The 128,075-nt window shown below is 34.9% G+C and overlaps 4 protein-coding genes, 1 long non-coding RNA gene and 1 pseudogene across 6 annotated transcripts; 4 read left to right on the top strand and 2 right to left on the bottom strand.

Moving 5' to 3' along the window:
- The first annotated feature begins 17,629 nt into the window (after nt 1–17,629).
- Nucleotides 17,630–35,074, top strand: LOC128223617 (Na(+)/citrate cotransporter-like; annotated as a pseudogene).
- A 7,186-nt stretch (nt 35,075–42,260) lies between these two features.
- Nucleotides 42,261–55,732, top strand: LOC128223615 (Na(+)/citrate cotransporter-like). The gene is made up of 14 exons (XM_052932889.1): nt 42,261–42,380; nt 46,779–46,928; nt 48,352–48,467; nt 49,283–49,413; nt 49,621–49,720; nt 50,709–50,876; nt 51,052–51,183; nt 51,733–51,816; nt 51,922–52,047; nt 52,219–52,310; nt 52,545–52,654; nt 52,890–53,051; nt 53,310–53,447; nt 55,502–55,732. The coding sequence occupies exons 1-14, from the start codon at nt 42,261–42,263 to the stop codon at nt 55,730–55,732; spliced, it is 1,860 nt and encodes a 619-aa protein (XP_052788849.1).
- Nucleotides 55,733–56,879: 1,147 nt separating this feature from the next.
- On the top strand, nt 56,880–66,832 carry LOC128223614 (solute carrier family 13 member 2-like). The gene is made up of 14 exons (XM_052932888.1): nt 56,880–57,002; nt 57,438–57,587; nt 58,274–58,389; nt 58,815–58,945; nt 59,797–59,902; nt 60,517–60,690; nt 60,993–61,124; nt 61,661–61,744; nt 62,301–62,426; nt 64,259–64,350; nt 64,601–64,710; nt 65,148–65,309; nt 66,217–66,354; nt 66,755–66,832. The coding sequence occupies exons 1-14, from the start codon at nt 56,880–56,882 to the stop codon at nt 66,830–66,832; spliced, it is 1,722 nt and encodes a 573-aa protein (XP_052788848.1).
- Nucleotides 66,833–69,056: 2,224 nt separating this feature from the next.
- On the bottom strand, nt 69,057–86,634 carry LOC128224460 (solute carrier family 13 member 2-like). Its single transcript, XM_052934299.1, has 14 exons — nt 86,401–86,634; nt 80,760–80,909; nt 79,410–79,525; nt 78,154–78,284; nt 77,524–77,629; nt 76,881–77,123; nt 75,726–75,857; nt 74,944–75,027; nt 73,901–74,026; nt 73,407–73,498; nt 72,236–72,345; nt 71,241–71,402; nt 70,514–70,651; nt 69,057–69,949 (listed from the first exon to the last, which is right to left on the bottom strand). The coding sequence occupies exons 1-14, from the start codon at nt 86,518–86,520 to the stop codon at nt 69,791–69,793; spliced, it is 1,869 nt and encodes a 622-aa protein (XP_052790259.1). The 5' UTR covers nt 86,521–86,634; the 3' UTR covers nt 69,057–69,790.
- A 3,652-nt stretch (nt 86,635–90,286) lies between these two features.
- Nucleotides 90,287–111,497, bottom strand: LOC128223613 (solute carrier family 13 member 2-like). Its single transcript, XM_052932887.1, has 14 exons — nt 111,378–111,497; nt 109,191–109,340; nt 108,508–108,623; nt 107,334–107,464; nt 106,890–106,995; nt 97,126–97,368; nt 96,335–96,466; nt 95,286–95,369; nt 94,359–94,484; nt 93,970–94,061; nt 93,224–93,333; nt 92,616–92,777; nt 91,940–92,077; nt 90,287–91,484 (listed from the first exon to the last, which is right to left on the bottom strand). The coding sequence occupies exons 1-14, from the start codon at nt 111,495–111,497 to the stop codon at nt 91,329–91,331; spliced, it is 1,866 nt and encodes a 621-aa protein (XP_052788847.1). The 3' UTR covers nt 90,287–91,328.
- A 3,016-nt stretch (nt 111,498–114,513) lies between these two features.
- LOC128222955 (uncharacterized) lies at nt 114,514–126,604 on the top strand. Of its 2 annotated transcripts, none has more exons than XR_008259258.1 (6): nt 114,514–114,581; nt 120,208–120,351; nt 122,479–122,589; nt 123,616–123,693; nt 124,692–124,794; nt 125,690–126,604. It is a non-coding gene; the product is annotated as an uncharacterized LOC128222955 (long non-coding RNA). The 2 variants fall into 2 exon arrangements; XR_008259257.1 differs by lacking the exon at nt 114,514–114,581 and adding an exon at nt 114,656–114,816.
- The last annotated feature ends 1,471 nt before the right edge of the window (nt 126,605–128,075 follow it).

Here is a 128,075-nt window from a genome sequence, read left to right as displayed (position 1 = left end):
ACTTAAAGCCGTTTCATAAATGACATATGCCACTTTCTCATACGATATAATCATAAAAAAATATTTTCATAATATATATATGCGATCTTTGTGATTTCAAAGTAAGATCAAACTTTGATACAACTTGAATGATTCAATGTTGTAATAGCTATGATCTTTCAGGGTTAAGACAAAGTCAAAGTCAGGACTGACCACTTTGTTCATGATACCTGACTATTGTCTCGCTGTCTGCCAGTGTCTGGAGTGTTCATCAGTGAACCGGATCACTGTGTTGAGATTTGTTCAGATTATTTCGAAAAATTTCGAAAAACAATTTTCTTCAACAAGAAGCATATAATTAGGTAAAAGCTCTGGTTGTTACTGGAAGATTTGAGAGGAATGTGCATGTCGGCTGCAATTTTCTGTGCTTTTCTGAAAAACTACAATTAAATGTCTTTAATATTATTTGATACATATAAAAATAAGGAAAAGGAGTTTTAGTTAAAGCTCGCAATAAATTTCACCTAGTGAATACCAAGAGTGAATATTTAAGGAATGAATTGCGAAGGACTCCACGCGTACTTTGACCAGCCCAACTGCGTTCATATCCCCAATGACATCAACTCCGCAATTGATTTCTTATATTTACACCAATAGTTCCTTATTGTATTCAAGAATTGTTAAAAAATATTTCAATTCATTTACGAAAACCATTCATTAATCCTTTCTTACCCATTCAGTAAATAGAACGACCCAAATGAAACCGGAAACATTTTTTCAAATGACGCCACAATAACGCGGGAAAATATCAACCACTTGAAATCACCTTTAAACGTAAAATTTAAACACTTATGGGAAAATTCATTTAAAATATAATAAATAAACACTTTCTTAAATGTTGATTTATTTTTTGACCTGCTGACACAATACAAACAATAACAAGTTGAATAGTTATCATGTATATTGTTATGAGATGAATTGCGATCCGAACATATCCGAAGATGTTGCGTTCATTGATAAACGCAATTGCCTAAAGGCAGTTCATTTAAGGAATATAAGTTGAGTTGAAAATATTTTACTTGTGGCTGCACCACTCGTGAAATATAAGATTTGGTGCGCACAAGGTGAAATATAGAACAATCTTACACTGTAACAAACAATTATCTAGTATGTTACTGCATGACTTCGAACTTAAACACGTTTCAAAATTGAGTGTAAACAATGTTGAAAATGCATAATATTGACTAAAAACAGTTTACTACCCGTTTCAGTAACGAATCTTTTTGGGGCAAGTAATTATAGCATTTAAAACATTGATATTAATTCTTAATGATAAGCGTTTTATAATTTATTCATTTATTTTAAATGATTAACATATTAAGCTTTTGTCATTCAAATATTATTCTGTTTTGACGTGAATGTTCCGCAATCATGTGCACTATTATTTTAACTCAAATGTCACGTATGAACAAAAAACAGTCAGCATTTGAATAATGAAGGCTGAGCCTAGCTATAGGGATCACTGTCTGAACTAAACATTGAACTGAAAGTACCGGAACGCATACATTACTTTCTTCTGTAAAAAAAGCTAAAAACAAGTTCAAATATAATCCGGTTGTCTCTGTGTGCCGCAGTTGTTTACTGCGATAATTTAACAAGAATGAATGTCACTTGTTTCGGTTAGATTTATTACATTTTATTTCATTATATACCCATAAGAAATTAAAAAGCAATAATACGGAATCCGTTGTCCAAACCAGTGCAATACGGCCGTATTTCATTCAGCCTAAGTCACGTCATAACAAGTAACGTTGTGCAATGTTTAAATGACGTCATTAACTAAAATAATGCTTCATTAATATGATATTTAATATGAAAACCAGGGATTTAAAGTAATCTTACCAGTTATCCATATGATAAAAGGATTATTAGTATTGCGATTTGATCCGGAATGTCGTAATCGACTCTTGTGGGTTTTTTTTGCAAATTTTGATTCATTTTGCTAGCGCCTTTTAAAATCCTAAGCTGCATAACACCACTCGAGTCGAATACAAAAAAAATCTTCCTTATCAATAGTTATGTTCCAAAATGGTCATTTGTTTACGCCTCTGTTCCAGTGTTCCTATCATGAAAAGAAATTGGTCAGTGTAAATGGTTACTAAGCGACAATTTGAAAGGAAGATGTGCCTTTATGTACTTCACCCAACAGAGGCGAAATTGAAAGTGATTGACCTAACCAATGTGACATTGAATGCACGTGATCCGTCCTAGATGACATTGCATGCACTAGGAATTGAAAATCGGACCAAAGTCATAATCGATCATCGAAAATAATCGAAACGGAACAAGTGAATATATTACAAATATATCCAAAACTATATTGGTTTGTACATACATGTCTTTAAATGAATAAACATATTACAATCAGTTATGTTTTATATGCTGTTTTGTTATACATTCCAAAATTGATACAGGTTACAATTGATAATTTAGTGAAATGTTTTTAGGAGATAACTTAATTCTAAAATAATTGAGAATAAAAACTTGATTTTTCCACACTACAAGTATATATATACCAGTCGGTAGTTTTATATTTTTAAAAAATATCAACCATAAACTGATGAATTATTTACATAATTATCAGCATTTTCATCACTTTAAAACAGATATTATATAATTTGGAACAAAAATGTATTACAAAATGTATTTACATGTAGCATTTAAAAAATGTTCCAATCTTTTACATGAAATACTTATCAATTATCATGACATCATGTTGAAATGAATTTAATATTTTTCTAGCAAGATATAACATGGGGAAATGCTGAATAAATAATCATTTTTACTTGATATTTTTTATATTTGATATAACAATGAAGATGATTTTTTACTTTAAAAAGACACGGTCGTCCATGGGAGCTGACATTTTGAAACGGATGTTGCGAGAGTTAGCTCCCCTGATTCCTATTGTCGTATAACCCCGTATAAGTCTGTACCGTTTCCCGTTTTAAAGAAAATCAGTACATACACAAAACGGTTACTTCCCTTTGCCGTACATAAGCGATAATCGATTATGGAATGATGCAATCGATTATTGCCGACCTCGGACACAAATAATCGACTTTCGACAATACTCGATCATCATTTTATTCCAGCATGCACTTGACTCTCCCTAGGTGACATTGAATGCACCTGACCCGTCTAAGACGACATTGGATGTACTTGAACCACCCTAGGCGACGTTGGATGTACTTAACCTACCCTAGGTGACATTCAATATACTAAAAACACCCTAGGCGACATTGGATGTATTTAACCTACCCTAGGTCACATTGAATGTACTGGACCAACCCTAGGCCACATTGGATGTACTTAACCTACCCTAGGAGACATTGAATGTACTGGACCCACCCAAGGCGACATTGGATATACTTAACCTTCCCTAAGTGACATTAAATGTTCCTAACCTACCCTAGGCGACATTGGATATACTTAACCTGACCTAAGTGACATTGAATGTACTTTACTTACCCTAGTCGACATTGGATGTACTTAACCTACCATAGGTGACATTGAATATACTGGACCTATCCTAGGCGACATTGTATGTACTTAACCTACCCTAGGTGACATTGAATGTACTTGACCAACCTAGGCGACATTGAATGTATTTTACCAACCTAGGCGACAATGGATGTACTCGACCCACCTAGGTGACATTGAATGGACTTGACCATGTACTTGACCCACCTAGGTAACAATGAATGCACCTGACCCGTCCTAGAGGACATTAAATGTAACTGACCCACCCTAGGCGACATTGGATGTACTTAACCTACCCTAGGTAACATTCAATGTACTAAAACCACTCCAGGCGACATTGGATGTACTTAACCTACCCTAGGTGACATTGAATGTAATTGACCCACCCTAGGCCACATTGGATGTACTTAACCTACCCTAGGTGACATTGAATATACTGGACCCACCCTACGCGACATTGGATGTGCTTTACCTACCCTAGGTGACATTGAATGTTCTTGACACACCCTAGGCGACATTGGATATACTTAACCTGCCCAAGGTGACATTGAATGCATTTGACCCAACCTAGTCGACATTGGATATATTTAACCTACCCTAGGTGACATTGAATGTACTGGACCCATCCTAGGCGACATGTGATGTACTTAACCTACCCTAGGTGACATTGCATGTACTTGACCCACCTAGGCGACATTGGATGAACTCGACCCACCTAGGCGACATTGAATGTACTTGACCAACCTAGGCGACATTGAATGTACTTGACCTACGGCTACATAGGCGACATTGGATGTGCTTAACCAACCTAGGCGACATTGAATGTACTTGACATTCCGTAGGTGATATTGAATGTATTTGATCCACCCTAGGTGAAATTAGATGCACTAGATTCACCCTAGGCGACATTGGATGTACTTGACCCACCCTTGACGACATTAAATGTACTTGACCCACCTAGACGACATTGAATGTACTTGACCCACCTAGATGACATTGAATGTACTTGACCCATCCTAGGCGACATTGAATGTACTTGACCCATCCTAAGTGAAATTTAATATACTTGACCCACTCTAGGCGACATTTGATGTACTAGACTAATCCTAGGTGACATTGAATGCACTTGACATACCCTAGACGACATTGAATGTAATTGATCCACCCTAGACGACATTGAATGTACTCAACCCACCGTAGGTGCCATTGAATGTACTTTACCCACGTTAGGCGACATTGAATGTACTTGACTCACCCTAGACGACAAAAAATGTACTTGACCGACCCTAAGCGACATTGAATGTACTTGACCCTACTAAGGCGTCATTGTATGTACATGACCCACCCTAGAACACATTGAATGTACGTGACCCACCCTCTGCGACATTAAATGTATTTGACTCACCCGAGGCGACATAAAATGAATTTGACTTATCTGAAGCGGCATTGGATGTACTTAACCAGCCCAAGGCGACATAAGATGTACTTGATCCACTATAGGCGACATCGGATGTACTAGACACACCCTAGGCGGGATTGAATGTACTTGACCCACCCTAGACGAGAATGGATGCACTTGACCCACCCTCTATGACATTGGATCAACTTGACCCACTCTAGACAAAATTGAATGTACTTGACCCACCCCAGGCAGTAAGAATGTACAAGACCTACCCTAGGCGACATAAAATGTACTTGACCCACCCTAGAAGACATTGAATGTACTTAATTAACCCTACGCGCCATACATTAGGTGTATTTGACCCACCCGAGGCGATATTGAATGTTCTTGAGCTAATCTAGGCGACATCGAATGTACTTTACTTTCCAAAGGGGACAGTACATGTACTTGATAGACCTTCTTTCTAGTCTAAGAGTAGGCTTTTGAAATTTTCTTGATTTGAGTTCATTTTGCTGTTCCTTTTTCTTTTAGATTTGTTAATTTGAAATGCATTTTGTTGGTTTTAAAATACACTTGGTCAGCAAAATTAAATGACAACAATGATATTCAAAGAAATTTCTATACATTTACATTGCACATGTTTGAAAAGTGTAATGGAATTGTCTTAAACAAAGGTAAATGATTTTTCTTTGACACTTACTATATAATTAATTATAATTAAGACAAAACCTTTAAGAGTGTAATAAACGCGAAATAAAAATCGATTCCTAAATACACATTTGTACGAAGGACTCGGACGATTATATTCTGAAATTGTGTTCATTCTGCATCGCGTGGTGTTAAGTTAAAACTCGGTTTGAAGCGTTATGTTTCTTTTGATATATCATTGTAGTCTTATTTATTCGTCCATGTACAAAGCAGTCTCAGAAAAAATGCACACCATCTGTTTGGCGGGAGGAATGTCTTAACTACGTTAGGGCCCTACAAAGCCTGTTTCCCGATGTCGTAGGTAAACTATTTAAATCGTAGTTTCTTAGTTTTGACGCTACAAGAAACGACATAAGCTACCTCTTTTCTGCGATGAATTGGTGCGATATGGAGTAGAGGAAAGAAGATTGCCATGGAAATATTGATGAGCCTGTATCTGCTTCGGAGGCTCATTTGGCATCAACATATTTCGCTATTTGCGTTTTTGCCTTTATATTGTTGTTTGATGTTGTTTGAATTATTTTTCAATTCTTCTTTTAATTAATCACTCAATTGCTATAATGGCATAGTTTATATTGTTCGACACTGTATGAACAACGGTCAACTATTAATGCTATTAGCAATAATTTCATGGATTGACATCACAAAATATGTGACTTTATAGAAGAAAAAGGGTTCGAAAGAAACATTTCAATGTGATACTTTAAAACTAAAAAGACAAGCCTAGCAGTCCAAACATAAAATATAACATCTATTTAGAGGCACAAAGCAAGCATCAATTCGAAAAGTTCCAGTCTTCCTCGTAACTGGGTTGGCCGAAGCCCTGGAAAAGTAAATATTGTTTCGGACTAGTCAAAGGTGTTGCCCGAACGGGTTAGTGCATTTCGCCGAAATTCAAATTCCCCAATTTTCATAATATCTTCACAAATACTGAATGAACGTTCTAAATATTGGCTTACGTATATTTACACATGAATCGGTGACGTCAGAGCATTTCGCGTGCTCTGCATTTGTTGTATTCAATTAATAAGCGTCTAAGCGTCGGCCCAACGCCTAGCCGCTTATCAATTAAATGATAAATTTAATAAATTTATCTGATCTATTTATCTAAGAGTCTAGTGTCTGCCCGAATTGTGATTCTGATTCCGATGAGGATGGTGATGATGGTGATGATGATGATTTTTGAAAACTGTATTGGAAAGTGGTTTTCTTCAATTACTTGCCCGAAAGGACAAGTGCTGAAAATAAGGCATGGACTGGAAAACAATGAAGAATAAGATAAAACTCACATTTAAACTTATACAAAAACTATAAATTATCAATGGACGGGATAAGCCTCCACATGCAAACGATTGAATAAAGCCCAAATAACAGTGCCCACTCTTAATACAGTACAGGTACAATGGAATCATTCAAAGACAGCCATCTGACAAAGATCGCTTATAAAATTAGAAGGAACATATAACCAACTCTTAAGTAGTCTTGAAAACTTAAATGCGCACTGCAAACAAACCAACTCTTATACTAAGGGTGTGTCAATATTTACACTAGATGCCTGTCTCTGCAATGCTTAATTTTAGAAACATTTGTTTGATGTCTTGCCACTGTGACCTTTCTTCATACATACATATGACTTACCTCCACACCAAGCACTAGTTATTCTTGAAAATATTATAATAGATTTTTTGATATATACAAGTGCAGCCACAGCCTGCTATGTCCCCCGCCTATTGAGTTTTAATCTCCAGGTATGACCAATACCTTTGAGAAACGTAGGTTTCTTTACGCGACACTCCGCCTAATAATGGTGAACCTTCATTTTGCAGGTTTTGAAAATCCTATAACGCATGGTAAAGATACAGCCCGGACAATGTCAAGGATATCATTTCAACCTTTGAACTCTAAGCGTGACCTTGACCTTTGAGGTACAGACCTGGGTATGGCGCGCGACACACCATCTTATCTTGGTGAACTTTCTAGGTAAGGTTTGAGCATCATATAATGCACGGTTAAGATACAGCCCGAACGAGGATCATTTCAACTTTTGACCCCTAAGCGTGACCTTGGTCTACAGACCTGAGTCTTGTGCACGACACGCTACCTCATCATGGTGAACCTTATGTCATGATTTTCGAAAATCATATTAATGCATGATCAAGACACAGCCCGGGCAAGGTTCAGTCCGGATGAACGATAGCACTGACGCACACACATACACGGAACCACATCTGTCACAACTATGTCTCTCTCACCGCGAGCGGGCTCGACAAATATATCGTACAAGATTTTCTATTGTAATGCATTTCTCCTAAATATCTTTTTTTATCTATTCATGGAGTTTGAAGGAAATACTTTGAAGGCTTTCGAGTTATGCCCCTTGTCTTTAGGAGAATGAACAAAGGGCAACAACTCAAAATAGAAATCGCATTCAGAGTAATTGTTCATACACACTGACAATTCTATCCATGAAGTTTAAAGTCAAATACTGACAAAGGTTTGGAGTTTTCCTTTAAATAAAAATACACACAAACATCTACCGCTCTTGTATCCCTTTCGATAGGAGAGAAACCTTACCAACAACAATAAATAATTGTACTGTATTTGAGACCGTTGTTTTTGTTTCCGTACATTACTGTTATATTTCAAATTCCCAATATCACAAAGCCTATATTGGCATCGAAGTTTACAAACAAAGAACACAAAACAAAACCTTTATTAAATATGTAAAAGCATCCATTCCATGGCGTGCATAACAATGAACTAAATTTGCAGAAACACTAAATGAACAATAGTAACATGTTGTCAAAAAATTATGTACAGTGAACAGTGTACTTGAAGAAAAAAAAATATAGATTAATGTTTGGAAATAAGTTATAGTGTTTTGAACAGATTGATACTCAGATAACACAATCAAAAACAATGTTTGACTTCCCGTCCAGCATTAGGATGGTAGTTATACTTTTATGATTGTTTTTATTACGTTAGCCAATTAGATTGTGAAGAAAAATGAAAAAGGTCACCGCAGAGGTTTCGGGTGGCAAGGCCGAAAAATAGGCTTCTAACAGCCACACAGGAGGAAGTCATTATTTAATAATTGAATTGTCATTATAGCCGTTTTTGTTACATTACCAGAATAGTAAACAGAGAATGATTTTTCGTGCAACAAATAACATGCAGATTAATAACCACGACATTCCTATATACACACGCAACTGATGGACTAGCATAGTCCTCAATACATGTATTACTGACAAAAGGGGAAATTAAAAAACAAATGTAGGTCTACTGATTTAACAACTGTTCTTTTAGTATTTTGTTTTAAACAAGCAGTATAGAAAACACATATTTAGCACTGTTATATAAATAACATAATGAAAATTCCGAACAAACTAATCAGTAAATATAATGATATATATTATAAATATACGTTTATTTGAAATATAGTACAAACACTAACCGTTTTAGTAATACCACATCGTCATATTTACTGAATATATCATCAACAATATTGCTGGTAAATATAAACGGTTAAATGAAAAAAATAAACATTTGAGGTTTTTTTTAAAGTTTTTTTTCGAAATTGAAAGTGACTGTTCATTTGACATCACATACTAAGGAACTGACACAACAGTTTACAAAGGCACTCTTTCAAGAGTAATTAGAAACCACCAATTGTATTGAATTTCTCATTGCACATTTCAAATAAAATCTTAAAAGGACAATAAATTAGCATCATTTCAAACACAAATAGAACTCCTGAGATGTCTTTCTCCATAAATCAAGATTTGTAAACAAAAACAAAAAACAAACCCAAAACTAGTTATCCCCTGTTCCATCTTTTTTTTTTATAAAAGATACACACTAAAATTATACCAATCGGATGTGTCGCCTTTCGAGAGCACCCATTCTGTTTCTCGTAAAAATCTCGATCAAAAGTTACTGATCGGAGCGGCAAGCGCCCGTAATATTTCTAGTACGTCTCCATGACCTTGACAAATTACCTTTTGACGTCTTAAACAATAATGTACATGTACTGACTATAACAAATATGAATGCATAATTTCAAGTCTACACACCAAGTCGCCCTAATGTTATCGATTGGAAACGAAAAGTTGATAATATGTGATATAATAGTACTAGTAAAGGTGACCATGACCTTGATATTTAACCTACTGCTCATAAAAAGGGGTCATCTATTGACCATAACCAATATGCATTCCAAGTTTAAGACTCTACACCAAGTGTGACACCACAACGACGACGCGGACTACAACGCCAGACAAAGTAATCATTTTATGTCAACAATGCTTCGCAAGCGACACAAAAACGTTAAAAGACAAACAAAACACGAGTTTAACTATGTACATATTTTAAACCTGCTTGGAAAAAGTGAACGACAACTTAAAAGAAACTCGTCACCAAAAAAACGCCATCACATGTTTTTTGAGAATAGCTCCATGTCCTACGAAGCAACAAAAATTAAAATTTTAACAACTGCCAAAAAAACCCCACAATTTTTTGCATGGCATTTAAAAACAGCTAAAATCACAAATACAAAACAGTTTGTCAAAACTTCCTGCTTTACAATCAATGACAAAGCAAATACGGACCTTGCATATACATATACAAAAACAAAAATTGAATACAAGGTAAAATGTTTCAAAAAAAGTTTTAGCTATGCTTTTACAAGCTTCCTGCCTGTACATAATCTATGCACCAACTACATTTACAGGTCCCAACCATGCCAATACATAATAATTCCACCTGTATACAGAATGTGAAACCCTAAAGGTTAAATACAACAAGAGACAGGGTGTCGCGGAGAACCTATTACAAAAGTACACACATGTAAAAATTGATATGCCTGATCAACCCTTCTTATTTTAATATAATTTGGAAGTGTTTTTATATGAAGGACAACAACATGTAAACATCTTTCCAAAAGTAACAACATAAAAAAGAATATAGAGCCTTCAAATATGGCAAATAGGCAATTGCAAGTCGATTTCAGTTGAATTCAAAAGCAGAAATGATAACTGCAATTTTTGTATACATAATGTATTTTTGGTTGGTTTATGACATATTAGTAGTCAGAGAGCAATGTTTTTTTCCGAAGAATTACAATATTGTATGAGGTCACCAGGCATTGTTTAACATAATGGTAAATTGAGCTATCAAAAAAGATGTTTATTTGTGGTTCTGATCCCCTAATGATTATTTTTCTAAAACCAGTAAGAGTCTTCTTTTAGAAGGAAATATCAGTCAACGAAATCATTTAAATCATATAAAGCCGTTATAAATCCACATCTAACAACAACGTTCTAATAGTACCCAACAACATTTAACATACCTTAATATACACACAAAAATATATCTTATATACATGTACAGCAGTATAAAACAGATATGTTTCTTAAATATTACAGTATGTTTAAATTAGATGATGTTTTTTCACAAAGGGAGCAGTATTAATACAGTATAACCGGTTTAAAAAATATTACTAAGATGATAAAAAATATTTTGAGCTGACAAAGCTGAACATATAATTGGGCCTTTCAACAACTATCAATTAATAACTATAATTATAATAAAAGATGCTTAAAATGTACTTTGACAATAATTATTTTAGGTACAAACCTACACTAAATGTCTTGGGTAGACATACAAATGCAGAGTTTCACAATGTTTTTCATTTCAGATTGTGATTTCTTGTTGATTTCTCGCGTGATTAATACTGTTTAAATTATTGCATTGTTTAACATTATTTAAACCTAGTTTTGTGATTCAAGCCGTTTGATTTAAACGGTTGTCTCAATCATTCGGGTGACACGTTCGGTTCGACATTCTCCAATGGTTGGGGGCCTTATTGGAAAATTGACGTTCTCAAAGTCCCTTGATGTATCACTATCACTCTGGCAAGAAGCACAAGTAGACGTGCTAGCAGATTCGGCACAGTAGGGACAGCATTCGGTGTTCAGCGCCAAAGGCCTCGCAATCGACTGCTGGGTATCTGTCTCAGCATTTGTTAATTGCGATTCCTGCATAAAACAAAACAAAAAAGTTTAGCTTTCTCTCACTAGAAAGGTAATGCACAATGATTTTACACGCGCGGGCCCGGGGAGATGTAGGCAAATGGTTAAGCAAACTGCAAATTGTGTTGTCTATACGCCAATTCAAGAGCAGGGACTTATGTCACAATCCATGTGGTTTGGTAGCATTGTTAATTCCCTTTTTCTGTATTCTACGTCTTCTTCCGTAGTGGCCGTCTCCCCGGTCGAAAGTCCTCCTGGCTTAATCACCTGGCCCCAATTTCTCGAAACTTCTTAAGTCCCTTATTACAGGATTAAGCTAAACTCACTATTGTTGTTGTTCTATAATATGCGTAAGTCTGTTAAGCTTAAGAAGTTTCGAGAAATTGGGTCCTGTTGTCCGGTGCCTTATACGCACAACTCACCATTTGGGTAAACCTTTGATAATTATAAATCTCAAATATCAATTTAAACTTGAATTAAAAAGAAATATTTGACTTGGTAAAAACCTAATGACCACAAGCCGTAGTGATTATGTTTAAACGACTTCTGTACACGAATAGGTCAGTCTGCCTGTCTTGCTGAACTACATAGAATACGAAATTACGCTAAAACATTATTACAATATCACAAGACGTTTGCACAACATGTCTGTTAAAATATAATACAGCCGAACCCCGTTGGCTGCAATTCGCTTGGCTCAAAATCCTCGCTGGGTCGAACTAGATATAAAGGACCGATTTCTTTACACTGAAGGTAAACAATCCCGCTTGGTTCGAATTTTCAGAGACTCGAGGTATTTTCGCCGGTCCCTGGGAGTTCGCCCCAACGGGTATCGACTGTAAACGTTAGTAAAATAATCAAAATGAGGAACATACGTTATCCGGCGGGTCTTCTCCAATCGAAGATATATTTAGGAGATCCAACACGACTTCCGATTCAGCCCTTTGTTGCACAGGGTCCCTTCTTACCTCATTCATAAAACAACCGTTATTGTAGATAATGCAGAACGAGAAAAGGTTCAAACTCCACAGGCACACATTGACGATTAGCGAAAAAGCAAATACGGTGTTCAGCAAAGTAATGCCACCTTCACGAGTGCATTTGCTATACAAATTGCTGGACTCTCCATTATGGCCGCCCCGTGATGCTAGCCAGAAGATCCAGCTGTACCAAAACATAACGATGTATGCAATGCAGCTTACAAACATCCACACATACACACCTCGATGTCGGAATGCCTGAAATAAGAAAAGTTGATAAATGTTGCATACAGATACAACCTAATTTCAGCATTCAGGCTTTCCAGCACATTACTAATCGTGTAAAATTTTTAGAATAAAGTTTGAGTAAGTCAATTTTTAACCACCGAAAATATAAAATAGGATGACATTTTGCGGAAGCATATCATGACTTGTTCTGGTAATTCGAAAACGAGTATTTGCACCTAAATTTGCACCTAAAAATATAAATATATCGCTAAATTTTTGGATATTGAATGCAATTTCCAAGAGTTACATGTCTAAATTGGAAAATATACATGATCTTTAAGATTGTTGCAATTGTCATTAACAGCAGAAAGGGAAATAGCGTATCAAAATGAATAACGAAAACAAAACTGTTTATACTTATTTAACATACTTTCCCAAGCCTTGTGTTTCTGGAACAATCATAACAGCAGGAATAGTTGCAGTTAAAGGGGCTTAAAACACTCTGAAAAAAGATTAAGTGTTAAATACAATTTTTCAGACCAACATAGATGAAGTTCTTTCAATTATCTGGTAGCATAACGTCAGTTTAACTAATCCATATACAAACAAATGCTTACACCCAGAACTTGAGTTGAGGACAAAGTAAACGTCCTTACAAGTCGGCAGCGCAGATGACACTTCCGCATATGACGCCTAAGACACCTCCGCAGACGACGCCAAAGACAGTTCCGCAGAGGACATCTCCGCAGACGACACCTAAGATACCTCCGCAGACGACGGCGGACGACGCTTTGGACAGCTCCGCAGATGACGCCTAAGACACATCCGTAAAGCACATCTCCGCAGATGACACCTTAACCACATCCGCAGACGGCAACTCCCGCAGACGACACATCCGTCAACTCCGCAGACGACACCTACGCAGACGACACATCCGTCAACCCCGCAGACGACACCTCCGCAGACGACATCTCCTTCAACTCCCCAGACGACACCGACAACTCCTAAGACGACACCTCCGCAGACGACATCTCCTTCAACTCCCCAGACGAGACCGACAACTCCGCAGAGGACACCTCCGCAGACGAAACCTCCGACAACTCCGCAGACGACACATCCGACACCTCCGCAGACGACAACGATGCATAAGCTATGACAATACCTCGTCCTTTTTACTTTGACAAACATAATAGAAACATTTGATCATGTTATATAAACCATTAATAAAGAATTTATGATTTAAAAGAGAGATACTTTTAGTTATAAGATAAGTGCAGTATTGATGACCAAATGACATATTTATAATTATTTCGACATTTTGCAGTGAATGTATTGTTATGAATTATCAATAAATGACGCCATCAATGCGTTTGCTCATAACATGAACAATAATTCTGCCACTTAAATCAACCCTATGATTTACCAACAGTCATTTACTACATTGCTTAAGTTTAAAAATAAATCAGCTTTAACAAAATACCGGTGCCGGGAATATAAAAAATTGTCACGCATTCTTTAGTAGGAAGAAAAATTCTAAAATTAATGATAGTACATGGTAAAAAATATTTACTTATTAGCTGTAGTACATGCTGTTGATATGGATTCGCTCAACTATCACCTTGTTGAAGTAATGTTTGTAATAAATGACATGAGATTACATTTTAACGAACAAAAATCGGCTAATTGGGCGTAGCGAACCAGCCCTTCTTTATCATTAAATATTAATTCGTTATCTTACTGTCTTAAAATACTAGCTCATTGGCTAATATATTGTCAACGCAAAATTGAAATTCTGAATGATGATGCCTTGTACTTAAAGATTGCCTTTCTGCAATTCGATTGGCTGAAAATGCAGGTTTTATTTTAAGTTGTATTATATGCGTTGTTATTTTAGCGTTTCTTAAATTGGAATAACAATATAAGAATCTTCCATGGCCGAGAGTGTAAGAAAGGTTCATTGTGACCAGAGCGTAGGGTGTTTTGCGGAAACAAGGCTTACCTCGTTTCCGCAAAACACCCTGCGCGAGGGTCGGGATGAACCTATCTTACGCGAGCGGCTATGGTAGATGCTTTTTTCCCCAACCTCAATTAAACAAGTTAAAATGTATTTTTTGATAGAACTCTTTTGTGCTTAATGAAAGCAATAGCGTATGGATATGCGATAATTCGTGTTTGTCATGGATATGCGCGCAGTGATTCAGATTATGCTAATAGTCAAATCGGTCTTTAAATAGTTCTAAGGAGAGTGAAGCATTATTTCTTGAAAGAAGTGTGAAAACTGTTTGATGGTGACATTTGAAACGAGAAATAATTAATTAGCGTTCTAAATATTGCCACAAGACAAGGTTTATATGATGCTTAGCTACAGACGACAATCTCCAACAAGGGAGTTAATCACAATGTGGTGACCATTAAAAAGGAGTTCCATACAGGCATTTTATATATGCCCGTGGGCAAGATAAGAATTTCTAGCATGGTTAAATGTTTGGATCTACTTATCTGAGGTGGGAGAATTATATATATTTCATTGTTGGGTGTTTTTACCCATCTCATTTCCCAATCTAACAAGGCTAGGACACAAAATCAACGACATTTTTCCGAAATGACGTCACGTCAAGTTAATTAAGTGTTCCCAAAAAACTACAATAAACTTTTTATATGAACTTCAGGATTTTAATATGAACGAAGTGTAAGATCGCAATATATTTTACCACAAGGACAGCATTAGAAAATCGTTCAAATGTGGCTATGCCACTCGTGAAATATAGCCGTTGGCGGTTAAATACATTACGATCTTACACGATAAAAAACAATAAGCTTCCATGTTTCATTACGTCTTGAGTTCTTATTGGCACACAATACTCACAATAATTGCAGAAATCACCATAAATAATCCAAGCCAGGCTTCACCAACTGATATATATGCCACGATGCATAAGGCAATGCACATTACAGTTAGACATCTGTTGGCCAATGTTGCTCTATAGACAAACAACTTAGTACGTTGAGTAGGTGGGTTCAACTGTGCTCTTTCAGGATCTGAAAAAAAACATGAAATTAGTTGACATTTAACAACCTAGTCTCAAGCTCGCGATATGTTTTTTGACCTGTCAAAAAAAAGGATCTGTCTCACTCGTCATTCTGACGCAAGTGTACGTGCTCAGATCAGGACTAAGCAATACTTGTTCTACAGTAACAATGATATACAGTCGAACCCCGTTGGCTCGAACTTTCAGGGATCTCCGAAAATACATCGAACCTCGGAAATTTCGAGCCAAGCGGAAATGCTTACCCTAAGTAAAAAAATCGGTCCTTATTATTCCGTTCGAGCCAGCGAGGAATTTGAGCCAAACGTAAATGCTTACCCTTACTATAAAAAAAATCGGTCCTAAATATTCCGTTCGAGCCAGCGAGGAATTTGAGCCAAACGTAAATGCTTACCCTTAGTATAAAAAAATCGGTCCTTAATATTCCGTTCGAGCCAGCGAGGAATTTGAGCCAAACGTAAATGCTTACCCTTAGTATAAAAAAATCGGTCCTTAATATTCCGTTCGAGCCAGCGAGGAATTCGAACCAAACGTAAATGCTTACCCTTAGTATAAAAATCGGTCCTTATTATTCCGTTCGAGCCAGCGAGGAATTCGAGCCAAACGTAAATGCTTAACCTTAGCATAAAGAAATTTGTTTTTTAACATTCAGGTCGAGCCGGCGAGGAATTCGAGCCAAACGTAAATGCTTACCCTTAGTATGAAGAAATCGGTTTTTAACATTACGCAATCGGGGTTCGACTGTATATGTATCAGAGGATTTTACCTGGTATAAATATGTATATGTATCGGGGAATTTTACCTGGTATAAATATGTATATGTATCAGGATTTTTTAATATATATAAATATGTTTTTATTTTCTTAATAATACCCTTTAAAATACTGGGTCTGCAATTTTTATTCAGAGATAGGTCTTAACAAATGGTAATGGTGGAAGGGTGGGTAGGTGTTTTTCAAAAAATCTTGTCAGACAAGCTAATGTAATGGAGCTTTATTCTGTCAAAAATAATGACAGTTTTTTTTGTTTAAAGAAATACTGGGTTGGCGGTTTTTATTAGGTAGGGTCGGGTTACCCGAAACATTCATATTTGTTTAGCACGTATGGACATAGAGAATATTTGTTTATTTCTGTGTAAGATCTTATTTTATTTCACGAGTGTTATAGAAAAACATATTTATACGAGTGGCAAAAGTAAATATGAAATACCGCGATCTGATCTTTTGTCAGCAGACTGATTTCCCGGAAATTACGCAAAAATTGGCTAATTTCAAGACAAATGCTTTGTTAAAACAGTCGATCTCTGAGAATGCTGTTTGAAGAAGTCTGGAAGTCAGTTTAAAGATATATATTATTTTTGAATCAGAGCATGTATTAAGAGCATCTTGGCAACATAGACATAGTAGGTGTGGTAAACAATGGTAAACAATTGAAATAGTCATTGATTATGCTGACAATATGAACATTTTTATCAAAAAAGATGCAAATGGGTCTTAATGATGAAGAGAGGACACCAAGTCAACACAATAGTTGGTCTGCGCTACAGATATGAATACGAGAAGACCGGAAACAGACGTTGAAACCTTCAGTGGTACCATGAGGATGCATACTGTAAAATCGTTGGTTACGCAAATATTCTTTGTTCACGCAATATCGGCTGCTACCTTAACCCATGCATGAAAGGAAATGTAGAGTGTGACAATAGTGAATATGACAGTACAATTGAGAGCAGGGAACAATGTAGAGTGTGACAATAGTGAATATGACAGTACAATTGAGAGCAGGGAACAGAGTCCTATCGTAATACATCAGTGAATTGTAATCACGGCCCCTAGGTCCGGGGAATAGCGGGGACTTTGGCTTTCGGTCCAGCCAATCACGGGTAAAATCCCCGTCCCCGGGGACAGACTGTTGGTAAAATCCACCCCAAATGCGCCCGCAACCCGAGATACCTAGGTAAGGCCCATTTCCACTATTTTCGGAGCGAAAACTAAACCACCGCATTCACACCGCACCTGAAAGGTAAAAACACGGCCCATTTCTCCCGCTATCCCCGGTATTCCCCCCGGACCTGGGGGCGTGGTTATGTAACAATTGACTGGTGCATAATATTCCTTTAAATTATATGTTGCCTCTGCTGCCTCATTTCAATGTGTAATCGCACTTTTTTCACTTTAAACCAACAAAACTGCAATTAGATGTTATATGATATTTCTCGAAATTGACATGTCGAAAATGACGTCATAGATGAATTGAATTAATGATTTCGTACATTGTCAATACATAGTAATTGAATACACTCACAATTATTTCTTAAGGAAGTGTTGTATGTTTCCTCTATAATATGCTGCTGAATAATAAGTTCATTTAAAAAAATAATGAATGAAGATGGGTCTTTAAAAAGTACATCGTCGGATGACCCCGATACAAAATATGCTATGCTTCATTGTGTACCGTGGGCAATTTGGCTAAGAAAATATCGTAATCATGAACAATTAATGAGGCAGTTTCATTGGTTCCGCTAAGTACCAGATGCTTTACGGTTAAAATATTCTAGCGATTGCCGGAGATGAACCGGCTCCGCCTTCTCAATACATTAATATTTGGCTGTAGTCAAGACTTTTTTTATTTTTACATGTCCTGCTGACACAATACAAACAATAACAAGATAAAACAATGATTAAGTATATTGTTTAATATATGCGATGATTCGTCATCCGAACATATCGAAAAATATTGCGTTCATCGGGTGATTTTATCAATTGCCGAAAAGCAGTTTATTTTAGGAATGATAGTTGAGGTGTAAATATGAATTTATAACACAATTTGATTTGGACAACAACAACAACACAAACTGTTAATGCATTGTCGACTTAACACCACAACAGCATGACAAAGCACACACTTGTGTAGTAACTACATTCTAATATACTTTAAATTGTATAATGATATAATATATTTACCCATGTCTTTTTGAAAGGTAGAAAAAAACGTGTTTACAAGATCTCGCTTCTGACGCCTCAATTACATAATGGCAAAATAATTGCCAAGGGAAGTAACTGAGACTTTTAAGTATTGGCTATAGCCTGCAAAATTCGAAGCTCATACATTTTGTTTTAATAAAGTGAGATGTATAAAGGTTATAAAAAGAGGTTGTTTTTTTTAAATATATTTGTCTTTAACGCTGAAAAAGTTGCCAAGTAAGTGAAATGTGACGTTAACTTCTTAGAAATATAATTAAGAAGCAACTCATTTTTGTAAAAAAGGATACATTTGTGCAAGCATACAAGGAACTTTGCAAAGATTTTGAATTAACTGAGGAAAGACTCAGGAGGATTTCATTCTCTGCCTTTTGAAAAAAAATACAAAAGGCTTTCATAAACAAAGAATAGAAGGTGATACTTTTGGGCCGTAGCTTGTAAAGAGTACAATGCATATGACTTCTGAATATGTTGTCATTAGTTTGTGCTTGTAAATCTTTTCTCCACCAGGGGATACATTCTCATTTTGGCGTGGTTTTCTGTCTATTGTTGCACCTATTAAATGCATTGCTACTAATAACAATAGTATATTGTACCTGCAATTTATATGTTTCCGGTTCAATTATAAAGGGCATGTGGCCGGGCGGTGTCCACTGAGTTGTTAATGCTGTAAATTAGAAGAATGTGGCCAGTTATCACAAAACGTCGAAATACGTGTATGAGCACAATAAATATATTACCAGGCGTTGTCAACATCTTGCGCCTCATATGTAGCACCAAAAAGAATCGCGCGAGTACACAGTTATGATACACGCGAGTACACAGTTATGATACACGCGAGTACACAGTTATGATACACGCGAGTACACAGTTATGATACACGCGAGTACACAGTTATGATACACGCGAGTACACAGTTATGATACACGCGAGTACACAGTTATGATACATCATTGGAATCTAAACAGTATACGAACTCTTTACAACACAATATTCGACACTTCATGCCATTCGTGCGTTCAAACATGCTCTGGAAAATCTTTCGACTGAGATCTCTAGCTCTTTTTCAGATAAGAGAAGAAAGATCTTGTTTTTTTTTCTTTGCCAACAGTACATTACTTATAAATTGACAGTATAATTTAATTAATAAGTTAAGTTGTCTAAAATACAATAATTTTACCTGTCTCATCTAAGTAATTTTTCCTGGATGTAATGTTACAAATTGTTTTTTTCCCGATAAGGAAGATTTAGCCGTTAAAATGATGTACGTAGCACATTGATAAAAGTCAAAATCGTGACGTGTAGTTTAACCATCAATGAAGAACACCAAAGGCAAAGTAAACAATCAGTTACTTACCCTTGATGATAATTTTCCATGGATTCGTATGTAAACAATGGCATTTGGTTGTCACAAAGCCGACAAGATTACAAGAATAAAACAATCCGCATGCTGTAAACTGTTCACATTCTATATTAAAACACAGGTAATATAATATAAATTTGTATTTTGTAGAACAGCAAAAATTTACTGCTAACGTTTGTAAACATTAATTTTCTGGAAAAGCTGTCGATGTAAATCCTTTTCGCGATTGTTGATTTTTTAAATTATTGTCATTATCATTTAAAAGGATAAATATCATGCAATTAAAAAATAATGTCATTACATGCTGTATACTATGCTATGATAATGGGGTACCAAAATACGTTACCCTGCTAATGAGTGCGTACCTCATACGCGTGTTTCGTATGTCCAAAGTACGCCATCCCTAATTCCCGCATGCCAAAAATGTATTGCGGGGATGGCGGTATACTATCATCCTTTTCTTTCATGCTTTTCGATGAAATATGGGGTTTAACCAGTAAAATAACAACAGTGAAAATATCAATTTGATATTTTCACTGCAAAATAAGGAGTGAAAATATCAACTTTCAGAACTACTTTAAATTCCTTTGTTGTTACATGTACTTGCCTACTGGACTTCAATAAATTATGTAAAAAAATGTTATAGAAATATAAATGAAATGTTTTATAAATTTAGATAAATATATAATTGGAAATTAACAACTTACCGTTTATTACCGGTTATCCCGTTTATCAAACATTTTACTGATCTTTGAAGCTGAATGTTCGAACATTTGCTTTCATACCAACAACAAATTACAGACAAAAACAACTGTTCGAACATAACTAAAATTTTATATCATCGTTCAAATGTATTTTGAACTGTTAACCATTGGAGTACGTAAATTGAGCTTCCTGGAGAATTCACACAACAATTTACAGATAGATCCGATATTTTTTACCCCACCCACACCTCAAAATGTGTCAACAAACTAGCGTGGCATTTACTCTTTATCTGGAAAACAAACATTTTAAAGCGAAACAGACTGGTCTCTGACAGTAAGATGACTGAATATTAACTTACTATAAAAACACGCGTACATGCAGTCTTAAACTAAGAAAAATGGTAAATAAAAAACAAATAAAACTCCAAAAATAAGCATAAAAAAACAGAAACGTGATCATAAAAAAACTACATTTTCACTCGTGGCTTTGCCACTCGTGAAAATATGTTTTTTTATGACACTCGTGAAATAAAAACGACCTTACACTGAAATAAACAAATATCCTCTATATCATCATTATTTTTTTTTAATTATTATTATTATTATTATTATTATTATTATTATTATTATTATTATTATTATTATTATTATTATTATTAAATGGATGGCGGGATGACGGGTAACTATCATTATTATTATTATCATTATCATTATCATTATCATTATTATTATTATTGTTAACACAAAAAACTTCTGATGATAAATTGATTAAATGCTTTACTACTTTGTAGTATTTACGTTTTTTTGGACTTTGTGTGAATAGCACATTTAGTTTCAATTAATAGATGCACATGAACTAAATTGTGAATTTTAGTTGAAATTCTATGGTTTATTCATGACATTTTCTAATAAACTATACACGTCTATGTGCGAGTACGGGCATACCATATTTCGTTTTTATCCCTTTAAAAATTCAAAGTGGGTGTTTTTTGTCTTTATACCTTCTGTGATAATCATTGGAAGTATTGTTCATTTATAAGTGCATGCTGTAATACATACTATGTTCAACATGCAAACGTGAGAGCCTTAATCAGTTACGGTATACGCATTTAGTAGGAAACCTTTTGACATTTATACAGTCACAATCTGTTTGTACTTATGAACATGCACACATTATTGTCTTCACCGCATCACGTATCAAATGTTAATGTCTTAGACATTATTTTTTGTTCGGCTTACTTACGAAAGTTATGTATTTCTAAAAGCTATCTGACAAAAGGTAAAAGGCAACTTCCTTAACTATATGTATTAATATGTAAGTCTACTGTAATGACATTACATCTAAGCGACAATATCATAGCAAAGGTAAGCACTCATAGCACAGTATAGAGGTCACATCCATACCTTTTATATCATTCCACTGTTATTACACTATTACCCTATAGACACACATATCATAGCAAAAGTTAGTTGCCACACCCTTACCTACATGTTAGTATTTTGTAATGATAACATCATGTCAATATTGGTACAACATATCAAAGCAAAAAGTGCCAAATCCTAACCTTCATGTAAGTCTACTGTTGTGACATTGGCACTATGACCCAATTTGGGCACAGAATCATAGCAAAAATAACTGTTGTGACACCATAACCCGATTTGGGCACAGCATATCCTAGCATGAGGTAGAAGCAAAACCCGTACACGCATGTAAGTCTACTGTTGTGACACCATAACCCAATTTGGGCACAGCATATCCTAGCATGAGGTAGAAGCCAAAACCCACACACGCATGTAAGTCTACTGTTGTGACACCATAACCCAATTTGGGCACAACATATCATAGAATGAGGTAGAAGCCAAAACCCGCACACGCATGTAAGTCTACTGTTGTGACACCATAACCTAATTTGGGCACAGCATATCATAGAATGAGGTAGAAGCCAAAACCCGTACACGCATGTAAGCCTACTGTTGTGACACCATAACCTAATTTGGGCACAGCATATCATAGAATGAGGAAAAGCAAAACCCGTACACGCATGTAAGCCTACTGTTGTGACACCATAATCTAATTTGGGCACAACATATCATAGAATGAGGTAGAAGCCAAAACCCGTACACGCATGTAAGCCTACTGTTGTGACACCATAACCTAATTTGGGCACAGCATATCATAGAATGAGGTAAAAGCAAAACCCGTACACGCATGTAAGTCTACTGTTGTGACACCATAACCCAATTTGGGCACAACATATCATAGAATGAGGTAGAAGCAAAACCCGTACACGCATGTAAGTCTACTGTTGTGACACCATAACCTAATTTGGGCACAACATATCATAGAATGAGGTAGAAGCAAAACCCGTACACGCATGTAAGTCTACTGTTGTGACACCATAACCTTATTTGGGCACAACATATCATAGAATGAGGTAGAAGCAAAACCCGTACACGCATGTAAGTCTATTGTTGTAACACCATAACCCAATTTGGGCACAACATATCATAGAATGAGGTAGAAGCCAAAACCCGTACACGCATGTAAGTCTACTGTTGTGACACCATAACCCAATTTGGGCACAGCATATCATAGAATGAGGTAGAAGCAAAACCCGTACACGCATGTAAGTCTACTGTTGTGACACCATAACCCAATTTGGGCACAGCATATCATAGAATGAGGTAGAAGCAAAACCCGTACACGCATGTAAGTCTACTGTTGTGACACCATAACCTAATATGGGCACAGCATATCATAGGATGAGGTAGATGCCAAAACCCGTACACGCATGTAAGTCTACTGATGTGACACAATAACCCAATTTGGGCACAGCATATCATAGAATGAGGTAGAAGCAAAACCCGTACACGCATGTAAGTCTACTGTTGTGACATCATAACCTAATTTGAGCACAACATATCATAGAATGAGGTAGAAACCAAAACCCATACACGCATGTAAGTCTACTGTTGTGACACCATAACCCAATTTGGGCACAGCATATCATAGAATGAGGTAAAAGCAAAACCCGTACACGCATGTAAGCCTACTGTTTTGACACCATAACCTAATTTGGGCACAGCATATCATAGAATGAGGTAGAAGCAAAATCCGTACACGCATGTAAGTCTACTGTTGTGACACCATAACCTAATTTGGGCACAACATATCATAGAATGAGGTAGAAGCCAAAACTCGTACACGCATGTAAGTCTACTGTTGTGACACCATAACCCAATTTGGGCACAGCATATCATAGAATGAGTTAGAAGCAAAACCCGTACACGCATGTAAGTCTACTGTTGTGACACCATAACCTAATTTGGGCACAACATATCATAGAATGAGGTAGAAGCCAAAACTCGTACACGCATGTAAGTCTACTGTTGTGACACCATAACCCAATTTGGGCACAACATATCATAGAATGAGGTAGAAGCAAAACCCGTACACGCATGTAAGTCTACTGTTGTGACACCTTTACCTAATTTGGGCACAGCATATCATAGAATGAGGTAGAAGCAAAACCCGTACACGCATGTAAGTCTACTGTTGTGACACCATAACCTTATTTGGGCACAACATATCATAGAATGAGGTAGAAGCCAAAACCCGTACACGCATGTAAGTCTACTGTTGTGACACCATATCCCAATTTCGGCACAACATATCATAGAATGAGGTAGAAGCAAAACCCGTACACGCATGTAAGTCTACTGTTGTGACACCATAACCTTATTTGGGCACAACATATCATAGAATGAGGTAGAAGCCAAAACCCGTACACGCATGTAAGCCTACTGTTGTGACACCATAACCTAATTTGGGCACAGCATATCATAGCAAATATTTGAGGCGAAACCCTTACACGCATGTTATTCTACTGCTATTACACCATGACCCAAAATGTGAACAATGTATCATAGCAAAAATAAGTAGCTAAATCCTAACCTTCATGTAAGTCTACTTTTATGACACTTTGACCCAAAATGGGCACAACATATCCTAGCAAAGGTTAGAGGCAAATCCTGACATACACATAAATCTACTGTTTTACACCATTATCCTTTGAATGTTATGAACATTAAATGAGAGTCTTACTGAACTACATTGTTGTAAATAAAGGAATGAGTTGCGGGAATGATGTCATTATCGGGGTATGAACGCAGTTGGGCTGGTTAAAGTGGGTGGAGTCATTACATTACATATAAGAAAAACCTTACACTAATTCTTCCTTGACCATTCTGTAAACAGAACGACCCGACTGTAACCGGAAACATTTTATCAAATGACGTCACAATAACGCGGGAAATAATCCATTCCTCCAAATCACTTTTAAACGTAAAAATGAAACACTAATGACAGCAATACAATAAATCTATCCTAAATTTACACGTTCTTACATGTTCATTTTAGTTGTTCGAGGCCTGCTGAAACTAAACAAGCAATAACAAGATTAATAATTTTCATTTTACACGTATATTGTTATGCGATGACTCAAGATCCGAACATATCCGAAGATTTTGCGTTCATTTGACGATAATCGCAATTGCCGAAAGGCAGTTTATTTAAGGAAACGAAGTTCAAGAGTAAATATTTCAAAATGTACCTTACCAAATATATTTGAAAACAAATGGAAATAGTGTCGTCAATGAAAGTCAGGGACACAATTTATGACCCGGAACTTTTATATAGAGTTGCGAAAATGTGAACGTGGCGAGCACCTATGTAACCGTGCTTTTGCATAAATTCCAGATAAATTTTACAGATTTTTGGGTAAGGGCGGATTCACTGAATTTATTGACTAGCATGAATTGAGACAGCTTTAGGAACGCATCGTTTATTTACAAATTAGTTTACTAAAGAAACTTACAAGTAGTTTGAGAAGTTTTAGTAACAAATAAAGTGAGTATCAAAGTTATCTTATGTGCAGCTGTTTTATTATTGTTTTTATTGCACTCGAAACGTTTCGAGTCTACAACATTACGAGTGTGTATTTCAAAACTTGACAAAATGACACATTTCCGGAAATTTGTCCATTCACTAATTGCTACGAAATGTGTTTGGATTACTTTTTTGGCATTTGTTCTTCCGTTAAAACTATTGACAGACTATGATCCTGAGTTGAAAATTGTAAGATAATGTTGGCGGGAAGTAAATGGCACCCAGTGTTAAATTGGTCATGAATTCATGTCCATTTCAATTTAAAAAATACTTGCTTGTATGAATTGTTATTATTTGCAACATAGATGGATTAATAAAATTTCATTGAGGAATGATCATAAAATGTTTGCTTTAAAACACTAGTAAATGATAAACAAAAAAACATACCAATTAAACTTAAATAAGCATTAGGATACAGAAAAATAAAGCACAATAGTCGGAACGTACGTCACACGCACCTGCTAAAAAGATTCCACGTGGTCTATGAAAAACGTCAACAAACCATGTATTTCTCATATTTTACATTATTTCTCAACTAAGTTCCCCAAAAAGAAAAAGCGCAATGCACAACTCTATATTCATTGTATGCGAGATAATGGTGCATTTCCAAAAGTAACCTTGAAAATGGATAGGGTTCTCTCCGGACAGAATTATGTTTTTTTAATTAAATTCAGAGAGCATTTTAGCGAATTCAACCGACAAATAGGTGACTATTAGATCCAACATAATGTTCGCATCACAATGAAGCCAAAATAATTGCTTTTGGCCATCAAAGACTGAAAAATATGTCATATGTCCATTTCAGTTGAAGATAGCAAAATGTACTTTCGATGATTGATATTACATATAGGTTATCAGCAATCACTTTCCTTTCAAATAATACAAAAAGTGTACGGGTCACTGAATATAAAAAAAACAATCATTTTAATGACGAGAACTAGCTTATGAATTCTTTTTTTCTCCCACCTCAGATAAGTAAATCCGGAAAATTGACGACCATGCTAGAAATTCTTGTCTTGCCCACGGTCAAAGATAAAACAAGTACCCGTGTGGAACTCCTTTTTTATTGTCATCACACAATTACTTCCCTTGTTGAAGACCGTCGTCTGTAGCATCATGGAAACCTTGTCTTGTGGCAAGATTTAGAATCCTAATTAATTATTTCTCGCTTCAAATGTCACCATAAAATGTGTTCACGCTCTATTCAAGAAATAATGCTTCACTCTACTCAGAACTATTTCAAGAACGATTTGCCTTTTAACATGATCTAAACTACTGAGCGCATATCCATGGCAACCACGAATTATCACATATCTGTACGCATTTATTTTCACTACGCACAAAAGAGTTCCAACGAAAAAATACAATTTTTGGTTAACAGAGGTGGGGGGAAAAGCATCTATCATAGCCACTGGTGTTAGATTATAAGTATCTATCATGTGTTTCCGGTACGGATAGAACAATACGATCCGAAGGCACGCGCGTAAGCCGGTAACGAGGCTTGCCGAGTTATCGGCCACGCAGCTTGCCCGAGGGTCGGATTTTTTCGATCCGGACCGGAAATACATGATTGATTTTTTTTCTTGCATATCTAAAATTATCAATTTGTTGGAAAAAACGCACGTCTGTTCAATTCACCAAAAAGCGCGTGCGACGTTGTTTACTGACGTCACAAAGCGTAGTTATTTTAAATAACTAAAAATTGCGTATTTTAAGATTATTTTATTATCAATTTTAATTTAAAGTCTTGCATACATATATATTTGATTGGGATTTATTGAAATGGCACAATATATTTTTATACTGTATACAGTAGCATTTTACGAATAGTTATTCGTTCCTGTCAAAAATATATCCTCTTACATTTCACAAAAAGGCTTGTCCGAATAACATCTGGCGTATGCTCTAATAATGAATTTCCGTCCGACACGGCCGATTCAATGGCAGTTGTCACCTGAATGTTTCAGCTCTCGTTTGCTAGATATGATATTGCAATTTAATAGCGTACCAGTATGTAAGTCTGAAGAATGGCGCTAGTCCTCGTCCGTATTAGAGCGCTTTCTACTCTTTGTTACTCCTTGGAGATCTGCTTATTGTCATGGCGCTAAAGGAGACGAGACGTCGTATCATTGACTTCCTTGTTAGATGTCAGTCTACATATAATCAACCCTGTTTTTCATGCAATATTGATACTGCCCCTCGGAGGCCTACTCATCGCTCTGATCGTTGCACATACAATACTTTATATCAGGATATCTCTCTTCACCCCCGAACTTTGTCGGACCTCACCCTAGCCTGTGTATAGAATTTTATCTTAATTATGCCCCCCTTCGAAGAAGAGGGGTATATTGCTTTGCACATGTCGGTCGGTAGGTCGGTCGGTCGGTCGGTCCGTCGGTAGACCAAAGATTGTCCGAGTGATAACTCAACAATTCCTGGACGTATGGTCATCAAACTTGACATGAAGGTTGGGCGTGAACAGTAGATGACTCCTATTGATTTTGGGGCTCATCGGGTCAAAGGTCAAGGTCACAGTGACCTTTAATGATAAAATAATTTTTAAGCTTGTCCGAGTGATAACTCAAGAACGCCTAGATCTATGGTCATCAAACTTGATATGAAAGTTGGGCCTGACCAGTACATGACCCCTATTGTTTTGGGGATCATCGGGCCAAGGGTCAAGGTCACAGTGACCTTGAATGGTTAAAGGTTGTCCGAGTGATAACTCGACAATGCCTACACCCATGGCCCTCAAACTTGACTTAGTGGTTGAGCACGACCAGTAGATGGCCCCTATTGATTTGAGGGGTCAATGGGTCTAAGGTCAAGGTCACAGTGACCTAGAATGGTAAAAGTTTGTCCGAGTGATAACTCGACATTGCCTGCACCCATGGCCTTCAAACTTGACTTGGAGGTTGGACTTTACCAGTAGATGACCCCTATTGATTTAAGGAGTCAAAGTTCAAGGTCACAGAGATCTTGAAAGCAAACTCGACAATTCCTGGACATATGGTCATCAAACTTGACATGAAGATTGTGCGTGACCAGGAGATTACCCCTCTTGACGGGTTCACCGTGCTAAGGTCAAGGTCACAGTTACCATTAATGCAAAAAAAAATAATCTTCTATTAGTGATATCTCAACAATGCCTGAACCTATGATCATCAAACTTGACATGGAAGTTTGGCCTGACCAGGAGATGACCCTTATTGATTTTAGGAGTCATTGGTTCAAAAGTCAAGGTCACAGTGACCTTGAATGCGAAAATGTTTCTAGTGATAACTCGACAATGACTGCACCAATGGCCCTCAAACCTGACTTGGAGTTGTGTCTGACCTGTAGATAACCCCATATGATTTTAGGGGTCATCGGGTCAAAGGTCAAGGTCACAGTGACCTCGAACGAAAAAAGCTTGTCTGTGTGATAACTTGTCAATACCTGTACCCATGGCCCTCAAACTTGACATTTAGATTTTTGGTGACCAGCTGATGACTCCTATGGATTTTGAGGTCATAGAGTCAAAAGTCATGGTCATAACACACTCTATCTCCACCTTTTGAATGGTCCTTATCTTATAACTGCCTTAACAGCATCAAATGTCAGTGACAAATCAGCTGTCATTGCATATTTCATTCAAGTGTCCATATAATCCTGACAACATGGCGCTCAGAAGGGTGGGGGGCATAATGTTTGACAAACATCTCTTGTTTATCTTGATTCTATGACATATCGATTCTGCTCCTTGGATGTCTGCTTCTACTATGGCCCTGGAGGAGACTAGACTTTATAACAGAATATCTCTCTCCGTTATCGTTTTTGTTCGAGTTCAGCATTCTTATAATCAACACTGTTTTTTAAAGACATTTCGACGTTGCTCAATTATCTATCAACGTCATCGTTCTATTTCGAGCTTAGTATTCTAATAATCAACACTGTTGTTTTTTTCAGGACATAACGATGCTGCTCCTTGGAGTTCTGCTCATTGCTATGGCGCTAGAAGAGACTAGACTTCATACCAGGATATCCCTGTACGTTCTCGTCCTTGTTGGAGCTCAACCTATCATGTATGTCCTCTTTGTCGTAAATATAAATTTAAGCTCATGTATCTAAGGATAAAATGTTTGAGTATTGCGGTTCATCGGTGTATGAAAACCTTTTGTCAGTGGGAGACCAAACGCTTTCAGAGATATATCAACCGCAATGCTGAGATTTTCATTGTGTACACTTACTCCCATTATTTGCAGAACGTATCTTGGAGCATAATGCAGCACTACAACTCGGATTATACCTCCCGCTGTTTGTCACTTTTTTCATCGACGTCACATACGTTTAACTGCAATGAAACGCCAATTGACCAATCACAAGCGTCATTTTGTACAATAACTGTGTCAGAAGTATTAAATCAGAAACAGTTGCCTTGATCAGAATATGAATGTAATGGGAATAATATTAGTTTGCAGTATTGGCACGAAATACTTCATTCGAATTAACGTTTGTTAAATGATGAACGTTAACAATTTTTTTCTATCTTATTATGTACGTTTGAGTTAAAAGTTCTCATCTCCCTTAAGGTTAGTGTTTGGCGCCATGGTCATAACGTGGTTCCTTTCCTTCTGGATCAACAACACGTCAGCGACCGCCATGATGATTCCTATTATACTGGCCGTATGTGAGCCTGTCAAGGAAGTCAGAGCACAGTCAGGTTTGTGTTGTCGATTTGGTTTGATATTTCGTTAGTTTTATAATAAAAGTACATCTGAATACGTTTGTTAAAAACTAGTACTTTTCCACGGAAATATAACAATAAATATCAAATAACGTCTAAACCTGCATTGAACGTATGTATTAAACTAAGGGGGGGGAGCAAATGTACTCGTTAAAAGCATTATTTTATTTCCCACTCAACTTTGTATTTTAGCCGAGGAGGAGGCCGTTCTGCAAATGATCAGGTGGAGATCACCATCAATCAAATGTACAAAGAGGACAACAACCACGTTACTAACACGTTTACAATATAATAATTATAATTTAAATACAGATCAGTAGTATATGACATCAAAGTCAGCCTTTAAAAAGTCTTATATTTTTAACAACTTCCTTAAAACAGAGTATCGCTAAATCCGATGCTTGAATAATGTGTAGGGCTGTACAGATCGTTTCTTTTAGTAAACTGTATAAATAAAACTGGACCGGGTTCTTCTGCTCTTTGATTGGATATAGTTTGTGCTCCAAACGATTGATTTAATGGATGTCGGCTATGTCTTGAATTACAGATTTAATGATACTGATGCTGTGTGTATCATGTTTTCCCCAGAAAGCCGGCGCAGGACGAAAAAGTGTTTACTAACAAACATGCGGAAAATGAATTCAAGGCATTGGCAAAGGCGCTGTGTTTGAGCGTTGCATACGGTGCATATACTGGTGGAATGGCGACAATCACTGGCACGCCACCTAATCTTGTGCTGTAGGATGTTGTAGACAAGTAGGGTACCTTTCATACAACCAGCTATGCAATACAAACTTATTAGTGTTTATTTCAATTTAAGGCTTTTAATTACCTTCATCTGTGTACCTACATTCCAAGGGTATTCTCTTAAATGTTGAGTAGCAGTTATATTGACAAGGGCTCCCGTTACATAATTTCAAGGCGTAGATTTGAAACAGTGACTTTTTTTATAACTACGTGCAAGTTTTGTAAAATTCTATTTCAGGTTTTACAGAGGTAATGGACAAAATGAATCGCCTATTTCTTTTACATCTTGGATCGTATTCGCCTTACCTTTGTCATTTGTTACCATGATAATTGGATGGCTTTGGCTCGCTTTCAGATTTCTGGTATCTAGGTGAGAATGGAATAATTTTGTAGCTTTGAGTGACATTTGATAAACTGTATGTTGATTATCTATATCCACAGAAGAGAATATAGAACATATACAAATATATTGCAGAATCTGGCGATATGTTAATAAAAGTTTAAGAAAGTTCATTATACTCAATAATATATGCGGTATTCCCTTCTTCAGTAGTATAAAACCAAACTAAAATTATTATAACATAGGAAGTTTAGCCTTAAATAGTTGTAAAAAATGACGTTTGCGTCCTGTTTTCTTACGAAATATGAAACAATACTGAACGGCGCAAATCTTTATTTATAAAATATTTAAGCTTCAGTTATTTAACGTGCACTTTCTTTTGATCCTCATCCCATTCTTAACAAAGAACTTGCTTGTTTGCACATACAACAAACATGACATCCAATGGAACCATGGAACTGATTAAACTATATAATGACAATTGAATACCTCAAATACTATTTTAGATAGTGGTCATAAACAACTGGTTTAGTTCTTCCTTTTTTTTCAATTATTTGTTGTCACTTACTATTTCAAGAGGTCAGATACTCATACTCTATGTTTTTATTGCAGCTGCTTTCGTCGGATGGATCCGGAAGCTAAAGTGGCAATTGATGGTGTTATTCGTAAACGTGCCAAAGCACTTGGACTTCTATCGTGCGTTCAACACTTTATTCTAGTTTAAAATCCATTTTGTATTTGGAAACTGAAATGTATTTTGATTTAACTGATAATTTATATTGAATGTCATTGCGTTTTAGTTTTGCAGAAACAGAAGTCCTTGTCATGTTTGCTTCCATGGTGATGTTTTGGCTGTTTCGAAATCCGCCAAATATTGACGGATGGGGGAAGATCTTTATTGATGAAGACGTAAACAATGGGTTTAGGTAGACGATTATCTTATTATCAGGCGTTAATAAATTGCGTTATACCATTTTTCCAATGAAACACTTTGTCCAAATATGATAACAGTAGCGTGTTTAAAGCCTGAATTTTATGCATTGAGTTCGATCGCACCATGTTTCCCTGATATGACTTTATTGTTATTTTCAGTTTGGTATCAGAATCCACACCCTGTATTTTTCTGAGCACCCTTTTGTTAATATTGCCAGTGAAAAAACCTACCATTCGGTGTTGGGGTGATGGTAATAACCTAAATTCGTGTTCAAACATCATTTTAATAGTTAATGGAATGCAGACGCTAATTTTGTTGAATTTAAAAGAAATATTATGGTTGAAAAGGTACTACTGAGTAATTAAGAATTTATGTATATATAAAAGTTTTAATCAGTAATTGTGTAGCTGTTAGATCATCGTTTCTATTGTCTCAGGATGACTTCTTGCACAGCAATTCATACAGGTAGAGATGTATTATTTTTTTCTCATTTTATAGGAATTCCGTCTTATACGCCGATCCTAAAATGGCAAATGGTAACAAAACAGCTTGGGGAGTGAGTATGATGGGCGGAGGGTTTGCAATGCCTAGAGCCAATCAGGTAAGACCAAGACCTACACAATATTTCTTACCTTGTCATAACCGCATATGTTCTGTCGATTGCAATAAATGTTTCTTTTCATCAATGTATAAACATTGATTAACACAACGTTTTCTTTACATATGCTATGAATTACTTGTTATCGATCTATTGTTTTGTGTTGAATGACGAAACGAATGTTTTTGTTAAGATATAAACCTTTTCTTATCAATGAATGGTTAAAGGTAGATTTTGATTAGAAAACAAATCTTCATATTTTATTTCAGATATCCGGATTATCCATTTGGATTGAAATGAATTCAAGGCGTTTGGACAGTCAGAACCAATCGTTCTTAACGTGATAATTCTAGTTGTTGTTGGCATGGTAACAGAAGTGATGAGTAACCCCGCAACCGCTCAGCTTTTTATTCCGATTCTTAGAGATATGGTACTCGTATTAGCATTACAGCTTTTCTCTATGTATTCAAATACCTTTACTAGCATGAGTGTGCACGATGAAATTTGTAGATATTTCAGCAACAAATAAACACATGATTTCATGATAGAGGTGTAACCAAATCCACAGATAAATCATGATTCATGTTTTATCTACACAATATCATTTTTTCTTCTGCAACGTTAACGCGTATTAAAAAATATATTGTTTTAAATACATGATCTTCAAATCTCATACACATACAATTTTATACTTCAATCGTTATTATTCCATAAAGGAACCCAACTTTGGATCTTTTTTAAGCCATTAAATGAACCCGTTGCTTTATTCCAGCCTCTGACTGTCGGAATCAACCCCCTGTATTTGATGAAAACCACTGCGATTGCCTGTTCGTTCGCCTTCATGTTACCACTAGCTGCTCCTGGTACTGCACCTGTGTTTGCAACTGGATATCTATCTATACCTGATATGGTAAGACAAACTCTTTCATAAGGCACTCTACCTCATGTTACCAAAAGCGGCTCTTCTTACTGCCATTGTGTTTGCAACTGGCTATAAATATATACCTGATACTGAAAGGCATACTCTTGAATATTTCATTGTACTTCATGTAACCAGTAGCGGCTCCTCCTACTGCCTCTGTGTTTGCAACAGGATATATATCTACAACTGATATGGCATACTCTTGTATATTGAACTGTACGTTGAGTTCGGAACTCTCTGATTAGAGTGTTTCCTTTTGAAATAATTCTGGCAGGGCCTGATTCAAACACAAAATTTGATCGTCTTGTGATTTTTTTAACAACTTAATACAATCTGGTCGCCATACGAATCACATCTTTGGATAAGAACTGTGTGAAATTGGTTGTTAACAATAATTGTCATTTTTTAAGACGAACTATTTTAAGAAATGTTGATATATTTAAATAAGTAAAACACAACTGGAACAGTTGTCTTTAAATGTTTAGGAAGCCCTTCTGATTACAGGCCTTTCCGTGAAACTTCCCGAGACGTAGACACTTGATCGTTAGCAATGATGCCGTTATCAATGTTGTTCACTTGAACAGAGTTCTGAAAAATAGCCCATTGTTATATATTGGACTGCTGTACCCGTCGCTTAGTATCAATCATGATTTTTTGTTAGGCGCTGGCCGGACTGCCTATGAAGATAATAGGCATCGGTGTTTCGATGCTGGCAATAAACACATGGGGGACCAAACTGTTTGAGCTGGATAAGCTTCAAGACTTTCTCCAGGATGGGACGATGGTAGGGACACAGATGAACTCAAGCTTAGCAACCACTGCTAGTGACTGGTTAATGGGAAACGAAACCTCGCCAAACATTGATAGTGCTCATAATGTGACTTTGATTTGAGGTCGAAAGACTTGTGAAATATAAAAATATACATTTGTTTTAATTTAACAACAGACGTCTGATGTCTGTCTATAAGAAAGTGTGGTAAATATATGTATATATCAACTCCTTTGCAATTTACTTCAAATACTATGTTTTGAATGAACCCAGGTATATTATTGAACCCCATAACTTACTGTACTTTTAGTTGAATTGTACTCTACAGTTCCATTTTAGGATAGCACTAGTTGTTAAAGAATGCTTACACATATTAAACAGGTAAGATAACTTTTTTATCTTTATGATACCAAACTAAGATGTCGATCGCAGTTTATATTTTTCGCCACATACTGGATGCATACATTTTTTCAAAATTTAAAGAAAAAGTCCACTAACCAGGCAAAAGTTGTTACCAGAATCGGTACTTTTCATTCTAAATCCGCCATTTCGTTTGCCATGAAACATTTTTCTCACTTAATGTTTGCATGAAACGAAATTACGTCCTCCCCCTTGGTATGTAAAAGATAATGCACAACAATATATAAAATCGACTTGACACATGCATCTGAAAAAAGTACAAACACATATAAACAGGTAATCAGTTTATTAGAATGACTTTGATATCCATCTTAATAATTGTGTTTCTCTGTTTTATTATATACACAAGCAATACGTATCGCAAAATACATGATCCTATTTCACCTTTAACAATACGTCATAGGTATGTTCGGAAAGTTCCCGGACTGAACGCATACCTTTTGAAAGGCTCATTGTATTATAATGAAACTAAGTACGAATTTACTTCATCTATTATTCCATATCACTCTAAAATTTCGATTCCATACATGTAACAGTAAAAAAGTTACAATAAATTTAAAACATGTACCAACGATATGGCGGAGCAACCCGACGTTAAAATTTATAACGTCAACGTCAATTCAGTTTACTCTTTCTCGAAATAGCGGCCATGTGCTTGCACGCAACGTCCTGTGTAAACAGTTTGAAACCATTGTTTATCAAATGAAGACATTATTGTCTGCACGTGCCGACGTAGGCTCTCGAGATCGTCGAATCGGATTCCGCGTAGCTGGGCTTTGACGGCCGGGAAAAGCGCAAAATCAAGTGGCGCAAGGACTGGGCTGTAGGGGGCGTGCTCCAACCTGCCGATCCCGAGAACATCCAACTCTAACTCTGTGTACCGGGCCCTGTGCGCTGGGGGGCATTGTCCTCGTGTAAGAGAACATTTTCTATGTCCTCTTTCATGCCGGGCCTCTTCTTGCGCAGTGCTTGGACCATATCCCGCCTCACGACCTGTTCAATAAATAACACAAAATTAAAAACCAAGTTGACTATTTGAAAAAATATGCATTGTGAGGTTACACCGTTTTACTGCTGTTATGATTGAATTTATGCATCAGTTCTCAAAATTTGATTCATAGCATGATTATATAAATGTGTAATTTTGTTTATAAATACTGTATGTTTAAAAAAAGTTTACCATTGAATAATACGCTGCATTTACGGTAACGCTCGCCGGGACCGCATGTGTCAAGATTACACCGTTGGCGTCCATAAATACGATGAACATGTGATTTTCCTTTCGATTTCGTCACCCGGGCCTTCTTTGGTGGTGGTGAAGACGATGTTTTCCAGACCATACTTTGCTGTCTAGTCTCTGGATCGAACGTTTCATCCGTTGTGATTATTCTTTGAAGAAATCTGTCCCCTTCACGTCGATAGGACCTCAAAAAGTTCAATGATTTATTCACCCTATCCTTCATCTGATTGTCATCCAACAGCCTTGGTATCCAACGTGCGCGCACCTTTGTCATCTTAAACTCTTCAGTAATTAACTTACAAGTTGTTATTACCCCAATGTCACATTCCTCGGCCACTTCCGTGTAGACACTCGACGGTCCCTATCAAGCATCGACTTTACCATTTCGCGCTTTTTCGCCATAAGTGCCGGCATCCCACATCTCTCATCGTCGGATGTTGACTCGCGCCCCTCCTTAAAGCGTCTGTGCCACTCAAAAACAGTTATGCGACTCAAAGTTTGGTCTCCAACGATTTCTTCAACTTTATCAATGTTTTCGACGGTGAAACATCTAAACTCTAGAGAAACTGTATCACGACACGCCGTTTTTCAATAATTTCGCGTTGCATGTTTGCTTTGAGCACCTGTTTTGGATTTTGTTTTGCGAGGCGGTGTCTGCTCAAATGACGTCATGCGTACTAATGACGTCATGTTGTGGTTCGACGTCAAGATGACGTTTCCCGCGTTTTTTAACGTTACAAAATGCGTTTAATGTGAACATTATAGGAATATATAAAGCTTGCTCCACAACAGCAAATATTATGTTGCTATGGATACAATATTTTTAGAATGTATTGACTTAGGCAAATTTCCGCTTATTATCAAAATGAATATATATGTGTCTCCACTTGACCGAAGTTTCAAAGCTCTACGTTGAAAAATAACAATGTTATTAGTACAGTCCGGGAACTTTCCGAACATAAATATAATTTCAGAACGAAACGAGATACGAAACTTCGAACGAACACAAACTTTGTTAATATCGTTATTGGAGTGGTGTGGGGCAAATAGAGAAAACGCAGTAAATGAATTCATTCTTAATGTATATAACTGTTTTATGCATTAATCAAACAAAATCTGACGATTTTCAGTGCCTGGCAGCCATCTTTGATTTTTTTTACATTTAGGTCGGGTATTGACTTGATCTTAGATCGATTATATTCCGTGTGTTTTCATATAAAAATAATCCATTTTAAACAGAAAATAGGAACATAGTTCCTCGTTAATGTTCACATACGTGGTTTTAAAAGCGTACACAATTGGTACCAATCTTGTGTCGGCTTCCCTGTTTACGTGCATTAAAGCATCAGCATTTGAATCATCAGGAGTTTCGTTGATTTACAAGTACGTGTCGTAATACGTACTATGTTCAACATGTGAACGTGAGCGATGTAATTAGTTTAACTGTACTTTTACAGTATACGCCTTTGCAAACGTTTTAAAGCACATTTCAATAACTAATTATTAAAAGTCACACACAAATGAATATTTTAGAGAGCAAACTAACAAAGCAGTGACAGAGAAGGGCACCTTTTGACATTCATATGTCACGATCCGTATGCACATGCAACACCATAGTGTTCACCTCATCACGTTTCCAATGCCAATGCCCTAGTTTACAGGGGCGTAGCTAAATCCGATGTGCAAGCACAAAATAGCAGAAGGGGAGGGGGTCCGGGGGCCTGCCTCCCCCCGTCAAATTTTAAAGCGTAAATTGCAAGTAGTACGTGTTGGCGTTTCTCCAGAGGAAATACAATGTTGGGACGACCAATCTTTGATGGCAAAAGTAATTCTGCTTCATCCACACTAGTCGTCCGTCCATCTCCATCAGCAGATGTTCTATAAACGGAACTATCCGTTACATTGAAATACAATGCCTCCAATACTATGGCGTCCTTTCGTTCGTCACCTAGACAAGCCTGATCTCCGACATGGCTTCGACAAGGTCACAGACATCATCCTGCAATATGTTTAATTACTTGTATATTTGTTCGTTTTTTTTAATTTATTTATTTAATTACTTGCTTTGCTACAAAGGTTGTACACACATCAACGAAAACAACTTTTCCTTGAGATCACCTGGTCACAGTGCCATTAAGAATGAGCTCAGGTTCGACAAGGACAACGATGAATTCGAACCGTAGTATGGCTGCAAATTATTGGTTGGCCATTTCCTCATCTTCTTGATGCGGAAGTATCCAATCGGACATATTTTTTTCACTTTACTATGATCAAGGTAATCATGTTCACGTTTTGGGAAACTTTTAGAGTTGTTTACATTAGTCAATGTATTATCGCCCCGAGCTAATATTGATTCCCATTCAAAATAATCTTTTTTATTTACAGACTTTTTGATATTTCGCGGTATGTATATTTCATCATACCATGAGACGCTTATGTCACGACACTCGTTTAGTAGATTTGTAACACACAAACATTTCCGGTATTGCCCTAAAATAATGTAATGAAATCTAAACATGGGTTTTAATGGCGGTGGGGATGGGACATTTGGGGGATGGGGTCTGAACACCACTCTCTCAGCAGGCAAAATGAGGTGCAGGCCTGGGCCGTTCGGCAGAACGGAAGCTACGCCGCTAATAGACATATATGTTGATTCCCCGTTAGTATAAGACGTAGACAGATTGACATGGTATCTCACAAAGGATAAGAGGCAACATTCTTACCTTTATGTACCAAAATGTAAGTCTACCGTTATGACATGAATCCCTAATATTATAGGAAAGGTAAGAAGTTATAGCACAGGATAGAGGCAAATTCCTTACCAATATTTTAGTCTACCGTTATGATGCGATTACGCTATAGGCACAAGATATGAAGCGAAACTTAGTTGCCAAATCCTTACCTACATGTTATTATACTGGTATGATTTCATGCATGTCAATATGGGCACAACATATCATAGCAAGGGTAAGTGGTCAAATCCTTACTTACATGTCAGACTACTGTTATGACACCATTTACCCTTGAATGTTTTGCACACTTAATGAACTGATTTGCATATGTACTTTAAGGATGCACTCTTACTCCCAAATAAAATTACCATAATTAATACAATTATTTTAATATACCAAAAAAAAAGGGTAAATAAAGGAAAATACAATGGTTCTTATGACAGGGTTCCTACGCTACCGGGAAAACGGGAAAAAGTCGGGAATATCGAAAAGTCTGTTCCCGGTCGTGAAAATGCCTTGAATTTTGCGATTATAGGTTAAAATCGGGAAAAGGCCGGGAAAAGTAATATTTAAAGTTCGAACTGTTTTAGGTACGAAACTAGTAAAAGTAAGTACTCTCGATCATCAAGACGCTTGCATCTGACACTGTTCTGTATTGAATTGACTCTGATCAGAGCGGCTGACTGATCGAGACTAAGAAGGTTTCCGTTACCACATGCAAGCGTTTATTTGTCATAGTAGCTGTGTCTGCACTGCCGTCTGCATTTAAAAGTTATTTTAAACGAGAAATTGGCCGCAGTTTGTCGGGATTCGCTTTATATACGCTGTCAGTAAGAATCGTGGGTGCTATATACAACGATATTTTTAATCTACAGTATGCTAATGATCATGGATAATTAGCGATCCCTGCATTCATCGAAAGATATTTTAATACCTGAAATTGGCCCTAGTTCATTAAAATAAACTTGAGATACGCTGTCAATAACATACATGAATTTTAATTGCAATGATCTTACTAGTCTGCGAAGTGCTACACAGCCTGACAAATATTTGCTATTCAAGTGTGAATCTATGAATGATCATGTTTTTAGACTGACCTTGCTCTTATTTATAGACATTGAGAAGACCACAGTTCTTTGGCCAGTAGACATCATAGTTTTAAACTTGTGCAAAAAAGTCACTTATTTTGCATTTTCACCCATGGATTGATGAAGATTGATGTTCAGATATAGCTGAATTGCATGCTCACTGATGCAAGTAGATTTTTTTAAAGAGAGTTAAACTCTTTTAAAAAGACACTGGATGTTTTGAGTTCAAGTTGTTTAATAAATGTTTAAAGCCTCCCTCTCACGGATTGAACAATTCGACAACTTTTGTCTTGGAACGAGCCAATTTTGGCAAAAATCCATGAAAACCAATTATTTAAGACTGCTGGCAAAAAGATAGATCACAGATATTTATATTTAAGATCAAAAATTGGTGTTTTATGCATATCTATTTAACCGTTAATAAACCATAAAATATACATTTTCGAACATAAATATGAAAATCAGCGATCTGATCTTTTGTCGACAATCTTTTATCGTTGGTTTGCAGATATTTACGTCAAAAGTTGATATATCTCAGACAAAAAAGGAAATAAGTTGTTAAAATAGTATCTATGAGAGTGCAGCTTTAAAAAATGTTCAGAAAGTAAATTTTTGTTTAGAGAGTAAAACTTTTTTAATGTGATATTTGATTATATTTACCTTAAGCATGCATTTATCCACCAATTACGAAAATTGGTATTGTATACGGAGATCAATCGGCACCAAAACATGCTGGCTGATCAGGGTCCACACTGTTCTATGCACAGATAGTAGGTAAGCCATTAAGTTTCCAAGTAGCAAATACAAATAGCCTAGACCCTGATCATGCCAGCTGATCCGTGTCTACAGTGTTAACAGGGGCCAACAGTATTCAGCATGCTAAAGGTTAATCATGTTGTTCAATAAATGTCTAAGAAGTTCAGAAAGTGAAAGGTTTTGTTTTTGAGAATAAAACCCTTTGAAAATGGCATTTGATGTTTTTAACAAGTTGTTTAATAAATGTTAAAAATGGCAAATAAGTTATTTCACTGAAATGTGTCGTTGTAATAACTGTGAAAAAGGTTGAGAGAAAGTCTGGACTTTGCAAAAAAAAACTTGAAAAAGTCTGGAAAAAGTCTGGAATTTTACTTGCAGAAAAATGTGGGAACCCTGTTATGAGGGATAGTGAGTTTAATTTGAAAGAAAGGTGCAGAAAACACGGTTTTTCTACCATATGAAATGATAGTAAGTCAGAGTAAATATTTTCTCATTCAAAATCATTTAATATTTTTGCATTTTAGCTAGTAAATACACAGTCATAATCTTGTTATTAGTAATTCATATTTTCCATAATTGAATTATTATTATTTTTAGTAAACACTCAAAATTTATGTTTGTTATATATGTGTTTGTATTGATTCTGAATAAGAGTGTCACTTTAACAAATATGTTTGAAAACAAACAGTAATCGTTTAAATGAAAGTCAAGGCCATAGTTTCCGACCCGAAACTTTCATAGAGTTGCGAAAAAGTGAACGTGACTAGCACTTATGTGATCGTGCTTTCGCACAAATTGCAGGCATACGTCATAATTAACAGATTTTTGGGTGAGGGCGATTTACTGTATATAATGACTAGTATGCATTGAGACAGCTTTAGGAACACATCGTTCATTTACGATTAAGTTTACAAAAGAGTAATCGAATGATACTTTAAAGTAGTTTTGGGTCTTTTAATTATTAAAGTTATAATCAAATTGACCGTATGTACCGTTGATTTATACAGGTGTATTGCACTCGGAACGTGTCCGTTGTTGCAACATAACGAGGGTGTATTTCAAAACTTGACAAAATGGCTATCTTCCGGAAAATTTTCCATACACTAATTGCTACGAAATGTGTTTGGATTACTTTTTTGGCATTTGTTCTTCCGTTAAAACTATTGACAGACTATGATCCTGAGTTGAAAATGGTAAGTTAATGTAGGCGGGAAGTTTGAATTTAATATTTTGGAAAACAACTTGTTTATTATGTAGTAGCATCTAATTTACTTGTCATCGATTGTTCAGACAGCTGTATGCTGAAGTAAATATCTTTCGAACCAACTGTATATGTAGACTTAGTACTTTTATGTAAAATTAAAACGACATGAATTGTTGATTAGAGTAGCTGACCAATCTATTTCACCAATGATAACATTAAAAGCGGGAACATTTAGGATGAAGGCTACCATATACACGCTCTATCTAAATTTAGATATTTTTTCATGCAATTAGATGAAATATGTAGCTTTGTCAATGAAATAACAACAGCTAATATATCAGTTTGATATTTTCACTGCAAACTAATGAGGGGAAACATCAACTTTAAGAACTTTTTTAAAGATCAAGTGTTGTAACATTCCCCTTTGGTCAAAACTAAATTGAACAAGTAAATGAAGCCAAAAATAATGATTTAGTATTTGAAAAAAAATGTTGCTTATGCTTAAATATTTATGCAAAAAGCTACAGAAACATGCTCAGAAGCAAAACGTGTAAACATAAACCCGGTTTTGTGGCAATGGGCAAACGCCAAAGACAAGAACACAAAATTACAAACAAGAAACAGAAAACAGCACAAAACTCTACAAACAGCACAGTGCATAAATACTATATATATATATATATATATATATATATATATATATATATATATATATATATATATATATATATATATATATATATATATATATATATATATATATATATATATATATATAATTGGTATGTTTATCAAGAATGGTTAGATACCGCCTTGGAACGGTCAGTAAAATGCAAATTTACTGGGGGTTTAAACCAGTTTATGTGCACAAACCTCACTCTTATCCCAACAATCCTTATTAAAGATAAAACGCAAAAGGTATGTTTCAGCATTTGCTTTCGTACAATACAAATAACACACAACAATAATATACTGATTTTCATTACCTCTCCCGCCATAAAATTATCTACATTTAAGACACGTTTTTTTAACAAACCGCCTACAAACGAATCATACTGATCAATTTAAAACTTTCAATGTTCATTCAGTAAATGGCGACCAGCGTTATTTTGGTCATCTATTAAACGCTCTGTTCAATGTAAAAAATAATTTCGTGCATTAACTTGTATCATTTTGAACATATATGCCATATTAAAAGTTCATTGTTAAATAATAAAAAAATCCAATACAATACGATTAATTGATAAACATTAAAAATACCAATACAACTACGAAAATTACATAACAGATACTTAAAATATTGTTGATTTCAGTGTAAGATCGTATTTAATTTAACTCGTTATCAAAGAAAAAAACATTATTTCAATCGTGTTTTTCACCATGATTCGTGAAAATATGTTTTTTTATGACCCACGGGAATTGAAATACGACCTTACACTGAACTCAAAAAGTATCCTACGTGTCATACATATATATAGGATCTGTCACGAGTCGTCATATAGAATGTATTGAATTAGCTCACGAATTTTGTAAGTAAGCAAATCTTGTGTGAGTTAAGGTAGTTGTACCTGGATTTATTAAATATTGTATTATATGATGACAAATGATTTTTGTCGAATACTTTGTCCGGTTATAAATAACAGAACAAACACCTACCCGTTTTATGCCTCGGTCTCAAATCACCCGGCCGATGCGTCCGAACTCGAGGCATCGGATGGACTATACACGTCGGAGCAGGTCGCTGTCCGATGAGTGGCACTGAAGGTTGGACAAAAGGGCACCTTCTGATGATCGGCCGGCAATCTGACAGTTTGGGAAAACCTTTGGGTGGAGCATCGTGTTATTAATCGGAAGGTCTGGTATTGTTCGAGGGCCACAAGGATGCCGGAAAATTTAAATGAATCGCACGATGTCCGGATGGCAATCTGGTGGGCATCGGCCGGGCGCCGGTCGCACTCCGCGAGGTGACTGCTGCGCGCAACCTGGAAAATGGTATATAAATAATTTATAAATCCCACAATCTTTCATTCGCAGACAGGATTCTATTCCTATCTGGTCGCCAAATTTGAGGAGGGCAGCCCTCTTCATCCTGTCTTTGTAATTCTTGTGTGTCAGGTCATAAAAGATTGGATTTTCTTCAAAAAAAAAAACACTGGGCAATTGCTTCATTCTGCTCGACAGTTACCTGTTGCTGCGATGCTTCTTCCTTCTCCTGATAATGCAGTTCCACAGGCTGATCAGCTGTTGGAGGGAGAGTCTCTGGCCGTGAAACGACTAACCTTCTCGGCATCTTGACTGAAAATGAGAAACTGAAGATGCAGGCCGGGACATACCTACCCACGTGATCTGCAAAATAACTGGTCGGAGTCCTTCGGTCTCTGGGCGGGCACCTGACGGGCACCGTCCGGCGTCCGTCCGTAATCGGACGGAGGCCATCCGGCAATCAAACGATCGCCGGCCGATTTAAACGTCGCTTAACCACACCTTGATTTTTCTTAGCGCATGTACAATGGCCCCGATGTCGGGCGATCACCAGGCGATTTCCGTGCGATGATCGTCCGATCTTGATCCGATCTCGCCACGATTTTTTCCAGACCCCGACGTCGGGTTGAATTTTAAGTGAGACTAAAATTTAGTCTGGCCGCCGCCCGACGCTCAAAAATGCCCCGATGTCCGTGCGATCATCGGCCGGCCACCAGCCCGATGAGCGAAAAATACGTCGGCCGATCATAGAACGTCGGCCGGATTTGATTTGTGACCGAGGAATTACCTGCGCAGATGACAAGCCGAATATCACAAAATAACATTTGCTTTGCATAAATGCAGTTCATGAAATAGTATATAAATATCATATGGCAGCATGTTCGACATTGATATTGTCAACCCGAGAGCAGAATGTCATCCGAGGCGTTAGCCGAGGTAACGAGACATTTTTACCTGCTGACAGTTCCTGTCGTCTGATGTTTTGTATACACATACAATAGTGACGTATCTGCTGTATGTGTATAAGGGAGGCAATCACGTCATGATTTAGCTAAAACATTGAAGCAGTTATTTGCCCTTATATGACATTTAAAAACTGTTATGATTGCATTTATAATGAACTTTCAGTGATTAATATTACGTATTATTGCATAAAATGTGTGTTTTCGGTCCGTTATCGTGGTGTGTTAAAATGCAAAAACACGGGCGTTATCGGTAGAAGACGTGCATTATTCAGTAAATTCACGTGCCGTTAATAACCGGCGTTTTGTTTTAAATAAGCACTATTAGGGTTGGCATCATAACAATGGCTGCTGAGAGACATGGTTTCTGACCGAAAGTAGGACAACGATGTCAGCCTTTGCACAAAAATAAATTTCAGCATATATAGCTGTATACAAATATCAACAAATGAAATAAATCGCATTTAACTTACACATTTTCTTCCGAGTTGTCTTTCCTGGCAAGCCGATGTGTGTTTACTAGATAGTATTTCTGCAGTTGTGTTGACTATTTGTTTGCTTTAAAAGCACTAACTTAAGTCTAAAACGTCTAACTCCCCTGAACTTGTGTTAATTCTGTCGATTTTATTCAGAACAAACGACTTATATGGACATGATTCCATTACGTCGTATGCGATGAACAAAGAAATTTCAAGTATTTATTTTTTTCTGATGTTGAAGCTGCTGTACATTTTTTTAAGAGCATTTGACATTTTTTCAGCCTTAAATTAGTTGTCAAAACAAATTAATGATAAAGTAGGGATATATCGGTAATTATTCGATTACCAAATAGGTATTGTGTGTAAATAATCCAAGTAATTAAGTCAGTTTAAAAACACACACTTTCCAATCGAATGAACACTGCTAAAAATGGCGCCAAAACAAAAATGCAACTGCCGAGTTATGTTGCCGCCCTTATCGAGCATAATGTAAAACTTTTTCAATGACATCACTCGTGACGTCACACAAGTATCTGTCATGAAGGTTATTTTGAACTAACTTTTTTATTTAAACACAAACGTTTCTCTTTGTGTGTATTTTGATGCAATAATAGCGATAATACACCTTTTGTTTCGGTCGTTACCATCTACAAAGGCCCTTAAAATAGTGTACAACCCTTGTACTACGTACTCGGGCTGTACACCATTTTGCGGACCTTTTGCAGCTGGTAACGACCTCAAAAAGATGTATTAACCCTATTTTAGTATTAAAGTAAGTGCCTTTCAAATGATACATAAAGTGCACGGGTCACTGGTAATCAAGATTTAACATTAATAGTTTATGACGAGAACTAGCTTATTTATGGGTGTGATTCTTTAATCTTATCATGGTACACCGTGAAATAACAAACAATTCTGTTCAGCTGATCTCGTGTTAGGAACAAAATTATGTTTTCTTTTAAGGAATCCAAGTGCGCATACGTGATCATTGTAATGGCCGTTATGTGGTTGACGGAAGCTGTTCCAATACCAGTGACGTCACTGTTTCCTGTGTTCCTGTTTCCAATGGTGGGCGTGGCTCCTGCAAGAGTGATCAGTTCAGCTTACTTTACAGTAGGGACTCGCCTAGCGTTTTCAAATACTTTCAAGACTTTATAGTAAATATAGGATATTTCATCAGTGGTCATTCACATTGGACTTTATATTAAAATGAAAAAAGCCCATATAATAAAAAAACAAAAACATTTGTATAATGAATACTGATTTTGAAATTTAAAGCGCTAAAACACATAGTGTATCGTTAGATACAGTGTACACTTTACACTTCCCTTAATTTAAGATTTAACGTCAAGAGATAGCTATGTTTTAAAATAATATAATGATATTTTATAATGATGGTGGCGACATTTATTAATAGAACATTTTTTGTTACTGTATATAGTAGCATTTTACTAAAGAAACTCGTTTTCACCACAAAGGGCTTGTCCAATTAAAAACTAGAGTATGCTTAGACCTACAATCTTCAAAAATGGAAGGGAGTTTGGTAATGATATTCATATGACTCCCGTTAATTTTGAGATCAGTGGATCAAGAGTCAAGACCACAGTGAGCTTGTACACAAAATCATTGTCCGATCAGAATAAGGCTTCACCATTCTCAAACTTGGTGGAGAGGTCGGTTATGACTTACCCCACATACATATTATGCTGGCACCGTTCTCTCACTAGTCTTTCTCTACAACTTCCAGTATTATGTTGTTTTTCTACTTGAAAAATGCATTATACATTATGTATAACTCTTATTGTTGAGTGTTTTTAAAACACTTTTGCTTAGTATTAAATTTTTGATATTTTCATTGTCAAATGTTTTCTCATGCAATAAATTACTATTAATTTAATATATAAATTAATGCGGAATTACAAATTGGCTTGCATTTTGGGAGCATAGTTGTTTTTATGATTATGATGAGCTTTATTTTCAGGATAACTGTATCGAATCTACTCCTTGGGGTCAGCTCATTGTCATTGCACAAAGTGAGACAAGACGTCGTACAAGGATATCTTTGTTCGTCATTGTTAGATGTCAGTCATATAATCAACCCTATTTTTCAGACATCATTGATGCTGCTCCTCATAGGCCTGCTCATCGCTCTGATAATTACGCTTACAATACTTTATATCAGGATGTCTTCATCCCCGACCTTTGCCGGACATCACCATACCCTGTGTTTACCATTTCAATTTCTTAATTTATCTTGTTTCCAGGACAATCGGTGCTGCTCCCTGAAGGTATGCTAATTGCTATGGCCCTGGAAGAGTTTATATCAGGATATCTCTACGTTATCGTTGTTGTTCGAGGTCAGCAATATTATACATGTCATCAACACTGCTTTTGCAGGACACATCGATGCTGCTCCTTGTATGTCTGCTTATTGCTACGGCCCTGGCGGAGATTAACTTCGAACCAGGATATCTCTTGACGTTATCGTTCTTGTTCGTGCTTAAGCATTCTTATAAGCAATACTGTTTTTGTTTAGGACATATCGATGCTGCTACTAGGAGGTCTACTTATTGCTATGGCGCTAGAGGAGACTAGACTTCATACCAGGATATCCCTGTACGTCCTCGTCCTTGTTGGAGCTCAACCTATCATGTATGTCTTTTTGGTCATAGATATAACTGCTTGCTCATGTATTTAAGGATTTAATTTTGAGAATCGCGGTTCACCTTTGTCTGAAAACATTTTGTCAGTTGGAAACCAAACGTTCATAGATATTTCAGCCGCAATGGAAAACATTTATTGTTTATACCTACTAACATTATTTGCATATCTTATCTTGAAGCGTAATCCAACTCTAAAATTATGATAAAAACTCTTTTTTAATCGACGTCATATACATTTTATCGCAATAAAACGCCAACCACAAGCGTCGTTTTGTACAATATGTGTATTCTTCGTCGGAATATGAAAGTTATTTAAAGAATATTCGTTTGCTGATGAAATCGCATTTAGAAATTATGAAGGAGCAGTAGTGTTTAAACCTGCACTCCCACAGATTGGCCGTTTTATCTTTCGTCTTGAAATGAGCAAATGTTTTCGTGAATGTCTGGATAACATTGATTTAAGATAGATGACTTAAGATTAGATTGCAGTTTCATATTGATAGTTTTAGGGCTAAAAGAATAACTAAAGCTTTAAGGAAAAATGAAAATGTGACTGTTTTCAAACAATCGAGATCTGTTTTATTGTGAGTTATCTTACATGACTGAATTAAAGGCGTTAATACTTAAATCAGATGACTCTAAAACAACAATTCCAAAATTGTAAAAACTGTCTATTCGTGAAAATGCAGATTAAAGTTAGCTAACTTGAACAAATTGATACTGACTCTAAATTAATTGTAGCCAACAAAATAGTTTCTGGCTTAACATGTACTTTGGCACTGTTGAAAGATATTTCACTTAAAGGTTAATGCTTGGCGCCATGGTTACAACGTGGTTTCTTTCCTTCTGGATCAACAACACGTCAGCGACCGCCATGATGATTCCAATTATACTGGCCGTGTGTGAGTCTGTCAAAGAAGTCAGAGCACAGTCAGGTTTGTTTGGTTTGGTTTGGTTTATTCGCTTTTTTTGAAAGTTAAATAATAAAATTCTACATAAAATATGTAATGTAAAGATTACGAGTTTGTTTCCACGGTGATACATCAATGAAAATGAAATAACATCTAAATCTACATTGTTAAACTAAGTGGGAGCAGATTTGTTCCTTAAATAAATTTTTTCATTTCACTTACAACGTTAAGCCGAGGAGGAGGCTGTTCTGGTGACGTACGACTCAAACGATCAGGTGGAGATCACCATCAATCAAACGTGCAAAGAGGACGAAAACCACGTTACTAACAAGTTTGAAATGATTATTATAATTTGAATATTTATCAGTAGCTTGTTAAAAGTCAATATATAAAAAAATAAAACATTTTGAACGACTTTCTCAGAATGTTGTATGCCTGTATCCGGTGCTTGGAGAAATGGCAATGTCGCATGTATCATTTCCCGTTAGAAAACGGTATAAATGTCACCGGCCCCGGTATTTCAACTCGTATATTTATCCTTTAGATAAAGTTTGTACTGTAAAACGATTAATGAAATATATCTCAGCTAAGTCCCTAAAAAGATGTGATGGTACTGATCAAAGGTGCTCGTCACATTGCCAAAATACAGCAATACATATTTCTTTTATTTTGTTTTTACTGAAAAACATTCAAATGTTATCCAAAGTAAAAGTAGAAATACTGCAACAAAAAACGTTCTATTTGGATTAATACGTGTCTTACTCAACGACTTTTTAACGGTAGGAATGATATTTTAAGCTTCTCTTTGTAATGCATACGGAAAGTTTGCATGTCAGTCTGTTTTTAACGTGTTTTAGGGGGGAAAATCCGTTGTTTTTCAATCTCCCGGTTCTTTCGTAATGGCGAATTTCAGCTTCTGGTCGGTGCATTTGTTTGAATATGCCGTAAAGGTCAATCTTACTAGCATAAAAGTTATATTGTTCTTCTAGATGGGAATCTTACCTTATCAGAACAGTAAAATTTATTAGATTATCTGAAATATTTTAGGAACTATGCTCTATTGATTAGGTCCGTTTGGAATTGATGATATTTTGCACATGTTTACCTTATATTTATTGATATATTATACTAATTTTCTTTCATGAAAACTTGTGGAATATTTTTTTAGATGAGATATATTCACTATTTTGACCAAAATAAATAATAAAAAATAAAAAATAAATATTTAAAAAAAAATAAAAAAAATATGTATTACTGTATACAGGCAATGTGACGAGCACCTTTGGTACTGATGGTGTTGTTTTATATATTTTCCCTAGAAAGCCATCGCAAGACGAGGAAGTATTTACTGACAAACATGCAGAGCAGGAGTTCAAGGCATTGGCAAAGGCGCTGTGTTTAAGCGTTGCATACGGTGCTTTCTGTGGTGGAATGGCCACAATCACTGGCACGCCACCAAATCTTGTGCTGAAAGATGTTGTAGACAAGTATGGTATCTTTCGTGCAATTAGCTTTGCAATACCATCTCACCAGTGTTTTCATTTAATGGATTTGGATTTTAATTACCATTTTCTTGGTATCTACAGTACAGTAGGAATTTTCTAACTCGTCAAATAGCAGTTATATTGACCTTTAATTAGTTTTAATGTATATTTGTTTCAGGCTTTACAGAGATAATGGTCAGAATGAATCGCCGATTTCTTTTACATCTTGGATCGTATTTGCCTTTCCTTTGTCACTTGTTACAATGGTAATTGGATGGCTTTGGCTCGCTTTTAGATTTCTGGGATCAAGGTGAGAATGGAAACCATGTGAATAGCACAATTGTGTTGCTTTTAATAACACTTGAGAAAATGAATGTTGATAATCAATATTTGCAAAAGAGAATAGAGGATTGGTATAAATACATTGAAGAATCAAATGACAATAAGTATAAATAATTCATTATTCTAGAAAAAGTATTTATTCCATTAGTAGTATGTTAACCAAACTGAAATGAGTACATTTAATGTAGTTGGGCCCTGAGCAAGTGTAATAAATGCCATTTGCGTCCTTTTTGTTTAGGACATATGAACTGAACTCCGCTCATCTTTATTCATCAAATATGTTTTAGTTATGTTTTTTGATCCGCATGCCATTCTTAACGAAGCTATATTACACTTGATTGTTAGCACATACAACACATATATCATACAATGGAACCATGGAACTCATTGCATTATTTAATCAAACTAAGAAAGTGGTCATAAACAACTGAATTTTTTTTATTTTTTTTTGTCAAAATTGAGTGACCAATTACTATAAGAAGAGGTCATTTACACATATTTTATGTTTGTATTGCAGCTGCTTTCGTCGGATGGATCCGGAAGCTAAAGCGGCAATAAATGGTGTTATTCGTAAACGTGCCAAAGCACTTGGGCCTATATCGTGCGTAAACACTTTGTTATACGAGTTATAACAGAAATTTCGTGTTTGAAATGAATTTCACATTAAACAGCTTAATAATATTTTATTTAATTGTTTGCGTTTTAGATTTGCAGAAACAGAAGTCGTTATCGTGTTTGTTTCCATGGTGATATTTTGGCTGTTTCGAAATCCGCCAAATATTGACGGATGGGGGAAGATTTTTGTAGATGAAGACGTAAATAATGGATTGAGGTAGACGAATCTCTTATTATCAGGCCTTCATGTATTGTACTATATCATCTTTTCCAATCAAACACTTTGTCCAAGTATGATAACAAGTGTTTGCATCAAAATCTCAATTGTATTTATTGACAGGCTTCGCTTCATGTTTCCCTGAGCTTACTTTGTTGTTGCTGTTTTCAGTTTGGTTTCAGATTCCACACCCTGTATTCTTCTTAGCACCCTTTTGTTTATTTTGCCAGAGAAAAAACCTAACATCCTTTGTTGGAGTGATGGTAATAAACTAAATATGTGTCCATACATCATTTTAATAATTTATGCAATGCAAACGTTCATTTTGTTTTGAAAATAAAGGAAATATTATGACTACTTAGATATTAAGAATTTAAGATATATATATACGTTTAATCCAGTGATAGTGTTTCTATTAATAAACATGGTTTATATTGTCTTAGGATGCCTTGCGTGGAAATAACAGGTGTAGATATATCATCTCTCTCATTTTATAGGGATCCCATCTTATACGCCGATTCTGAAATGGCAAATGGTAACAAAACAGCTACCCTGGGGCGTGTTGATTTTAGTGGGCGGAGGGTTTGCAATGGCTAGAGCCAGTCAGGCAAGACCAACACCCAACATAATAATTTATACCTTGTGGAAACCGCATACACTCAGTGGATTGCATTTTGTTTCTTTAACGCTTATATATTGGTTTACAACAAAAAAATTCTTTACATATGAAACTCATAATTGAGTCTATTTGTTATCGATCTATTGTTTTGTACTGTACCACGAAAATGCAAATGCACGGGTTTATGTATATTTTGAAAACAAATATACATATTTTATTTCAGATATCAGGATTATCCGTGTGGATTGGAAATGAATTCAAAGCGTTCGGACAGTCAGAACCGATCGTTCTTAACGCGATAATCCTAGTTGTTGTGGGCATGGTAACAGAAGTGATGAGTAACCCAGCAACCGCTCAGCTTTTTATTCCGATACTAAGAGATATGGTACTCGACTTAACACTAATTTGATATTTCACTAACAAATAAAAATATGCCTTTATTCGGAAGGCTAACCCAAATCTGCTGAAAAAGCATGATGCATAGTACATAATCTCGTTATAATTTTTTTTATTAATGCTTTAAAATATGATCTTCAAATCTTAAAGACGTATAATTCTTAATATGTGAGCGTTCTTTTTTTCCATGTAGAAAGTCAACTTTATATTTTCTTAAAGGCATTAAACGATCCGTTGCTTTTTCCAGTCTGTATCTGTCGGGATCAACCCCCTGTATTTGATGATAACTAGTGCGATTGCCTGTTCGTTCGCTTTCATGTTACCAGTAGCTGCTCCTCCTACTGCCATTGTGTTTGCAACTGGATATATATCAATACCTGATATGGTAAAACATATTATTGTATATCACATCATGAATGACCCACTGTTGTAGGTCGAAGACTGGCATTGGGTAAGTAGGTGACAAGATATGGGATATGGGATATACGGGGCGCAGGAAACCATATTCGGTTTCGAACTTTGCTCTTACCCGATATTGTTTCCTTTGTCCCTTATATCCCATATCGTGTCACCTACTAACCCCGTAACTTTTAACATTGCACTGTAACATGTTTTATGTAACCGGTAGAGGCTCTCCATTCCTACATTGTGCAACTGGATATTTATATTTATTATACACCCATCATAAATCCACAGGCAATACATATCGCAAAATACGGTAGTCTGTATTCCACTCCAGTGCAATACAGCCGTTTCCACTCTTGTGACGTAACGTCATAACAAGTATCGTTGCGCGATGTTAAAATGACGTCATAAAACAAAATAGTCCGTCGTTAAAAAATTATTATGAATACATGTATATAATAAAAGGTTTATTAGTACTGCGTTTTGATCCGGTATGTCGTATTCGGCTCTCGTGGAATTTCTGCAGATTTTTATACCACTCTTGAAATCCCAAAATGCAAAAATCCACTCGAATACAACCTCCCAAATCAAAACGCAATACTAATTGCCCTATTATACCTGCTATGGTAAGGAATGCCCTTGTATATTGCACTGTACTTCTTGTTATCAGTAGCTGCTCCTCTTACTGCCCTGTATCTGTACCTGATATGGTAGGCCATACTCTTGTATATTGCACTGTACTTAAATTTCGCTAGGCTTAAATTAGAGTGTTTCCTTATCAAATGTTAATGGCAAAGTCAGATTCAAAAACGTAATGCGATCGTCTTGTGATTTCATTTTAATAGGTAGTCAGTATACACCACATATTTGGTATGTTGTCGAATGCCTTTATTCGCTAATATCATTTTACCTATGATTTAATATTAATAAATTAAATGATTTTTCAAAAACTCAACCATTAGTCAAACTGGTATCGACTTCATTGCTACAAAAAGTACCGAATTAGTGAACGGAGGAATAATCTCGACTAATTAATACTAAACATTATTGAATTGTGAATGTCAAAATAACATTCCATGTCATTGCATGCAACAGTGATAGAAGCTTCATCTCCGGAAACATTAGCCTAAGAAGAGTATGCAGGCAAACAAAGAATAGTCTAGATCAAGGATATGTAATGACACTTGGGCTATAATTACTGTTACTGCGCACAAATGATATATTTGACTTTAATTTGACGAAGTTGCACAACTTCATAAACTACCTAAATCGAATTTGATGCCAATATCATTGAATTTCGGTAAACAATAGAACACCCATGCACACAACACGCACCGTTATCATAGTTTGACATGGGTCTTGTTCTGAATTGTGAACACTGTTATGTACGTCAAGTAAGTCGTGCTAAAGGGTCGATCCCAATCATCACTCAGTTCAGAAACGGCCCGTCTTATCAGTATAGCATCAATATGATAAGTGCTTCTTAGGCTTGTGGCCCTTAACATTTTTTATGTTGAATCTTGTTAGGCATAAATCTTGCGCCCATTAACGCATTATCCTTGTGTCCTTAACATGTCGGTGTAACGTTTCGGAAATGACGTCGCTGATAATGCACAAGCCCTGTGTGCGTTGACGTTTGAGTTTGAATTCGAGGTCGGGATTACATATACATTCATATGCATAAGGTTACAATAATAGATAACATTGGGCCGATTGCTTAAAACTGTGTTGATGTTTACATGGTTGCTAACGGCATCATTGTCATCTTTTATAAGTAAACTGTTTAAAAACATGCTGATATATTTAAATGAAACCAACGCAACTGAATCAGATATGTCAAAATGTGTAGTAAACCTTTCAGATCACAAAGGTTTTCATGAACCTCAGCAAGCGTAAAGAATTGAACGTTTGCAATGATGACGTTTAAAATGTTGTTTAATTTAACAGAGCTCTAAACACTGGTCCATCGTTATATACTGGACTGCTGTACCCGTTCTTGTAGTTTACATAGTATTAATCATTCTGTTTTGGCAGGCTCTGGCCGGGATGCCTATGAAGATAATAGGCATCGGTGTTTCGATGCTGGCAATAAACACATGGGGGACCAAACTGTTTGAGCTGGATAAGCTTCAAGACTTTCTCCAGGATGGGACGATGATAGGGACGCAGATGAACTCCACCTTAGCAACCACTGCTAGTGAGTGGTTAATGGGAAACGAAACCTCGCCAAACATTGATAGTGCTCGTAATATGACTTTGATTTGAGTTCTAACGTGTTTTGAACTGTAAAATATTCATTTGTTTGAGTTTCATCAACATACTTGATGTCTGTTTTATAAGAAGTGTAGTATATTTATGTATAGATCAACTTCTTTGCACTTCAAGTCCTACGTTTTGAATGAACCCAGTTACTCTCCTGAACCCAATAACTTAGTGTACTTTTATTTGAATTGTGCTGTACAGTTCCATTTTAGGTTAGCATCAGTTAGTAAAGAGGGCTTACAAAGAATAAAGTGATGAATTGCTGCAAAATGTGTTTGTTTTAGCGATTATTAATTTAAACTTTTTCTACAACTTTTAAATAACAATGCCGATGAATATTATAACAACGTTTATATTTTCTTGTTCTGCATTTAAAATCCTTTCAAAAGATATCAAAATAATACGGGACACCTGACCCTGATTCATGAAACTTCTGAAGCTTAACAGACTTAAGTGGTTTATTTTGTTAATGAATATTTCTAACCTTCACCTGACACAAAAATAGTTTTATTGTGATAACCAGCCAAATAACTTCAAGAAACATCCCGAAACATCCCCAAAAAGTAAAATGTTTACAAATTTTAAACGAAAAATAGTGAGCTTAGCTTCATCATGTAATTAACAGACTTAAGTAGTTGTGAGAAATAGGGGGACTTTAAATCATTTATTTATAGGTCGCATACCTTAGCTATCGAATTTAAAAAGACCAGTACATGTACGTCATTGCTACCGTCGTATTGGCAAATAAAATTAGGTCATCATAAAATGATAGGACTATGTTTGTATGTACCAGACGCGTGATTTCTTCTTTCATTATCAGTACTATTCCATTTCAAGACATGTACATATTTTGGTGTGGTCTCAATTGTATATTGTCTGATTATTTGTTGAACATTTATAAGACATTGCTCAGATGAATGTTAACAATTTTGAATATTAACATATGCAAATAACACAACTACAAGGATCTTACATATATGGAGTGAAACACAACATTCGTACATACATTAATTAACATTTTGTTGGATGAAACTTTTAGCATAAGGATTCACAGTATGAGAAAATAATTCAGCATTGGAAACATACTACTTTTAAAATAAGCATTTACTTTATTGAAGCCTTTTGGTTAGCACATTACATTACATCGACTATGAGGAACTCACTTCGGAATATTGTGAATACTCTTGTCGCAACTAAATGCATTTGGGTGACATTTCTCGCCTTCGTGCTTCCTATAAAGCTGGCGACGGATTATCCCCCTGAACTAAAACAGGTAAGGTATTTTCCTTTTGCCTAAAATAAACAAGTGTGTGAATATAAAATAAAGACATTTTAACGCATACAATTATTAAGAAACTACAAATAAGTAAGTGTCATGATAAGCTTTCAGATTGTCACTGCCATTAAACATAGATAATTTATAAACCTTATTTACAAAATTTCAAATTACCTACGGATTAATACCGCGTTCCAGATCATAATATGCCACGTTTTTGTGTCCGACCGATAACTTATAACATTTATAGTACTTTTTGAAAAAAAATGAAACACGTATTCAACAGTATAACACTATAAAATGGAGGTAATTTGACCTTGTTTACAATCCACCAATGTTTGACGGAGCTTTGTTCTCTTTTCAAAGATATAGTCTACCATTCCTGTACCTAAGCGTGGGGGAAATATTCACTTGTATGACGGTTTCTTTCAGGAATCAAAATGCGCGTATGTAATTATTGTAATGGCTGTGATGTGGTTGACGGAAGCCATCCCAATACCAGTGACGTCATTGTTTCCGGTGTTCCTGTTTCCAATGGTGGGTGTGGCTCCCGCAAGAGCGATAAGCTCAGCTTACTTTTCGGTAAGTATTTTTCCATAATACATAGGATACGATTGTGTCTCCAGTTTATTGTCATTTGGGTCCTTTACTTTCTACCTCTTAAAGCTTCACTCTCACAGATATACCGTTTTTACAACCTTTTTATTTTTTGTCTTGGAAAAAGCAATTGATGAACTTAAATATAAAATTCTGCAATCTAAATTTTGGTCAACAGTCTTATATAACTGGTTTCCATAAAGTTTCGCAAGAATTGGCTCGTTCCAAGACAAAATACAAAAAAGCTGTCAAAACGTTCAATCTGTGAGAGTGCTGCTTTAACATCGCTTATTTTATAATTTTCAACTTCTGGGCTTGTCTCTATAAATTCGATTGTATGATTGGTATGAAATATATACAAGTCCCAGTGCAGTGCGTACGTATGTATTTTCATCGAATACTGCAAAATCTAGCAGTGTTGAAAACGTACTGTTTATTACAGTTAATCCCTTATTCATTCATTCAAATATAATACATAAATACATAATATTGATTAATAGTGTTCTATTCAACAAGATCAACGCACGATTTATGTAGCTGGACTAATCTCTGCAGTGTTTATTGTATTATGATAACATATTGTTAGATACATATAGTCATATTTATATTCATTGACAATTATAAGTAATGGTACAGTCAAAATCTCTCCCATTCCATTCCTTTATTTACAGGATATTTCCATGCTACTCCTAGGCGGACTGCTCATAGCTTTGGCCCTTGAGGAGACGAGACTTCACTATAGAATCTCGCTATACGTTTTGGTTCTAGTTGGAGCCCAGCCAATGATGTAACGGAAATTAATGTTTCTTTTACAATGATCATAGTTCACGGATGTAAGCAACGAAATGCAAAATGCTTAACTAAATTAATCTTCAAATCAAGATTGAGTGCTATTAACTTCAGACTATCGTATAGTTGTTATGGGTGCTTTTTGAACGGAAATTTGGAAATACATTACGATGTCCCTTGAAATCAATATTAATAATTTATGAAATAATTTCAAAAATGGTCTAAAACCCTTTACCCAGCTTTGGGCATGAATCTCTCCTACTCAAATCCCGGCTATTGTTCAGCTTAAAGGACCCCCGCATATAGCGTATTTACTTTTCGCTGCACTAATGTCTCTTTGATTGTCAATCGTCACCATGCTTTAGTTAAAAGAAAAGTATCCCTACTTGTACAACTTATCATATGACTAAACAATGCACTCAGGTTAATGCTCGGGGCGATGGTGTCAACCTGGCTGCTCTCTTTCTGGATCAACAACACGTCAGCCACTGCCATGATGATTCCCATCATACTTGCTGTGTGTGAGTCTGTCAGGGAGGTTAGGGCTCAATCAGGTACGTACTCATATATGAAATGAAATAAGTTATAGTAACCATGGTTACCACTTGGTTTCTCTATTGATCAACGAAAGGTCAACGATGTGATCACAATTGGCTGTATGTAAGTATATTAAAGAAGTCAGTGCTAAGTCAGGAACATACAACATTATATCGATGTAAGGTACCACGTGGTGTCTCTTAAGCGAAAGAATAACAAGGCGGCTATCGACACAAAGATCCGCGCCATACTGGCTATGTGTGAGTCTGTCATGGACGTCACGGAAGTCTGGGATCAGTCGGGTACGTAAAAAGTAAAAATAACTTGTTGAGTACTGTGCTTACCAAGTGGCTTCTCTTTTTCTGGATAAACAACTCCTCGGTCGTTACCGTATAGTGATCTTCATCATACTTGTTGTGCATGAGAGTGTCCGGGATGACGAGGCTCAGTCAGGTAAACATATAATTTTGTCGGATGGCATAGCTACAATAGATTCTCTCCCGCTTCTACGCCACAGATATGAGGATTCCACCACCTTTCTTATTTATCTTTAGTGAATACCCACAAGCAATGACAGAGAGTGGAGCGAATTTTTAGCGATTTTACTGTACGGGAACATTTTGTTTAATTACTTATAATAAATATTAAAATTGTTTTTTCTCATGAAAATAGCTGTCTGTCAGCAGATTTTATGTTTCATTGAAATATTATCATATTGCTTAACTGTATATAATTATCTTGTGAGATGTTCATGTGTACCATTTTAGCCAAAGGTTATGGCGAAACTAAGCAGTGTATACCGCGGCAACAGGTGGTATACGCGTGGTGGAAAAGTAACTTCAATCATTTATGATTATATATTTTGCAGTCGAAGAAAGCGAAAGCAAAACGCTTGTTACGTATGAGGTTGAAATGCGTGATGTGACGGTAAACGATTCTTCAGAAATCCAAAATGGAAGGACTCGCACAAAGAGGTAACCTGTTTTGTCAACCGAAATGCCCTGAAATATTTTATACTTCTTCTGTATTGATGCTCAAGTGTTTATAAGCAAGGGAAAAACTGGCATTGGGACAACGTAATTAAATCAAGCAATTTCCGCCCCTTTAGTGCAATATTATACAAATTCATATTAATGATCTTATTTCAAATAATACTCTGACCTTTAATGTTTTGAAAACACTCATCGAAAATATTGTATTCCGGATGCTCGAAGCAGAAATAAAAGAAATGTTTAAAGTATGAATACATATTGTTAATAATCCAGTAGATATGTAGGTTTCCTTTTTTGGTGTTAAAATAATCGATACATGTTTTTCTTACACTTAAACATTCAAACGCACATTTGTGAGTCTTGCATGTGGTCCGTAGAATTTCTTCCGGAACGTATATCAAACACCTGTTTACAATATAATGTTTTTTAACAACTTCCGTATCTTTAAGGCCTAATTTATTGAAAGTCTTGTTACACATTCATTCACGGATCACGTTCCATAAAAGCATTGATTAAAGAAAGAAATGTTTGTTAGGCCCATAGTTATATTGCTTCATATGTTTGTGGTGCTAAAATGAACTTGTTCTCAAATAAAGCTTTCAGGAGAATATAGAAAGTCACACCGTATTCAAGGACAAAACTGCAGAAAAGGAGTACAAGGCGTTGGCCAAGGCGCTTTGTTTCTGTGTTGCATATGGTGCATTTTGTGGCGGCATGGCAACAATCACGGGAACCCCGCCAAATCTTGTATTAAAAGATGTCGTAGACAAGTATGAGAGTCTAGAGTTACTTCAGTACTTTACAACTTTCGATTTCAACTTGTATTTTTATAAATAGAGATGAATAGACCAGCATCTTTATGCAAACGAAGTTGAAATGAATTATATGGAAATTAGACAATTAACATACTTGTTTTTTTACTTTAAACTTATTTTTCTAAACAAAAACAAAGATCAAGCAAACATTTAGCTAAATAAAATAAGCTACTTAAACTTGTTAAGTTTTAGAAGTTTGAGAAATTTAGGCCTAGTGAAAAGGAAAACATTTACAAAAACAGTTTTACTGTTCACAGGTTCTACAGAGATTATAATCAGAATGAATCGCCCATAACATTTACCTCCTGGATGGCTTTCGGATTTCCTCTCTCGCTTTTGACAATGATAGTCGGCTGGCTATGGTTGTCCTTCAGATTTCTTGGTTTGAGGTAATCATATTAACTAAATGGACTCATTCAAGTTTTATAGGGAAAAATAGCGAAATAAGACAAGTTCGGATAAAATGCGAAGAAAATGTTTATTTTATAAATAAAACATCATGAAACGTTTAAATTAGATATTTATTGCTTATAACAAATTAAACATGTGATCGTAAATGCTCTTTTCTGTCAAAAAGTGTTTGCAACGCTTTTTATATGTATTTTTTACTTGGAATAAAAGCCATCTGTGAAATAAGTATCTTCAAATTGTGTTTGGTGTTTGTTCATAATTAATAGTCAGTAAAATATCTCAGTTTCAACAAAGTGTTTCAAATTCACTGACAGCATAAAACCTGGGAGTTAGTTCCTTTAGCAGATAGGTAATTTTTTAATCAAATAATAATTTAATCAAAGTGGAAGCCTGCAAGCGTATTGGCAGATTTTTACAATTTAGTATATCTCCTTATCTGTCAATTACACCTCAATATAATGATCTTTCATCGTAATTTTACAACGGCAATGATTTGATTTACTGACCTTTTCAGCTGCTTTAAAAAAATGGATCCTGATACTAAGGCAGCGATTAACGCTGCCATCAAAAAGAGAGCAAAGTCACTCGGTAGAATGTCGTAAGTATGCCACTTAACAGTTTTAATAGGTCTAAAAAGGCATTACGAAATTATTACAAATTGCGTATTGAAATTGGTTGAAGTTTTGAAATATAAGAATATGTTATCTTGATTCGTAAGATCGAAGTGCTTTGCATTATTAACTTTCAATACCCAAACATGTAATGAAATATCACTTATAGCTACTTGCTTTACAAAACAAAATACAAAATACTAGAAACAAGCATTTTTATTTAAAGTCAGGTAAAGTTTGATAAGAAACATTAGCTAAACGAGCAATTTTCCGTCATGAATAACAAATAAACATTACATTATGAAACATAACAAAAAGCTTGTGACCTGGATATAAACGCATATAGTTTTAACTAGGTATTGGAACAAGTATTTACAAAAGCCGTGTCTCATTATATCTATGTATACAATTACAAAAAGAAAGATGGATAAGAGCACTGTATACTGTGATAACATCAACTAGTAGTCCTTGCTAGTCCCACAGTTTCTCTTGTTGACATACCACTGTAAAAGGTTAATTTTTTTATACATTACATTGTTTTAGATTTGCAGAGTCTCAAGTTGTAGTCGTCTTTGTGTCCATGGTATTCTTTTGGTTGTTTCGGAATCCTCCAAATATAGACGGTTGGGGCAAGCTGTTCATTGATGAAGATGTTAATAATGGATTAAGGTATGTTATCATATCTTTATATCCATGATGCCAAGTATACTCTGTATTTCACGTATTTTACCTTTTTGTGTTGATGTTATTTTAACCACGGTCTCAATTTCAATAATATACATATACAGTGTTTGCATTTGTAGTATTGTAACCACCAAAGCAGGAACTATCATCATACAAAAGCATATTGTTGAATCATACAATAAGCAATCACTTTAAAGTCGTCCTGGCAAAATTATTAAGGAAAGTATACACAGAATTCTAGTTGAGGCTAATGTGACTATTTCGATTCGCCCCGGAAGTGGAGTAATCTCCTTCTTTGTAAAGGTTTTTAAACCTTCTACTATTCAATTAAACACATTTTCAAAAGTTTGTTTTGTACTTCGTAAATTTTCACTTTGTTAAAATCATCCGTGTTTTGTTGTAAGCGTAAACGTGAATAACACCAAATGGCTTATTTTCGCATACGACGTCACAAATAGATATACATAGAGGATATTTGTTGAATTAAGTGTAAGATCGTATTTTATTTTACAAGTGGTCACAGAAAAAATATTTTCACGAGTGGCATATGTTATTTTTCTGTGACCACGAGTCTTTCTTTTTATTTCATGCATATATCGTGTTTTTTTCCCCGCTAGTGTAAATTTCTGTGGCCTCTTTGCGAAGGGAAGTAACTGCGGCATAATCGCTATGTCAAAGTTACCTCTTCTTCGCGCAAGCAGTCCTTCCACTAAAAAAGTTCCACACTTTATGAAAATGGTTGTTGGAATTGAAATTTTATTTTTAGAAAAAAACCTAGTTCCATCAACGAAACCTATCATGTTTAACATTTGATGAGGCAAAAAACAAGTATTTAAGCAAAAGCATTTCGTAAATAAAAAAAAAATGTATCGCGTAGAAATACAATTCAATGAAACTTCAGCATGTGACATTTTTGTACATTCAAAAACAATTTCAACAGATTTAAATTAATAATGATGGACTTATACAAGTGTGTATTCGTAAAAGCAACGGAAGTCTGTGTTTAGTATTTTTTGTAGTGTATATCTTGTCACTGTCGCTCTCAGACTCTGGATCTTACGGGGTTTTTTTCGGGGTGAATTCATTCTCAGTGCAGCCGAAGGATGTTTTGTTGTTGAGACAGCGAATTAGTTTCATATCTATTAAAGTTGAATGCCACGTTCCCGAGTGTTTATGAAGACCCCAGAGGAAATGTCGAGGATGTGCCCGAAGATGCTTTTGAGAGGGATGCAGCGCAAACTTTGACAGTTTTTAAAAAGAAAAATGTATTGTTGAACTGATGAATGTAAACTGAAAATTGGTCAAATTTAAAATGCTTGTGCATACATGTATGCGGATTGAGTTTGTAGGAAGAAATGGTCTATCAACTATATTACTAGCACATGTGGCCAAGTAAATATTCAACCGAAACCTACCAATTGTAACAGTATTTTTCATGAAATAGTTCATACATAAATTGGTAAGCTTGTTCTTTTTTAATAGTTATAATCAATCGCAAAAAAATGTTTGTTTTATTAAAACTATTGCATAATTTGATTGTGACAATTCAATACGATTCGGTCAATGTGTATATATTACTGCACTACAGACGACAACAAACATGTACTTGTGACATACATGTATTTTTTCAAAGTCAAGGGAAGCAAATCTTTTAAAAGATGGACAAAATAGTCCCGAGTTGTCTGTTAAGTACAGAATGGAATGAGCAAGGGTTATCATTTCACTCGAGCCAGAGTGAAATGATCAAGTTATCATTCACTAATATTTTTCACTCTTTCACCGGTATGCATGAACTAATTTGTCGCCTTTGTTTACAGTTTGGTATCAGATTCAACGCCATGCATTCTACTGAGTACTCTGCTCTTCATATTGCCGGAGAAAAGACCTAACTTGTTCTGTTGGCAACAAGGTTCGAAGTTCAAATAAACAAATACCTATGTACAAAAATATCATCTTATATCTGACGTGCGCCTACCAAACTGCCATCAAAATACATCAAAGCTAATATGACAAGATATTTACATCAAATATGGTACTGAATATTTGCAAAGTTTGAACTGAATCATTGCAATAAATACTAGCGTATATATAACATCCGATTTAAAAAAGAACTTCATTAAACGTCCTATAGCTTGTATCACATGTATGTACTGTTTCAGGTAGTCCGTCTTACACACCTATCTTGAAATGGCAGATGGTTACGAAACGGTTACCGTGGGGTGTCCTTATTCTTGTCGGTGGTGGCTTTGCCATGGCTCGAGCTAGTCAGGTACCAAGGACATACTGCTGTCTTTTAATCTCCCATATTGCAAATGTATATTAGTAATAACTACGGCGATCGACTCTTATTACAATATCATATAACCTGTGCAGTGTTTATTTCAATAGAAGTATAAAAAAATCGCGTACGATTTTGTTGCTGAAAATGGAAAAAAGTATTTTAACATAATTGCGCTATTTATTTTTGAATAAAAAGACAAAGAGCTTTGAAAACCCTGCTTATAAATGGTTTGATTCTATCTAAACCATTGCAGGATAAATTCAAATTAAACTTTAATTATTTTTAACTAACGTTAAAATTAAACACCATTTCGTCGCAAGTCCACTTTAACCATGATCAAAATCTTGAACTTCAAAACAATGTCGTGTAAAATGAAATCTATGCCATCATGGGGCTATGTTTCTCTACGTTAATACATATTTTAGTTATCAGGACTCTCCGTCTGGATAGGAAATCTGTTTCGAGACTTCGCCAGGCAGGATCCAACTGTGATGATGTTCGTGATTCTCATAGTGGTTGGTTTTACAACGGAAGTGATGAGTAACCCAGCTACGGCGCAGCTGTACCTTCCGATTCTCAGAGATATGGTAAAATAAGTAAAACCCGATAAAATTTGCTGAACCTTTAACGTACTCTTAATGATAAGTTCATTAAGTTGGCGTTCTCTCCTCTGGACATATCGCGCACACCTGGTGTAAGGGACAATGTTTGGTAAAATCTATGCAATTTAAAACACCTTACATGTTCCTGTCGTGTTTCGTTCGTCGTTGTCATCTGGACATGTGGACGGTGCACACACAACCATGTAAACAGATAGTGTTTTCTTTTGATTTGCATTTAAGATAAAAAAAATTCAATTAAATGTATGCTTGATGTCACCAGGACATTTAATGTTGTTCTTTAGTTTACTGTTATTGATTTAAGCTCGATTGTGACATAATCATAATGGCTTATAAAATCTTTTGTTGAGTGCGTTTCCTTATCGCAAACCAGCAATTGTATTTTGGGGATGCCATAACAAAAACAACTCTTGTGAGGATCAATCACTCAACCTTTTTGGTGTTGTCGTTTGAAATTATGTTATGTGAGGAGAAGGAATATGTATGATTTGCCAATTTACGTTACAAAAAACTAGTTTGGCATTGAAAAATGTTTAAATGAACCACTTCACGTTCGATTTTAATTGAAATACCAAAACAAAATTCATAATATAAGTTTTTCAGCGCGCAATGATCTTTCAAAACATAACAAATTGATATCAATGTGTAAAGGTATTGCTAATAACGCGATAAAAATACAAGTTCATTTATACATTGAACGCCATAAATTTAAGTTTAATCTGTATTTCCATTCAACACAAGTTTCTCCCAATTTTCGTTTCAAAAAAGGAATACAAAATAAATAGAAAATGTGAGCTATAAACCAAAAACGTTATGAATAAAGTCTTGTTATTCCGATTTATCAGTACACATCTTTATTGACTTTATTTTTCAGTCAGTATCCATAGGAATAAACCCTTTGTACTTGATGATAGCAGCAACGACCGCTTGCTCATTTTCCTTTATGCTGCCGACAGCAGCGCCACCAACAGCCATCGTGTTTGCGACAGGGTATATATCCATACCAGATATGGTAAGTTGTATGTCTTTCTATGCGGTGCAGAGGAGATTTCATTATTGATAGGTCATTTATTATTGGAATCATGATCCTTTGATAGTTGTTATTAACGCGGTTAATCTTGCATTGAAAGTACAGGGACAAACACCATTGTCGAAAATTCAAAAGTTACCCCTTTTAATGGGCACAAATGATGACGTAAATTAGTCACAGTTTCAAGTTGATATATGCACCGATAACAAATGTTTACACTTGTGTGCGTGGGTGTTTTTAGAAAAGATCTATTTTGTTTAATGTCATTTTATGTTATTATCTTAATTATTCCGATTGTTAAGATATCTTCATACCACATATCTGTAAATGATTTACTATTCATGACTATAAACATATGTGTAAATCACTACGTATTTTCCAGGCAATGGCCGGGTTTCCAATGAAACTGATTGGTATTGCAATGTCGATGTTGGCAGTTAATACGTGGGGAACATGGTAATTCGATTAGTTCTAAGTAACACTTTTGCTGATGTGGGCATTTATTTGAGAAGTAGATAGTTTCACTATTTAAGAGCTCTATATAGAACAAATTTAAGTAATTGAAGCAGAATTAAGTTTCCCATTACAATTTTGATCAAAATACTACAAATGTTTATGCTCTATTAGTTCATGGTAATCTGTTCCAATTTAAAAGGATGACATACATCTTATATCTCCAAACATAAAATCTACACGTTATTTTACTCTTTACAGGATTTTTGAGCTAGACAAGCTTCAAGACTTTCTGAAAACTGACAACAACACTGCTTTTGCTAATTCCAGTATTTCTTTATTATCAAATGTTACAAACACATCATCATTAGTTCATTTGAATGAATCGGTTCTTAATTAAAAACTAAGCCCTTTGCCTTCTTTTGTTCAGATATGATATTGTTAGTGTAAACTATGCTTCTGTGAAAATTGGTTGCTACACTAATTCATGAGTATTCGTACGTTTTGTCGAAAGTGCAACACTATTTACAATATAAGTAGTAGTAGTAAAAGTAGAAGTAGAAGTAAATGTAGAAGTAGTAGTAGTAGTAGAAGTAGTAATAATGGTAGTAGTAGTAAAATTAGTAGTTGAAGTAATAGTAGTAGTAGTAGTAGTAGTAAAAGTAGAAGTAGAAGTAGTAGTAGTAAAATTAATAGTAGTAGTAGTAGTAGTAGTAGTAGTAGTAGTAGTAGTAGTAGTAGTAGTAGTAGTAGTAGTAGTAGTAGTAGTAGTAGTAGTAGTAGTAGTAGTAGTAGTAGTAGTAGTAGTAGTAGTAGTAGTAGCGGTAGCGGTAGCAGTAGCAGTAGCAGTAGCAGTAGTAGTAGTAGTAGTAGTAGTAGTAGTAGTAGTAGTAGTAGTAGTAGTAGTAGTAGTAGTAGAAGTAGTAGTAGTAGTAGTAGTAGTAGTAGTAGTAGTAGTAGTAGTAGTAGTAGTAGTAAAAGTAGAAGTAGTAAAAGTAGAAGTAGTAGTAAATGTAGTAGTAGTAGTAGTAGTAGATGTAGTAATAATAGTAGTAGTAGTAAAAGTAGTAGTAGTAGTAGTAGTAGTAGTAGTAAACAACTGACATATCATATGGCACTTATCATTGAGACGCAGGCATTTAGCAATCAATAGAAATCAATTTATATACAAATAGACAAATGCGTCAGTAGAATACAAATAGGCACAAAACATGTAAGCACTTACCATTTAGACGAATCATTCATGCCTTTGCAAAAATAGATGAGAAATGTCATAAAACAGCATGCATTAACGGGAGTATAAACCCTTCCATATCAGTAAACCTAGTTTAGCTAAAAGCAGTAGGAATAAAATGTCAAGCAAAACATTTAAGCTTGAAATTACTTGAATATGCTATAAAGATGCGTTTAATATATTGAAATGAAATATAAAGATAAGAAAAAACTTGAAAACATGAAATTCAGCACTATACCCATGATTCACATAATTTTGCACGAACAATTTGTATATGTTTGTTTTAAGCCTTCAACACACTTTTTCAAGATTCAGAATGTGCCGGTATGTGTCTAAACACGTTTATGCTCGTGATTATGACATCTAAACATAGCTTCATAAACTCTTTCGCACCAAGTGATTCTACAAGCGGTTAGAGGAAAGGCAGTTAAATGTTTGGCGCCATGGCCCCGAACATAAATAAGTTTGTTAAGAAACACTAAAGGACTACGGTTTGGATGCGGAGGTGCGATGGTGACGGACTCTTTCTACGTAGAAATTTAGATAACATTGTGCAGCATTATCATGAACACTGTTGCAGCGAATCGAGTTGTAGAACTAGACTGTAATAAACCTTCTTTCATCAACCATTTAAAGCAAATGCGTGTATATACATCCACGGAACTATGTGCACCACATGGGCATAGTCTGTTTGTATAATGTAATAATGTTCTGAACGTAGGAGGTAAACACTTTTCAATCCGCAGTGACTTGGTGATCTTGCCTTTGAACGAAAATGTCTCACGTGCGAGAAACACTTTACAGTACAGGGAACGCTGAATGGGCAGTCTGTCTTCTAGTTGGTTGAATTTGATTAAATGTGATGCTTATATGAATTTTCATATCTTATTACAATTATGATAATTAACACAAGCTTGCATGTTAGGTGATATAGCCCAACTGCGTTCATACCCCGATAATGACATAAATCCCGCAATTCAATCCTTAAATGAATCCTCGTATACTGCATAGAAGGACGCTCAGATCTGACATGAGATACACAGCAGAGGGCAATAAAGATACACATCAATACACAGAAGTTTTGTCAGTGAAACAGACACAGAAGTAGTTTACTTAAAGGTAAAAGGGATGTGTTATTGTATTCATTAATCTTTTATTCAATAAATCAGGATACAATTGAAATACACCCAATTGATATGAATTGTTACATATCATCGTTGTGTTTAAACTCGTTACCTGCAATATTTAGAATATAGGTTGAGGTGTTCCAATTGGCTTTCATCTCAATTAAACTCATCTCAATTCAACTCAAAACAAGTTTATAATTACATCAAGTTTGCATATAATAGCAAATTCACTGACACTTGTAAGAGAAAGGACATGAGAATGGTAAACACGCAAAGAAATGCACAAAACAATACACGAAAAACAATCATATTTAAGAACAATATTCAAGTTTTTAGTCAACAATTCTACTCCTTTTATTACAGAGACTAAGTGCAAATAAAAATATGTTTTCAAGACACACCTTTTCGTACCTCATGACACACGAGAATGAACCAATCATTTTTTTCGTTGTCTTTGTTTTTAAACACCGCGTTTAATTTACATAATTTTATTTGTCTAAATTCCAAGTAAAAACCCATATTATGCAGTTATGCCAAAACATACAAGAATACATAAGAACGAACTAGCAGTATATTGAAACACAGTATTATGAACGGATCCATTTTATACAGATTGTATCGTTGTTGTTGTAATGTTGGTGCCGTTTGTATTCTGCAGAAAATCAGGCAGCGTATCAAGATCAAACATGGATGTTCCCCATGTATTCACAGCTAACATTGAACAACCTATGCCAATTATCTTCATTGGCAACCCAGCTAAGGCCTGAAACAATTATATATGATTATAAAGATACAAAAAAGGTTATAAAAGTCAAAGCGAGTATTTTAGCACTTAATGATGATTCATTTGGGTACATACTTTCAACTGCGTTGTTTTAAGTAGAGAGTCGATTATGTGAGTGTTCCTTTTCCCACACTGTCTTAAGATTGTTTGCATATCTTTGTTTTCAAATAACTGCTATTAATTGCATCCGATTTGTAAGCGTTACGCCTTCTACACAACTCATAAAGTATACCGAGCATGCTGATACCTGGTAGCCTCTACGAGAATGCGTTTGTTATGACGTAGGTAAGTTATGGTCAAAACTGCTAATAAGAGGTAAAGGCAAACACGCTTTAGGTGTTAACCACCAGGAGCGTACCTAGGCATGGATGTTGACGTTTAGAATCATAATATCCTTCATTACCATTGACTTCAAAAGTTTAGGACGGGAGTGGGAACGCCATCAGCTCGCACCCAATTTAACACATTGACACCAAATTGATCTAAAACCTTTTTGGTAGGGTCGAATGCTTCAAAATGCTTCAGGAATGCCCCTGCTCTTACCATATCTGGTATAGAGATATATCCAGTCGCAAATACAATGGCGGATGGTGGCGCCGATACTGGCAGCATGAACGCGAATGAGCATGCGATTGTTCCCGATATCATTAGGTGTAGAGGATTGGTTCCGAGAGACAGGGACTGAAACAGGAGCCAAACCATGGGGAAAATTATTCAATAATACAAACTAAATTAAGAGCCAAGCAGTCAAACTATTAACATTGAGCCAGTATTATGGCATAAGGATTTAAGCCAAACACACACATAAAGCGAATCAGACACTCAACAATACACAAACAGCCACTAGACAACAGACAAAGCTAAATGATGGCAATACCATCTTTGAAGGGTAGGTGATACGATTGTTTCTTAATCTGTGCCACTTAATGATTTAAACCTGCCTCAGCCACAAAGCTAATTGGTCCCAACAGGTTTATCAATCTGGCTTCAATTTACGAAGCTGTTTCAATAATAGCTTGATACCAGACATGCCTTCAAATTTAAGTTGTCATATACTTACAAGTATTAATGAAATAATAGTTAAGTTGGCATAATATCAGCAGATAATAATGTAATTGCTTGCAAGAAACCACACCTCATTGGCTAAATATCTCGACATATTTATAATATAACCATTTTAATGAAAACTAACTATTGATACAAAGCTTTGCGCGTCACTATTTCGGACTGCAAAATAACACATAATAAAAACATAAACAATCTCAAGTACCATATCCCTCAAAATAGGCACAAACAGTTGTGCCGTTGCCGGGTTACTCATCACCTCGGTAACGAAGGAAACCACGGTAAGGATTAGAAGGTTCATCACAAGTGGATGAAGACCGCCAAGTAATTTGAGCTCCTCGCCTATCCAAGTGGAGAGACCGGATTCCTGTGTAATAAAAATACAGATCAATATTAAACCATGCCTAGAAGATTGAAATATAGCAATTAGCGTAAACTCCTCGCCTATCTATTTGAAGAAAGCGGAATCCTGTGTGCTATAGTTAACCGTTCAATATCAAACCATGCCATAGCTGATTGAAGTCTAGCCAATACTGTAAGCGCCTTGTCTATTCAGGTGGAGAGACCAGAGTCCTGTATGATATAGCAAACTGAGCAATATCAAACAATACAATGGATTATTAAAGTCTAGCCAATAGCGGAAATCGTCGGCTAATCAAGTGGAGATCACAGATTCCTGTATGATTAGGAAACATGTTGAATATCTAATAATTTCAGCGAAATTGAAATTTAGCAAAAAGCTTGTCCAAGTAAAGAGTCCTGATTTCTTTGTGATAACGAGAATGTTTTCACACAGAAGGATGAGGTCTAGCAAGTGCCTGCAACTCACCTTCTATCCAAGTGGACACTTCGTATTTCTTTAGTTTTTGGAATTTTCAAAAACAAATATTTAAATTAACCATATGGTTTCTTTTACTACAAACAGATGGTTAATACTCAAAAAACACTGTTAAGAATGAACATCATGCACAAACAACCAGGAAGAAGGCAAATTAGTGCCTAAATAAGTTTGCATTTAATAATATTAAATATAAAAATAACTAAGACAGTTTGTTTTTCATCATTGTTCTGCATTTCGAATATAAGTTGATGAACCGGGATATCTCTGGGGTCAAATACTAGTACAATAAACAGAGTACGTACATTTAATCAATGTGTATTAGAATACTGTTTCACTTTCAAATTATTCAAATGTACAACCTGACTCGCTCTAGCCATTGCAAACCCTCCTCCCACAAGTATGAGAACCCCCCATGGTAGCTGCTTGGTCACCATCTGCCATTTAAGGATTGGTGTGTAGGAAGGTTTGCCTGGAAAAATGAAAGCAAGAGGAATATAAGGTGACGGATATTAACCACCTGACTAATTCTGAACTAAAACAAAAACGAAACAACTACAATAAGCATTTAATGGTAGCGGTCTGGTCACTTTCTGCAATTTCAGGATAGGTGATATAGTTAAAAAGCGACCTCCGTGTCGATGTTGTTCATTACAGTATATTTTGTCGGAACCGAAATATAAAGAGGAGAACTGTTTGTTTCTGTGTACGATTGCAACATAATTTAACGAGTGAGGACCAAAATCTATAATTCACGAGTGTTTTAGCCTTTATTATGTGTCTAAAAGGTATATACAATGACTGCAAAGAAGGCAAACGTAACATAGTTTCGGAAATGACGATTTTGAAATTGTGTACGAACCCTGTGCAAACCCTGCATTTGAAAATGAGAGCTAAAATTCAAAACATTGAAATATATCAAACAGATATTTTCACTGTTTAAAAGCAAATGTCATTTGTATTCCATTGATAACTCTGACGGTACAACCAAAAAGCATACAATAAAAGTCAGTATTCAAAATGTTATGGCTGAATGGTATGTTTACCTTTTACGGACATTTGTTTGCAGTGAATAAATAAGACCCTCAAGTTTTAATGCTATTATAGTGCCATTTTGAACTGTTGATGACAGTATTTTTATGTTCTTAATATCATTAACCTATAAGTAATAAAGCGCTTAAAAGGTCAGTTAAATCTAACAAATATATTTTAATAGCTAATAAACAATCTTATTACTTTTCATAACAGCATTTAAGTGATCTAGTCTTGATACAACATCACCTAACTACATAAAAGTTTGCTTTAACATCAAACCAAATACAGCCGAGGGTTATAAACAAACAAGGACCTTGTAGGTAATAGATAATTTTACACATACATAATTCTAACCTTTCGGACCCTCTGCTGATATCATCGGCGCATTTAAATAACCTGGCGAATATTAAAGCCCATACTTAATTAAATATACATACTAAATTAAAGCTTTATGTCCATATCTATAACCAACACATATTCGTGTTTGTTTGATTTTACCTTTCCTCCAACATAGAATGTTCGGCCTCTTTTCCGGAAGGATAAACAGCAAGGTACTCAAAAGGATGCATGGCGTTGAGTCGGAAACTAAGCTGAAAGAAAACAATGCCCGTTTATTTGCATTTCCAGTAATACAATATAATTTACAGGGACAATTACAGAAGGTTAACCATGTTAGAGGAATTATGTTTGACCCCTTTTCCGGAAGGTTCAAGTATTGTTAACACTATGGGTTCCTACACTACACTAAAGTCACACTTACATCAGAATAGTTTAACAAAAAATGATGGGATAACCACATTGAAACACGAGTTCAATCGAACACATGTTTACTGTGGAATTAAACCAGTGTATTAACACACATGTCCCAATATGTACTAATACTTACCAAATCTCTGCCGCGCCTCAGTTTTAATATACTAAGTCGAAACATAATTCCTTGTTATCGATTATATTCGTTGTTGAAACATTTTAATGACGCACAATCAAAGTACCTCTGTCCGTCGTTGATGTCTGTTTCGACAAACAAATCGCCCCACCCAGAAATGTTTGGAGGATTTCGGAACAGCCAGAATAAGACCATGGAACCAAAAACAACCACCACTTGGCTCTCAGCAAACCTGTAAACAAATATGCAAACATGTATAGTAAACCTTAACACAAATATATTGAACCATTTATCAAATGATAACACTACATGATAGTTTATATCTGCTAAGTCATGATATATCAAACTAATAACACAGCTTTAGTTTCTATGTATACCTTAAAAGTTTATTTTGGCGATGTTCAGAAAATTAAGCGAGCACACCGATGCCGCAGGCCCAGAATGTTCGCACCATTTTCTTTAGATCGCCTTATTGAACTCTAACTTATTTGGTTTCCGCACTTATTTGACTAAATAGTTCCTCCCTTTTTTATTGTCACGTGATATTTTGGCGCGAAAGTTAAACCGCCCAGGCGTTAGTTTCATTAAATGATGGTCGGGCGATATCAAATTTAGGTGATCATTCATCTACTATATTTCAAATTCGGGTTCATGGCACAAGCTTTTACTGTCTCCAGACATGTCAGATTTACTTGTCATTCGTAGCTACTTCGCGTATGTGCATATGAAAAATAGACAACAGTACCAACCATTTAGACCGACAAAACTTTCCATTACGAAAAATAAATGCTTGTATTCATCGTCAAATCCGCTCTACATGATATAGAGCTTCAGAAATTAGGATAAATCTCGATTATCATTGACCACCAATGTGTGCGAACATCAAAAACCATTTAAGAGAGTATATCATTAGAGTAATTTTTAATGCATGATAAAGAAAAAACAACAACACTATTAACATGCCGAAGGAACAAATGTGATCAGATAAATATAATTTCGAAAACAGTGAAAATCAATTTAATTTATCATTAGAACTGTTCACTGACAATAGTAATAATCTGCTTAGCCTCGCTCAATATGAGTCTAAACCGGATCATATTCAAGGGCTTCGGTTATTTGTATAACAATTTTGATAAGAGTTCAACCTACGATATACGTCCAAGAGCTTCAGCTCGCCTCTTGATTGCTGCATTGATTGCTGATTTTTCAACTGGGTCCATTCTCTTCAAGCAACTATGGAGAAAAGCAGTCATAATATTTATATTAAAAAATGTTTTTCTTTAAGACAGATAATAACAAATATTGAAATAAAAAACTAATATAAGCTTTTGACTAGGCTACAATTCTGTTGAATACAAATTTAAAACGAGGACGTGGAAAGAGCACATTTTACCACGAACGCCGTACACAATGATAGAAGATTATTTTTGAATTGGATGCATAAGTTCTAAAAGGTAAATTAGAATTCAATTAAATGTATAAATATACTAAGAAGGAAAACTAATTCAAGAATATATTTAGCTAAACTAATGTAGTAACGTATTGTGGAGTGCAGCAGTTTGGCGTATGTAGATCTTATCAATGGATCTATTCACCAAACATCCATAAATTAATAACATATTTTTACTAATTAGTAAGAAGCATCGTTAATCTAAATCAAGTCCAAATACACATAACAAATTGCTGTACAAAACGTTTAATGTATTAACATGTATAAATATTGCTTTAAAGAATTACAGAACGTGGTAAACTTAATAAATTTATTTTATGTATAGTCGCTAGTTTATGAGAAATCAGTCTAGTAACTATTATCCATTTATCCAAATTATTAGCCACAATCATTTGAAGGCCAACTGGTTATTATACATATAATGTTACTGTTCAATAAGGGAATTTGCTATAAACGCCAGAACGTGATAGTGTACATATACCTGAAACCCAGAAAACGGAAAGACAACCACAACCAACCGAAGACGAGAGTTATGCAGGACAGTGGAAGAGCAAATCCCATCCAAGATGCAAACGTTATTGGGGACTCATTCTGTCCGTTGTCTCTGTAAAACCTAAAATCAATAGGCTATGGCTTAAAACGAGAAAGAATATATCCATGACTTGTGGCAATACTTTTGCACAGGACAGACAAACAGGTTTCAGCTGTTTCACGCCATACACGTTTCTAACAAAGGCATCTCTTAACATAGATGTTTCTCCACCATTTGAAATAAAAGAGGCTAAATTGTGTGACGATTTTTATTACCAACACCCTTCTTCTCTTGTGTGAGCTAATATTGGAATATCCAGTCTTTAACAAGGACATTTCGTCTATATTTGATATAAATGCATCACTTATAAGCTTTCATTTATTACCTCGTTTAATAAATTAGTCTTATTATGATTCACATATGCTATCGAACTTCCTAACCAACTCATATGAAACCTATGCACTTTATTGACGAATATATGGAGTAGAAACGCCTTGGGAAGAAACGTCTTGGGCTTGAAACATCCACAAACCCTTTTGCACATACTCTTTCGGTCAGAATATTTATCTGAGTAACAAGACTACAATATCAGTCTTTCGAAATGAATAGAAGTTGAATCATATGTTGCAAGGGCCGAGGTGAAATGAGCTGAGTTTATATAAACAGAAAAAGATGGTTCCCATTCAAATTCTCAAATTGTATAAGGATTATAGACTTAAATAGAGGACATATACTATGACGATGTACGATATACATTAACAGTCTGCATTGAAAGACAGAGACACTCCTGTTCAAGTTTGTCTGTTTATCTCCTTCCTAGGATATTAGATATCTGGATTATTTAAACTCGCTTTAAGAACACCTTACACAAACAGTTCCACATGACAAAGTCGATTCACTTTAGACTTGCATTAACTTAACAGGAACATGAAGGTTAAGTTTACTTTTAAAATCAAATATAAATGGTTTGTTTGCAGGTCGGTGATTTACATAGATCACTTAATATTTAATATGTTTATTATGTTTATTTTAAACACCTTTCCGTCTGTAGTTGGATTATACATCAAACAAAGAAAGTCAGATATAAAAACTTATCAATCATACTTGTCCGCGACGTCTTTCAGAACAAGATTTGGTGGTGTCCCAGTTATAGTTGCAATTCCGCCACAATATGCTCCGTATGCTACGCTCAAACACAGTGCTTTTGCAAGCGCCTTAAACGCTTCGTCTTTCTTCTTCTTATCTGATGGTGTTTCCGTCGGGTCATCCTTGTGCTCATTGTCCAGTTCCACCTTTTCCTCGGTGACATTTTCTTCTTCCGGTTCTTCAGTGACTGTTAAACTGTGTCTGTAGAACACCAATGTTTACGACACTTATTTGAGAGAACACAATACTTACGCATTCACTTGACCTTTTCTTCTCAAATCAGTACAATTACGACTAAACATGTTAAAAAAATGGATGCACATGCAAAGTTAAATATATATCGGATCATTTTTGCTGCTTCGGTTGATGAATGCATAATTTCATAATCATTTAAATTGGATAGGCTGATCGGCATACGTACAATTCAATCTTCCCACAATGAAATGAAAGAAAATTCAGTTGACCACTGACCTAACGTTATTACATGGTTAACACAATAGAACGTTTACTTTATATCATATCAAAAACTAATAACCAATGAACATCGCGTCAAAATAATTGTTTTCGCGATCGATGATTCGAGTTGCATATTCAATCATACCTCGGCACATTTCCGTTTAACTCATATCGTTGTTTTGAATCCTCTGGACTAATTTCATCAAAGTCTTCTTTAAGTTCAAAGGCTGGATTCACATTTGACTGTAATTCTGGAAAACAAAACAACTATACATATACATTTATCAGACATCGAGGAACTAACTCAAGAGAACAGATCGTCCGATTCATCATGTTTATAAATTACTCTAAAACTGTAAATAATTTAGTGTATTACAAAAAAGGAGATATCAAGTATTTTTGAATGGGAATAATTTTAGTACAACCAACGTGAACACGATAACATCTGCTTGACTTTGTATATACCTGATTGAGCCCTGACTTGTTGATCCAGAACAAATGGCCATGTTGTTAGGATGGTATATGACATGCATTTGACTTTGTACAAATTTTGAATATCATGTGGCGAATGCCGCATTGTCATTTTTCCGATAAAGAGAAGCCACGATGCACCCCATTTTTATATAGCCGTACGTACCTGATTAATCTATAACCTCTTAAACGTATACGCATACAGCCAAAAGCGATCACAGCGCCGGTCTCTTGCGTTTTGTTTATCAATGTAGAAACATCGTGGTGGTCATGCTTACTACGACCAATTCATTTTTGAACGTACCTGTCTGAGCCCTGACTTCCCGGACAGACTCGCACACGGCCAGTATGATGGGTATCATCATGGCGGTGGCTGATGTGTTGTTTATCCAGAAAGACAACAGCCAGGTTGACACCATGGCCCCTAGCATTAACCTGAATATCAATGAAGATGTTCAAAGAAGTAGTTATTTAATAAAAGTTGCATTAATCAAAGAATTAAAACAAGGCATTTGCAATGAGTATGTATACACATCAATATAGTCATGGAAAAAAATGGTTAGTAAAGAGGACGTATTATTTCACAGTAATTCATATCGTAGGATGTATAACTTTCATTTACAGACTTTTGGCCCCAGTATTACGTTTAATCGTTAAGAATTGAAGTTTTAAAATTAAACAGACATGGCGTCGCTGATTTGGTCACCGGACTGCTGAAAACAGGTTTCAATCTATGACATTTAGAATATATTAGGATAAATCTTAATACCTACGAAGGACCTGCCTGCCTAAAATATGATACATTATTTGAACAATGAAATGATAAGAGATTAAATCATTACTGATGCTAGTTATCGATTTAAGTTTTTCATTTTAGTTATTGATTCCAGTTATTGATTTTAGTTATTGATTTTAGTTATTGATTTTAGTTATTGATTCTAGTTATTGATTTTATTTATTGATTCTAGTTATTGATTTTAGTTATTGTTTTTAGTTATTCATTTTGTTATAGGATGCAAACTCATATCAAGGAACTTGTTACATTTCTATTTGTAAAGCGATTTCTAATATAAAGTACATGTGTATGTGTAAAAAGGAAAATGTACCATTCTGAAGTTAATTTCGTGCCTAATCGCAAGTCATGATGATCATAATAAATGAGTAAGAGTTACTTAAACACCGCGATTTACCACCGAAAATTGTTTATATATGATTGTTTATTCTCCTCATTTTAAACAAGGAAATTATTCGTCAGTATAACATGATTACAAAAGTTACTTACTTCCTTATTTTAAAACGTTTACCTGTTTAAAAAAAAATGTATAATTAATCTTAATACAATGATGTTTACATTCTTCATCTTTGCGACGGTTATCAAGTTTTCATTTAAACTTTGTAAACAGGAAAAAAAACTTTCTTTTGATATGCTGATCTACAGCACGGCAAAGGTCATAGGTTATATTCTGGAATGTAAGCTCAGGCAACTTAACCTGATCTTTTTCACATTTATGGGATAGAATTTAATTTTCTTATTTTCCTTGTAAGCAAGTGTAATCATACATGATTGGCTGAGCTCCCACAAGAACCAGGACGTATAGGGATATCCTTGTGTGAAGTCTCGTCTCCTCCAGGGCCATAGCAATGAGCAGACCTCCGAGGAGCAGCATCGATATGTCCTGAAAATCAGGATAGATTAAGATAACACAGAAATACACTTGGCAGGATGAGGTCTGCCAAACGTTTGAGGTGTTTACAGATATCCTGTATTCGCAACGATCATAGCGATGAGTAGGTCGCCATGGACCAGCATCGATATGCACTGAATAAAAGGGGTGTTAACATATATGTAAAGTAGGCTAAGCCCCAAGGGGATAAGGGCGCGTAAGGCGCCTCAGCGATGACAAGGTAACGAAGGACAAGCGTAGATATGTCAAAACAACGATTAGACTTCTTTGTGTCCCAATTCATATAAGTTAATCATTTATTAAGATTTGTTTTGATAAGTAACTGCTAGGGGTCTTCACATTGTTCCAGCCATTATTACTGTAAACACAAATCATTTCAACTAATAATATACCATATGCAACCGATCATGTTATTAATTGAAAAGCTTTTGAATGCGGCAAAATACATACTTATGTTAACAACTTTCTCCTAATGCATTACATAAAGATATAGATGATATGATATGGATATTTCAAAATTGCTTGAATAAGGTGAAACAATAACAAATTATTATTTGATCGAATAAACAAGTTCACTTGTCATTTTAACTGAATGAAGAGTATTCCGTTGATAATTGTCTCGCATTGCATCTTGTCAGATTTAACGTTAATTGTAAAAATATACATGAATCTGATATATGATAAATCTATAAGATAAGCATTGTTCCATATGTACAGACCGGAAATGTTTTCTTTTTCTATATGTTTAACATATGGGCTGTAAGCTTAAAGTAAAAACATATCTTCCTCTTCGTAGCCCGAACCAGTCCGATACTGCTTTGTTTATGATATTTATAAACTATCGTTTAGAATGTTTCTTACAACCAATTCATTCCATTGTTGACGAGCGCTAGCATGTTTTCGTTCGAGAAAAAAACAAACCTATCATAATGTGAATGTATCCTTTTTTAATTTCATAAATGACATGACTAAGAGGATTTCGAATTTTGAAGATCCTTTAATTTATATTAGTGTAATTTAAAACAAATTCCATAAAATAGATAATGCGAAGCATCAGATTGCAACCATGACATGAAACATAAGAGAAATTAACGATATTAACCATTATCAAACATGTATATGTTATCTTATAAAACATGACGTAGTTGTGATGAATTAAGTGCCAAATTGTAAAAATATAGGCTATACATAGACAATAAATGACCAAAATAAAACAACCACAGACCGAAAAGTAGGTGGAGCTAATCAATCTCGCCGGAGCAACGCCGACCATCGGAAACAGGAACACAGGAAGAAGTGATGTCACCGCTATTGGCAACGCCTCCGTAAGCCACAACAAGGCCATAACTATAATAACGTAAGCACATTTCGACTCCTGAAATTTAAAGTGTAATGATATGATATTGTGATATGATGCATTTAATACCGGCTGGTATCTATTGTTGTACTTATTGAAGGTATACTAGAGGAATAACGTAAATTTGCGCCATATCGCACAAACGCTCTTGAAAAATAATAATGTAACAGGTAGCGTTAAAACAAGATTGTATTAATAAAAAGCTTCACACTTTACGAACGAGTCAATTTACACCATTTAACAATGTTAGAATGAGTCCCAGAGGTTTCTTCCCGCTAGGATTATTTTTAGTAGCAGACCACTATACTGATTCAAGAAAGTATCAAACACAGCATAAATGTATTAGGCTTTAAGACCTGCTTGCAATAACTTCACCACATGGAAAAACCTAGAGCGGCGACCCCAATCACCATTTTGTAAAATAAATAAATATTATATTAAAACTTAGCCCTTACGTTTTCTACGACTTACAGCCCATTTCAAGATGTATTTGGGCCATATTACAATTTGCTAATTGAATTTTCTTTCATACAGGATACCATTTTATTCCAAAGTCTGTTTTTTTACTTTGCACTGTATTAAACTTTGGGAGCTGCTTGCGTTTAACTAAACATGGAAGCAGCTATAGCTGCGAGCCTCCCCCGTCCCCCTAATATTTTTAAGATAAAAATAATATCGCAAAACTGAGAGATGCACTCCTACTCCCAAATAAGATTGACCATAATTAATAATATCGTTTCAATATTCCTAAAAGGATGAAAAATGTCAAAAACAATAGTTCCGAGTTTAATTTAAAAGAAATGAGCATAAAACACGGTATTTCTACCTTTTGAGACTATAGTAGAACAGTAATTCTTAAGTATTCACCAATCATTGAATTTGTTCCAGCTTTCTGCTATTAAATAAACGGTTACAGTTTTGCTATCGGTGATACATTTTTACCATAAATGCATTATTTAGTAAGAAGGTAAAAGTTTATCAGTCAAAATGTATGTTTGTTAGACATGTGTATGTTTTGATTTTGAATAAGAGTGTCAATTTAACAATCATAACTTTTTTTACGACTGACAAACTATTTAAATATATAACCTGGACATATTTCAATAAAGCTATTGCAGTTTTCTTCAAAAAGAAATCACATTTCTTTGGAGTCGGCGTATTTACTTTGCAAGTTAGTTTGTACAATTCAAATGGTTTGAATCCCAAACATATTCACTTGAAAAAAAATTTGCGTGAAAAAGTACAGAATCAAACTGTGAAACGTTGTAAGACATGAGCTTTATAGTAAACAAAAGAACACTTTTTTTATTTGATATCTTCAGTGGCATAATGAGATTGTTGTTAACAAATTGTAAATCAATAACAAACACAAAGGTTGTAAACATATTTCATGCAACGGAACGAAGTGATCAAGGAGACTAATAAGTGACTCAAAACATTGCAGTTCTATACACTTAAGGTTCTTCAGATTAATTGCCAAAAACACGTACACGTGAAAAGACGTATTTATTGCAAAGCAAAGCAAACATTGCCCTCCACTTTTCTAATAGATATGTTAGCTATTCAGTCGAGCAGGCAGGAAATACGATCGCGATATTTTAATTGAAAAAGCATATCAATTTAACATGTCACTTAACGTTCTCTTAGCGATATGTATCGGATAGCGTTATGAGGATAAAACATCTTTATCTAGCTTTTTTTTAGGCTGTAGGCCGCTAGGTCTGCATACATTTATAATCATTAATCGGAATCTAGCATCGGCAGCACGACATACCACTTTTAAGATTTGACGATTAAATGCGCACACGGGTGTATAAACGCCAGCTCTGTTAGAACTGCCTTGGTCAACGACCTAATAAGCAGTTACGTTACATCTACATTACCTAGTTACTAATTTGCTCTAATAGATACGGAACTGCGTTCTGCATATCGATTAGCTTGCTAAAAATAGGACTTTCATGAGTATTCATAATGTGTTATGCGATTAATTAAGTTCGAATATGATGCGATATTGTTTTATCATGCAAATGAATTCATAGAAACACACAATAATTTTAATATCAACGTGCTACCAAACGCAGAATGCGTAAATAGTTTCAAAATGAGTAAAATTACATAGATGTATATATCCGTTTTTACTTTTGGCCGCGGCCGGGGAACTAGATATAATCGGTTTAAAATACAGTCGAACCCCGTTGGTTCGCACTTGCTTGGCTCGAATTTTTCATTTGCTCGAACTTGATGTTAAGGACCGATTTCTTTATACTGAAAGTCGCCTGGCTCAAATTTTCCGAGGCTCGTGATATATTTGCTGGTCCCTAGGAGTTCGTGTCATCGGGGTTCTACTGTAGAACCTGGCTCATCGGATAAGGACGAAAACATGGGTCGTATTGAATATGCAATTAAATACTTATAAATCGTAAGATATAAATTATTTATTATAATATTTAGTTTTATCCTATAAACAGTTTTGATGGTGATTGCAATTAATTCATTAGTATTATTTTATGTTTATTATAGCCTAGTTCGGCCCTTACTGGACAGTTCTTTATTGAGAGTGTTAGAATGTATTTATTATACTGTGCCGCATGAAATCATTAACTCATGTAACACTGCGTAAAGTGTTTGAATATACGGGAATGTACTGAAACCCGTATATCCAACGTGTACGGAAAGTGTACGGGATGTTGAATATACGGGTGTGTTCGGGCCCGTATATTCATAAAACTCGCACATCATGAGTATACGGGAATCAATGTACGGGCGTGTACTAACCCGTACATCCGTGTTAAAAAAAAATGAATTCTGTAATCAATTTAGGTCTTTGGGTGTTAAATTTGATAGCATACATGATATGAACGACATTTGTACCATTGACTTAAAAATCACTGTTACGTAGAAAAACAGAATGGTATAAGTAAAAATCACCTTTGTAGAAATTTGAATGCTTTAATGGATTTTGACAGCTTTTGATGAAAAAAAGGTCGAAATGATAACAAATAAATAAAATGGACAATACTGCGTTGATTAAGTAACGACTAGTACTTTAACTATTTTGATGGTTGTGCGACACCGTACATCTCCGTATATCTTGAGTGTACGGATTTGTACGGTCTCCGTACATGTTGAAAAAACGGGAAATTATGTTCTTTCGTATATTCATAGTGTACGGGATTATACCATTCCCGTACACGATGAATATACGGGCGTGTACAATTCCCGTATATTATGGATGTACGGAAAAATGTCAGTTCCCGTACACGCTGAGTGTACAGAAAAGTTTGGATATACGGAAATGTACTTTTTCCCGTACACCCATGTTATAAAATAGTTTTGAATTTTGTAATCAATTAAGGTGATTTGGTGTTTTTGACAGCATATATGATATCAACAACATTGATATCATTGACTTGCAGAGAAACGGTGATATTTAAGGAAGGGTCATGTTTTGTAGAAATTGTGAATACTTTCTGGGTTTTAACAGACTTTGATGAAATTAAAAAGACATCTTCATGGTACAGAAGAATAAGATTTGACAATGCTGAGTGGTGTTACATTTGACAGCATATATGATACGATCAATATTTATTGCATATACCATTGACTTATTCGTTTTTCCGTGTTTCGCAGAGTAACAGGAGTCGCGTTTTGTAGAAATATTAACGCTTTAATGTGTTTTAACAGCCGTTGAAGAAATTACAATTATGGCATCTATATGATACACAATAATTGAATTCGACAATTCTTGGTGGATATATTCACGGCTAAGGCCCGGGAATGTTTAGTTTCCCGTACATGATGAATATACGGGCGTGTACAAATCCCGTATATTATGGATGTTTGGAAACATACAAGTAACATTGCCCGTACTAAGTGGAAACACGGACAAGTTGTGTTTCCCGTACACGCTTAGTGTTCGAGAATGTTTAGTTTCCCCGCATGATGAATATACCAATGGGACAAATAGGTTATGAGGGGAGGGGTTTACTCCTAAATGTTAAGACTTATATAAAATAAACACATAAGGCTATATCGCTTTTAGTAAATCGTAGGAATTAACTTATAGTATGTTCCTATCATCTTTAGCCATTACTTAATGCATATAATAGATATTCACAATTAAAGCCAAAGCGCTCAAAGCGTTGATAGGCTTTCGACCTTCTACAATTTGTGTGTATTGTCATATTATTCCGAATGGAATGGAAAGTGTTTGAAGATTTCTCAGATTCTCTTAGTAACTTCAGCCCAGAACCTTGATTTCTTTTTTGATTTTTTTAAAAATAATTTACCACTGATATTAGTCTGTTCATTTTGTCCACGAGTGACATAGGTTGAGGGCAAATAGTTAAAACCTCAATACATACAGGGAATAAATAGTATGTTGGTTATTCGACCCAGACGAACTTTGCATTTTGCTTAGTGAATTTGGTTTAATAGTCATACTCTGGTAGATAATACTAGGTCTGTGTCGTGGACAGTGGAAGTATATCTAGCAAAGGCGTAGGAATTTTTCGGGTGAAACGAAGGCGAACCCGATATATTCTGCAGCCGAGCCAGGCTATACAGGTCATGGTTCAATATCACTACAAACACTCGCTACATGTTCAATGCATTTATTTCATTATGATATTAAAGGATAATGTGTTGGATGTTCAAAACTGCACCGGAAAGGAGAGAACTCATTACTGTTGTAAGTGAGATTTTGTCATTCAACACAAAAATGAAGCTAACTATCCGACCATTGAATGATGAATATCTTTCAGCATTTGCGGGTGGGGTAAGTGCACATGTAGATTTTCTAGGCGATTTTATTTGTGTTATTATCATGCAATGTGATTGAACTTTGTAGGCGAGTGATTGCTATGGTCGGTTGTTTGCGTACTTATAATAAGATTCTGATGCATTTTTTTGTGCTTTACTCTGACATTTTATAATAGCAAAGAAGTCCGTTTTTGCGGTCGCCTGACCAATTGACAGTAAATAAACATCAATGGTCAACTATCATAATAAACTAAACTTTCACGGCACTTTGTTATTGGACCGATTTGTGTGCACGCTATAGGATTAACTGAATGGAAGTGTAGATTTTACTAAAGCAAATGCCTTATCCATGGCAGTGCATTTTTATGAAACCAAAGTTCCAGATACAGTTTCGTATTCATTTAACTTTTACTCAATACCTTACAAATGAATTTGATATTCCACATCTTAAATGAGTATTTTTGGTGACTAATACTCCATGGTTTTGATTGAATTAAGTATCATGATTAAATCTAAAGATTTTTGCGATGGATGTTTATGTAAATTTCTTTTTTACAATTATATTGCTGTATTCACAATACGCTGCCTTTCAATGCCTTTAGCGCTTTGATTATTTAATTTGTATTTAACGTTAATAATTGTTGAAAATGTTTCAATGTTTGCATTTATAGTTTCCTCATATGTTTTTAGTTTTCTTTATGTAAGCCTATTTGAATAGTTTATAAATGCAGAATAACATCACACTAACCTGTTTCAAGTCTGGATCATAATTTGTTAGAAGTCCTATTGGTAAAACAAAGGCAACCACAGTCATCCAAACACATTTTGTCGACACGAGCGTTTGAGTACAAATATTAAACTTGCCCATAGCGTTTAATTGCTACGTATTATAATAAACGAACGTTGCAAGTGGATTTTATTTAATCACCTTTATAACAATAGTGCGATGTAAACATTCGCTTTACTCCTATCGTGTGTACAAGGCTTTATACTGACGTGCAACAGTTTACCTGCCCGAAGCATTCGTATTTTAGTATGTCTTTATCTTCTGTTTACTGCTTTATTAAACAACCAGAGATATTTTTAATTAATCAAATAGTTAAGTGATAAGAAAATATTTGCAAACTCTTTAAACATTAAAAAAGCCCTTAAACTAGCATTCGCGCCGCAAAGTATGGTAATATGGAATAGTCATTAATGCTATGAAAAAGTTTTAAGTTAACCATGACCTCAATGTTATATATAACCAACAAGTTTGGTATACCATTACTTAATCCCTGGAAATCAACACCATACAATATTGCAAACGGTATATTGAGTATGTTAAAGGTAATATATTTTTTTTATTTCCAATCATGGGTCATGTTATATGACATTTTAACAACAGTTGACATTAGCAGAAACAAATGAAACAATAAGGTAACATATTTAGTAAATGTAAATAAGGCATCATTTTTGAGTACTGACTTTAGCATACGAGATTATACTTATGTGTGCTCTAATAGTTTGAGCGTTATTGTTTATACTTTACCGATGTTGCTCAGAATTGTACTGTTTATCATATGAACGAATGATCTGATCATGATCATGCACCTATCATGTTTTGTATACCGACACAACTCTATAATCATGTTTTGAACACTCATGATGGTAAAATTAGTATTAAATGGAACACTGACCTGCGTGCCGAATATTGGCGAAACATAATTGCAAAATTATCTGACTTTAACACTTCTACTCATGCTAGATTAGTAACCAGTAATTGTATGCTTTAAATACATGTATTATTAAATTTACCGATATTATTGTTAATATTTCGAATCCATTATTTTGTGTTTAGTAAATTATTCCCTGAGAAGAAATATAGTTAACATAGTTTTAGTTAAAAGGCGGATTTGTTAAAATGATTGTAGAAAAGCAAAAACATGTGTAATCGTTTAAAAAACCTAAAGACTTTTGAAATCATTGTATGATCACTAAGTCTTTTGGTAATGGTTTTTCTTAAGAAGAATTTTCATAAATAAATAATGGCATGACCAATATAGATAATGAATATGCTAATTTGTATAAACCATAACTGATGAAGATGACTGTATTTTTGAGATTGTGCAATCATTGTTCGAACATTGAGGGAAACAGTAAAATAAAAAAAGTCTAAGTAAGTTATAACACCATGTCCATCGGACCTTAAGGTCACCGTAATGTTTATATTTCTTAAGCATTGGTACATATATTAACACTTATAAAAAAGTATGTATGTCCCAGGACTCTTTGGCGAAAGGTTATTTGAATTGTTTGTTAGATGATAATAATTAAACTAATAAATACTAGAAAACCGAACCATTACCAGCGTGTTTATTTAACTTGTATCAATTAAATGAGGATACTTGGACGTGAATACAATTTTGATACATTACATTGTTGAATACAAAATTTAATCAACAAAACAAAATCAATATCAGTACGGTTAGTGAAATAATATTCAGAAAGCAAAAGACCAAAGCACAACATTAGTAAACAATGCGCATTTTAATACAAAATGACAACTTCTTGGGCATCGCATAGCCTACATAGCCTTGTATTCGCTGGATCACCTAGATACCGTTTCTACTCGCAAAAAATGTACAGTAGAGCGATCAAAAAGTGGATGCCAAAAGTGTATAGTAGCCCTATGAGTGGCAAGATCTCTTTATTGTAGCTTGACCAATTCTAAGTACACCTACCATCCGGTGTCGCAAGAAAGCGTGAAAACTATGGCTATGAGTGTCATGACCTCTTTCTACTCGCTTCTCCAATTACAAGTACACTTGTTTTAGTCTATTTCAAACACCTTGGCGCACAGTTTGTTTCGGTCCATGAGCATACGCCTGTTTCAGGGGCGCGGCATGTTGATCCAACGGCGGTAAAGGATTTGATCCATTCAGTGTCGCAAGTAAGCGCGGAAACCGGGGCGAATCAATGTACAGTGCGTATCTTCTTGCACGGTTTTGGGCATTGTCTGAGGTTTGAAACTGATAAAATCCCCATACGGAGCTGCAATATTACGTGACTGGTACAAGACAAAAGTAGTACAACTTTTCATAAGGTTTGAAACCAAGGTCGTTCAGGTTTTGTTCTTTGTTGATTTTCTTGAGCTCTACCGGCCCCTTAACCTGGCCTTTTGCCTGGTAAATAATTCCGAGGTATTTGTAATTGTTTAGAAGTTCAAGTGCACTTTGCCAATATAAATTGAGTGTTGTGTTTGCTGTGTATACACTTAAGATGTTTGTTAAAAAGTTTTGCGCATAATTAAAAACTGAATGATAAGGTCAAATTTCCTGTTAGAAGCTGCAAATCTGACTCAGAATTGTTCAAATGTTTTGTTGGTTTGAAACAAGGCGAAGCTATTTCGCCTTTACTGTGATGCATGTATTGGAATATTTAGAAATGTTTTTGATGGATATTGTGAAAAGTTTGAAAGACTTCTACTATCAAATGAAACAAAACGTTATAAACAAAATGTAATCCGATCAATGGGGTTAAATTCCGTGTTTTGTAGTAGTCCTGAGTACCTCCAAAGGACTTATTTTCGCAGACGACGTCACAAATAAATACAATTTTGCCGTCTTTTTTACAGTTTGGTATCAGATTAAACGCCATGCATTTTACTGAGAACTCTGCTCTTCATATTGCCGGAGAAAATATCTAACCTGTCCTGTTGGCAGTAAAAGCGTGTAAATGACATCAGGTTTTAGAAAAAAAAACTCCATAAAGAATTCCACCACTTGCACCACATGCATGTAATGTTTTCAGGTAGTCCGTCCTACACAGCAATCTTGAAATGGCAGATGGTTACTAACCGGTTACCGTAGGGTGTCCTTATTGTTGTCGATGTAGGTTTTGCCTATGCGCGAGGTGCAGGTGCTAAGAACAGACCGCTGTCTTTTAAGCTCTTAACTTACAAATGAATGTTATTAATGATTAAGGCAATCGACTCCTATTACAATGTACACTAACTTGGGCTGTGTTTGATTTGAAAGAACTATAGCAATTCTCACAAATTTATTAGTACACTTTTGTAGGTAAAAATGGCATGCTAATTGTGATGATTGTAGTAAGCTCCAAAAACATCCATAGAGCAAACAAGTACACAAATAACTACACAAACACATAACCGAATTGACCATTGGGCCATGAAAAATATGTTAGGCACTAGTTCACTTCATGACGACCATGTTTATCAAGTTTCAGAATAATCAGTCTTAAGGTGTAAAATAAGCTCGTTCTTAATCAAATTGCAACAGGCCACAACATGTATATCATTTAAATTACAAACAGAGTAACGCAACACAAATATGTCTCATCGAATTTGATAAAACTTCCTTTATGTATCAAGATTCACTTGAATCGTATTGCTTACGCGTTTGATAATAGCATTCATTGGATCGATTGTTTAGAGCTTCGTAGAAGGTAACAACGTTCTTGAAGTAAAAAAAGGTTAATTTTGAAATCTGTATTGCTCTGGTAGTTTAATAAAGACGACTTTGATCGGCAGTATATCTAACAACATTTGAGACAACTATTTAAGCTGTATCTGTATTATCTAAATGAATATAATTTTCCAATAAGCACAATATCACGTTTAAAAGATGCCGTTAATCATATTGTTAACTTTAAAAAGCTCTTAACAATCGGCTCAATGGTATACATTATAATGTGTCATCGACTGATGGAATGAATAAGACACAGTGTCAAGTTAATAAGAAAACCGAATACAAGTTTTTACATTTGTATGCTTTAAAGTTATTCAGAATCGTTCCTTTTTGGTTAATATCATTTTAATTTATTATTTGAATTATTCTGAATGTTCAGATAGGTTCATATGTGTTATGTTCTTTGATGATTTTGTATTCATGACTATCTGAAATATTTTCGTATAACCTATGGAATGGCAGGTTTCCCAAGTAAAACTAATTAGTATTGCAATGTCAATGTTGGCAGTTAATACGTTTGTAACATGGTAAATTGTATTTGTAATGAGATGCAACAGTTCAATTCGATTAAGTATGCAGTACCAATTTAACTGCTGTATGCATTATTTTGATAGTTTAACTTTCAAAGAATAGATTTTACTACCATTCAAAGCTCTTTACATAATTAATTAAAGAAATAAAAGTAGAGTTAAAAGACACCATATTCGATATTAATTGTATTATACCTATGTTATTGGAAAATATGTCAAGGTATGAAATGGCTATCAACATAATTCAACTCAAATCAAAACAAGGTTAGTTTTACATCCTCTTTTCATAAAATTGCAAAAACTGATAGTTTAAAGTGATAAGAAATGACAATGGTAAACAACAAAGAAGTGCACAAAACAAAACTTTACGGAAAACAATCATATTTGAGGACAGCATTCAATGTTTTAGTTCACAAATCAGCACCTGTATTAATAGAATCTTGGTAAAAATATAATTATGTTTTTAAGACACATTCTGTTCGAGCCTCTTGCCATACAAGTTTAAACCAATCATTTGTTACGTGATCTGTGTATTTAAACACCACGTTTAATTTACTTAATTCGATTCGTCTAAATTTTCTGTAAAAACCAGAATTATGCAGCTATGCCAAAACACACCAGGTTACACTTGAACTAGCTGTATATTGAAACACAAGTTTATTAACAGATTCATTTTATACAGATTGCATCGTTGTCGTTGTAGTGTTTGTGGTGTTATTCTGCAGAAAATCAGGCAGCGTATCAAGATCAAACATGGTTGTGCCCCATGTATTCACAGCTAACATTGTACAGCCTATGCTAATTATCTTCATTGGCAACCCAGCTAAGGCCTGAAACAATTATACATGATCATGAAGAAAAAAAATAATGGTTTAAAATGTTAGAGGGAGTATCCATGCACTTAATGATGATTGTTTGTAAACATTTTGCAATGCACTTGTTTGTACTGATTGTACTTTGATTCATGAATGTACAATGCATTGATGAGACTGAAATAAATAAATAAACTATTTTAAACTACGTTGGTTTAAGGCAACAGTTAATAATGCGGGTGTTTTCTTTGCCCATACTATCCCCTAAATTGTTTGCATTTTTTGTTTTTAAATACTGTTGATTAATTACATCCCATGTGTATGCATAATGCAATATTGACAACTCATAAAGTTTACCTAGCAGCTGTTTCGTGGTTGCATTTCTACCAGAAATGGGTTGGTAATGCCATTGTCAAAAACAATTTATAGTCAAAACTGTAATACGAAATATAGGAGATACGTGTTACCATTACCATGTCTTGAATAGGGATATATCCAGTCGCAAATGCCATGGCGCATGATGGCGCAGATACTGGCAGCATGAACGAGAACGAACATGCTATTGTTCCTGATATCATCAGGTGTAGAGGATTTGTTCCAAGAGATAGGGGCTAAAAGAGAAGCCACACCATGATATTCTAATATTCAATAATACAATAGAAATTACAGGAACGAGTCAAGTGTTTATTTGGAGCCGGTTTTAAGATCCAAGGACAAAGCTCAACAGTGAAATAAACACAGGACAACAGACAAGGATGACATGAAATAAAACTTTTGTCACTGTGGGATTTAAGCACGTCTCGGTCACGAATTTTTTTCCATCATTCGTTTTATCAATTAAGCATTCAGTTATTACAATAAACAGAATCAGTCAAGCCAATTCTGCTTCAATCGATGAAGTTGTTTTGATTATAGCCAGATTTAATGCATTTCTACATATTATCATATAATATCCAGAATTAAATGAGGAACGTTACCAGCAAATATATAAATGCTTCTTAGAAACCACAATTGATAACATAATTGAAACATTCATTTCGTATCATTTTCGACATAGTAGTTTTCTTACTTTTATTTAAAAGAAACCTAAACGGTTACAAGCTCTCAAACTAACAATATATCACGATATACGAACAAAAACCCAATTACCATATCTCTCAAAATCGGCACAACCAGTTGTACCGTTGCTAAGTTACTCATCAGTTCGGTTATAAAGGAAACCACTGTAAGAATTAGAAGGTCCATCACAAGTGGATGAAAACCGCCAAGTAACTTGAGCTGCTCGCCTATCCAAATAGAGAGACCGGATTCCTGTGTAATAAAGAAAAACGTTCAATATCAAACCATGCCATTCAAAATTATAGCGTGAACTACTCACCTATTTTAGTGGAGAGATCCGATATTTGTTTTAAAAAACGCCGGAAATCTTACCATGCCAATAGGACAGTCCGGATTCCTGTAGTTGATGCATTTTAAAAGGATGTAGTTAATATGCTAATAACACTATTCAGAATTTAAAACGTACCAATTTAACCAGGAAGATGGCCAAATAATGTTTAAATAAATTTGCAATACATCAATTAAAATGGGAAATTAACAAAGACAGCTGTTTCATCATTAATTTGCATTTAGATTAAAATTCAATGAACATGGATCTCTCTGGTGACAAAACTTGTATAATTGGTAGTGAACGTGCATAAATTTAATCAATGATCATTTGAAAACTGTAACACTTTCCAAATATTCAAATGAACAACCTGACTCGCTTGAGCCATTGCAAACCCGCCTCCCACAAGTATGAGAACACCCCATGGTAGCCGCTTGGTCACCACCTGCCATTTAAGGATAGGCGTGTAGGAAGGTTTGCCTGGAAACACGAAAACAAGGGGCATAATTTATATGTTAACGGATATTTACCAGCTTGTTAGCTATGGTCATGACAAAACGGAACAACTACATTTATATAAAAACCAAAGGTTTGTCGTCTGGTCACAATCTGCAATGTCAGGATAGGCGTAATATATCAAACCTACCTCCTTCAAGCATGTTATTATTGTTCATAACAGTATATTTTTTCAGAATATATATATATACACACAACCTTATTCCTTTTATCAACATCATTACATTGATTAAGTGAATAAACACCATCGCAAAATTACATTGAACTACGCTTTAAAATTAAATTAAAATACAGATGAGGGTTATAAACGTACATGGACCTGATAGGGAATAGCTATTTATACAAATAAATATGTTCTACCTTTTGGGCCGATGACCTTGTATTGAGTAGCTATTTTAACACAGATCAGTAATTTCGACCTTTCGATTCTTCTTTTTATATTATGAGCGCATTTAAATATGCGTACAAATACTAAAGAACATAGGTAATTGAACGAACAAGCAAACATAAAGAAAAATGTCAGTCTTTATAAAAATAATTTGAAAAAAAAGGGAGAAGCCAAGCTGTCTTAAATTCATGGGCGTGTGTGTTTTATCTTACCTTTCCTCCAGCACAGAATGTTTGGCCTCTTTTCCGGAAGGATAAATAGCAAGGTTCCCAAAAGGATGCATGGCGTGGAGTCGGAAACTAGGCTGAAAGAAAACAATGGCCGTGTATTTGAATTGCAAATTAATAATAGCTACTATAACCCCTTTTTCAAAAATACAATTACTGTTACTAAATATTTCTTGGATAAAAAAAATAAAAAATCCCATTTAGATATACAAGTAATAAAACAAAATTGCCCCATGACTAGGACTCACAGTTATAGTATGTATACTAAAGACAGTAAACCACGGCCATTTATTTTCACAGAATCGAAAATGAAAATGCCTTTAAACCAATTGTTTTCGTTGCGACAACCTTATATTAACACACAATGAAAGTACCTCTGTCCGTCGTTGATGTCTGTATCAACAAACAAGTCGCCCCATCCAGAAATGATTGGAGGATTTCGGAACAGCCACAATAAGACCATGGAAACAAAAACAATCACAACTTGGCCCTCACCAAATCTATTAGGCAAATATAAAATGCATAAACGTATTGTAAAACTAAAATAAAATTGAACCATTTATCAAATAAAAAATTGATTTGATAAATATAATTTCTTTAACGATTTATATCAATGTAATTTTTTATAAAATCTATATTAAGTAGAAGGTTTGTCATTGGTTCAGAGCACCATCGGTAAAGCAAAATATATCTCAAATTTTATGGGTTAAAATTTCTCCAATCTCCTACTCACTATCCACAAATGATGCACAAAAGATGCCACTGGCATGAAATTCAAAAGAATGTTAACGCAAACGTAGCTGTGACAAATCAAGTGACGTTATTTCCGACTACGTATTTCCGGTATCAGGGGTGGATGCAGGAATGGACGTAAGAGGGGTCGTTAGGTAGGTTCGCAACGTTTTGTCTGGCGAACCTCCATCAGAACCAAATTTCTATCGTTTGGTGGGGGAGGGGGTAGGGGAGTACTCCGCCAAGAAAACTTTACTTAGTCCGAAAAGATGCATATTTAGCGTAATTTAGGTTATAACGTGAGAAAAACCGTTATGTAAACAAGACTATTACATGCAGCCATTCTGCTTCCTCATAAACAGTAATATCAATATAAATATGGACGAAATTGAATGTCAAATAATAGACAGTTGCTGACTAAGGAGCCGTCGAAAATTATCTTATATTCACTGACAAAACTAATATATAGACCTCTGTTAAGCCTTGGGCAATATGAGTTCATACCGGATCATGTTCAAGGGCTTCCTGGTTTAATTTTGTTTAATATCTAAAATCAGAGTTCAACCTACGATATACGTCCAAGAGCTTCAGCTCGCCTCTTGATCGCCGCATTGAATGCTGATTTTTTAACAGGGTCCATTCGCTTCAAACAGCTATGGAAAAACAGCCATTATATACTTAAAGTATCTGTTTCTTAACGATATATCATAACAAATATATTTTAATCAAAAGCTGATATAAGACTTTGACTAGGCTGCAATTCCTATTAAACACGAATTAAAAACAACATTGTTTACTGACTGGCGCAAATCCACAAACAAATCTAAATGCATGTGTATGCGGATAGCGCACATTTAACAAATACAGTCGGACACAATTTAAGAAAAAAAAAAGAATTTTATTTTGATGCATTACTTTAAAAAAATATGATGTAATGTTAATATACTAAGAAGTCAAACTACATTGAGAATGTCTTGCTAAAATGATGTAGTAAAGTCTTGTTGAGGGCAGCAGGCTTATGTATGTCTTAACAAGACTGTATTCATTGATATATTAATGGATTAATCTGTGTGATTGTACTTGTCAATGAATCGTTTTACCAAATTTAAACTACTTACCCAACCATCTATAAATTAATGAGATATATTTATTTCTCAATTAGTAAGTAACACCGTAAACATATATCAAGTTCATATATTTATAATTCATATGCACAAAATACAATGTTGCACGAAACGTTTATTGTATTAAAATATGTAAATATCGCTTAAGAGTATAGGAAAACGGGAATAATTTACAATACATTGATTTAATGTTGTGTTTCACAGGAATAGTATATGTTTCTTTCGATACAGTCACTCATAAAATTAAGGTATTATTTTCATAATCAAGACATGACTTTGGATTTATTTTACATTTCAAAGTTCAGCCTTTTCATTGAGTAAGAATTCAATCAGTTGAACACTATGACACAAAGACGCTAGTTCATGAGGCCTCGATCAAGTTACTTTAAGCTCTTTATCCAAATCCTTAATCATTTGCAGGTCAGCTGGAAATTATGAATATAATGCAATTGTTACATATTTGAAAACGCCAGAACGTGGCAGAGTTCACAAACCTGAAACCCAGAAAACGGAACGACAACCACAACCAACCGAAGACGAGAGTCATACAGGACAACGGAAGAGCGAATCCCATCCAGGATGTAAACGTTATTGGGGACTCATTATGGCCGTTATCTCTGTAAAACCTGAATTAAATGTGTAATTTCTTATCATGGGAATGAGAATATGCAAGAGTTGTCACAATACTTTCGCACATACTACATTGATGGGAGTATTTATCTGAGTAGCATTACTGTAAAAATATCACCGTTTCGACATTATACATAGATGATGTATCATAAATGCTAGGGACCGGAGTGAAGTGAGTTGTTTTGATATGAACAGAAGAAGGTGGTTCCCATTTAAATTCTTAAATTGTTTAAGGAATATAGATTTACACTAGGATACAACATATATGACGATATACGATATATATTCGTAGTCTGCAATAAACTACAAACAAAATACTGTTCAAATTGTTTATTTATCTTTTTTCAACAGTATTAAATATCGGGATCATTTAATCTCGCTTTACGGACACCTTACGAAAATAGTTCCACATGACTGAGTCCAATTACTTTATAATTGCATAAACTGAACAGGAACGTCATTATTATTTTTACTTTTAAATCAAATATAAATGGGTTGTTTGCAGGTCAGTGAATATCATTGATCTCCTTGTATTCATAATGTTTATTATGTTTTATTTTATTTGTTTCATGCCTGTAGTTGGATTTCATGTTTCATGTCTGTAGTTGAATTTTAAATCAAAAAAAAAATCAGATAAAACATTTATCTTTCATACTTGTCGGCGACGTCTTTCAGAACAAGATTTACTGGTGTCCCAGTAATAGTTGCAATTCCGCCAAAGTATGCTCCGTATGCCACGCTCAAAGAAAGTGCTTTTTCAAGAGCCTTAAACGCTTCATCTTTCTTCTTCTTATCTGATGGTGTTCTATTCGTGTCGTCCTCGTGCTCATTGTCCAATTCCACATTTTCCTCTCTAACATTTTCGCAATCGATCTTTTTAGTGACAGTTAAACTGGACCTGCAGAACACCAATAATGACGATACTGATTTAAGACAGCAACATACTTAATATAACAAACGTTTGTATGCATACTCATTCACTTGAACTTTTTTACTCATATCGGTACAAGTACGAGTAAACCATTCTCGGAACCTCAGCGTATCACAACCTATATAATACACTGGGCAAACTAAGAAAACCTGGTAAATCTTGAATATTCATAAGCACTTTCCGACCAATAACATAGCCGATAACGTAAATGAAAGAATCCCCTTTGTGAAGAGCTATCAGCATATTTAACAATATCCTGCCTAAAAGATTTGTAAGCTGTGATATCATTGGTATTTATGTTGTCATTGATAATTGTTTACTGTTAACTGTTATTTCATGATGTCGGTCACCTGACCAGTCATGTGATTAAGATATAATTGTTGGTTCCTAAACTGGTTTTCATGTTTTTCTCATTAATATTCATTCCATTTTTAGCAACCAATGAGTATATGTTTTCCTGAGTTTTTAACCAATGAATGTCTTGTTTCAAGCTTTTGGTGAGCCTCGGCCAAATAATGTTTCTCAGGAACATTTCTGATTTTGGTTTCTGGCGTGATGGTTCTAATTAATTAAATAAAATTTCATTGGAAGGGAAAACATCATATTAAAGGTATTTGCTTCTTTCGTTATTTGAGATTTATTATTGCTGGAATGTAACATGGTGTTTTAACAAATAACTTAATATTTATTAACATGCATGTTTCAGCTTTATCATAAAACATGTAAAAGGATAAGCGTGAACTCTGTCTACCTCCATATCAGTAACTGAAGTATATACGATTATAGTCTACTAAAGATTATACTCTAGGTGTGTGTGTGTTTTATGTATATCAAAATTGTAAATTTCTTTGTATTGTGTTCCATATAATTAATTATATTAACGGTTTTAATAACCTACATGAATTAATGGAACTCGCTGTATTTGTGTATTTTGTCTTGTGTTCTATTGCTTGTATTTGTGTACATTGTTTTATTCACAATTTAATTATAGTTATGTCCTATGTCTGTTTCAGGGCTTATTAAAAATTGCTCAGTTCAGTATTTGGAAACATATTATAAAATAAACACATTGGAGACAACTGAAAATTAAGAACTCAAAATATTAATCACGCTTTGTCTTTTTGGATCTAAATATTGGATTCAATATAAAGATATAACAATGGAGCCCCCAGTGATATTTTCAAGTTGTACTGTTTGGGCTGAGCTATATTTATAATAGAGACCAATTAGACCAGCTGCCATTAGCATCCAGGGGTTTGAGTGACGTAGTACCACTGGGCAGGACAAGCCGTGTGACGCTTGACCAGTAGGGCCGTACCATATGTGATATTGGGACCCACCATCAGTTGATGTCCATATGGATAGGACCATTCCTCCTTTGTGACCTTGGACCAGCCAGAGGTTTTGACTCCTTTGTAACCTTGGACCAGCCAGAGGTTTTGACCATTCATTCAATCGTTGCTACGGTAACCAGAACTTTCCTTGTAACCTTTTTCGTGAGATCAGCGGACGTGTTAAGAACTTTTACATTCGACCTTGGGTAACATTGAAGTGTTAGACTTTCATAAACTGTAACAGTAAGTTCCACATTTGTAGATGTTTGATATATTCATGAAATTTATTTGCTCTAAGTTTAATTCATTTTAAATATTTCAGTGTATTTTTGTCTTTATTTTAATAGTGCAGGTATAGTTCATGATAATTACAATACATTGTCATATTGTCATTGTGATGGAAGGCTATTTTTGTAGAGTGAATGAATTTCAAAATCACATTTAATAACCTCACAGTGAGTGCATGCATTGAGCACATTAATTGATAAAACTGCATGTGGAAGAGTAAAACTTGATTTTAATTCTAGATCAGATTAATCATTGTGTTTTAAAGGCAAGAATAAGCTTGACTCTCTTATAGTTGATATTTTAAGGTAAATCATTTAGTTTTGTTGCCAGGAAATTTGAATATTGATTTAATTAGACTATTTTAATGACTGCTTAAACTAGCATTGGGTGTCTATAATAATAACTACGGTAATTGATCAGCTGTTTTGGCATGAGGAATTTGTCCAGGTGTTACTTTTGTCATGATTTTATCAGCTGTTGACCTACATTTAGAAAATTTTATAGTAAAATTGTTTACTAAAAGAGATTATAACATTCCTTTGGGTATAGAAATGGTAGATTATTATTCAGTGAATTGTGAAAAGGTAAGCAAGTATTTGTGGTTTGAATTGATGAATTGATTAGTTCATCTGGTCATTTTTTTTTCTGAACAGAATAAAACTTATTGGTTTATTTAAAAAAAAACAAAAAAAAAAAACTTAAAGGGGTTAGAAGAGATATTAGTAAATTCTTGATTGTGACAATTTAATAATTTTATTTCAAGGAATATTTCATATTTTAAGGTATATTTTATAGCTATTGATTTCTTAGCATAGCATTTTGTAACCATACAGTCATTGAACATGGCTGATCAGCCGGGTAGTGACATGAACTCTGATGAGGAGCATAAGTTGTTGGATGCATTTAAAAGTTTAAAAGTAAAGCCTAAGTTTGAAAATCTAGGTGAACTTGTTGTTTGGATGAAAAATTTTGTAAGTGTAGGTGAAACTAATAAAAACAATCACCAGGCTGGGGTGAAAGACGAATCTGATTCAGAAAATGAAAGTAATAAAGAGTCGAATGTTCACAAGATGCAAATTCCTAGATTGTCTATATTTTATGGAGCTAATACACAAAAAGGTGAAGCAACTTTTTTTACAATGGAGATATGAGGTTAAATGTCTACAATCTGAACATAAATATCCAGAATCAATTCTTTTGGAAGCTGTTCGTAGATCTTTAAAGGGAGAAGCAAAGAATGTTGTAATGAGACTTGGTATTCACACCACATTAGCGGAAGTTTTTTGTAAATTTGAATCTGTCTATGGCTCGGTTGATGGTCAAAATACAATTTTGTCAAAATTTTACTCAGCTCAGCAGGAAGAGCATGAAGATGTTTCAGTTTGGTCCCTAAGACTAGAAGGAATAATAGCAGAAGCAGTTGAAATGGAGTTAGTACATCATTCAGATGTTAATGAAATGCTCCGGAATCGTTTTTACACTGGTCTAAACAGAAACTGAGAGATGTGAGTGGTTATAAATTTGATGCCATTGAGGACTTTAATGTACTTAAGGTTGAGATAAGAAAAATAGAAAAATGCAGAAAAAGAATTTTGTTCCTGTTACAAGCAAGGGTGTAAAAGTAGCTTCAGAGGATGTTAAACTTTCAAAAATTGTAGAAATGTTGACAAAACTTCAAACTGATGTTAATTCTTTAAAAACAGAACAATGTGAGGCTCATTCTTTTAAGCAACAGTTAGGTTTGGGTCAAAATGTTGATGATAGGAATTCATTTGGTAGTCAAAGATCCTTTTCTAACTCGAAGAGCTATGGGCAAGGGTATGTTAATCCAAGTCCTAAATCAAATCAGAATTTTGATAATTTTAGTCAGGGTTATCAAGGTCAGGTTCAAAGACCAAATCAAAATTATGAAAATATTGGTGCTAGGGGACAGGGAAATAGTGGTTTTAGTCAAAGTGATTTTGGGGGAGGTTTTGTCGAGGAGCCTACATGTTGGCGTTGTGGCCAGGTAGGTCATGTTCAGTTGGGTTGTAGGGTTAGGCTCGGTCATTCAAGGGGTTCTTACCGGGGAAGAGGGCGTGCTGCGGTTCATTTAAACGGGCAACCACCTATGGGGAGGGGTCGACCATAGGTGCTAGAGAGATTAATTCAAAAGTTGACCCTAACCTGGTTGGAAGTTCAAACATAGTTGATATTGTGATACATGGCGCTCTGACAAGGGCATTGTTGGATACTGGTAGTACTGTCTCTACAATCACAGAATCCTTTTACAATAAACACTTGGCGTCATTTCCATTAAAGCCCCTCTCAGATATTTTAAACATTGAGTGTGCTAATGGTCAGTCTTTACCTTATTCAGGTTTCATTCAAGTTGATATTTCCACTCCAGGGGTGCCAATTGATAAGTCTGTGGATGGTTTGTTTTTAATTGTGCCTGACAGTGATTTTAGTGAAAATACACCTGTTTTACTTGGTACAAATTTGCTTGACCATTTTATGAAATTGTGTGAAGAAAAAATTGGGGAAAGATATTTGCAGAAAGCTCCACTCAATACTCCATGGTTCTTTTCATTTAGGTGTTTGTGTGTTCAAGAAAGGTTATTAAAAAGAAATAAAAACAAACTTGGTAGTTTACGAAGTACATGTAATGTGGTTATTCCTCCAAACCAAACAGTTGATGTTCCTTGTGTGTGTGAGAATTCCTTAGCTTATAGGGATACCTGTGCAATAGTCCAACCTTACACTCTGAATAAATTTGAAAACTTGGAAATATGCCAATGTCATTGCCAGTTACAAATTTGTCCCAAAATACAGTGTTGTTACCTGCAAGGTGTATTGTTGCACAGTTAAGTCCTGTGACAATTGAAAATTCTCAAATGGGAGGGAATCAGGTTAAGTCTGAAAAAATCTCGTTCTTTTCTTGATGAAATTGATATTGACAAGGAAAATTTGACACCTGAGCAATTTCAAAATGCTGTTGAAATGATTAACTCTTTTGAAGTCATTATGTCTAAAGATGATACTGATATTGGGTTTACAAATGTGGTAAAACACAGAATTGAGCTTTTAAACCCAACTCCATTTAAACAAAGGTTTAGATCTATTCCACCTTCCATGTTTGACGAGGTCAGGGCCCATTTACAAAATCTGTTAGCTTGTGGTATTATCAAGAAATCTTATAGTCCCTTGGCCTTAAATGTAGTCCTGGTACGTAAACGTACAGGGGAGCTTCGCATTTGTGTGGATTTTAGGCAGTTAAATAAAGTTACAAAGCAAGATAGTTATGCTTTGCCTAGGATTGAAGATGTATTGCATACACTTGCTGGGAGTAATTACTTTAGTGTTTTGGATATGCGTAGTGGGTATCACCAAGTGGGTTTGGAAGAAAGTCATAAAGAGCGTACTGCTTTTACGGTGGGGCCTCTTAGGTTATTTCAATATGAACGCCTTCCGTTTGGGCTTTCGGCGGCCCCATGTACGTATCAAAGGCTTATGCAAGAAATTCTTGGCGATTTGCATCTAAAAATATGTGTCATTTACTAAGATGATGTCATAGTTTTTGCCAAAACCTATGAAGAGCACTTAGAGCGCCTCAAACTTGTTTTGCAACGTTTCGTTTTTCAAAAGCAAGGTAACCTATGTAGGTCATGTAGTCTCTTCTGAGGGTATTGAAACTGACCCATCAAAACTTGAAAAGATCAATTTATGGCCAACACCAAAAACGCCCGAACAAGTTAGATCTTTTTTAGGATTTGCCGGTTCCTACAGGAAATACATACAGAACTATACCAAAATAGTAGAGCCATTGAACAAATTGTTGCCATATTGTGCCAATTCTAAGAAATCCAGAAAAAAAAATCAATTTCTCCAATAAAACCTTTTCACTGGGGTACTGAAGAAGAAACTCCTTTTCTAAAAATTAAAGATTTCTTGTCAAAACCACCCATACTAGGTTTTGCCGACTTTGAACTTCCATTTGAGTTGCTTATTGATGCTTCTTCTATAGCATTGGGTGCTGTTTTATATCAAACCCAAAATGGAGAAAAAAGGGTGATACGTTATGCTAGTAGGGGATTAAGTAAGTCTGAAAGGAATTATTCTGCACACCGTCTAGAATTTTTGGCTTTAAAATGGAGTGTAACTGAGAAATTTTATGATTATTTATATGGTCAACATTTTACAGTTTACACGGATAATAATCGTTTAACATATGTTATGACCACTGCCAAGTTGGATGCCACTGGGCACAGATGGCTAGCTGCACTTTCTGCCTTTGATTTTGACTTGATATATAGGCCAGGAATTAGTAATGCTGATGCAGATGGCTTGTCTAGGTTACATTTAGAAGACATACAGTCTTTTTGTAATCCCATTCAGGTCACCCCAGTAGAGACAGTGTCTTTTGATCCAGAAGTTTGTGAGAAATTTAGTACTTTTTAAGATATTGACCTTTCTGAGATGTCATTTACAGATTGGAGAAAGTGTCAGAGAGAGGATGAAATATTGTTACCCTAGATACAAGGCAAGACACTCTAACTCATTAAAAAATATGTCAGAATAAACAAAACCTTGCTTTGCTTAAAGTGCAAGACCATATGAAAATGATTAGGGGAGTATTGCACAGATCTGTGATTATCAAGGGAGATAATATTGACCAGATAGTTGTACCACAATCTCTGGTAAAGTCTATTTTAAAGTATTTTCATGATGATATTGGCCATCAAGGAATAGAAAGAACTTTATCATTATTGCAAGAAAGATTTTTTTGGCCTGTTATGAGAAAGGATTTAGAGAATCATATCAAAAACTGTCAAAGGTGTATTCTTTTCAAAAACAATAGATTTGATAAAGCACCTCTTGAAAATATTACAAGTAGTGAACCTTTTGAACTGCTTTGTATAGATTTTTTGACTTTGGATAAATCTAAAGGAGGTTTTGAAAATGTTTTAGTGATGACTGACCACTTCACAAGATTTGCTCATGCCGTGCCGACGAAAAATCAGACAGCTCACACCACAGCTGAAGTTTTAATTTAATTTTTCAATGATTTTGGGTATCCAAAACGGTTACACTCTGACCAAGGTGCAAGTTTTGAAAGTAAGTTGATCAAAGAGATTTGTAAGATCAGTGGCATTTCTAAATCTAGAACCAGTCCATATCATCCTGCCGGAAATGGTCAATGTGAGAGGTTCAATAGGACTTTGATCAATATGATAGGTACTCTTCAACCTGATGAAAAACAGGATTGGAAGAAGCATATAGGTCATCTTGTCTATTCATACAATTGCACAAAACATAAGTCAACTGGATATTCTCCCTTTGAAATTATGTTCGGTGGTAGAATAGATGTACTGCCTGGAGATTTAAAATTTGGCATTGTAAAGTCAAAGCAAGAAAGAAAATTCATTGAAACATTACAAGACAGAATGAAATTTGCAAATGAGACTGCCCAGAAAATAATTTCTATTGCTCAAGATAAACAAAAGTTGAATTATGATTTGAAAGTGAGTGGTTCAGCATTGGAAGAAGGGGATAGAGTTCTTGTTCGTGTTTTAGCCTTTGATGGGAGACACAAAATTGCTGACAAATGGGAAAGTGAGGTGTATGTCGTATTAAAAAAGCCTTATTCAAACACTCCATGTTATGAAATAATAAGGGAGGATGGAAGTGGGAAAATTAGGAAATTGCACCGAAATTTGTTATTGCCAATAGGAAGCAAATTAACAGTAGAAAAAAAAGAATATAATTAGACCAAACTCTGATTGTTGTCAAGCAGAAGCGAAAAATGAAGTCTTTTGACCCAAAGAGTCATAGACCACTTCATAATGTTTTTTCTCATGATGAGAAAAATGAACACTTTGATGTAGCTATTCTTAGCGATACAGGTAGTTCAGATGCTACTGAATATTTTTATTCAATGGTAGATCCCACGCAGGGTGACGACCTTGTTGTGCAGAGTAGAGTAGATGTAGATAAAGTAGAAATAGAGAGTTGTATAGAACAAGATGATGTTGAGGATGCTAAAACAAAATTCTCTGAGACACAGAATTGCACAGATGCAGAGGGTATACAATGTACCACTGATATTAAGGTTACTTGTGATAAAGTGCCTCCAGAGAAAATTGCTTGTGATCAGCAGGAACTGGCCAGCCCGTCTGATAATAGTAATACTGGTGTAAATTCTGATGTTGAAAGTAATCATGATGAAACTGAATTAAGGAGGTCCAAACGAACACGAAAACCTCCAAAATGGATAGAATTTGGTCAATTTGTAATGAAGAGGGTTCAGGTAAAAAAATAGCTTCCTGATTGAGCATTTTAATATCATGAGATTTGAGTTATCATTATTAGGGTGTAAAAAGTTTTAATACAATAATTTGTAATCATGTTTTCATAAAGTGTTATTCAGCTTTGGAATAATTTGTCATAAGCCAATTTAAAAAAAAAAGTTATATTAAAATGTTAGCAACAAACACATTTGTTGTTAGATAGTGGAATAACTTTAATTTCAAGATGAAAAGTCTTGAATAGAGTCGTGTTTCTTATGAAGTATTTATCCTGATACTTTGGGGTTTATTTACTTATTTTTTACTAAATGATTTTGAGACGAGGACGTCTTTAAGGATAAGGGAGAAGTATGTAATATAGTATAATATGTGAATGTTTTTTATTAATCTTCAATATTATTAAGTAAGGGTTACTTTTAGAGGAATTATGATATTTCATGACTTGATGAATAATCCTGCATGTGTTATCATTAGGGACTTTTCGGTATTTATGTGGTCATTGATAATTGTTTACTGTTAACTGTTATTTCATGATGTCGGTCACCTGACCAGTCATGTGATTAAGATAGAGTTGTTGGTTCCTAAACTGGTTTTCATGTTTTTCTCATTAATATTCATTCCATTTTTAGCAACCAATGAGTATATGTTTTCCTGAGTTTTTAACCAATGAATGTCTTGTTTCAAGCTTTTGGTGAGCCTCGGCCAAATAATGTTTCTCAGGAACATTTCTGATATTGGTTTCTGGCGTGATGGTTCTAATTAATTTAATAAAATTTCATTGGAAGGGAAAACATGTTTTTTATTCTACTTGTATTGCAATTGAGATTCAAATAGTTATTTGAGATTTATTATTGCTGGAATGTAACATGGTGTTTTAACAAATAACTTAATATTTATTAACATGCATGTTTCAGCTTTATCATAAAACATGTAAGAGGATGAGCGTGAACTCTGTCTACCTCCATATCAGTAACTGAAGTATATACGATTATAGTCTACTAGAGATTATACTCTAGGTGTGTGTGATTTATGTATATCAAAATTGTAAATTTCTTTGTATTGTGTTCCATATAATTAATTATATTAACGGTTTTAATAACCTACATGAATTAATGGAACTCGCTGTATTTGTGTATTTTGTCTTGTGTTCTATTGCTTGTATTTGTGTACATTGTTTTATTCACAATTTAATTATAGTTATGTCCTATGTTTGTTTCAGGGCTTATTAAAAATTGCTCAGTTCAGTATTTGGAAACATATTATAAAATAAACACATTGGAGACAACTGAAAATAAAGAAGTCAAAATATTAATCACGCTTTGTCTTTTTGGATCTAAATATTGGATTCAATATAAAGATACAACACATATAAAAATATATATCACTAATTTTGCTGCTTTGGTTGACAGGCGAATAATTTAAGAAGTATGTTCTTTATTGCATAAGTTGTAAGGTATAATCGCGATTCAAATTTCCCATTACGAAATGAAAACAATCAGTTGACCAATAACGTAACTGTTTTACATGGTTAACACAAAATAACAGACATAACATATAATATGAACTTATTCAAAAATACCTCGGCATATTTATGGCAAATTCATATCGTTGTTTTGAGTTCTCTGCACTAATTTCATCAAATTCTTCCGTAAGTTCAAAGGCTGGATTCTCATTTAACTGTAAATCTAGAAAACAAAAGAACTATTCACGTATTATAAAATGAAGCCGTGCGGTAAGCACGATACACACCATGTCTTTGACTTCATACATACTTTTCTGAGTCCTTACTTCCCTGGCAGACTCGCCCACAGCAATTACGCTGAAGATCATATGGCGATGGCTGCGTTGTCATTCGTCTGATAAAGAGATGCCATGACGCACCCAATTAGAACGGTACGTACCTTATTAAGCTATAACACCTTAAACGTATAAAATAGTGCAGGTGTCTTACGTTTTGTTAATCAAAGGAGACACCTTGTGGTAGCCAATGCTTACTTACACTTATTCATATCTTTTTACGCACCTGACTGAGCACTGACTTCCCGGACAGCCTCACACACGGCCAATACGACAGGAATCATCATGGCGGTGGCTGATGTGTCGTTTATCCAGACAGACAGCAACCAGGTTGATACCAGTGCCCCAAGCACTAACCTTAATAATATAAATGATAAACGATGTTCATAGATGAAGTTATTGTAATAAAAACTGTATTCATAAACTAATTGAAACAAGGCAGTTGCAATGAGTATGCAAACAAATCGTTCTTAAGAGAGAACATATTCGAGCTTTTTTAATCGTATATTATAACTTATATTTACAACCTTTCGGCCAAAGTATTACGTTTAATCGTTAAGATATTTTATAAATTAACAGACATGCAGAAAATTTGGTCACCAGGTCTGGTATTTAATATTGCTCTTAATCGGATTTTTGCACGTTGTACCTAATCGGAGTATTTGTTTTTAATACATGACCAATACAGTGAATGAAGTCAATGATGTATGACCATAGGATTGACTTAAGTTGGATATTGAATACCATCCCAGCCGGCTGAAAACAGGTTTCAATCTATGACATTTAGAACATATCAGGTAGAATCTGAATGCCTAAGAAGGGCGGCCTGATCGATAATGAGTAATACAAAGGGTTAATTAATAAAAATAACTAATAAATGATTACAACTTAAATGATTTTAATTATTTGATGCAATTTTTGATCAAGGGTCATATGATATTGAATTGGATTCAGTACATCGATTTCCACAAAAAGCAGTACTATGCCAGATTTATCATTCTTCATTTTTTTTTCGTTGGGAAACACAAGTCATGGAGATCAATTTAAATGAGAAAAAGTGTCGTAAGCACCAAGATTTATCTCCGAAAACTGTTGATATAATTTTACACTGACCAATGTTTTCCTTGATCAAAATGACGACGATAAACATTCATATTATTAACCTTACCCACTTCCTTATTTCAAAACATCTGTTTGTTTGAAGATTCTTTTTATTATTTGTATGTATACAAACATTATAAACAGGATAAAGTGTTATACATGATATGCTAAGCTACATCAAGGCCAAAGACATAGATTCTATTCAGGTAGAAAATCACAGGCAACTAACCAGACGTTCTTTACATGTTTGGGATAAAAAGTAGTTTCCTTATTATCGTCATTAGCAGGTGTACACATACATGATTGGCTGAGCTCCTACAAGAACCAAGACGTATAGGGATATCCTGGTATGAAGTCTCGTCTCCTCCAGGGCCATAGCAATGAGCAGACCTCCAAGAAACAGCATCGATATGTCCTGGAAATCAGGATAAGTTAAGATAATAAAACGTTTTTCACGGGGCAGGCTGAGGATATCCTGGTATGAAGTCTTGTCCCCTCCAGGGCCATAGCTTAAGCAGGCCTCCAATATGCCTTGGATAGCCCGAACCCTATCCGATACTGCTTTGTTTATGACATGTATGACCTATCTCTCAGAATGTTTTTATAATGAATTATTTCAGCCCATTTTTAGCATGTTTTCGTCTCGAGAAAAGAATAATTCTACTCATTATAATATGATTGTATTTTTTAATTACTTTCATCAATGACATGACAAAACAAGACTCAAAATTATTTCAAATTTTCAATATCCTTTAGTTAATATTGGTGACATTTAAAAACAAATCCATGAAATATGTGATGCGAGTCGCTGGCATCAATTTGAAACCACGGAAACGAAAAGGAATAAATTATAAAAACCATAACCAAACAATTATCCGTAATTAAGTGACCACATGACTAAGTTGGGAATACAAGAATGTCTGATTTTCAAAATATACGCTATATATAGACAATAAAATACCAAAATAAAACAGCTACAAACCGAAAAGTAGGTGGAGCTAATCAATCTTGCCGGAGCAACGCCTACCATCGGAAACAGGAACACAGGAAGAAGTGACGTCACCGCTGTTGGTAACGCCTCCATAAGCCACAACAAGGCCATAACTATGATAACGTAAGCACATTTCGACTCCTGAAAGTTGAAGTGTAATGATATGATATTGTGATATTACTCATTTAATTATACAGAAATATTTCAAATCAAACCTCAGATGCTAGTGACGTAATAAAATGGATTGCAAAACCGGCTTGTATCAAATTGTAGTTCTTGATGAAGATATACCAGAGGAATTACGTAGAGTTGCACCATAACATACAAGGGTTCTTCAAAAACTATATATCAAGAAGCGTTTAATGAAGATTTCAATAAAAAACGTCACATATAATGAAATATTATCTCTCTATATATACACAGTTTAACAATAAAAACAAAGATAGTATGGTGCACAGGGTATTCTTCCCGCTAGGATTGTCTGCAGATAGAGTTGGGACCACTACTCGTAGAATTACTTGGGGTTTGCCTATTAGTTAAATATTATTTGTTTTATTCTTATGTTTTTTTTCCAAGTTTATGCATACTTTGATAAGATTTACCATTAACGTTTTTACTTTATTCGGGATTGTTTTGATAAGAGTGAGGTTGTGCACACAAATTAGTTCAAACTCCCAGAAAATTTACATTTCACTGACCGTTTCAAGGCAGTAGCTAACAATCCTTGATAAATACACCTAGTTTTTTTATATAGTATATATGTGATTTGTTGTTTGTGGAGTTTTATGCTGTTGTTCCATGTTTCTGGATTGTGATTGTTTGTTTTTGTGTTCTATATCTTTGGCGTCTACTCGGCGCCATAAAATGGGGTTTATCTTTTTCGGCTACTGACCTACTGAGCAGGGTTTAATTCCTGAAAGTATCAAACACTGCATTAATGTATTTAGCTTTAGGACCTGCTTGGGCAATAACTCAACCTCACGGAAAAACCTATAGTGGCGACACTCCCTATCTCCTTTTTGCAATGAATAAATATAATGGCAATACTTATCAATGGCACTTTTTACGTCCCATCCCGTTTTAAGATATATTTGGGACATTTTACGATTATATTATTGGAATTTAGTTCAATTATTCAAACAACAATCAATAAGTTCATTTGAAATGGTTTAAAAACTTCATATCACTATGATTATTTGTGTTTGTGTACATAAAAGAACACAATTATTTGGTATCATAAGCGGCATGAAGAGATTGTTGTTTACAAACTTGTAAATCAACAACAAACACAAAGGTTGTTAACATATTTCATGCAACGGCACGTTCAACGAAATTAATAAATGACTCAGAACATTGCAGTTCTAGTTACTAAATGATTTTAGTTTAATTGTCAAATACAGGTACGAAGAAACATATTTTTGCACATCAAAATCGCACTTCACCTTTCAGCTATTTATGTAAGCTAAATAGTCGACAGGCGCTTGAGTAGGCAGGACACACGATCGCGATACTATGATGTAAAAAGGGTATCATTTTAGGATGTGAATGAACGTTCGCTGAGCGATATGATCTTTATTAACCTAGCTTTTACTCCCAATTAGTGTCAGTAATATCAATGAAACGTTAACAAATTTTGAAAAAAAATGTTTCAATGTAGGCGTTTATAGAGTTTACTCATGATTATCCTTTTTTTAGTGCAATTACTCGTATAAATGTAAAATACATTGCTTATCAAACTGTAAAATTGTTAAAGACAAACTTAAAGATGCACTCTTACTCCCATTAAAGATGTACATGTACCACGAGTAATACAATTGTTTTAACTGACCACAAAGGATGAATAAATATAACAAACAATAGTTCTTATCAAGGATACCGTGTTTAATTTGAAATATAGGTGTAGAAAACTCGGTATTATTATTTTATGAGAAAATAGTTGATCACAGTATATCTTTTAGTACTCACAACTCACTTAATATTTGTGCGTTTTCAGCTAATAGATACACGGTTACAATGTTTTTATCTATAATAAATATTTTCCATAAATGCATTCATTAGTAAAAAGTTAAAAGATAATCACTTAATAATGATGTTTGTTATACATGACTGTTTATGTATTTATTTTAAATAAGAGTGACACTTATATACTTTAGATGTGCGAAATAAAATTACACTCACCTGTTTTAAGTCCGGATTATAATTTGTTAGAAGTCCTATGGGTAAACCAAAGGCAGCCACAGTCATCCAAATACATTTTGTCGACACAAGAGTTTGAGTACAAATACTTAACTTACCCATAACTTTTTATTTCTATGTATTATATAAAACGAACCTGGCAAGTGAATTTCATTTAATCACCTTTATAACAATAGTGCGATATAAACATTCATTCTACACTTTATACTCACGTTTGTTACTCTTGACTCTATAAAATACTTAACTTTTTACTTAACCAAAAGTTAAAGAAAAATATACGACTAAGTTTCTTTTGTCTCGTTTATAAAGGTAGGACTTCATTATATAAAGCTAAGATTTCATTTTATAAAGGTCATACTTCATTATATAAAGCTCATACTTTATGACATAAAGCTATGACCTCATCATATAATGTAAGGACTTCATGTACTTCATTATTTAATGATAAAAGTCATTGAATAAATGTTAAACATCATAATATAAGTATGTTAAGTGCAGTCATCATTAAAAATATACATTCATATGTATATAATTAAGTCTATTTTATGACCATGTGCAGAAAATATAATCTATCAGATTATAATGATCTCACTTAAAATGGTACACTATTAACTTTTATTCTATTATGGCTTTAACGAGTTATAATAATCTTGGAATAATGCGGCGAAAACATTTGTTAATAAATGGGACTGTATTATTTGTTCAGAACGGGCAATACTTTCATTGTAAATCGAGCGTTGATGATGAATACTAATTAAGCTAACCATTAAGAACTTACATATTTACTAATAAACTAATATAACTATTTACGATATAATTTTTCTTTCGTATAAATGATTAGCGATTTCACCGGTGAGATTATCACGGCACGTAAGGGCGATTATGGCATATTTTACCGATACAGACGAGTACGTGCACCCCTTACGTCAGTTTCACGACATTAATATGGCTGACAAATACATGGTAGGCAAATATTTACACGTTTTACGGTATTTAAACGCAACTATTCATGCAATAAAGTGAAATTAGTTTTACCGTTAATGACACCTTCCGTGTTTCAACGAGTACTTCCGGGAGTATCACCGGAAGTTAGCATTCCGTGAAGGTCAAAACCAAAAGCAGTGAGACAAGTAAGTGTTACATTCAAGCCTAGGTTCTTATCACAGGCTGCAGTCACGTTGACAGGACCCATCCTTTTGAAAAGCCTCCCCACCCCACAAAAAAGGAAAACAATAGACGATTGGAAGACTAAAAACCCTAAATATCAACCGTATATTCCACGAAAAAAACTCCATATAAACATTCTTGGTGTTGAAACGATTTGTTTTTAATTATTTTATCATTTTTTTTTGTTTAAGGACGGGGATAGTGGAGGAGCATTGCTGTGCTTACATATTGAATCAAACGTAAAAATTAGCAGATGTTAAAAACAAGAAATATTTGTAGAATGGAAATATTGCCGCCTAATTCTGAAACACGTGAGAAAGGTTTTACTTTCCTATTACTCGTTATTTTCAATAACTAATGTCATTCAGAACCAATTGTTATGTCTCATTTAAGTAATGACGTTATTTCATAGGATGTAACGCCATGAGGCATCATTTATTTTAATCTGATAAATGCTTAAACGAGTTTTTATGATTTTAGGAAAAAATGCCGCGAAAACACTTATTTTATAATTGTTTCTTTATTATTATTTGATCAGAAAGGGCAATCCTCTAAATGTTAACCCATCGTTAATGATGAAAACTAATGAAGCTTACCCTAACGGGCTAAAAGGTTTGCTAATAAACTATAACCGCACTTATTCTGCTCAAATAAGCGGGTTCAACTAATTGACAATAATACTATGCTAGTAGTTTAAAATTCAAGACATTCTTGAAGTAGATGTTGGGCCAGGCGGACGAATCTAGAGAATAAAGATGATAAATATGAAAGTCATTCTATTTTTGATATTTGTATATTTAATTGAGATATATTCGTGTCAGATTGATAATGTTGAAGTTATTGACAAGCTAGATGTAAAAGATGCATCTAATGTGAATATTACCGTTGGCATTCTCATTGAGAGGTCAGCTTCTGACTACCCTTTCTCGATCAACAGAACACAAGGACTTATAAACATTGCGATTTACAAAACAAAGGAACTTTTACAAAACGTCGCCAATCTAGTAAGTAAGACCTAAGTGTCGTCAAGAGAAAGCTGTGTATAGCAGTCTTGTTTTATGTATTTACCGCTCTATATCATTTATTATATATTTATGATAGAACTCAAGTCAAGTTTCCAATTGATGATTACTATACGAACCGCAGAATCAACCGTTTGCAGATTTCTTTCCCCATTAATTCTAATTGTTGCAATTATTTACATTATAAGAGCATTATATATGCAAAAAGCTACAGAAACATGCTCAGTAGCAAAAAGTTAAACATAAACCCGGTTTAGTTGCAATGGGCAAACGCCAAAGACATAGAACACAAATTCACAAACAAGAAACATAGTACAGCACAAACAGCACAGTGCATAAATACTATATATATATATATATATATATATATATATATATATATATATATATATATATATATATATATATATATATATATATATATATATCTACTACAGATATTAAGGTGACCATATATATATTAATCTAGGCATTATGGGGACCGCTGGATTAAGGCGACAAAAATTGGTCTCCTTAATATTTTCAGTCCAGATTTGATGTATCAAATGTCAATAAAAATGTCCATTGACAGTAAGTTGATAAGCTTGAATGTTTATTTACGAGATCATTTCATTGTTTTAAATCTTATTATCTTTTAATATCAAAAAAAATATTCTTAAACTTTTGTGTGTGTATATTTGTGTATCCATAAAAATAGCTATTAAGGCGACCAGGGAAAAAATCATAATTTTGGTCAAAAATAGCTATATACTCAGCATTTTTTATTTGTTTTACTTTATTTAAAGCCTATTGTATTTTATCCCGAAGTTTCATTCCATAAAAAAACAGAAATAAGGAAATTCGATATTTCGTGTACCACCAGCATCCAAATTTTCAAGTATACAGAAATTTAACTTTCCGGAATATAACCGAAATTTTCCGGGTATCTCCGTGGTACCATCTCCGTGCAATTATGCAGTATGGCGTTCATCTCTTACGGAAAGAGAATGGTAACTTGGTAAGTGTTTAAAATACATAATCAACGTTTTTTTCGTTTATTTTTATGACTTTTGTACAGTAGTATAAATCGTCTACCCTTTGGATGGAAAGCAAATGATTTATCCGGATTTTGTTCATCCGAAACTAAATCACTAGTATCAACATCCGGTGTAATTTTTGCTTGTATTTTGGAGAAACTCGATTGATTTCTAGCAAACTTGGTTTACCACTACATCGTCGCTTATTATTATTTGGTATGTTTCAATCTAAAAAGGGATTTGCTCCCTTAACATCTCAGATTTTAATAAATAAAAGACGAAATGATACAAATGCCTTACATTTTGTTTGTCAATGTCATGTCATTAGTCATTCTCATCACCGTTGAATAGCAGAACAGAACGAACACTATCACCAATTCGTATTGTGGCTTTTTGCATGTGTCTTAAATTCTCATATTTGATAATAAATGCAACAATAAAATATTTCCCTTATTCTGCCACAGTTATGCACCAGTCAATTGTAACCATGGCCCCCAGGCAGGTCTTGTTTATACCGGGGATAGCAGGGGAAATAGGCCATGTTTTTACGTTCCAGGTGGACCGGCAGTGCTGAGTGAATGCGGTGTTATTTTTTTTGCGCTGAAAACGGGGAATGGGCCTAACCTAGGATGTCCCCAGGGGCATTTGACGGGGATCTGGTCATTTCGTAACCTTACCATTTCGTAACTGCTGAATCTTGGTTATTTCGTAACCATTTTGTTAGTCAATTCGTAACCGTCAAGAAATCAATTGCTCATATGGTAACCACCATTTAACAAGGTGATAAATAGTACACATAGCACCTCGTTAAGTGTATTGTTCGAACCTGGATGTATATGGCACAGCAATCAAGACACCAATTGGGAGACATTACTCAAATTCTCACTAGTAACAAGCCAATAATTTATGTTACTCAATAGTTATTAGATATATATATATCATGCTAAATTAGAAATGATTTGTTATACTACCAAAATATGTTAATTATTTTCTTACATTTTGCTTACTTATAAACAATAATTTAAGACTGATCGCGATGTATTTTTGAGTAAAATTACGTTTACATAAATGATCATTCTTGACCTATTTCATTGACTATATTTGTTTGAATTGTTTAAAACGAACAAAATTGTGTTCTGTTCTTTTCTCAATTGATCCATATTCTGCATACTTTATATCCGAAACCAACAAAAAACAGCCTAAAATTATTAGTTATGGTACAGTGGAAACTCACTAAACTGGATCTCCACAAAACCGGAATGCTCGGGATACTGGAATTTTATCAGAGTCCCGGTTTCCCCTTCTATTATCAATGTAAAAAAATCCCTACAAAACCGGAACCCCGGAATTCCGGATACCGGACAAAAAATCGAGAAAATTTGTTAGTTGTCAACGTAATTTTACCTTACAAAACCGGACGTTTTGTTCAAACATGTCAAAATAATTATGTGTATTAGGAATTCGCGAATCACGTGTCACTTTGTTTTGACAGCCGGTACGTCTTTAAATATTACACCTGTGATGTTATGTTAACATGATAATCGATAATGATGATTGCCCTGTGGATTGACTGTTGCGCGATAATCAAACGATAATCAAACTTGTAAAAAGAAAATTGATTAAAACATTTATTTGTTTGTTGCAGAAAATAAAGAAATAGAAACGGTTTTTTAGTGATCATTTTGAAGGGTTGTTTTATCTAAAGACTTCTATGATTGAATCAAATTAGAGCGGTGCTTTAATTAAACTATCAAACATACTAAACAAGCATTAAATTACGAGAGTTGTTTTATTTCAAGACTTGGAAAAAAGATGGTTATAAAAACGCAGAAATGTTTAATTATGCTTATCACTTTTGCAAGTGCTTTAATCATGTCTCAACCTCCGTCTAAACATCGGAGAATTGAACTGTGCCTAGAGGACAAAAGCCTTTAAAGGTTAACTCAGTTAATATATTGAGTAAACTTACTCCGTGCATCAAATCCCCATTAAACCGGAATCCTCACTAAACCGGAAATTTTGCCTAGTCCGGACCTTGTCCGGTTTAGTGAGTTTCCAATGTATTAATTTCCAATAACAAGTTACAAAATTAAACATATGGGCACATTTTTAATACAATAAGCATATAAAAAGCGCATACTCTCATTCGGCAAACTCACTACATTTTACAATACTTCTATGCAATTTAAAAAAAAATGAAATTCTAAAGTTATATGGTCTATATATTTAAAAAATATTGTTTTAAGGTCACAATTCCTCTCAATGGTAGAACATCTATGAATTAAAAAATTATTACATTTAATATTCAGCCTACTTATAATATTTCCTTCGCAACATAAAAAAAATAGCTAGTGTGAATGTTTCTATTTGTCATAGTTTCAGAGTTTATTGGCAAATCGCACTACACTATTAGGAATAAAGAAGGAATACAACTACTATATTTAACTTTTTTTATGTTGTTATTTTTATGTTTTATACTTACAGTAAACTTATTTTGTAAATTCAAATGGTATTAAATTAATTCCTCATAATTATAGGAGTCAACGGTTAAGATATTACCATTCGATTTCTTAACGGTTACGAATTGACTAACACAATGGTAACGAAATGACCAACAATGAGCGGTTACCAAATGACCATAATTCATTTGACAGGGCTTTTACCAGCTGTTTGTCTGTGCAGAGCGGGAATTTTACCTGGGATTGGCTGGACCGAAAGTCAAAGTCCCCGCTTTTAGCAGGACCTTGGGGGCCCATGCTGCAATTGACTGTTGCATTATTTGGATGTTTTCTTAACTTTACGACACGCCCCCCTACAGTATTTTATAGTCAAGTTTAGTAACATTTAAGTAAAGTAAACTGTACTGAGCTTTTGAACAAACCTACATAATTAAATCAAAATTGATATTTTAGGGTCTACACTGAATAAACCCAAAATGTTAGTTTTGATTTGCTAAATTCGAACAGTATTTAGTCTATCCACACAAAATTTACAGGATCATCAGATAACAAATTCTCTAAAAATTCTCTGTTTGCCAAATAGGGAAGACAGGTTAAAGTGGGGTTAAAAGGTTGCTATCTGTGACCAAAAAATACTGTTCAAAATTGTGAGTATTCATTTATCTTTCGTTCAGTAACGAGCATGCAATGGCATAGTGGTTGGATTCGATAATCTGACAGCGGTGCTGGACGTCAGGAGTTCAAATATTGTTGTGAGTTCAATGTACCAAAAGAATACCTTTGGAATACACAATTATCTATAAAAATGGCAGAGCAAATTGCCCATATTGTAGTAATGTCTTAGATCCAGCTTGGATAACTTGGACACAGTAAGCGGTTCACACCAAGGGAAATTCTCAGATAAAACAGCGCTTATGAACTTGAACATTACATTTTTCATTGAGACAAAGAAAAAAACATTATTGCTGATCTTCTGAAAGCAAATCTTGGATTTAAACTAATCACCAACAAAAATATATGCATTTTAATCACACAATGTAAACAACTGCGCCACAGATCTTATCTGTATGTTTAGGGTTTTTAAAATTTAGCAGTTAAATATAGATTAGCATACTGGTAGGTCTGGTTGGTCTGTTGCTTTAGATGCTAAGTAAACATAATGTCAGTGATTTCATCACTATTTCTATTAAAATATCAGTTTTCTTCTTCAGAGCTTCTCACATTTGCACCAATTTTTTACCATTTGAATCATAAAAAGATAACAAACAAACACGGATGGAACATTTGAAAATACAATTCAGTTGGTTTCTATTTTCATGCTTATTTTTGCTTGAAATTATTCTGCTTGAATGTGATTTTTGTTGCTTAAATTTGAACTTAACTCTTTGTGAATATTAAAGGAATGTAAGGGGTCAGATTTCAGATTGCTCATTATTTCTGGAAAATTTTGATTGTGTACACTGCACTTTCTTGTTAAGCATTCATCCAAATCATTTGGGTAAATATTGGCAGAAAAACTGCTTTTAGTTTTATACTGGTCATCAAAACCGGCACTGACAAAACATAAGATGTGTTTAATTAATGTGCGGGAAAGAGGTTTAAAGGTGTCCGCCCACAACGAAAATTAATGCTTGCGGATCACAGTACCCCTTCAAGTAGTTCTTGAAAAAAAATGATTCTCTCAGGTAGCGTTTGATTATGTGTACATTGTATCCTTGTATGTATTTTCAAGTGTACACATGATTTATATAAGGTTTGTACAATTTTAGTTTAATTTAAATTTTAAAATTTTGACTTTTTTTTAAAGATTTGCCTGCCCCTGTCTAAACACTTAAATTCTTGGTCTTTGGACTATTGTCTGCAACTTCAAAACACACTTTTTGAAACAGTACACATTTTTCTGATATTTTATCCAGTTTGACTGCAATATAAGTTGTATTTATTAATCAAGTAAAAAATGACATTTATATTTCCATAATTACCTGGTAGTTATTTGTTAATTTGTTTTAATTAAGGTTTATTGTGAGTGTCATGGAAAGCTGGAACTTTTCAGTACACAACATGCAAACTGAGAATGAACTGTGTGTGCCGGCTTTGTGAACACAAACGCAAGGCGGCTATGGTAAGTTGCATCAAGATATCCTTGGGACCCCCCCCCCCCCCCCCCCCCCTGGACACGCAATACATTTCGTGTTTCGCTGATCTGTTGGCTGGGATCAGATCATCCATTTGGGGATTTAGATATGTTACCCCAGCCAACAGGCTGCATGTTTAATTTTACTCAATACAAAGCTTTGTTTAAGTGCGAACATCAACATGTTTATCTAATTGCAGTTGGTGCTTGGGACAATAAAGTTAAGTCAGCAACCGTCTACCAGACTGCAAGATTCATCTCTTCCAAAGAATGTCGTTCCTTTCCAGGTGGGTGTGCATTGATTGATTGATTGTGAGTTTGTGTAAATGAATAACTGTGAAACCATAACCAAATGTTGGGTTGTAAAGGTGTGGATGTGCATGCTTCACATATTCTCCGTCCTTTTGGCATACTGGACCGTCATCAGACACTCTGCCATGAATGTTAGAGAGTTTAAAGCTATTTCTTATTTTCCTGTGTAACTATATTGATGTTAGATTAAATTTACGCCGCCGTGTTACTGAGTAACAATTTGAAATTGGGCCAAAATCATCAAGCTAGAGCTTTGCATAATCTTTTTCAAACTTCTGTGAGATTTCTGCCCTTGACAATATTTGCTCGCAGCCCCCCTTAAAGTTGCACTTCGTTCAATATTTGAAAGCTTACGGATACACTTTTTTGTTAATTTGAGATCTTAATGTGGCTACTTCTAAGTAAATAGATGCTCAAAGTAACTAGATGCTCTGGGTGTTCACTGGGTGACAAAGGCTACCCAGTATTGGTTGTTTCTTTTTTCTGAAAAGATGTTTCTAGTGAATTGCCCAGTTGCAGTGGTTTTGACGCCACAGAACCAGCATAGCTCCATGACAGATATATATGTTTTCGTCATTGATGTCAGTACTGCTGTATTGGAGGCCTCACAATTTCTGTGTGGAAATGTCATCTGATACACTCATAACGGCGTATTTCTAGCATAGCTTTCACAAGTGCATGGCCATTCTCTGTCATTTTCAGATACACTGTGTTTTGTGTGGATAAGAAATGCAGAGTGGTACCACCAATCACCTAAGCCACCATTCCCCTAACAGACAATAGGCTCATGGGGACAGTTCCTGCAATTTACAGAAAAGCTCTCAATTGTAGCCCTACGAACTTCAGGTAAGCAATAAATCTGGACTTCAAGATATCTCTGTTCTCAATGTAAGTTTATACTTCATTTGAACAAAACATAGGGCCGAATTCAGAACAATCACTCTCACTCACACTCAATGAGTTAATCCTCTGTAATCACATAACGGTCGAAATATTTTCGAGTGAAAGGTATATCCGAATTCACAGGTGTGAGTGAGACTCAAGTGTTTTGCGTGAGTGGGACATTTGTGAGTGCTCGGCTAGGCCACTTGAACCGCCCTCGAGGATTGGTTGTGAATAGGAATTGAATGAGTGTATGTGAAAAAAGTACATGGCAAGTAGAAAAGATGAAATATATCAAATATTTGGAACAAATAAGGGACATGCTCGTTCCCAGACAATATTTAAGAGACCGGGATAATCCATTGAAGTACATGTTCATTCAATAACGTGGCCATCTATAAACAAAACAAATTGCGCAAGGATGCACCTATCATATATTTGTTTTGTTTCGCAATGATCTTGAACCCCCAGCAATGTTGATGTTTGCAATTCATCAATGGCTGCAAAGACAGGCAGCTAAAGGTACGTGAAGTTAGCATCCTAGCGGCATGAAGTTAGCGGCCTAGCGGCGTGAGGTTGGCGGACTAGCGGCCTAAATTTGTTATCTATTTCAAGGTTCAATGGTTTAAATGGAAAATAAGATAAATCAATGTTTTTAGTCGTACATTAGCGGCCTTAAATTGTTTTCTACTTCAGAGCATTTTTATATGAGTTCTCTTCTAAAACAATGCTAAAATAATTGTTTTCCTATGCAAAATACATCACGCTTGAGCGGTCTTGGGGCGTGAACTTGGCGGCCTGGTGGTCTAGCCCCTAAAAATCCCCAAGACTCAATCCAGCAGCCCATGAAAAGGGGGAAATGCTGATATTCGCTAAAGGATGTCGATTTATGAAAAGGACATTTAATTTATCATTGTTTTAGAAAAGAACGCATATAAAATGCTTTGGAATAGGAAACAATTTTAGGCCGCTAGTCACATGAGGCGGCTAGGCATCCAGGCCGCTAACTTGACGCCGCTAGGCCATTTCATAGCGTGGTAAGGGAATTGATATGTATTTTCCAGCCTACTTTCAGCTGGATTATTATTACTATTATTATTATTATTATTATCATTTTCATCATCAGCAGCAGCAGCAGCACCACCACCAGCAGCAGCACCACCAACACCAACACCACCATATCATCATCAACATCATCATTATTATTATTATTATTATTATTATTATTATTATTATCGTCATCTTCATCCATTTTCCCCTACATTTCTTGAGTTGTTTTTCACTCCGAGGTGTTATTTCCCCATAAGAAGTAGATTCATTCGCTAATTCTATCCATCTGCTATTTTTTCAACTTCCATTTTTTCAACTTCCATATATTATTTTCAAACGCCCAAGACCTCTTTATGTAGAATACATAAGCAAGATTATATATGAATACATATTTGAATTACGTGATACAATGGAAAACGGCTATATATAAAACAGCAACAACAACGACAACAAAAAAACATGCATTTAAACGTATTTTGCAACAGTTATTTACAACACAAAACGTTTATTTTTATTAACCAATTGTTTTAAAATGTAAATTTCAGTTTCAGAATAACACTTATTATCATTTGTTTGTTGCCATAACTAACAATAAGGTACTCAAATCTCAAATAAACATATGTTTACAATGTATAATGTAAACATCACCATAGTCAAACAGATAATCCGATATGATCATGTTAACATACGTGTATAATTATATACTGTATTGCTCGCTTGATGAAGTGGAGTGTTAGCGAGGCGTGTGAATACGAACAGATCACTTGAGTGTCACTCCCCATATTCCACTCAAGTGATCATTTGAGTGTCCCTTACGGAAATGTGGTTGGAGTGTGAGTGAGAGTGGATGTTCTGAATTCGGCCCTTACAATTTCAGCATCAAAATCCAGGTTTAGATCCCAGACCAAACTTTGTCTCCTTCATTAAACTTAATTTCAGATGTTCTATAAGCCACATACATGTTCACTACTTATGACGGATAAGAACTTTTGCAAATTGATTATAAATGCGTTTTCCCAGATTTACACCCTCCTCTTGCAGATACTGCTGATGGTGAAGCTTGGGTGCACCGGGCCGGTTTTCCAGCCTTGTGGAATCAACATCTCCAGCTGAACTGGGGCCGGGAATTATATAAGACTCCTTAGCAGCATGGTGAGCTTTTGCGTAGTTATTTCCAGGCTCATATACCCGGCCAGACTTCTGCGTTTAAGCTTTCCTTTCGTCATTTTTTTAAATAACGTATCTCAAGTCTTTCAATGAAATCACAACTGTGACACCTTTGGAGACTAGATTTAAATTAAGGAACCATTATGTGTAGAAAGCCTTTTGGGTGATTTAAAATCAAATTAGTAAACAGGATTCTCATGGTTCATGGTTTATAATTGGCCTTGTGGACCTTTCATTCTTTACTTTGGTAACAGCCGCTTAAGTATGTAAGAACGGGGTGGGGGGGGGGGGGTACAGATGTGATAGTAAACAGTGTTTAATAAGGTATATTTGTTTTTATTTTATCACCATTTTGAAGGTACTGATTTTGTTAAATCAGGGATAAGTAACAAGTTTAACACAAACACTGTAACATGTTCTTTATTTCAAATAAATCTATAAATTATCTCTGGAGAATTTAGTCTGATCTCCATTTCTCAGAAAATGTAGCTGTCTAAGTGCCTATTCCATCAATGAGTGTCACTGTCTTTAAATTGCTGTTGCGGTACAGTTTAAATAGCAAAAGTTTTATGGCCCTGCTTGTTTGCAACTCCTCATTCATTTTTGTACAGCGAGAAAAGTAAGGGAATTCTAGAGATTTACTAGAATTATGGATTGTTTTTCTTGAGTTACACAGTACATAAGGAGGAATAAGTGTGTACACAACTCCTCATTTTATTCCTGTTTATTATTTACATATGTAACATAGATGTGTACAAGACTTAGAAACATGACATAAAAGAGCTCACTTTGATAAATTTTCTCAAAAAAAGATATCTTTACTGTTAAAGTAAGAACTTTTACTGCATAGTAAGTAATGTCTTCTGCTCATCTTCATGACATCATTACATGGAATGGAAACTTCCCAAGATACATTTCCACATGGCGCAGCTCATTTATATATATTGCTGATGGATTGTTTAGAAAGGGACAGTTTTAATTGGACAAAATGTTTTAATCGCCATTTTACAGAGTGCCAGCCATTCATTGCTGTTCTTTGCATTGCTGAGGAGGACAGTCATGCCAACATAACAGTTTGTTCAATAACAGGTAAAAAACTGGTCTCACTTTACATTTTCAACCACCAGATAATATAATCTTATATAATGATAACTCCTTCTTCACAACTGGTGTTAAATATATAATGATTAAACAAACAATAAAATGGAAATTATGCTCTTTAAACTCAGAACCATTATTGACTGTCAGATGCTACTGGTAAATGAACAGGTCTTGATGTCCTTTTCTTGAGATAATAACTATTTGCATATTACCCCGGTACTACTATTGCACATTCAATAGAAAATCGTCTTGTTTGTATCGTTAAATGGCTTTATAATGTTCCCCACTTCCTGATTCTTGAAAATTATGTGAACAAATGACAATCCTACTACCATTTAAAGTTTGATTAAATTTCGGACAAATGTGTTTGTTTTAATTTGCCTTCTGCTTAAAGTAAGGGTATATATACTGGGCAAGAAGTGCTGAATTTCATTGTGAATGACAGTGATTATCCGTAGTTTGAATTTGGTTCGGACATGTTTGACGGGAATTCAAAGACATTTTTTTGTCATCATTTTCGCATACATTGGTTCATTCCAAGATAAAAAATATAACCTTTTTCAAAATGTTCAATCTGTGAGAGTGCAGCTTTAATAGACCTGTAAAGACTTGTCGATGTGAAACTAAACTCTCAATCAAACTTTGGTAAAAGATCAAATGCGGGGCTCCGTGTGCGGCTTAGACTGTGTTAATTTTTATTTAATATGATGAAGAGCTAGTTAAATTATCTTTGTTAAAAGTCTTCATTTGAAGCAAAATATGTTTCAATACCCTGTATGAATTTTCTTCACTGGATATTGATTCATAAAAAACATTGCTCCAGGGTGCGGAGCTATTTTTTTGCTATATGTCTAAATGGAAAAATCTTCTCCTCAGAAGTCAACTTTGTTCCCCAATGTGCAAGGCACAATCGGTGAAAATAATTTCAATAAAAGACACTGATTATTATTATTGTTATTATTATTAATAAACTTTTACTATTTCAGGAGACAAACAGAAACATAGAGGTGCTATACATTCTGATGGAAAAACAAAAGCATCTCCCATCATTTTGGCGTGGCTCAGATCAAGAGGAGAATTTTAAGAAAGGTAATAACTGAGCAACTAAGAACATGCAAGTTGCACTGGTTAGAGTGTAAGACCCATCTCCCTTCATAAGAATTGATAATCATCACTGTATTAAATCAAGAAATTGAAACGTAAGTGTCTTGTCTTTTGCAGTGTTTTTGAAATATAATATAATATAATTTTTAAAAAACTAAATTATTATTTAATATGATTGTGAATGTGTGATGTTTTCTTCTGATCATTCACTCTCAAAAACCAGATACTAAAAACATATTTGTAGATTTTTTTGTTTTACTTGTAAATATAGTTTTAAGGTTGTATTTTAGGCAAAGCCTTTTATTCTGCTCAATACAAACTTAAATATTGTAAGAGTTATGGCCCTTTGTAATTTTTAAACAAATACATTTTTTTATGTTTTTGTAAGCCCATTATTAAGGGACTTTTAATATTTTCACCAGCTGCATTATAAAGTCAGACCAAAAGTATTCAGTAAGTGTCCAAACAATAACTAAGTTAGAATCCTTTCTCAATTCAAGTGAGCGATATAGGGCCATCTCTGTGTTTGTCTGACTAAAAAACAATAATCAATCTTTGAGTTAAATTGACAAATATTGTTGTAGAATGTTTTGTGAAGACATACAATTGGATTACTTTTGTGTCAATAGGATTTAGGTTTCTGCACATAAAAATTATTTAGAATTGCATTTGGGTCAGGCGGTTCACGTTCGATATTACTTGCAGTATAAGTGGAAGCAGTGACTTAAAATTAATTACCAAACAGTTTCTGCTCAATTGCTTTGAGTTAACATACGAGTTATGAAACTTGGAATACTAGTTCTTGGTGGCATAAATGAAAGACCTTGTTTTGTCACATTGACTTGTAATCAAGCACTAACTTCCTCTAAATTCTCTTCAGGTGATGGTTGGGCACACACAAGAAGACATAGATCACAGGTGTCTAGCCATATGAGTAGATAGGAGTGTCACACTCTGCCAAACTTACTTCATCAGACGAGCAGAAAGCTTCTCAAGATCCCGCACTGCACACTAAGACATAGTCTTTGACTACAACAAGGTGATGAAAGTACAGAGAGATCCAATTGAAATCAATTCTGTGCTACTGTCATTTCTTCATTCTGGAAGTCGATGGACATGATTTATCATGGCATCAAGTGTGCAGTTTGCCGACTACCAGCAATCTTGTTCACCAGCTGTGCAACTTGAGCTGGTAGCTTTATTGCTTGAAGCCACTGCATAAGAGGAGGGAAGGTGCAGGTTCATCAAAAAGTCTCAAAAGTTGAAACTAGGAAAAGAAGTTTATCAAGAGTGTGAATCTATTTTGAAAACAATCGTTACAATGATTTGGTTTCCTTTGAAACTTGATACATACTATGAATTGAGATGCTTAAATAAAAAACCGCTATTCAATTATCAGGAAACTGCCTTTTTCATACTAAAGGGTAAATGATGTCGCCATTTCCTGTATGTATTTAAATAAGATATGTCTCTACAATTAATATTTTTAGGGAATTTTTCTCAACCTAATGAATGAGATTAAATTGTACAGTGTTATATGAGCTTAATATGTGTTTTCTCATTCTTTAAAATTGGTGAAAAATTGTCAGAAGATAATTAGACCAGTATCCATTACTGCAATCATACAATCAAATATACAGGGACAAGCCCACTGGGCATATAATATAATTAAACCCTGTTTAGGGGCACGAGGCAAACAGAGTTACTTTCAAACGTTAAAGCTGCACTCTCACACTTTGGATGTTTTGACAACCTTTTTCATTTTATGTCTTGGATTGGAACCATCCAATTTTTGTGAAAATTAAATCCCAGATTTTTCTATTTAAGTTAAAACATTGATGTTTTTATGCACTTTTCTTAAACCGTTAGTAACATTAATTTTCGAACGGAAATATGAAATCTGCGATCTGATCTTTTGTCAGCAATCTTTTATCATTGGTTTGCAGATAATTACGCCAAAACTTGCTCATTCCAAGACAAAAAAAGTTGTGGAAACGGTATATCTGTGAGAGTGCAGCTCTAAATGTTTAATTGCTTGATTACTACTGTATTAGAAATTACAGGGATTGGGGCATATTTTTAGTGTTTTTATTGCTTGGTTTTTGATTCATACAGTCATACTTTATTCTTCAGGGCACAACTTACAAATAGACAAAAGTGGAAAATGGTCATATCAAAAGGTCAAAGATAATGCAAGTTGAACAATCATATTGTTCATGGCTTGTATTTTTGGTATATTTTGTTGCATATGCTATAGAAAAGTTGAAAGTTAAAAATAAATTCATAGTTGAAATGATGGCTTTGAATGGTATTGTCAGATGAGAAACGGCACTATTAAGCAATAGGTATAATGGTACTTTATTTATTTTAATCAATTTTAGATATTATGAAAATTATTATCTTATTTAGTACATGAGACCTTTTAAACAGTTATTGACAATATAACAATGTGTAAATGAAGCTTTAGATCAACACTTAAAGCTGCACTCTTACAGATTGTCAGTTTAGACACAAACTTGTCTCAAAATCGGCTGATTTGGTTATCATTCCTTTAATTCAGTCATATTAGATAATTCACGATAGAACCAATCAAAAATGTTTGGTAAAACTGCCGAAAAGTTCATTTACATTAAATTGTTTGTAATGCTTTTAGTCATTGTTCGTAATGCTTTTAGTCATAAAACATCATTTTTTTTAACATAAATATGATGAACTGCAATATGATCTTTTTCAGCAGTCTTATATCACTTCAAATTGGGTCTAGACATTTCTGCAAAAAATACTCCATTTATAGACAAACAATAAAAAAGTACCAGTAGTCAAAACGATCAATCGGTGAGATTGCAGCTTTAAATACACCTTTTAAGACCGCTGTAAAATTCCAATGGTTTGCCTAAATCTTTAAAGCTAGCATACTGTTTAATTAACAACCATACTTATTGTTTAAAAGTGTCATGATATCTTTGTACAATGTTTTTATATAATTCATTAAAGAAGTCAAAACAAATTTGTTTATCTTGTAATTTGTTATCTATTATTTAAATGACTCAGACAAAAATGGGAACGTCAGTGCTAGTTCTTTTACTATTAACGTCACATGAAGTTTCTATTGGTGTAGCAGCAAGGAGGTGTTACATTAAGGATGCATCATTTAAACCAAATTATACATTCATATGCACATCATACAGGCGTGTAGCCGCCTATACGTGAATACGCGGCTGAATCCACATGATTCTGACAAAAAAATCAACCAAAGTTGCAGTATG

The sequence above is a fragment of the Mya arenaria genome, chromosome 17, assembly GCF_026914265.1.
Source record: "Mya arenaria isolate MELC-2E11 chromosome 17, ASM2691426v1".
Lineage (NCBI taxonomy): Eukaryota > Metazoa > Mollusca > Bivalvia > Myida > Myidae > Mya > Mya arenaria.
Note: the sequence above shows the minus strand (reverse complement) of the source record. Positions and strands in the feature narration are given on the sequence as shown.

Excerpts from the sequence above, each read along its gene's own strand:
- LOC128224460 (XM_052934299.1), bottom strand. The coding sequence starts at position 86,520 with ATGGGCAAGTTTAATATTTGTACTCAAACGCTCGTGTCGACAAAATGT. Across the intron at positions 75,028-75,725 it reads TTCCGTTTTCTGGGTTTCAG|TTGCTTGAAGAGAATGGACC; the intron begins GTATATGTACAC and ends TTTTCTCCATAG. Across the intron at positions 72,346-73,406 it reads CATTCTATGTTGGAGGAAAG|GCAAACCTTCCTACACACCA; the intron begins GTAAAATCAAAC and ends TCATTTTTCCAG.
- LOC128223615 (XM_052932889.1), top strand. The coding sequence starts at position 42,261 with ATGGCTATCTTCCGGAAAATTTTCCATACACTAATTGCTACGAAATGT. Across the intron at positions 50,877-51,051 it reads CTGAAAGATGTTGTAGACAA|GCTTTACAGAGATAATGGTC; the intron begins GTATGGTATCTT and ends TATTTGTTTCAG. Across the intron at positions 52,048-52,218 it reads GACGTAAATAATGGATTGAG|TTTGGTTTCAGATTCCACAC; the intron begins GTAGACGAATCT and ends TGCTGTTTTCAG.
- LOC128223614 (XM_052932888.1), top strand. The coding sequence starts at position 56,880 with ATGAGGAACTCACTTCGGAATATTGTGAATACTCTTGTCGCAACTAAA. Across the intron at positions 57,003-57,437 it reads ATCCCCCTGAACTAAAACAG|GAATCAAAATGCGCGTATGT; the intron begins GTAAGGTATTTT and ends GGTTTCTTTCAG. Across the intron at positions 57,588-58,273 it reads TAAGCTCAGCTTACTTTTCG|GATATTTCCATGCTACTCCT; the intron begins GTAAGTATTTTT and ends CTTTATTTACAG.
- LOC128223613 (XM_052932887.1), bottom strand. The coding sequence starts at position 111,497 with ATGGGTAAGTTAAGTATTTGTACTCAAACTCTTGTGTCGACAAAATGT. Across the intron at positions 109,341-111,377 it reads ATAATCCGGACTTAAAACAG|GAGTCGAAATGTGCTTACGT; the intron begins GTGAGTGTAATT and ends TTCAACTTTCAG. Across the intron at positions 91,485-91,939 it reads ATATCCCTATTCAAGACATG|GCCTTAGCTGGGTTGCCAAT; the intron begins GTAATGGTAACA and ends TAATTGTTTCAG.